General features: G+C 32.9%; 1 protein-coding gene across 1 annotated transcript; it reads left to right on the forward strand.

Annotated features, from left to right (window-relative positions):
* Positions 1-138,593: 138,593 nt before the first annotated feature.
* On the forward strand, positions 138,594-142,127 carry SNAI2 (snail family transcriptional repressor 2). The gene is made up of 3 exons (XM_003759789.4): positions 138,594-138,932; positions 139,711-140,256; positions 141,261-142,127. Exons 1-3 carry the CDS (start codon positions 138,854-138,856, stop codon positions 141,440-141,442), a joined length of 807 nt encoding a protein of 268 aa, XP_003759837.1. The 5' UTR covers positions 138,594-138,853; the 3' UTR covers positions 141,443-142,127.
* The last annotated feature ends 2,052 nt before the right edge of the window (positions 142,128-144,179 follow it).

Below are 144,179 nucleotides of genomic sequence, written 5' to 3' on the forward strand. Positions count from 1 at the left end.
AGAAAATCATACCATTTGGCCACGGAGAGAGAGAGAGAGAGAGAGAGAGAGAGAGAAAGAGAGAAAGAGACAGAGAGAGAGAGACAGAGAGAGAGAGACAGAGAGAGAGACACACACTCCACTGAAGAAAGGAGCTCCTTAAAAATAAAATTAACCAAATTGAAATAAATGTTCAAAAATTCACTGAGGGAAAATAAAATTCAACTTAAAAAAGTAGAATTGGCTAAATGAAAAAAAAAGATACAAAATCCTCATGGAATAAGACAATTAACTAAAATTTTAAATTGGGACTTCCAGCCAAGATGGTGGCAAGGAGGCACACAGCTGTGTAAGCTCTACATTTTCTCTCAGAATCCATCTCATTACAAGCCTCTGGATTAATGCCTGACTGAAAAAAACCCACAACTAGTTACCAAGAGAAGACATCCTTGAGATTCGCCAGGAAAGGTCTACTTTTGCTCAAGGGTGGGACGGTTTTAGATTGGGCACAGGCTGAGGGCAGGCAACGCAGGGAGCTCTGGGCCAGCTAACCAAAGCAGACGGAGGGGTTGGGGTGGATCTCAGCCATTTTGTGGGGAGAGCTTCGCTACAGGATTGGATACTTTGCCCTGGCAGCAAGTCAGTATCCCAGCAGAGAAGCTAAAAACACCGGGGAGGGGGTGTGTGTGTGAAGAATTCAACACCAAACAGCTGGAGTTCCTTAGGACTTAGCCACCCCTCCCCCACAGCATCAAACATGCCTCAAAGTTCAAACGGTTGCCCAGTTGTTAGTGTTCTGCCCCTGCAGTCTATAGAGGAAGCCAGTAACACCCCCAGCCCCTCCCCCAAAAAGCAATTCCATTTGGGGTTTTTTTTTTTTTTTTTTCAGTTTGTCTCTAATTTTCTCTGACAAAATGAGCAAAAATTGAAAAGGACCTTAACTATAGACAGTTTTATACAGACAGAGGAACTTCCCTGGGAGACTAAAAACAGATTATTCCAGGTGAATAAAAGGAGATCATCTGTTCCTCACCACAGATGAATCTTTTTTTTTAATAGCCTTTTATTTACAGGTTATATGTATGAGTAACGTTACAGCATTAACAATTGCCAAACCTCTTGTTCCAATTTTTCACCTCTTCCCCCCCCCCCCCCCAGATTGGGGGATGACCAGTAGATGTTAAATATATTAAAATATAAATTAGATACACAAGAAGCATACATAAAAGGTTTTTGTCAAAAGAATCAGATTGAAATATTGGAAATTACTTTGAAGGAAATCAAAATGCAGGTGGGCCTAAATATGGGATTGGGAATTCAATGTATTGGTTTTGTCATCACCAGAGTTCTTTCTCTGGGATAGCTGGTTCAGTTATTACTGCCCACTGGAAATGATTTGGTTGATCTCCTTGTGAGGATGGCCAGGCCATGAACTGGCATATACGGTAATTGTTGAAGTATATAATGATCTCCTGTCCTGCTATTTCACTCAGCATCAGTTTGTTTAAGTCTCTCCAGGCCTTTCTGAAATCATCCTGTTGGTTATTTCTTAAGAGCAATAATATTCCATAATATTCATACACCACAATTTTTAGCCATTTCCAACTATGGTCATCCACTCAGTTTCCAGTTTCTACCAGACAGAGGGGGTCCACAAACATTCATCAATACAGGTCCCTTTCCTTCTTTAGATCTCTTTGGATATAATCCCAGTAGAAACTTGGATCAAAGGTTATGCAAGTTTGATAACTTTTTGAGCAAGCCCAAACTCTTCCAGAATGGTTGAATTCTTCACAACCCTCCACCAACAATGCATCAATGTCCCAGTTTTCCCATCCCCCCCTCATCATTTTTTTCCCATCTTAGCCAATCTGAAGGTGTGTTAAATTTTAGAGTTGTCTTAATTTATTTCTCTGATTAATAATGACTTGGAGAATCTTTTATATGACTGAAATAGTTTCAATTTTTCATCTGAGAATTGTCTGTTCATACCTTTGACCATTTTTCAATTGAGAATGGCTTTGGTTTTTTTATAAAATTAGGTTAATTTTCATATATTTTGAAATGAGGCCTTTATCAGAACCTTTCTTAAAAAATAGTTTCCCAGTTTATTGCTTCCTTCTAATCTTTTCTGCATTAATTTTTTTGTACAAAAACTTTTCAGTTTGGTTAGTAAATTTTCTTTTTTGTGATCAGTAATGATGTTAGTTCTTTTTTATAAAGACCTTTTCCCCCTTCCACAGGTCTGAGGGAGGTAAAACTATCCTGTGTTCTCTAATTTATTAATAATTTCATTCTTTATGCCTAGGTCAGAACCCATTTTGACCTTATCTTGGGAAAGGGGTTAATGTGGATCAAGGATCAATGCCTAGTTTCCCCAAATATTAGTTTCAATTTTCCCCAAATTTTATCAAAACTGTTCTTATCCCAAAAGTGGGGTCTTTGGGTTTGTCAAAATAGGTTGCATAGTTGTTGACTGTTTTGTCCCCTTGAACCAACCTATTCCATGATCAACTAATCTATTCCTTAGCCAATACCAAATGGTTTTAGTAACTGCTGCTCTATAATATAACTTTAGATCTGGTACAGCTAAGCTACCTTTTTTGATTTTTTTCATTAATTCCTTTGAAATTTTGACCTTTTGTTTTCCATATAATTTTGTTGTTATTTTTTCTAGGTCATTAAAATAGTTTTTGGGAGTCTGATTTATAGACTAAATAAAAGATTAGTTTAGGTAATATTTTCTTTATTATATTTCTAGCCCTATCCAAGAGAAATATTTTTCCAATTGTTGATCAGACTTAATTTGTGTGAAAAGTGGTCTGTAATTTTGCTCATAAAGTTTCTGATTTTCCCTTGGCAGATGTTCTAAATATTTTATATTATCAGTAGTTACTTTAAATGGATTTCTTTTTTAACTCTGACTGTTGGATTTTTGGTTATTAAAATGCTGATGGATTTGTGGGTTTATTTTAAACCAAACTTTGTAAAGTTGGTTTTTTTTATTAACTTTTAGTAGAATCTCTGGGATTCTTAAGTATACCAAAAGATGAATCTTATGAAGAAATTAAAAGGCTCTCCAAAATAAAGAAAAATGGGAAAAGGAGGGGAGGCTTGGCAAGAGAGTCTGAGAATCATCCACCATTTAAAGACAGAGTGGATAAAGAAATAAAACTTGAAAAAAGGTTGGAACTGGAAACAGAAAATATTTCTAAAGAATAAAATTGGCAAAATGAAAAAGCATTCCATAGAACAAATTGGACAATTAGAAAAGGATATAAAAAAAGTAAATGAAAAAAACACCATTGAAAATGAATAGAAAAAATGGGTTGCATGACTGGAGGAGACAAAAGAATCAGTCAAAGCAAAACCAAAAAATCAAACAATTGAGAAAATGGAAATACCTTCTTGGGAAAACAACAGACCTAGAAAATAGATCTAGGAGACAATCTGAAAATTTTGGACCCCAGAAAAAAATAAAAAAAAGAGCCTGGACATATTTTCCAGGAAAAAAAGTCTAAAACAGAGGGTAAAATAGGCATTGAAAGGATACATCGATCACCCCACTGGGGATCCAAAATCCACCAAAAATATAGTGGCCAAATGCCAGAACCTCAAACAAAGGAAAAAACCCAACCGGCTAGAAAAACCCAATTCAAATATAGAGGAGCCCCAAATGGATCACCCAAGATCAACATCCACATTAAAAGATTAACCTGGAATATGATATCGAAAGGTAAGGAACGGTATGAAACCAAAAAATAACCCCACCAGAATGAGCATCTTTTTCCAGGGAAGGAGATGGTCATTCAACGCAAATAATTTCACCATTTTGGGTGAAAACCAGAACTAAAAAGAAGTTTGATCACAAAAATGAACTCAAAAAAAACAAAAAAGGTAAAAGAAATCTTGGGAACATATTTCCAAAAGATATAAAAAAATAATGTATACCTTTGTTCTAGAAATTAGATGGAAAGGACAACCAGAAAAGGGGAAAGGGAAATTATCCACAAAAGCAAAGGGGAAACCTATTTAATCTGAGAGAAAGAATGGAGGGGGATGAAATAGTGGATTTTACTGCCATCAAATTTTAAAAGGAAAAAATTTTGACATTTCAATTTGGGGAAACCCCATCTCAAAAAAAAAGGGAAAAAGGAAAGGGGGAAAAGCCCGGAATGGAGGAAGATAGGGGGAGAAACTCTAAGGTGGGGAGGAAGGCCAAAAAGGAGGGCCTGAGAAGGTGGGGCTCAGGAAACTGGGGGGGTAAGGGGAAAGAAAAGAAAAGCATAAAAAGGGTTAAAAAAGATGGCAAGTAATAAAGTTGGAATTTTAACCATAAATGTGAATGGGTAAACCTCCATAAAGGAAGGATTAGCAGAATGGATTAAAAGCCAGAACCAAATGTTGTTTACAGGAAACAACCTGAAGCAGGGAATATATAGAATAAAGGAAAAGGAGGAACAAAAATCTACTATGTTGGTGAAGCAAAAAAGAGGGGTAGCCACCTGATCTCAGATCAACAAAAACAAAATTGATCTAATTAAAAGATATAAGGAAGGGGATTTATTTTCCAAAAGGGTAGATAGATAAAAAACAAATCAAAAAAATATATACCAATGGTGGCATCTAAATTCTTAAAAAGAGAAATTGAGAGAGCTGCAAGAAAAATAGATAACAAAACTTAATTGGGAGATCCCAACCTGGCACCCACAGAATTCATAAATCAAACCACAAAATAAATAAGAAAAAGTCAAAGAGGTAAATAGAATATAGAAAAGTTGATAAAGATCTCTGGAAAAGAAATGGGGAGCAGGGGGAGTAATTTCTTTTCCAGTTCTGGAACCTATACAAAAATAGATCATAAAGCAAAAAAACCTGAACTCAAATGCAAAAAGGGGAAAAAATGCATCCCTTTTCAACCAAATCAAAAAAAATTCACCAAAAAAAGCCAGAAAAGTAGACCAAAAAAATAATTGAAATTAAATAATCCTTATAAAGAATGATTAAAACAGAAATCAAGAATAATTTAATTTCACCCAAGAAAAGACCATAATGAGACATCATACCAAATGTGTGGATGCAGCCAAAGGGTAATAAGGGGAAATTTTATCTCTAGAGGCCCGTTATAAAAAGAAAAGAAAGGTCAACAAATTGGGCTTTTAACTAAAAACTAGAAAAGGGAACAAATTAAAAAACCCCATCAAAACTAAACTTGAAATTCTAAAAAAAAAAGAGAATAAAAAAATTGAAATAAAATTTAAATTAATTAATAAAACAAGAGTTGGTTTCTATGAAAAAACCAAAATATAGACAAACCCTTAGTAAATGGATTTTAAAAAGGAAAGAGGAAAATCAAATTGTTGTCTTAAAATGAAAAAGGAAACCCACAAAAGGGAAATGGGAGCAATAATTAGGAATTACTTTGGCTAACTTTATAATTTTGACAACTTAAATGAAATGGAAGAATCCTTCAAAAAAATATAACTTCCCAGATTAAAGAGGAAGAAGTAAAATCCTAAAAGTCCCATCTTAGAAAAATAATAGAACAAGCTATTAACAATCCTAAGAAAAAATTGGACCAATGGATTTAATGTGAATTTCAAAAAAAGAACAATTAACTAATCTATATAAACCATTTGAAAAAGGGATTAAGGATCCTACCAACCCTTTTACAACAAGATATGGACTGATACCCCAAACCAGGTGGCTAAAACAGAAAAGAAAATTATAGACCAATCTCCCCTAAGAATATCGATGCTAAAATCTTAAAAAAAATAGTAGCAAAAGATTACAGAAAATCTTCCCAGGATAATACACTTGACCAAGTAGGATTTATACCAGGAATGCGGGGCTGGTTCTATTGGAAAATTGCATTTGACTATACAAAAACAAACCAACAAAACCATATGATCATTTCAATAGATGCAGAAAAAAGCATTTGATAAAATTCCATCCATTCCTAATAAAAACACTTGAAGGATAGGAATAAAGACTTTTTTTTTAAAAATACCAGGGCATATATTTAAAACCATCATAAACATAATATGAATGGGGAAAAAACTGGAACCTTTCCCAGTAAGATCTGATGAACAAGGTTCCACTGTCACCATTATTATTAATATAATTAAAACACTCCCAAAAAAAAGTCGAGAAAGAGATTAAAGGAATGAATAGGCAATGAGGAAACAAACTATCACCTTTGATGATGATATGATGGTATAATTAGAGAACCCCAGAGATTCTCTAAAAAAGCTATTAGAAATAATCCATAAAGGTTGCAGGTTAAAAATAAACCCATAAATCCTCACATTTTATAATGACCAACAAAATCCAAAAACCAAAGGGAGATACAAAGGAAATTCATTCAGAATAACTGCTGAAGAAAAATATTTGGGGAATCTATACCAAAGGAAAGTCAGGACTTACATGAAAAAAAAAAAAAATTTCCAAAATAAACAAAAAAAATTGAAAAATATTAAGTTCTGGATAGGTCCAAAAATATAATAAAGATGACAATCTCCCCTAAACTAATCCATTTATTTAGTGCATACCAATGACTTGAAAAATTTTAATGATTTAGAAAAATAACAACAAAATTATATGGAATAATAAAAGGTCAAAATCTCAAAAGTTTAATGAAAAAAAATCAAAAGGTGGCCTAGCTTATGATCTAAAACTATATTATAAAGCGCAGCACCAAAACCTTTGATATTGGCTAAAAATAGATTAGTTGATCAGTGGAATGGTTGGTTCACACAAGAATGTCAACTATGCAATCTGTGTTTGACAAAACCCAAGATTCAACATTGGGATAAGTTCATTTTTGACAAAAACTTTAACTGGAAATTAGTATGGGCAGTTAGGCATGGACCCAATTTAACACCGTATAAAATAAGATCAAATGGGTCAGTGAATTAGAAAAAGAATGAGATTAAAACAAAATTAGGAACATAGGATATTTATCTCCCAATTTGTGGAGGAGGAAGAAATTTGTGACTAAAGATGAATAGAGACCATTATTGATCACAAAAAAAAATTTTGATTACATCAAATTAAAAGCTCTGTACAAACAAAACTAATCAAACAAGATTAAAGGAGAAGCCAAACTGGGAAAACATCTTCACAGTTAAACGTTCGACAAAGGCCCCCATTTCCAAAATATAAAGAGAAACTCTAATTTATAAGAAAACCAACCATTCTCCAATTGACAAATGGTCAGGATAGAACAGACAATTTTCGATGATGAAATTAAAATTATTAATATATGAGTGTTTCCAAATCATTATTAATCGAAAATGCAAATTAAGACAATTTGAGATACCACTACACACCTGTAGGATTTAAGAAGGAAAAAATAATAATGATTATTGGAGGAATCGGGAAAACTGGGACATGATACATTTGTTTGGAGTTTGGAACAATCCAAACATTCTGAGAGCAACTGGAATTATGCCCCAAAAAGTTATCAAACTGTGCATACCCTTGATCCAGAGCATTTCCTGGGCTTAACCCCAAGGAGATACTAAAGAGGGAAAACCTGTATGGCCAAAATTTTTGTGGCAGCCCTTGTTTGTGTGGCTAGAAACTGAAAATGAATGGATCCCCACAATTGGAGAATGGTTGGGAAACTGTGGTATATGAATGTTATGCAATATTATTGTTCTTAAGAAATGACCACAGGATGAATACAGAGAGGGTTGGAGAGAATTACATGAACTGATGCTATGTGAAATAGAGAACCAAGAATTATATACGCCAACAAACATGAAGATATAATCGATGGAAGTGGATTTCTTTGACAAAGAGACCTAATTAGTTTCAATTGATCAAAGATGACAGAAGCAGCAACCCAAAGAAAAAAAACACTGGGAAATGAAAAACTGTTTCTTTTGTTTTTCTTCCTGGGATTTTACCTTCTAACCAATTCCCTTTGGCAACAAAAAACTGTTTGGTTCTGACAACATTGTATCTAGGATATACTAAAATATTTAACATATATTGGACTGCTTGCCATCTAGGGGGGGGTGGAGGGTGGAGGGAAAAATCGGAACAGAAGGAGTGCAAGGGATAATGTTAAAAAATTACCCTGGGTTTCTTAATAAAAAGTTATATAATAAAAAAAAAAAAAAAAGAAAAAAAAGAAATTTTTAAAACAAATAAAATAAAATAAATAAATAAAAATAAAATTTTAAATTGGGAGAATGGAATGAAATGATTTTGAAATATCAAGAAACTAAAAAAAAAAAAATCAAAAGAATAAAAATATAGAAGAAATACTAGGAAGATAGGGAAGTTTCAGAAAACCCAAATTTCAAAAATTTTAAAAAGAATAAAATTGTGTCTCAACCAAAAAACAAGCAAATTCAAAGACTTGGGCAAAAAGGTATCCTTTGGGAAACCAGAGAAAACCAAAGAAACACAGAGCCAGAGTTTAACTGGTTTAAGTAAAACCTCCAGGAAATTCCAAAGAAAAGCAAACAGGATGCCCTACACCTTTGATTTAAAGGAACCCTCAGTCAAACCACAGGCACTTTCACTTCCTAGACAGACTAGGGAGTAAAGGGTCTTTTTAAAAACTGAGAAATTGCTGATTGGGAATGCGACAGAGCTGTGCGGAGATAAAGCCTGGAGACAAAAAAAAACGCTCATTACGTACAGAAGAAATGGGGGATTTTGGGCTGTGGGTACCTGAAGGGCATATAGCATTTGATTTAGGATTCCTAGTCAGAGGGAAAGTTGAAGTGAAGCCAAAACACCGCCCCACATGCACACACACACAAAGGATTATAGGGCAATGCTAAAGTTCTATTAAAAAAAAAAAAAAAAAAAGGAATAGGCAAAGAAGAAAGAAGCCAAAAATATAGACACTTACTATGGTAATACAAAAGACAGGGCATTTTTTAGAAGAAAATAATGTTAGGGGGGAGCCAAGATGGCGGAGAAGGCACAAGAGACTTTCTAAGTCTTCTTCAACTTTATCAATATTATTAAATCAAAATAGCCTTGCTCAAATTAAAGATAAGAAGTAGAACAACCACCAGCCAAAAAAATTTGGTTCACCAAAAAGGTTGGTTCTGGGGCCAGGGAGGAGATCAGCGCAGACTGGAAGAGAAATTAGGTTCAAGGAGGGCTCAAACCAAAGTGAAAACCGATTCAGCAAAGTCCTAGCCCCAAATATTGGGCTTTTCCTTGGGCAGTTGTGATCCTTCACAGCAGGAACAGCCTGGGTTGCCCTAATCTGCACAGTGGTGGGCCGGCCGGGGCCATGAAACTTCAAAGGGTCGATTTCCAATCAGGGAGACTGGGGCAGAATTCCGGGCAGAGTTCTTAGAATAGGAGGCAGGTCCCGGGCTGCCTACCACAGTCCCACAACAGGCTCTGGCCTGGGGCAGGACACTTTCACCCTTAGTCTCTAGCCTGGCAATTAAACCACACAGCCCTACTGGCACTTCCATACTCGGCCAGTGCTGAATCCCCCTGTTGGTGAAGGAAAACTCTCACTCAGAGCACTCCCCAAACCTCGGGTGGAAATCGGTTTACATCTCTCCCTGCCTGCAGAGAAAACTGGTAACCCCTTCCGGAATAAACCCAAGACTTCAAAATGAATAAAAGATGAAAAGAAAGTCGCAGCTTCTAGCAGAAAAGAAAGATCAAAACCTGAAGACCCCAAACGAAACATGGACCATATTGTCCTCCCTTTTTGATGCTCTCAAGAAGAGACCATTAAAAGTGTCAAAAGAGAGTTAGAAGATAAATGGGGAAAGGAAAGAAAGCCTTACAAGAGGCAAAAACTTCCAAATACGAATTGAAAAAGTAAAAATTCAGGAAAGTAAGTTGTGAATTGGAAAAAATAAATAACATAGAAAGTAGGATTTGTGAATTGAAAGACAAAGACCTCACAAGAAAGTAGGATTGGAATTAGAAAAGAAAATAATTCACTAAAAAAACAATTAGTGAAATGGAAAAAACTTCCACAGACCAAAAAATACATTTAAAAAACTCAATTGGACATATAAGAAAGAAGTAAAAAAGCAAATGAAGAAAATAATTTTTAAAAATTAGAACTGAACAAATAGAAACCAATGATCCATTAGACAAAGAATAGTCAAGCAAAAAAAAAATGACAAACTGAAAACTGAATTATCTACTTGAAAAAATGACAGACTTGGAAAATAGATCTAGGAAGAAATCTGAGGATTATTGACTTCCGAAAACTATGATGAAAAAAAGAGCTTGATAGTACTTACAAGAAATCATCAAAGAGAACTTCCAGATGTAAAGAATCAGAAGGAAAAATAGGATTGAAAGACACAACATCGAAAGAAACCCTAAAACAAAACCCCAAGGAATATTGTGGAAAATTTCAGAACTATCAGATTAAAGGAAAAATTTTACAAGCAGCCAAAAAAAAAACATTTTAAAACAGGTGCCACAATAAGGATTACCCGGTCTGTTCCTTTCCCATTAAAGGACCAAAGGGCCTAGAACCTGATATTCTGAAAGGCAAAAGAACTTGGATCAGAAGAATAAACACCAGATATTTGAGCATTTTCTTCCAGGAAGAAGATGGAATTTAATGAAACAAATGAATTCCATTTATTTCTAAGGAAAAACCAGAACTAAAAAAATTTGATTCCAACATAGAACTAAAAGTGAGAAAAGGTAAAAATAACTCTTGAGAATTGTTTTTGTTGTGGATATACAAAAAGAATACATGTAAATTTGATTTTACTGATAAAATAAAAAGGGGTAGATATGGAAAAGGGATGATGGCAGAATAAATTAAAGGAGGGATAAAAAAGGGGAAACCACATCCCACAAAGAGGCTAAGGAAACTTATCATATCTGAGGGTTTGAGGGGGAGGAAATTTGGTGAATCTTACTCCATCAGAGTTGGCTCAAAGAAAAAAATTGACATTTGTTTTGGAAAAATTCTCTCGCCTTAAAACGGAGGAGAGGAAAAGGGAAAAAAAAAGGAAATAAGGGGAAGGGGAAAAGACTCAAAGGGGGGAGGGAGGGATTAAAGAGGGTAAATCGGGGATAAAGAGGGGTACATAAGTTTAAAAGGGGAAAGAGGTTGGGGAGGAAGAATAAAAAACATAATCTTGTTATTAGGAAGGAAAACAGATTTAGTAATTTAACTGTAAATGTGAATGGGATGAACTCCCCATAAAGAGGAGGCAGATAAAACTGGATCAAAAAGTTGAACCTACAATATGCTGTTTAAAAGAAAAATTTAAAGAGGGGATTATAGGTAAAGGTGGTGGAAAAAATCTTATGCTTCAGGTAGCAAAAAAGAGGGGTAGCCATCCTTATCTCGATCAAGCAAAAACAAAATTGATCTAATTAAAAGACATAAGGAAGGAAACTAATCCTCTAAAGGGTAATAAACAACAAGAATATCAATATTAAAATATATGCACCAAGGGTAGATCTAAATTTTAAAAGGAAATTGGAGAGTGCAAAAGAAATAGATAGAAAACTGTAATAGTGGAAGATCTAACCTTGTATTCAAATTAGACAAATCAAACCACAAAACAAATAAGAAAAAATTAAAAAGTAAATAGAAAGAAAATTTAGGAGTTGACTTGGAGAAAATTGGGGTTTTTTTTTTTTTTTTTTTTTTTAATTTTTATTTAATGCCTTTAATTTACGGATAAAAAGGGAACTTCTAAAAAACCAAAACCCTTTTCCATTTTTCACCTTTCTTTCTAAATTTTCCCTAAATGGAAAGGATTTTAAAAGTGATTAAATATATTAAAAATAAAACTTTTAGATACAAAAAAATACCCAAAATTTTTTCTGTCAAAAAGAATCAGCTCTAATTATTTACAATTGCTTGTGGGAAATAATGGTGTGCAAAATTTAGGGATAAATCAATGTAAGGTTTTTTTAGTCATTCCCAGATTTTTTCCATAGCTGTTCAGGGTTCTTTGGGTTTCCAAGAAAGATTTGGTTGACTGTTGTTGAACCTATCTATCAACTGGTCACAATCTATTTGTAAGTTTAATGTCTCCTGGTTGTTTATTTCATCCACATCAGTTCAAAATTTCCCCTTTTGAAATCTCCTTTTTTTTTCATGAATTTGTTTTATTTTTCTATATAAATTTTTAGCATTTCCAATATGGAATATTAGTTTCCATTTCTATAAAAAAAAGGGCCACAAACATTTAATATTTTTCCTTTTATAACTTTTTGGGAAAATGTGTAAATTTTGTCAAAGGGTTTTTTTTAGTGATAATTTTTTAAACATAGTTCCAAATATTCCAAAATGGTTGGATTTTAAAAAAAAGAATCAACCCTTAGTTTTTTTTCCAACAATCAATTATTTTTCCTTATTTAGCCAATCTCAGGTTAAAGTTATTTCTTAGAGTTTTAATTTGATTCTTTTATTAATAAACACTCTTTTCAATGCTAAAAAGTTCAATTTTTATCGGAATTTTGTTCATATCCTTTGACCATTTTTCAATTGGAAATGGCTTGATTTTTTAAATTAGAGTTTTCATTATTTTGGAAAAGGCCTTTATCCCTTTACTTAAAATTTTTAGTTTTGATTCCTTCAATCTTTCTGCATTAGTTTTTTTTGTAAAAATTTGTTTGATTGAAATTTTATTTTTTCTAATATTATTCTGCTTTTATAAAATCCTTACAGGTCGAGGGGTAAAACCTTTGTTTCTCTTTTTTCTAATTTTTTTTATGCCTATCATGAACCCATTTTTTCTTTTCTTTGATGGGGTTAAGTATGGATTTGGCAAAGTTTTGCCCCTTTAGTTTCATTTTCCCAAATTTTATCAAACCAAGTTCTTTCCCAAAATTGGGTTTTGGGTTTTAAAGACTGGTTGATTTTTTGATTTTTATCCCTTTCCTAATCTATTACTGATAACAATCTATTCCTTACCTACCAAATATTTTTGGTAACCTCCTTAGTATAAATTTTGGATTGGTAAGCAAGCCACCATATTTTTTTTTTTTATTTAATTTCCCTTTAAATTTTGCCTTTTTTTTTCCTTAACTTTTTTAATTTTTTAGGCTTAAATATTTTTTGGGACTTTTATAGCAAATTAGATTATTTGGTTAATTTTTATTTTAATATTTTTTTCCCTATCAAAGATTTATTATTTTTAATTGGTTTTAATTTTTTGTTAAAATTCTTAATTTTCTTTCTAAAGTCGATTTTCCCTTGGCAGTGATCCCAAATTTTTATATTATCAGTTTACTTTAAATAATTTTTTTAATTTGCTTTATTTTTTTTAAATAAGAATGGTTTTATACTTTGGGTTTATTTTTCCCAACTTGTAAAGTTTGGATTATTTCTAAAACTTTTTAAAATTCTGGGGTTTCTCTAAAAAATCTTTCAAAATGATAATTTTTTCCTATTGCCTAATTCTTATTCCCTTTAATTTTTTCAGTTTTACTAATTTTCAATAAATATTAAATTCCTTTATGGGGTTTGTTTATCAATCTTAGGGAAGGTTGAGTTTTCTCCATTACATTGTGCTTATTTTTTTAAAAATTCTTATTTTTTAGGAAAGTCCATTTACCATTTCAATTTTTTAAAGGTGAATTTGGATTTTACAATGTTTTCTCCATTCTTTTAATGATCAATTTTTTTTAATTTGGAAGACAGGCCAATTATTTGAAATAGTTTTCCTAATATTGAACCGCCCTTTTTCTTGATAAACCCACTTGATCATATATTATTCTTTGGGATATTTTCTTAGTTTTTCTAAATCTTTTTTAAGATTTTGCCTTTTTTCTAGGGTTTTTTTTTTTTCCCTTTTTTCCCCCTTTTTGGTTTCCCAGTTTTTTTAATTTTTTATTTTGTTTTTTTGGGGGTTTTTAAAAATTATTAATTTTGGCTTGTTTTAAATGTTTTTAAATTATGTTTCCATTTGGCGGGATTTTTTTTTTTTTTAAATTTTTTTTTTTTTTTTAAATGGGTTTTTAATTTACGGGTTTTTTGTTATTTAAGTTTTGGGGTTTTTTTATTTATTTTTTTGTAAAATTTTTTGGGGGTTTTTTTGGAAAATAAATTTTTGTTTTTTCTTTCTTTTTTTGGGGTGTTTTTTTGGCTTTTTTGTTTTTATTTTTTTTTCTTTTTAAAACAATGGGGCTGGTATTTTTTTTTTTTTTTTTTATTTGAAATTTTAAATTTTTTTTTTTTTTTTTTTGGGTTTTTTTTTGTTTTTTATTTTTTATTAAGTTTTTGGGTTTTTTGGGGTTTTTTATTTGGTTTTTTTTAAGTTTTTTAGGGGTAATTTCCTTTTTTTGTTTTTTTGCAATTTTAAAAAAAATTTTGTTTTTGTTTTTGTATTTTTGTTTTTGTTTTGGTTTAAATGTTTTCTTTTGTTATTTTAAAATTTCAAATTTTTTTATTTTTTATTTTTTTAAAATTTTTTTTTTTTTGTGGTTTTTTTTTTTTTTTTTTTTTTGTTTTTTTTTTTGTTAATTTTTTTTGGGGTTTTTAAAAATATTTTCGGGGTTTTTGTTTTTTGTTTTTTTTTTTTTTTGTTTTTCTAATTCTTTTTGGTTTTTAATAGTTTTTTCTTTTATTTGGCAAAATTTTTGCCAAATTTTTTTTTTTTTGGGAAAATTTTTTTTTTTGTTTTTTTTTTTTTTCAAACCATTTAGGGAGTTTTTGGTGTTTTTTTTTCAAATTTTTTTTTTTTTTAATGTTTTTTTAAAGTTTTTTTAGGGGGTTTTTTTTTTAGGGATCTTTTTTGGCAAGGGGTTTCTTTTTTCTTTTGAATATTTTGGATTTTGGGAAAATTTTTTCCGGTTTTTAAATTTTTTTGTTTTTGGGGGATTTTTTTGTGTTTGATTTTTTCTTTTTAGGGGGGTTTGGTTTTTTTGAAAATTTTTCAAGTATTTTCCAAAAATTTTAGAGGGGGTTTGGTTTTTTTTGGGGAAAAAAAGGGGGTTTTTTTTTGGGGAAACTTTTTTTTTTTTAAGGGGGGAAAAGGTGTTTTGGGTTTTTTTTTGAGGGGCCCGGGGGGGTTTTTTGTTTTTTGGGGGTTTTTTTTCAATTTTTTTTCAATTTTTTTAAAAAAGGGTTTTTTGATTTCGGGCCAAAGTTTACATTTTTTTTTTGTTTTTTTTTTGGGATTTTAAATTTTTTTGGTTTGGGAAAAGGGGAAGTTTAAAAGACTTTTTGAAAAGGGGGGGTTTTTTTCCAAATTTTTTTAAAACTTTTGGCTTTTTTTAAGGATTTTAAATTTTAAATTTTTTTTGGGGGGAAAAAAAGGGGTTTTTTTTGGGGTTTTTTTGGGGGTTTCCCTGGGGTGTTTGAGATTTTTGTTTTTCCTTCAAATTTTCATTGGGCTCCCTTTTTTTTTTTCAGGACCTTTTGGGGTCTAAATTTTGTGATCTCCGGGCCCCCCAGGGGAAAAAGGGTTTTTTTTTGGGGGATTTTGGGGAGATTTGCCCGAAAGGTTGGGTTTATTTTTCTTTCTTTGAAATTTTCTTTTTGTCAACCTTTTTTAATTTCAATTATTTTAAGGCCCAATTTTTTTTTAAAAAGGGAAAAAAAAAATTTTGGGTTTTGTCTTCCTGATTTTCCCCTTTTAAAAATTGAATAAGTGGGTTCTTTCTTTAGGTTTCCTTTTCCATTATTCTAAAACCTCTTTGAAGAAACAAAAATTTTTCTTTTAGACATATGAAAAAACTATTATTTTTAAATTGAGCTTGTCTAAAAAAAAAGCCTTCCCCAATAAAACTTTTAAATTCTTTAAAAAATTTTTATTAAATAAAAAACTTTAATAATTAAAAACAAGGGGTTTTAAAAAGCTTTTCCTTTTCTGAAAAAAGGGGAGGGAGGGAAAAAGAAATTTGCTTAAAATAAAAGGGGAGAATTTCCCCCAAAGAAGAGGAAATTGGGTAATGGGATTTTTCCTTTTGTTTATAACCTAAGTAAATTGTGCTCCCTCCAAAATATGGGTTTAGTAAAGAGGGGAGTTTGGGGATAGTATTTAAGAAAGAAATAGAAATCAATTAAAAATTCCCAGTCGGCCGATGGAAATTTGAAACAAACATTTAAAACTTGGCCCCTGACAAAATTGATAAAATGGGTGGGGTCCCCTTCCTTCGACACAGAAGGGTCTTACCTCCGGTGGTTGGGGAAATTTGCCTCCCCTTGGGTTTTTTAAAACTTCGAATAAAAAATTTTTCTCCAGTTCCCCGATCTGGCCCCGGAACACTTTTATTGAAAACTTTAATTATTTCTGTTTTCAAATTCAAAACTTATATCTTAGAGCAAAAACATTTTAAAACCCTTATTTATTAAAAAGGGAGAGAAGGAAAAAGGATTTCTTTCTTCGCCATTTTTCCCTGCTCTTGAAGGGAAAAGGAAATTAATAAGTTTAGGGAAAAAGGTATATTTCCTTCCTTAAAGTTTTAGAAACCTATTTCAAAATTAAGAAAAATTAAAGGAAAAAAAAAATGAGGAAAAAATTTTTTTCAATCATGATTTATTTAAAAAAACCTACTAAAAAGTTTTGAAATTAAATTTTGTTTGGTTTAAAATAAAAACTAAAAGACCAAATTTAAAAAACCCTAATTAAAAAAATTTAAATTCTAAAATAAAAAGGGAAATTTAAAAAAATTAGAAATTTAAAAAAAAGAACTTTATAAAAATTAAGTTGTCTTAAATTGAAAAATAAAATGTTTTGGAATGAAAAGAAAAAGAGAAAAATTAAATTTATTTAGCTTAAAATGAAAAAAATTTTTCCAAAAAAAAAAAATTGGAAAAAAAAATGTCAAATTTAAGGAATTAATGAAAAAAATAAATTGGGTGCACTTAAATTTAAAAATTAATTATAGAGAGAGTTAAAAAATTTGTTTTGAATAGTTATTTAAAGGAAAGGGGAAAATAAAACATCCCTTAAAAATCTTTGAAAAAAACCCCCAGGCCGGGGGTTTATTTTCCCAAAATTTAAAAGGGAAAAATTGGCCTAATTGTACCCTTTTTTAAAAATAAGGAAAAGGGAGCCTAAAAAAAATTTTTAAAATTGGGAACACGGATTTTTTTCCTAAACCATAGGGTTTTAAAAAGAAAGAGACAACTTCCCAAATAAATTTAATTTCAAACTTTTTGGAAAAAAAATTCAGAAAAAAGGAAAATAAACTGGGAAAAATTTTTACTAAATTTGAAAAGGCCTTTCAAAATATTGGAAAACTTTTTATAAAATGCCATTTAAAAAATTAAAAAAAAGACAATCTCCGAGAAGAAAAAACATTTGATAAAAACCCAATCATTTAATTAAAAAGCTTAAGAAATTAAAAACTCCCCTTAAATTTTAAATGACAAAAAATATAGTTAATCAGGAAAACTGGGACATTTTAAGTTTGGAGGGGAAACAATCCCATTTTAAAAGGATTAATAGTTTCAAAAGAAAACACTACTTTGGTAACCAGGGATTCCCAAAAGATTAAAGGGAAAAGGGATGTATGTTTCAATTTTTTTCTTTTGGTGGCAGAAATGAATAAGGGCCCGGGGAGAACTAATAAAGTTATGAATAATAAATTTTTTTTAAAAATACCCAACAAGATTATTTAAAAAAACCAACAGCAGGAGGTTGGCAAAGGAATTTCTTTAAATAACACATTTTTAAAATTTAGGATCCATCCCTCAAAAAACCAAAATTTTAATGGAGGAAATAAACGAACCTTTACAAAAAGTCTGGGATCTAAAACCCCAATTAAAAATATTTAAATCCTCTTTTTAAAGCAAATGTAAATTTTGATGGTTTTTTACAAAATAACCTTTTTTTATCAATTTTTTTTAGCTTTTTGGATCCCCAAAATATTAAAAGGATGAAAAATTAACAAATTTAGAAAATTGGTAAATTCCCATGAAATCCAAAAAAAATTAAATTAAAAGTTGGTTTTAAAAGCCCTTTCCAAAGATTAAAAATATATTATGAAAAAATTTAAAAAAAATTTTGCTTGAAAATAAATAGGGATTAGGAAAAGTTAAGGGAAACGTCAAAAAACAAAGTTTTGTAAACAACACTTTAAAAAAGTTTTAAAAATTGGGGAAAAATTTTTGAAATAAATTGGCAAAGGGAACAGGAAAGAAATAAAAAACAAAAATAAAGTAAAAAATTCTATGAAAACCTAAAAAAAAAAAATGAGGAAAACAAGAAGGTATTAAAGGGTTGAAAGCTTATGGCAAAGAAAAACCAAACAATTCGAAATAACAAAATGAAATTTCCAATATAAAATGAAAAGTTGAAAAAAAACCATGCAAACCCAAAAGTTTTGGGGAAAACAATAAAAAAAATTTAAAATCCCCAGTTGGAAAAATTTCAAAAAAAAAAAAACTCAAAACTGGGGAAAAAATTTAAAGATTCTTTTAACTTAAAAAAGGCCAGTTAAATTTATAAAGACAATCAAAAGAATTAACCATGCCTTTGAATTTGGGAAGAGCCAAGTATTAAATCAGAAATGCACCTTTAAGAAAACTTGAAACCCCCTGAACAGAGTTGAAAATAAAATTTTAAGAAGCGAAAACTTGGGAATTTATGAGGTGGGGGATTGTGGAAAAACCATGGAAAAGAGAAAGGGACTTATCGAAAAAGTAATAACCCCAAAGAAATGGGAAACTTTAATCCCAGCAGGGTAATCTTTTGAAACCAGGGGTTTTAAAAAAAAGCTATTCCTGAAAAAGGGGTCCCTTTTATGCTAAAGAAACCTGGACTGAAGGTTTGCCCCATCCAGAATGGGGCTAAATAAAAATTGGGGAAATACGAAAAGGGAAAATATTAAGCGAAAAGAATGACCAAAAGATTTGATCAAACCAAAAACTTCAATGAAGGAAATTGGTGAAAGAAACCAAAAAGGAAATAAATTTTCTCAACCAATTTCTTGGAAGTTCATGACTTTAAAAGCAAAAAGAGAAAAAAAAATAAGAAAAGGAAATTAGGGGTATCAAAGAAAAAATCCAGTTTGAAATAAAAAAATTTATTTCTTAATTTTCTTATTTATCCCCCGCATTGAAATTCCTTTAAAATAATTGGAAACAAAATAAAATTTCAAAAAGGTCGAATTCCTGTAAAAAAACAAATTTGAGGGTACTTAGTACTAATTAAAATTTAAGACTTAAAAACCTTTGTTTGCAAAAAATGGGAGGGTTGGGTTAGAATTCCAAATAAAAAGTAAGAATTGTATTTGTAAAACCCCAAACAATTTTTCCTGAATAAAAGGTTTTAAAAATTTTAAAAAAAATAAATAAAACTTTTCAAACCTCTTCCAAAAAATAATAATTTGGAAAAATTAATAACATTAAAGAATTAAAAAAAAAATTTTTTAAATTTGAAAAAAATTGGGAAAATTGGGACTAAAGCATTGTTGGTAGAGTAGTGAAATGATCCAACCATTTTGGAACTATGCCCTAAGCACTACAAAACTGTGCATGTCCTTCGATCCATGAGTGCCACTATTGGGTCTGTATCCCAAGGAAATCACAAAGAAAATGAAGGAAAAAGAACCACATGTGCAAAAATCTTTGTAATAGCTCTTTTTCTTGGTAGCAAAGAATTGGAAAATGAGTAGATGCTCATCAATTGGAGAATCGTTGAATAAATTGTGGTACATGAAAGTAATGGAATATTATTGTTCTATAAAAATGATGAACAAGCTGATTTTACAAAGGTTTGAAAAAACTTACATGAACTGATACTGAGTGAAGCAAGCAGAACCAGGAGTACATTGTATACAATTGCAGCAAGAATGTGTGTTGATCTACTATGAAAAGCTTGGTTCTTCTCAGCGGTTCAGTGACCAAGGCAATCCTAATAGACTGGATGAAAAATGCCATCTGCATTCAGAAAAAAGAGCTATGGATATTAAATGTAAATCAGCACATATTATGTTCACTTATTTTTTCTGTTTTTTTTTCTTCCATATATTTTCCCTTTTTTCTGATTTTTTTATTCCCAGTATGATTCATAAAGGAATGCGTATTAAAATAAATAATTTTTAAAAAGAAAAAAAAAGCTGTGTCCTTTGCAAACTATAAAACATGAACATATAATTTATTTTTGATCTTTTATTTCCACACTTATTTGATGAAAAGTTTGTTCTTTAAATTCTCTTAGCATATAAACTATATAAAGAGAGAGATTAAGGTTTTTCATTTTGTTTGGTTTTTTACTTTATTTTTCTTTGTACTCTAAGTACTCAGCATAATGCCTGATATGATTTACATATCTGATCAACTTTTCTTAATCAATTACTTCATTGAATGATCCTAAGTTATATATTTATGCCTCAGCCTGGATAAAGATGATTCTGTGTTCTTAAAGAATATGATATTTAATCCCAAGCTCTATTATGTCCCTAAAAGTTGCACATTTTTTGAAATATAGACTATGTGTAACATGGTATATCTGTATGTTTTTCAAAGACTAGACTCATTACACTAAGAGAAATTCATCACCATGGTGACCAACAGTGATAGAGGGTGATATGTAGTGCCATAACAAATCACAAAGGCTGCCTATTAATTTGCAGGATGTTTTCTTTCTTCATTAATGGAAGAACTCATACCAATAAAATAATGGAACTTGAATATGTTGAAGTGCTCTTACCTTATGAAGTTTTATAATGATAAAAACACCTTAAAGTGAGAAAAACTCAGACAAAGTAGAATAGAAGATATATGTATGTATATATTATATAAAATTACATGTATATGCATGCAAATAGGCACACACATATAACCTTCCTATCATATATAAATATATATTAATCTATGCTTCAGAAAAGATCCATATTTTTTCTTCTTTTTAGTCTTATATTCTGAAATTCTGAAGTTCCTTTCAATGTAATTTTTTTATGTAAAAACCTCTTCTAAATGAGAGGCATTTATTTGACACAAAAGACAAAAAGCTGCAGAAGTCTTAAATAAAAAGGCTTATTAAAGATTAAAAGATCCCCAGGGGACATCATATATGCTTAAATCATCTAAGAGAGACTTCATATGTGCTTAAATCAGCCAAAAGTTAAACAGTATAATTCCAAATGAGATATGCAATGACATAATTACTTATTTAAGGTGATTTGCAACATCTTATAATGTGTTAGAACTTCTATATGAGCAATTTTAATGCTTTCTGAACACCTGATAAAACATACTCAACTTGTACTTCTGTAACAGGCTGTGGATAAATAAAGCATTTCTGATTAGTGTTTTACATGCCCCATTACTGAGAACTACTGCACATATTTCTCATCTGATTCTGTGTTTCTTCCTCAAATAGCTTGTTTGTTTGGGGGTTTTTACATATACATTTTCCCTCATCACTAACTCACAAAAATTTAACATTAGAAAGATCTGAAAAGGTTACTCAATGTAGCAGTTACATGAAATAACAGTCTCCTGATAATCATCCATACAATCACAGTTGAAAATCCCTTGTAAGCAGTTCAATGGTACAGTGACTAGAGGTCAAAAATTCTGAGTTCAAATCCTCACTGACATATTTACTATCTGTGTTACTCTAAGTCACTTCACCTCTTTGTATTTTTTTTCTCTGAAAAATTCAAATACTGCACAAGTTTACAAAGGAAAAAAAATGGCACAAATAAAATGTTTTGAGAACCTTGAAGGACTATAAAAATGCTAGAAGTAGTAGTAATGATCACTGTTGTCAGCATCATACTCATCATTATCATCATGGCAGTAGTAGCAAAGAGTTCATATGGAAGCTTATTTTCCATCTGGGGACAGTCTAAACATGCAGAAGTTATTATTTTTTTCATTTATTTTTCTTGTAAAACATATCCATTAATCATGGTTAAAACCTCCATACCGTGGGTATCTGATCTAAAACCTTTTTTTATTTTAGTGTTTTTTTTTTTTATGTAATAGCCTTGTATTTACAGGATATATACATGGGTAACTTTACAGCATTAACAATTGCCAAACCTCTTGTTACAATTTTTCACCTCTTACCCTCCACCCCTCCCTAGATGGCAGGATGACCAGTAGATGTTAAAAATATTTAAAATATAAATTAGATACACATAAGGTATACCTGAACCAAAAACGTTATTTTGTGTAGAAAAATCAGACTCTGAAAATATTACAATTAAGCTTGTGAAGAAATCAAAAATGCAGGTGTGCATAAATTAGGGATTGGAATTAATGTAATGGTTTTAGTCATCTCCCAAGTTCTTTCTGGGTAAGGTTCAGTTCATTATGCTCCATTAGAAATGATTTGGTTGATCTCGTTGTGAGGAGGGCAGGTCCATCAGAACTGGTCATATAGTATTGTTGTTAAGTATATAATGATCTCCTTGGTCCTGCTCATTTCCTCAGTCAGTTCGTGTAAATCTCCGGCCTTTTGAAATTATCCTGTGGTATTTCAAAAACAGTAATATTCCATAATTTTTCATATTCACAATTTATTCAACCATTCTCCAACGATGGACATCCATTCAGTTTCGTTTTACCACTACAAAAGGGCTTGCCACAAACATTCTTGCACATACAGGTTCCTTTCCCTTCTTTATAACTCTTGGGATAAATCCAGTAGCACTTGGTTGGGTATGACGTTTGATAACTTTTGAGCATAGTTCCAAACTACTCCAAATGGTTGGTTGTTCACAACTCCACCAACAATGCATCATGTCCCAGTTTCCTCCATCCCCTCAACAATATATTATTTTTCCTGTATTTAGCCAATCAACAGGTGTGTAGTGGATCTTAAAGTTGTTTAATTTGCATTTCTCATTAATAATGACTTGGAGCATCTTTTCTTATAACTAGACTAGTTTCAATTTCTTCATCGAAATTGTCTTTCATATCTGACCATTTTCAATTGGAGAATGCTTGATTTTTAAATTGAGTTAATTCTCTATATATTTGAAATGAGGCCTTTATCAGAACCTTGACTGTAAAAATATTTTCCCGTTTTTTTCTTTAATCTTTGTCTGCATTAGTTTTGTTTGTACAAAACTTTTCAGTTTGGTATAATTGAAATTTTCTATTTTGTGATCAGTAATGATCTCTAGTTCTGTTTGGCATAAGCTTCCCTTCCACAGGTCTGAGAGGAAAACTATCCTATGTTCCTCTAATTTATTAAATTTCATTCTTTATGCTTAGGTCATGAACCCATTTTGGCTTATCTTGGTGTAGGTTAAGTATGGATCAATTTCTAGTTTCTGCCATATTAGTTTCCAATTTTCCAACAATTTTATCAAACAGTAGTTCTTATCCCAAAAGTGGGATCTTTTGGGTTTTCAAAGAACTAGGTTGCTATATTTGTTGACTGTTTTATCCCTTGGAACTAATCTTTCCACTGATCAACTAATCTATTCCTTAATACCAAATAGTTTTGTACTGCTGCTCTATAATATAATTTTAGATCTGGTACAGCTAAGCCCCATCATTTTGATTTTTTTTCATTAATTTTTGAAATTCTTGACCTTTTGTTTTTCCATATGAACTTTGTTGTTATTTTTCTAGGTCATTAAATGTTTTTGGGGAGTCTGATGGTATAGCGCTAATAAAGATTGTTTAGGTAATATTTTTATCTTTATTATATTTGCTCGGCCTATCCAAGAGCATTTAATATTTTCAATTGGTTAGATTAGATTAATTTGTGTGGAAAGTGGTCTGTAATTTTGCTCATAAAGTTTCTGATTTTTCCTTGGCAGATGATTCTAAATATTTTATTTTCGTAGTTACTTTAAATGGAATTTCTTTGTAACTCTGACTGTTGGATTTTGTTAGTGATATATAAGAATGTTGATGACTTATGTGGGTTTATTTTATAACCAGCAACTTGTAAAGTTGTGGGATTATTTCTAATAACTTTAAGAATCTCTGGGGTTCTCTAAGTATACATCATGTCATCGGCAAAGAGTGATATTTGGCTTCCCATTGCCTATTCTTATTCATTTAATCTCTTTCTCAGCTCTTATTGCTATAGCTAGCGTTTCTAATACAAATTAAATAGTAACGGTGATAGTGGGAACTTTGTTTCACTCAGATCTTATTGGGAATGGTTGCAGTTTGTCTCCATTACATATGATGCTTACTGATGGTTTAAAGATGCTGTGATTATTTAGAAAGTCCATTTATTCCTATACCTCAAGTGTTTTTTAATAGGAATGGATGTTGGATTTTATCAAATGCTTTTTCTGCATCTATTGAGATGATCATTGGTTTTTGTTAATTTGGTTTAACATGGCCAATTATATTGATAGTTTTTCTAATATGAACCAGCCTGCATTCTGGTATAAATCCTACTTGATCATAGTGTATTATCTTGGAGATGATTTTTCTGTAGTCTTTTTGCTAATATCTTATTTAAGATTTTAGCATCAATATTCATTAGGGAGATTGGTCTATAATTTTTTTCTCTGTTTTCAGCCTACCTGGTTTAGGTATCAGTACCATGTCTGTTTCATAGAAGAATTTGGTAGGACCTTCATTCCCATTTTATCAATAATTTATATAACATTTGGGAATTGTTCTTAATGTTTGGTAAAATTCAATGTAACCATCTGGTCCTGGGGATTTTTTCTTGGGGAGTTGTTTAATTGCCTGTTCTATTTCTTTTTCGTGGGATTTGCAATTTGCTTCCTCCTCTGTTAGTCTGGGAAGTCTATTTTTTGAGGTAGTCATCCATTTCCTTAGGTTATAAATTTATTGGCATAAAGGAGCAAAATAATCTTATTATTTTTAATTTCCTCTTCATTGGTGGAAAGTTCTCCTTTTATTTTTAAGACTACTAATTTCATTTCCTCCTCCTTTTTCTAATCAGATTTACCAAAGGCTATGTATTTTTTGGCTTTTCATAGAACCAACTCTTGTTTTATTAATTGTTCAATAGATTTTTAATTTCATATTTTTAATTTCTCCTTTTAATTTTAAAATTTCAATTTAGTATTTGATTGGGGTTTTTAATTTGGTCTTTAGTTTTTAGTTGAAATTCATTAATCTTTTCTTTTCTTGTTTTATTTCAAGTAGCCTCTAAGGATATAAAATTCCTCTTATTACGCTTTGGCTGATCCCACAATTTTGGTATGATGTCTCATCATTGTCATTATCTTAGTGAAGGTATAATTGTATCTATAATTTGCTCTTCACCCAATCATTCTTTAAGATGAGATTGTTTAGTTTCCAATTACTTTTGGTCTATTTCCTAACTTTTTGTTGAATGTGGTTTTTATTGCATCATGATCTGAAAAGAAAGCTTCTTATTTTGCTTTCTTGCATTTAATTTTAGGTCTTTATGTCCTAATATATGGTCAATTTTTTGAAATAGGTTCCATGAACTGCTGAGAAAGAAGTATATTCCCTTCTATCTCCATTCAATTTTCTCAAAGATCCAAATTACCTAATTTTTCTAATATTTTTTACCTTTAATTTCTTTCTTATTTGTTTTGTGGTTTGATTTGTAATTCTGAGAGTGCAAGGTTGAGATCTCCTACTATTACAGTTTTGTTGTCTATTCTTCTGCAACTCTCTTAACTTCTCCTTTAGGAAGTTGAGTGCCATACCACTTGGTGCATATATGTTTAATATTGATATTGTTCGTTGTTTATGTTACCCTTTAGCAGGATGAGTTTCCTTCCTTATCTCTTTTAATTAGATCAATTTTACTTTGCTTGATCTGGAGATAAGGATGTTACCCCCTCTTTTTGACTTCACCTGAAGCATAATAGATTTTACTCCAGCCTTTTACTTTTTACTCTATATGCATCCTGCTTTAAATGTGTTTCTTGTAAACAACATATTGTAGGTTCTGACTTTGATCCAGTCTGCTATCTGCCTCCTCTTTATGGGGAGTTCATCCCATTCACATTTACAGTTAAATTACTAAATCTGTATTTCCTGCCATCCTAATAACCCTAGATTGTGCTTTTACTTTTCTTGCCTCCCAACCCTCTTTCCCCTTTTAAACTTATGTACCCTCTTGTATCACGATACTTATCCTCTTTATAATCCTCCTCCCCCTTTGGTCTTTCCTTCCTTCCTTATTACTCTGTTTCTTTTCCCTTTTCCTCTCCCGTTTTAATGAGGGAGGAGAATTTTCTCTAAAACAAATGTCAATTATTTTTTTTTTGAGGAACTCTGATGAGGTAAGGATTACACAATGTTCCTCCCCTCTCTAAATTCCCTCAGATATGATAAGTTTCTTAGCCTCTTTGTGGGATGTGTTCTTTTTATCCTCCTTCCACCTTATTCTGCCATCATCCTTTTCCATATCTACTTCCCTTTTTTATGTTATATCAGTACAAATTAAATTATACATGTATTCTTTTGTATATCCACAACAGAAATACAATTCTGAGTTATTTTTACCTTTTCTGCATCTTGGAGTTTCTATTCTTGGAGATCAAATTTTTTGTTTGGTTCTGCTTTTTTTCCAGAAACAAATGGAATTCATTTGTTTCATTAAATTCCATCTTCTTCCCTGGAAGAAAATGTCACTTAGCTGGGTGTTTATTCTTGGCATCTCAATTTCCTGTGCCTTTCGGAATATCATATTCCAGGCCCTTCTTTCCTTTAATGTAGAGAGCCAGATCTTGGGTATCTTATTGTGGCACCTCGGTATTTAAATGGTTTTTGGTGCTTGTAAAATTTTTTCCTTAATCTGATAGTTCTGAAATTTTGCCACAATATTCTTGGGGTTTTATTTTAGGGTTTTTTTCAGAGGTGTTGGATGAATTCTTTCAATGCCTATTTTACCTTCTGATTCTATTACTCTGGGCAGTTCTCTTTGATGATTTCTTTGTAAAATAGTATCTAGCCTCTTTTTTTTCATCATAGTTTTCAGAAAGTCCTATAATCCTCAGATTATCTCTCCTAGATCTATTTTCCAAGTCTGTCGTTTTTGCAAGTAGATAATTCATGTTTTTTTTCCAGTTTGTCATTTTTTTGTTTTGCTTGACTGATTCTTGCTGTCTCAATGAATCATTAGTTTCAATTTGTTCTGTTCTAATTTTTAAAGAATTATTTTTCTTCATTAGCTTTTTTACTTTTTCTGTATATGTCCAATTGAGTTTTTGAATGTATTGTTTTTGGTCTGTGAATTTTTTCCATTTCACTAATTTTTTTTAGTGAATTATTTTTTTTCCAATTCACAGATCCTACTTTCTTTGGTGTTCTTTGTCTTTCCAATTACGGATCTACTTTCTTGGAGTTCTTTGTCTTTTCCAATTCACAAACCTACTTTTAGTGAATTTTTATTTTTCCAATTCATATTTCAGGAAGTTGTTGCTCTCTTGTAAGGCTTCTCTTTCCTTTCCCCATTTATCTTCTAACTCTCTTTTGAGACTTTTAATGGTCTCTTCTATGAGAGCATTATGTAAAGGAGGACAGTCCGATGCATTTTTGCTGTTTGAAGTCTCTTCAGGTTTGCTGACCTGCTCTTTTTCTGCATAGAAGTTGTCGATCATTCTTTTCATCTTTTTATTCATGTTTTAAAGCCTTTAGGGTAGGTCTCCTAGGCAAGGGGGTTACCAGCTTCCTCTGCAGAGCAGGGAAAGATGTAAACCGATTTCCGGCTCCAAGGTATGGGAGTGCACTGAGTGAGAGTTTTCCCTTCCCCCAACAGGAAGTGGATTCAGCACTGGCCGCGCTATCAAACTGCTTAGTAGGGCTGAGTGGGTTAGCGATTGCCCTCTGCTAGAGACTAAGGGGTGAAAGTGTCACTGCCCCAGGCCGGAGCCTCTTGTGGGACTGTGAGTATTAGCAGGTGACCGCAGACCACAGACCTCAGACTGCAGACAGCAGACCGCAGACCGCCACAAACTCTGCCCAGTGTCTCTGCCTGATGCAAATCGGCCCTGGAAAAGCTCTATGGCCCCAAGCCGAGCTCCCCACTGGGCAGATTGGAGGCTAACCTGGGCTGTGTCCTCCTGCCGTGCAGGATCACAACTGCCCCAAGGAAAAGCCCGTACTGCGGTTTGGGGCTGCGCGCTTTTGCTGAGATCTGTGCCTTCACCCTCGGTTTGAGACTCTCCTCGGAACCTAATTTCTCTCCCAGTCTGCGCCAATCTCCCCCCTGGCCCGGAACCAACCTTTTTTAGCGAGACTGCAGATTTTCTTTGGCCGGTGAGTTGTTCTACTTCTCATCTTTACGAATTGTAGCAGTCAAGACTATTTTTGAGGCTAGATATAATATTGATAAAGAGGGTACGAGAAGAGCTTAGAAAGTCGCGTGTGTCTTCTCCGCCTTTATTTAAAATTTTGTAACAGGTTTTTGTGGTGGCAAATATTGGAAATTAAGACGGTGTTCATCCATCAGGGAATAGCTGAACAAAGTGTATTATATGATTATGATGGAATATTATTGTGCTATAAAAATGACAAGTAGGATGGTTTCAAAAAAACCTTGGAAAACGTATACCAACTAATGCAAAGTGAAATGAACAGAACCAGAAGAAAACTGCACACAGTGAAAGCAATATTGTAATGATCATCTGTGAAATAGTTAGCTGCTCCGATCAAGATAATGATCCACGATAATACCAAAGGATCCACAATGCTATCCACTACCACAAAGAACTTTTGAATTCTGTGCAGAAAAGCATATTTTTTTGCTTTCTTTATTCTTCCTGGTTCATAGGTATGTACTTTCTTTTGTAACATGACTAATATGGAAATTCACATGCAGAGTGATTTATTTATTTAATAAATTTAATAATAAATTTAATTGTTTTCAGTCCATTACTATGTTCAAAAATTCCCAAAGCAGGGAGATTTAAAAAGAGATGTTTAAAACCATTCCATGTTCTCCTAAACAATTACCATTGCAAAACTCCTGAAGAAGAAAGAGTCTCAAACAGATATGAGGTAAATGCAAATGGAAGACTGGAAAATCATCTTTGGTAGTAGCATACCACTACTAAATGTGGATTTGAATTTAGAGGATTGTAGCATCCCATTCCAGTGTTCAGGATTCTTAAGGTCTTAATTGGCTATATGAAATATTCTCCAATTTATAGGTCTTGTAGGGGAAAGGAATAAGTCCTGTCTTTGAGAAGTTTTTGACAATATAGGAACTCACACAAAGATATAAAGAGTAGTGAGTGTCTCCTAATTTATCTGCATAATCTTATTTTGAAGAGAACAGATTATAAAACTAGTTCACAAGGGAAGATAGGGCAACTGGACATGAGATTCTCCAATAATCAAAAAAAAAAACAAAAAAACAATGTATGTCTATTAAAGATAGTACCTCAGCCCCAATTAATAAATGGCCAAAGAATATAAACAGACAATTTTCAAATGAAGAAATTAAAGCCATCTATAGTCATATGAAAAAATGTTCTAAATGACTATTGATTATAGAAGTGTAAATTAAATCAACTTTGAGGTACCATTTTCCACCTCTCATATTGGCTAGGATAAGAGGAAAACATAATGATGAATGTTGCAGGTGATGTGGGAAAACTGCAACACTAATTCCTTGTTGAGAAGAGTGGTAAAAAGATTCAATCATTCTGGGGAGCAATTTGGAATTATACCCAAAGAACTATAAAACTATGCATACCCTTTGAACCAGCAATGCCACTAGTGGTCCTGAAAGCCAAAGAAATCATAAAGGAAGTACATAAAATGTTTGTAGCAGCTCTTTTTATGGTGACAAAAATTAGAAAATGAAGAGATGCCCATCAACGTGGGAATGGTTGAATAAGATAAAGCATATGAAAATAATGGAATATTATGGTTCTATTAAAAATGATGAACAAGTTGATTTTTGAAAGGCCTGGAAAGATTTACATGGACTGATACTGAGTGAAATAAGCAGAACTAGGTATAATACATTGTACATACTAACAGCAAGATTGTGTGATGATCAACTATGAAGGACTTGGTTCTTCTCAGCAATTCAATTATCCAATGCAATTCCAATAGACTTTTGGTGGAAAGTACCATCTTCATCCAGAGAGAATTGTGGAGCTTCAATGTTACATGCTATGTTCACTTCTTTATTCTTTTTCTTTTCTTTTATTTATCTCATGATTTTTCTTTTTTTCTGATTTTTCTCTCCCAATATGATTCATAAGGAAACAAGTAAACAAAAATGAATATATGTATATATTATAATCAAAAATATAAAACCAAAAATGTAACTGAGAAAAATAAAAATAAATTCATAAATAAAGATATTATAGCTCAAGAAATAGTTTGAGGAGGGGAGAAAATTATCTGTATAAAAGTGATGGCTAAAGTTTTTGGAGTAATATTGCTTGGATACCAAGAAAGAAAGTAAGAGAGAATAGTATCGCAATGGAACTTTCTTCTCCAGATTAGCCATACTGTGAAAATTCTGTTGGCAGAGCTAGGCATGACAGTGAACTGGCATTATTTTAGTGTCCTTACTGAGTATCTTGTATTCACTTAAATAATTATTAAATAGCCCTTGATAGCCTTCCCTCAGGGAACACATGAAGCAGGGGATAGAGGAAGCATAATCAGGAGAAGGTCTCATTTTATTTGAATGTGCAAAGAATTATATTTTGAAATAAATAAATAGTATAAATCCAGAAGATGAAGTATCTTGAATGCCAAAGTAAGGGGATTGTAGTTAATTAAAAATAATGGAAAGGAAATGTTTCCCATAGTAACATTAAAGTTCTTAGTTAAGTTGCTCTTTTCAGGAGAGAACAGTAAGAAAAAGGAGAAGAAAGAAAAAGAAAGAGATGGAGGAGAAGCAGAAGAGGAAGAAGAGAACAAAAATCAAAAGTAAAAGAATTAAAAATGAAGAAGGAGGAGGAGAAGGAGGAGGAAGAAGAGGAGGAGGAGGAGGAAGAAAAGGAGAAGGAAGAGGAGGAGGAAAAGGAGGAGGAAGAGGAGGAAGAAGAGGAGGAGGAGGAGGAGGAGGAGGAGGAGAAGAAAAGGAGCAACAGGAATACAGGTAATTTGGGTATAATTCTAAGGCCAAGAGTACCACTAATGCTTGCAATTCTAGCTGAACAGAGCCTCTTTTTGAGTGAATACCAGAGCACAGACCAGGATCATACCACCTTGAATCAGTAACTTGCAGACACCCAAAATTTTCTCTGGACACAGCAGAACAAATACAATTGGGCAATGCCTCTCCATGCCTGTTTAGCAGACACTGCCTTTAAGTTAAAATTCAAGGAATAGACTGAGAAATTGAGCAAACAACAACAAAAAGAAACATAAAAATGCTACAGTCAGGGAAGATGAAGACACTAATTCAGAAGAAGATAAAAATGTAAAAACAATTGCAATCAAAGCAAAAACCTGCTAATTGTACATAAGTTTAACTAGAATTCCTGAAAGAACTTTTGGGAGTTGAGATGATGGACAAAGCAGTGAATTGCTGTGACTTTCCCATGTTCACTTCTGAGTAACTATAAAATAGTGCTCCAAGACAGGTTCTGGAATGGCAGAGCCAGCAAGAAGGCAGTAAAATAATTCTTTAGCATAGGAAACTTGAAGGATTTGCAGGTGTCCCTCTTACTCAGGTAAGGAAAGGGAGTGCAATTCAAGACAGGAAGCTACCCAGTGAGCCAGGAATAAGCCCCATCTCAGCAAATTAGTAGTATATCTTTGGCCGCAGAGTGGTACAGCCGACAAGCACCGTCAGGATCACCAAGGTGCTTTGGCAAAACCAAGGAAGCCTGGAGGTTCCAACTCTAGGGAATCATTGAAATGCTCCAGCATAACTCCAGGCAACTAGGCATTCTCCAGTGGCCAAACATCTATGTGGTTCAGTGTAGCACTGGGGAAATACAGAAACAACTAGCCTGATCTTGCTAAAAAGGGAATATAAATAATAAAGCAATTATCAACATAAACATATTGTTCAAAGTGGTATGATAACCAAATTCTGAAAGAAGTTAAATGAATTACAGCTAAAAGTAGAAGCAAAAGTATACTACTGAGAGACTTCGCCTGCAAGAAACTAAGGAGGTAAATCAAATATTAGAAAATGTAAAAAACATAGAACTTTGGAAATCCAACTGAATGAAAACAGAAAGGAATATTTTTTTTTCTCAACAGCACATGGCACTTACACAAAAATAGACCATGCAATTGGGAACAAAAATATCAAAATCAAACAGAAATATTAAATGTATTCTTTTTGGATCATAATGCAATAAAAATGACATTCAACAAAGAGCAGTGGAAAGATAGATTAAAATTAATCAAAAACTAAATAATCTAATGCTAAAGAATGTTAGAATGAATCACAGAAGCAATCCATAATTTCATTAAAGAGAATGGCAACAATGAGACAACATAAAAATTTATGGAATGAAGCAACATAGTACATAGGAAACAATTTATTTCTCTGAAGTCTTACATCAACAAAAGGTAAAAAGAATTGATTAATGAATTTGGCATGCAACTAAAAAAATTGAATAAAAAAAATCAAAAATCTCCAATTGAATACCACATTGGAAATCCTGAAAACCAAAGGTGAAATTAATTAGATTGACAAGACAATTGAATTAATAAATTAAGATAGGAGGAGGCAGAACAAGGAGATTGAATAAAGTCAGAGACTTTCCTGAGCTGTCCCGAAAGCCTGCAAATGAGTTAGAACAATAACTCTGAACAAATTTCAGAGGAATAAAATCTGTAAACAAATGTGGGGTGAAATAATTTTCCAATTTAGTACAATTTAGAAGGTCAGAGGAAAAGTCTGTTGTATCTGGGTAAGAGTTCAGCACAGACCAAAAAGGCCATTCCAGCATAATACTGGCCTGGGAAAACCAGGACTGGGGCAAGGGAGCCATTGACTCAATCAGGAGAAGCACTGGAAACTTGTGGAGCTCTCAGCACATAGACAATAAGGGAGTTGAAAAGCTAGTCAGAAGAAAATAACACGGGGTCTTTTTGCTAGCACTGAGGAAGGATTCTATTGATTTGTACATAGTCAAATCCAGCTCATAGTCCTGGTTGTCAGTCATTGGGCTAGAAGGAACACTGGCATACCAGAATTTCTGCCCAAAGTAAAGCAGGAGACCTTCCTCACAGTTCCAGGGCAGAAAAGAGTGCTTGTGGTCACTGGGAGATTAGAACATAGGCCAGGGAAACAGTAAACACAACACTCCTTGCAGGGGTCCTCAAACTTTTTAAATAGGGGGCCAATTCATTGTCCCTCAGACTGTTGGAGGGCCGGACTATAGTAAAAACAAAAACTTTGTATTGTGGGCCTTTAAATAAAGAAACTTCATAGCCCTGGGTGAGGGGGATAAGCGTCCTCAGCTGCTGCATCTGGCCCGCGGCCGTAGTTTGAGGACCCCTGCTAGAGTATACTTCCTTAGAAAAATTGAAAACGTACAAGTCTGTTAAAATATCTCTGAAAACAACGTGTAAAACCCCTGATGATTGGAAAAATGCATTTACTACCCTGGAAATAAAGCATTACTGTAACAAATAATTAAAGGACAAGTAATAGATTTAGTAAATGAGCAAACAACAAAAAAATAATCTGACTACAGAAAGTTAGTATGAACACAAAGATGATAAACACACACACACACACACAAACACTGAAAAGATAGCAAAATCAAAGCTCCTACAACCAAAGCCTCCAAGAAAAATATGAATTTATCTCAGGCCATGGAAGAGTTCAAAGAAAATTTTGAAATTCAATAAGAGAAGTAGAGGTAAATTTGGGAAGACAAATTGATGGTGAAAAAAATCATGGGAAAGGAGTCAACAATTTGGTAGAGGAGACACAAAAATACTAAAAAAAAATCTTATAAAACAGACTAAGGCAAATTATAAAGCCAGTAAGAACACCTTAAAAATCACAAATAACTAAGTGAGGGGAGAAGGGAATTCATTAAAGGAAACGACTCCTTTAAAAGTAGAATTAAACAAATGGATAAGGAAGTACAAAAGCTCACAAAAGAAAATAATTCCATAAAAATTAGAAATGAGCAAATAGTATCTAATGACTTTATGAAAAATCAAGAAAAAAGCAAAACCACAGGTACCCAAAAAGGAAAATAATGTGGGATATATCATTGAAAAACAATTCATTTGAAATATAGATTGAGGAGAAAATTTAAAAATTATTGCTATATCTGAAAGCTATGATTTTTTAAAAAAGAGCCTAGATATCATCTTTCAAAAAATTGTCAAGGAAAACTCCTCTGAAATTCTAGAACCAAAGGATAAAATAGAAATTAAAAGAATCTACCAATGACTTTCTTAAAGAAATCCCAAAATGAAAAAGTCCAGAAATATTAGAGCTAAATTCCAGAACTACCAGGTCAAGGAAAAATATTTCAATCACCAGTAAAGAAATAATTCAAGTATGGTAGAGCCACAGTTAGTATGGAATAATATTTAGCAGTTTCTACATTAGAGGATTAATGGTCCTGGAATATAATATTCTGCAAAGCAAATGAGCTATGAAGACAATCAAGAATCAACTAAGTATAATCCTTTCAGAGAAAAATAGACATTCAATGAAATAAGGAAGTTTCAAACATTTTTGATGAAAAGAAAATTTGACTTTCAAACACAGAAATCTAGAGAAACATAAAAAGATAAACTGGAAATGGAAATCACAAAAGACTTTAATAAAGTTAAATTGTTTTCATTTCTACATAGGAAGATGAGACTTGTAATTCATAAGAACTTTTTCATATTAGGACAGTTATAAGAAAGTATAGATAGATAGAAGGCACAAGTGTTAGTTGAATATAAAGAGATGATATCTAAAAAAAAATTAAGGGTGAGATTAATATATTAGGAGAAAGGAAAAAGGGAGGTGGAATCTGGTAAATTATTACACTTAAAAGAGGCAAGAAAAAGCTTCTACACTGGAAGGGAAGAGGTAGGGAGATAAGAAGTGAGCTAATAACTTGTCAGTATTGCCTGGTAGTGATTAAGATACATACCCAATTGAGCATAGAACTCTATCTTACCATAATTGATAGTAGGAGAAAAAGGGATAATAGGGAGAAGTGATAAAAAAAGAGGATAGATTGAGGGAAAGGAAAAGGGCAAGGTGGAAGGAAAGAAAGAATAAAATAAACAAGGGGAAATACAGTTAGCAAAAGAAATTATGGGGAGAAATTTTGAAGCAAGCTTCTCTCATGAAGACCTTAATTCTCAAATAGATAGAGTGAAATTTACATGAATGGAAGTCATTCCCCAATTGATAAATGATCAAAATATAATGAAGAGTTTCCATATGAAGTAATCATAAAACCATATTTTTAAAATGTTCTAGCTCACTACTGATTGGAGAAATGTAAATTGGAATAATTCTGAAATATTACCACATACCTATTAGATTGACTAATAGACAGAAAAGAAAAATAGACAAATGTTGAAGGGAATGAAGAAAAAAATGAGAAATTGTTCATGGAGTTATAAACTGATTCAACTGTTCAGTAGAACAATTTGGAACTATGCTGGAAAGATTATGAAACTATGTAGGTCCTCTGATTAGTAATATGACTATTTGTCTTATATCCCAAAAGTGATAAAATACAAAAATTGAAAAGAACCTATATATACAAAAGATTTATAGCAGCTGTTTCTAGAGTCAAGGAACTGAAAATTTAGAGAATGGCTAAATAGTGTTATGTAATTATGATAGAATGCTATTGTTCTATAAGAAAAAATAAGGAGGATGCTCTCAGAAAAAACATGAAAACACTCCCATGAGTTGATGCAAAGTAAAATATGTGTGTAAAATAACAGCAGGGGCAGCTAGATGGCACAGTGGATAGACCACCAACCCTGAAGTCAGGATGACCTGAGTTCAAATCCAGCCTCAGACATTTAGCACTTTGTAGCTATGTGACCCTGGGTAAGTCATTTATAGCCCCAACTGCCTCAGAAAAAAGTAACAGCAATTTTATGGAATGGTTAGCAGTGAGTGACATAGCTATTCTCAGCAATAGAGTAATGCATGACAACTCGGAAGGACTTCTGATTAAAAATGCTATCCATCCCCAGAGAAAAAGTTGATGGTATCTGAAGCCATATTGAACATGCATTTTTTTACTTTATTTTTCTTCAGGCTATTTTGATCTATGTTTTCTTTCACAAAATGACTATTGCTTGCATTCCCAATGAGTGGCAGTGAGAAGGTAGAAATGGAAAAAAATCTACAATTCAAAACTTTAAAAATATATTAACTTTTAACATGTAACTGGGGAAGAATAAGATAAAATGTCCTGCCTAGGAGAGAAAGGGGAGGAAAGCACATATATAGATCTTGATGAATAGAAAATAAATCTAGGAGCTGGTTTCATGGGGAAAAACAGTAAGATAGATAAGCCATTGTTTAAATTGAATTTTTTAAAAAGAAAGAAGAAAACCAACCATCCAGAATCAAAAATGCAAAGAATGAAATCACCACCAACAAAAAACTAACTAAAGAAATTATTATGAAATATTTTTTCCAACTATATGCCAATAAATATAACAATCTGAGAGAAAACAATGAATATTTGTGAAAATATAAGTTAACTAGTTTAATAAATCAGGAAATAGAAGCTTAATTCCACTTTAGAAAAAGTAATGGAATAAGTCATTAATGAACTTCCTAGGAAGAAATCCTCAGGGCCATATGGGTTCATAAGTGAATTCTACCAAACATTTAAAGAACAATTAGTTCCAATACTATGTAAACTATTTGGGAAAATAGGCAAAGAAGAATTTTTACCAGACTCCTTATAGACCCAAATATAGCACTTATATCTACACCAGGAAGAGCTAAAAGAGAGAAAGGAAATTATAGACTGATTTCTCTAATTAATATTGATGCAATGATTTTAAATAAAATATAGTAAGATGATTAGAGCAATATACACTATGATTGGATTGGATTTTACCAGGAATGCAATATTGGTTCAATATTAGGAAAACCATGGACATAATCGACCATATCAATTAAAAAACAATGGAAATAATATGACTATCTCAATAGATGAAGAAAAATATTTTGAAAAATATAGTACCCATCCCTATTGAAAATACTAGTGATCATAGGAATGTGTTCCTTAAAATGATAAATAATATTTATCTAAAACCACCATATCCATAAAATAAATAAGCTAGAATCTTTCCAGTAAGATCAAGGGTGAAGCAAAGATATCACTACTATTATTTGTGAAGACCATGTATTTTAAAATCAGCCGGAGTCAGGAATTCAGGTTAGGGGAAAATCGTCAATCTTTATTCTCAGTGAAGAAAGATCGGAGGTGGAAGAGAATCGGCGATAGCAATGTGTGTAGCTGAGTCAAGAAGCTAGCTAGACCAGCAGCCACCAGCATAGAACCCAGGCCCAATCTCCCCCAGCCTCTCTTCCTGTCTCTCTGCCTCCACCCACCAAAATCATCATTTCCTATACAACACATCAGGACTTGCACAGAGTGGGTGGAGGCCATTCTTTATCCAAGCATGTATATTAATAGAGTATAGTCCAATTACTATTTAGCCTCACTTGCTTGGGACCTCAGTGCATCAACTCAAGCCTCAGCCCATTACAATTATTTTGTTTAGTACCAGAAATGCTAGCTTTAGCAACAAGAGAAGAAAAACAAAACAAGAGAATTAGAATAAGTCATAAGGAAACAAAACTATCACTATTTGCAGATGATATGGAAAAACCTAGAACATCAACTAAAAATTACTTGAAATAAATAACAACTTTAGCAAAGTTTCAGGATATAAGATAAACACACATAAATTGTCAGCACTTCTTTATATGAATGACAAAGTCCAGAAAAAATTCCATTTAAAATAACTGTAAATATAAATACTTTGGAAACTACCTGCCATGATAAACCCAGGAACTATATGAACACAATTACAAAACACTTCACACAAATAGAATCAATAAAGTTAAACTGTTTTTATTTCTACATGGGAAAATGATATGTGTACCTCCCAAGATATTATCACTATTAGGACAATTAGAAAGACTCTATATAAACAAAGATCATGGATATGAGTCAAATATGTTAGGGTGATCTCAAAAGCCAATGGAGCTATGAGAAATAGGGGTATTCATGGAGAAAAGGAAAGGGAGAGATATAATGGGGAAATTTTTTTCACATAAAAGAAGTATGCAAGGAAAAGCTTCCTACAATAGAAAGGAAAATGAGAATAGCTAAATCAATCATAATTCATCATCATGTAATATTGTAATTCATATATATATATATATATATATATATACACATATATATGTATATATACGTGTATATATATATATATATATATATATATATATATATATATATATTGTTCTGGTTCTGCTCACTTCTTTCATAAAAAAAGACTTTTGAAGAAAGAAAGGATAAGAAGAGAAAAAGATAAACCAAAGAAAATAGCATGAATGGAAATACACAGTAATGATAACTGTGGATGTTAATGGAATGAACTCATCCAAAAAACAAGAACATCTAGAAGAATGGATTAGAACCAGAATCAAACAATATGTTATTTAAAAGGAACATACTTTTTTATTATAGCTTTTTATTGATAAAACATATGCATGGGTAATTTTTCAAGACTGATCCTTGCAAAAACTTCTGTTCCAACTTTTCCCCTCCTTCCCTTCACCCACTCCCCTAGATGGTAGGTAGTCCCATACATGTCAAATATGTTAAAGTATATGTTAAATACTATATATATATATATATATATATATATATATATATATACGTGTGTGTGTGTATATAATATACATATTTATACAGTTATTTTATTGCACAAGAAAAATCAGATTTAGAAAGAAGGTAAAAATAACCTGGCAAGAAAAACAAAAACAAGCAAACAATAACAGAAAGCATGTGATCATTTCCCAGTGTTCTTTTGCTAGAGGTAGCTGGTTCTGTTCATTACTGAACAATTGGAACTGCTTTGAATCCTCTGATTATTGAAGATAGCCACTTCCATCAGAATTGATCCTCATATATTATTGTTGTTGAAATCTATAATAATCTCCTGGTTCTTGCTCATTTCACTTAGCATCAGTCTCTCCAAGTCTCTCTGTATTCATCCTGCTGGTCATTTCTTACAGAAAAATAATATTCTACAACATTCACATACCACAATTTGCTCAGCCATTCTCCAATTGATAGGCATCCATTTAATTTTCAGTTTCTAGCCACTACAAAAAGGACTGCCATAAACATTTTTGCACATACAGGTCCCTTTCTCTTCTTTAAGAACTCTTTGGGATATAAGCCCAGTAGTAACACTACAGGATCAAAGGGTATGTATGATTTGATAACTTTTTGAGGATAGTTCCAAATTGCTCTCCAGAATAGTTAGATCCATTCACAACTCCACCAACAATGTATCAGTGTCCGTTTTCCCACATCCCCTCCAACATTCGTCATTTTCTTTTCCTGTCATCTTAGCTAATGTGACAAGTGTATAGTGGTATATTAGAGTTATCTTAATATACATTTCTCTGATCAATAATAATTTGGAACGCCTTTTCATATGAGTACAAATAGTTTCAATTTCATCATCCAAAAATTGTTTGTTCATATCCTAAAAGGAACATGCTTAAAAGAGAAGGACACATACAGATAGTTTTACTATAAAGAGCTGGAATAGAATCTACTATGCTTTGGGTGAAAATCTGAAAAAAAAAATGCAAGATAGCAATAATGATCTAAGACAAAGGAAATGCAAAAATAGACCCAGGTATAATCAGCAAAAGTATATTTTGCTAAATGATACATAAATAATGAAGAAATACAAATTTTATAGCAAGTTTCTCTGATAAAGACTATCTCTCAAATATCAATGAACTGAGTCAAATTTATAAAAATAGATCCATTCTCCAACTGATAAATGGTCAAGAGATATGAACAGAAAGTTTTCAGAGGAAAAAAATCATATAAAAACTGCTCCAAACCACTAATGATTAGAGAAATGAATATTAAAACAACTTTGAAGTACAACCTCACATCTATCAGAAATGACAAATGCTTGCAGGGATAAGGAAACATAAGAACAATAATGAATTGCTGGTTGAGTTGTGAATTAATCTTAACATTCTGAAAAACTTCTTGGAACTATGCCCAAAAGACTATAAAACTGTGCTGAGCAAATGACTCAGCAATGCTAAATCTGTACCTCAATGAAATCAGATTAAAAGGAAAAGAACTTAAATGTCAAAAAATACATATATCAGCGCTTTTTTTTTGTGGTGGCACGATTAGAAATTGAAGAAATGCTCATCAATTAGGGAATAGGTGAAAAACATGTGGCCTAAGATTGTGATGTTTAACTTGTCCTATAAGAATGTTAGTGGGCAGGTATTTCAGAAAAACATGAAAAGATCTATATAAAGTAATCCAATGTGAAGTGAGCATATTCATGAGTATCATCATACTCATGATGGCATAAGAGCAACATCATAGTGATAATCAATTGTTAAAAATTAACTAATCTGATATATACAATTATCCAAGACAATTCCAAAAGACTCATTATGAAAAAATACTATAAATTCCAGAGAGAGAACTGTTGAACTCTGAGTGCTAATTGAAATATAATTTTTTCATTTTATTTTTCTTGCTTTTTTGTGATCATTTAATAGAGAACTATGTTTTACATGATTTCACATGTACGATTGATATCTGCTAGCTTTCTCAATAGGAAGAAGAGTGGCAGAAAGAAAGATAAAATTTGGAACATGATTTTTTTTATGAATTCACAATAAATACATATTTTTAAAAGGAAGATAACATTGAAGGAGTTTTTTAATGTCAATATGGCATCTAATAACTTAGCTTTTTTAAATCAATTTTGCTAGATATTACTCTAACAAACAAGGCACTAAAAAATGGGGCAAAAAATAAGAACTTTAAAATAGGGAAGAGTCTTTAGGATGGCAGAAGCATACCTGAGAAATATATCAGAGAAATTCCTGCAAACTGTGAAATCCTATATAGACAGGGATAGATTTTTAGCTTAAGGTATTGTGAGAAATGCTGAAAAGATGGGTTTCCACAGTGTTGCAAGCTTTGAGGTAGTGTAGGATAGAGGGTACCACTGAGCAAGAGGTTTTCAGAATATGAGAGGTTAAGGAAGATTAGGATTTACAAAACAATGAAGTGATCAATAGAAGCCTTGAACAAACACGGAATTGGAGGGCTAGGAAGGCACAGGTGGATTCAGTCAATCAGAAAGAGAATTGTGGTTTTGAGAAAACCACAAACTTAAAATAATAGCCTATTTAGCCCAAATTAGTTGGAGTCAGTTACAGAGCTTGACCAAATCACTACTGTGCCTACTTAATAGGCTAATTGAATATTAAACAACACACCCATAGGAGGAGTTTTCTGCCATTTTTGAACATGGGATGTATAAGGAGGAGGAGAATGTGTTTTATACATATTAAGAGGAAACATGTAGTGGGCATATCAGAAAAAAAAAAAATGTAATCCTGATGAAACAGACCAATCCATTTTCTGAATGGAGGAGCTACATCACACTAACAACTATAAAGGTTCTCCCATTTCTGTACTCGGGGCTCCCTCTTCCTGAAGAGGAGTGGGGCCCCGCTTCTGGTTGGTAAGACAATTCCTTAAGACTCTTCTTTAATAAATTTTCCTCAATATCTGATTTTTAGTGTCGAGTGTTATTTCTAACAGTATTCGTAGATGAAAATTTGCCAAAAGACTCATAGGATCACAAAATGTAGAGGCAGGGGACTCTTAGAAATGTAACAACTCATCATTGTTGGTTTGCAGATGAAGAAATTAATGTATCTAAGTCTAAGTGATTTTCTCCAAAACAACACAACTTTTAAGTAGCATTACCTCATATCCAGACTCCTTTTTATTATTCTAGGCTGGGGCTGAAACCAAAGTTTCACTACAAAAAGACCTTAATAAAATTTGAATCAAATGTTTTTGAAAAATAAGATTATAATGAAGAAAAAAAAAAAGAGAGAGAGAGAGAAAGAAAGGAAAGAAAGAAAGAAAGAAAGATTGAAAGAAAGAAAGAAAGAAATTTCAGCATCTTCCCAATAGAGTGTTTGGTTTTTAGAACCTTTAGATTGTTGTTCTCTCAAAGGAAAGTTTCCATTCAGACCAAATTACTTCTTCCAGTAATCATTCTCTGTGCCTTTATTTTTTTCCCTTTTTCCCTGAAGTACCAATCACTCTAATGCAATATTCTGAAGGTGTCGTTCAATATACACCCCATCCAAATGACTTCTCTGCCAATTTGAAGACTATTAATATTGTGCAGTACCTACCCTGAAGTCACCTGGGCAGGTTTCTATGATCTTCCCCATTTCCTTCACTGATCCCATCTCTAGACTGTCACAATCTGGCAGGTAATTAAGGTTATTCTGACTCTTAAATTTTCAAGGTTATCTATCAAATGTCTTCAAATTGCTCAGTATCTATAAGATCATATTACCCTACAATTTTAGAATGTAAACTTGTCTTTTACATTAATTTTATGTTAAATTGCAAATGTAAGTACGAGAGCAATTAAATGTGGCAGAGCAATATAGTTAATCATGAATGTCAGAAGATAGGGCTATACAATATACAACCTTAGAGTTTTAATTAAATTATCATTGAGAAAAACTACATTAGTGTATACAGATTCTCTAACTATTGGATGAAGAGAATTCAAGAATTTCATTGCATCACAGATTTAGAGGGGCCACAAAATACATCTAGATCAAACCTCTCATTTTACAATGTGGAAATTAAGGCACAGGGAATATGTTATGTAAATTGCATTTGAAATTCTTATGGATAATTTTTAGGTCAGGATTTGAATACAAAATGACTTCAATCAGCACTCTTTCCATGGTACTATTTTGTCTGTTTTTCTATGGCAATTAACAATCATTTACTGAATAAGAAAAGCATGATGCTTCCAAAATTCAATGCGTAGGACAGGGTGCAGAGTGTCTGGATCATTATTAATTAGATAGACAAGTAAGATCAAAACACAAACTCAGAAGAAGATAACAAAGTCAAAGCTCCCACATCCAAATCTTCCAAGAAAAATATGAATTAGTCTCAGGCCATGGAAGAGCTCAAAAGGGATTTTAAAAAAAACAAGAGAAATAGAAGAAAAATTGGGAAGAGAAATAAGAATGAAACAAAAGGAAATACAAACGGCTAATAAGAAGAATGCCTTAAAAAGCAAAATTTCCAGATGGAAAAGGAGTTACAAAAGCTCACTGAAGTAAATAATTTCTTAAAAATTAGAATTAAGCAAATGGAAGCTAATGCCTTTATGAGAAATCAAGATATGGTAAAACAAAATCAAAAGGATAAAAAAATAGAAAATAATGTGAAATACGTCATTGTAAAAACAACTGACCTAAAAAATAGAATTGACGATAGATAATTTTTTAAAATATTGGTCTACCTCAAAGCCAAGATCAAAAAAAAAAAAAAGAAAAGAAAAGAAAGAAAAAGAAAAAAAAAGCATACATCATCTTTTAAGAAATTATCAAGGAAAATTAATCAACTCTTTGAGACCGCTTTTGGAACAAATACTGGACTGCTTTGCCATTTTTTTCTCCTGCTCATTTTCCAAATGAGAAAACTGAGGCAAATAGTATTAAGTGACTTGCCCAGCATCCTATAGCTACTGTCTGAGTTTACATTTGAACTCTGGTCTGCCTATGTCCAAGTTCAGATAGCAATATAATCCTGACAATTAGTAAATCATTCAACAAGAATTTTTCAGTTAAAACATTAGGCATCTAGGTAGCTCAATGAATTGAGTTAGGCCTGGAGTCAGGAACATCCTCTTTCTGTGACTCTAGACTAGTCAATTAACCCTGTTTGCCTCTGTTCCTCAGCTATAAAATGAGCTGGAGAAAAAAAAATGACCACTCCAGTACTTTTGCCAAGAAAACCCCAAAATATATCAAGAAAAGTTAATCAAGATTGAAACAACTAAACAACTATTGCAATTATGAGTTAAATGGCACAATAATTAAGTATTTGTTATTGATTCAGAAAAGCCTGAATTTAAAAAAAAATTACCTCAAACACTTACTAGCTATATGGTTCTAGGCAATCTGAACCTCTAAATCTCAGTTTCTTCATGAATAAAATGAAAAAAATAATAGTACCTATATCAAAAGAGGCTGTTGTGAGAATAACATGATATAATATTTATAAAATACTTTATAAACATTAAAGAGTCGCCTATATGCCAGGGGTTTTCCTTTCTCCCCTACTGAACAGATGTTTAGATTACAAGTGACTAATTGTAGACTAATAATTTTTAAAATAACAACTAGAAATAATCTTAACTTAGTACACCCTCCATCTGAGGAGAGTAAAGTGACAAAGTTTCTTTCCTTAGCCTCCTGTTTTCATTTACTGGAAGGAATGAAATAAGTATTCCTTGGCAAGAAAGGAGATTAGATGCCTATTCTGCTCCCTTTGAGTTACATGATAACAAAGACAATACCCTCATATTCTATGTGGGGAATGGTCTTGCTAAATATGATAGGCAGTAGCTCCATTGCTTCATCCCAACATGACAAGACAGCAGGTATAATCTAAAAATATACTGAAATAAATATGCACTTTCCTTTTCTTTCAGTCCTGGAGATTTGGGCCCATATGTAACTCTCAGGATCTCATGATTTGCTTGGGATTTCTAAAAAAAGAAAAAAAGAAAAAAAGGATTTTGCAAGGGTGGATTATAGAAATACACACTGAACAGAGTCTCCCTATGTTTCAGATTTACAGTGGAGACCTCTGCCTGAATTGAGCCAATGGAATTGCCTTATTCATTTTTATGTGTTGTATAAACCCCATGTGCCAAATCAATACTGTCAAACTCAAATAGAAATGAGGCCACTAAAATGTAGAAATGGATCCCTGCAGTAGCATATTGATTTAGAAAAACACATAATAACATTATCTATGTTTCATTGTGATTTTTTTTTATTTTTGTTAAATGTTTCCCAATTACATTTTAATCTGGTTCTGTCTTCAGACTTAGGAGTACCTGACATTTCCACAAACCACTGGATAATACAGCACAGTGCCTACATAGTCAGCTGTTAATAAATGCTTGTTGAATTAATTTGACTCTTTTGTAAGATGCAATTACTAAGCCATTTTGTAAACAAGGAACTCAATTTCAGAGAAAAAGTACACTTCAGGGTTGATTCTATGAGGCCTCTACCCACTTATGATACTAGAAGCTCTCCCAAAGAACCAACTAGTGATATGGTAGCAGAGAGATTTTATCAAGACTTCCCCATTTCAGAGTCATTGATTATTAAAAATTTTTGATTGCATATTAATTTCAGGTACACACATGTGTATATATATATATATATATGTATATACTTGTGCATGCCTGCACATATGTATATATGCAAAAATGTTGATCTTTTTTGTTTTTGTATTTATTTAGGATATCAGCTTTTTATTGATCTCTGCAGTTTGGGATACAGATTTGGGCTAAATTGTTTAATGGAAAATAATAAGAGTTTTTTTTTTTTAAAACTAGACACAATGAAGAAAATTAGGGTTAATTATTCCTCTCTTAAAGTGGTAATCAGGTGACTAGAAATTGATTTACCTCCTTATTTATCAGGGTTTTTGATGTAATTATTCTAAATTTTTTAATTCTAAAAATATTTTTAAATTCTTATGCACTGACAGATACAAAATTGAATTGAGGTATAGGGCATGAACACCTTTAAATTGCAATCATCATTTTTGTGTGTTTAAAACCAAAAAAAAAAAAAAAAACCTCTACATTGATGAATATTAGAGGCTGATTTGCAAAATTAACTATTTTTGTGGGATGGAAGCTAGACATTATTTCATCAGTGTAGAGATTTACCAATGGGAAAATACTTTTATCCATTCAGAATGGCACTTTCTCTGTAATTTATGATGTCAGAGAACTGTCTAGGGCTACTAAGAGGTTAGCATACTTGCCCAGGACCACATAGTCAGTATCTTTATGTCACAATTTGAACCCAGATATTTTCAATTCCAAGGTCAGTTTCCTATACATTAAGCCATACATTCTTCTTACCAAAATTTTAATGTAACTTTTTCCATTGTAAATGTTCCTGTGAATTTTATTACTCAGAATTTAGAATGATCAAGTACTTTTTTGAATGCAATCCTATTATGTTTGATGCATTGTTTTTCAGCTTTGATTTCTGGAACAAAAGCCAATGTCAAGGGGAAAAACAGTTTTTGCCAGTCTCATGATAAATGTCTTTGGGTTTCTGGTAAATAATTTTAGCTCAAATAAAATGACTACTTTAAATATAAAAATAGCTTCTCACTTATACTTTTCTGCTACTTTAGTAAGATTCTTTTTGCTAAGTTATGATGCTGAATTCCTTGGTGTTCCTATTGTCCTAGAATTCTGATTTCCTACAATATCTCTCTCATGGATATGAGTCCCCTTTACTATAGTTTATGTACTAATCTAGTTCCTTGGAAGATAATCAGTCAAAAAAACTATTGTGCCTACTATGTGTCAGGGGATACAAAAAGAGGTAAAAACAATCCCTGAACTTGAAGAACTCAAATTCTAATGGAAGAGAAAACAAGCAATCAAATATGTACAAATAAGTTATAAAGAGGATAAATGGGGGGAAAAATAGAGGGAAAACATTCCAATTAAGAGAGGTTGAGAAAGACTTCCTGTAGAAGATGGAAATTCAGTTGGAACTTACTAAAAAGAGGAAGTAGAAATGAGAAGTAGTATCCAAGGCATTGTGGCCAGTTAGAGCCCAGAACTGAAAAATGAGTATGCCATTCCCATCTCTCCTTCATGGAACAGTAAGGAGGCTCCTATTACTAGATCAAAGACTATTTGGAAGTTATCTGTAAAAAAGCCAGAAAAATAGGAAGAGATCAGGTTATAAAGGGCTTTTAACATCAAAGAATTTTGTATTTGATACTGGAGATAAGTTTATTGAGTGGGATGTGGACTGACATAGTTAGATCTATGCTTTAATAAAATAACTTTGCTATTGGGGAGCCCCAATAGCAAGCTATTGCAATAGTACAAATATAAAATGCTAATGACTTGCACCATGGTTAGCAATGTCAAGAAAGAGAAGAGAATATATTCAAGTGACATTTTTTGTCAGGACTTGACAACATATTAGATATTGGGGATTGGAGATGAAACATAATAAGTTGAGGATGACACTCAGTTTGAAAGCTTAAGGGATTGGGAGGCAGATATTTTCCTTCTAATAGAGAGAAAGAAATGGGAAACACAACAAATCCAGCTGAGACATCCAGTTGAAAATGCAGGATAGGATTACTAATGCGTATGAGTCTCCTTCATCAGAGGCTCCTTGATATCTAAAATACACTATTTTAGCAGCCTACCTATTATCAATTTCCTTGTACAGCAATATATGCTCTCATCCTTACTCTATTCCTCTGGAGTAGGAACACTATCTTAAATTATATCTCAATGAAGACTCTTAAAGAATTCACTGGCTCACAATAGAGCCAAGATGTTGGAAAGGACACAGGCTTCATCCTGAGCTCCCTTCTACTCTCACTACTGATTACCAAATTCAGCCTCTGAAATAGTGCTTGACTGATAGAATCCACGAATATTGGGAGTACAACAAATTACCAGCAGAAGGTAATCTGGAAGATCACCAAAAAAGGTCTATGTTGATCAGGTGGGAGGAGGGCAGCTCAAGCAGGAAGGCAGAACACAGAGGTTAGCACAAGCTGAGAGGACCAGGGGCAGGGTGCCATCTCTGCAGGTGGAGAATTTGCAGGGAGAACTCAACCATAGATTGGCTGCTCTGCTTTGGTTGCAAAGTAGTGGATCAGCAGAGAAGTTACACAAACGTCAAAGGGAATGTCTACCCCAAAAGGCCATAGTTTCATAAAACCTGGACACATGCACCCAGCACCCAGAGTAACTCAGCAAGACAACAGCACAACTGCACAGCTACATTGCCCAGCATGTTGCTCTTCCCAGGGCAGTGGCACTTTGGCAGTGGGGCAGCTCTTTGCAGCCCATTCCCAGGGCAGCTACGTCCATCTGTCCCTGTTTTGTAGAGGAAGCTGGGAATTGCCTTACCCTCAAGGCAAACCCCAAGAGATTTTGAAAAAAAATAATAAAAAATAAAGTAAGCTCTAACTATAGATAGCTTCCATACAAAAAGAGAGCAGATCTCCAAACCTAAGGAGACTAACAGAAACAGTCTCCAGAAAAAACCCCAAAGGGAGATATAACTGATCCCCATTACACAAGGCTCTCCTAGAAGAAATTATAAAGGATCTTAAAAGAGAGCTAGAAGAAAAATCGGAAAAGAGAAGGTCTGCAACAAAGTGTGGAAAACTCAATATGTATATATATATATATATATATATATATATATATATATATATATATATAATATAACTCATTAAAAGAAAGATTTGATAAAGTGGAAAAAGAAAACAACTTCCTGAAATGTGAATCGGGAAAGATAAAGAACTGCCAGGGAAACAGAATAGGTGAATTGGAAAAGATAAAGAACTCCCAGGAAAATAGGATTTGTGAATTGGAAAAAGAAAATAACTCATTAAAAATTTGTGAAATGGATAAAAAAATTCCACAGAGCAAAACCAACTCATTTAAAAAGTCAATTGGATATATACAAAAAGGAATCAAAAAAAGTTAATGAAGAAAATAACTAATTAAAAATCAGAACTGAAGAAATGGAAATGAATGATTCATGGAGACATCAAGAATCAGTCAAGCAAAACAAAAAAAAAATGAAAAATAGAAAAAATGTTAAATATCTACTTGGAAAAACAACAGACTTGGAAAATAGATCTAGGAGAGATAATCCAAGGATTATTGGGCTCCCTGAAAACCATGATGAAATAAGGAGCCTAGACAATATTTTTCAGGAAATCATCAAAGGGAACTGCCTATATGTAATAGAATCAGATGGTAAAATAGGCATTGAAAGAATTCATCAAACATCTTCTGAAAGAGACCCCAAAATAAAAACTCCAAGGAATATTGTAGCTAAATTTCAGAACTATCAGAATAAGGAAAAAATATTGCAAGCAGCCAGAAAAAAACCAAATACCAAGGACCCACAATAAGCATCACTCAGTATCTAGGAGCTACCACATTAAAGGATTGAAGGACTTGGAATCTGATATTCCAAAAGGCAAAAGAACTTAGAATGCAGACAAGAATAAACTAACCAGCTAAGCTGAACATTTTCTTCCAGGGAAGAAGATGGACATTCAATGAAACAGTTGAATTCCATTTATTCCTAATGAAAAAACCACAGCTAAACAAAAAAAAAAATTGATCTCCAAATATAGGACTCAAAAGAAGCATAAAACCATAAAAAGAACTCTTGCGAACTGTATTTCTGTTATGGGCATACATAAAGAGTGCATATATAATTTGATTTTACTGTTATAATAGTAAAAAGAGAGAATTAGCAGTGGAAAGGGGATGGTATCAGAAAAAAAGGGGAAAGTGGAAGTAAAAAGAAGGAAATTACATCTCATGAAGAGGCAAAGGAAACCTATCATATCTGAGGGAATTAAGGGAGGGGGAGAAAATAGTGTGACTCTTACTCTCATCAGATTTGCCTTAAAGAGAAAAAATTAGATATAGTTGGTTTACAGAGAAACTTCGCTCACCTCATTATTAAGTGGGAGACAAAAAAGGAAAAGGAAAAGAGTAGGCTAAATAGAAGGGAATACAGAAAAACTAAGGGAAAGGTATAAGAAAGGAGGAGAGATTCAAAGGGCATGGAGGGATTCTAAAGAGAGAGAGCAGTGTGAGGCAAGTGGTACCCATAAGTTTAATACTGGGGAAGGTGAGAAAGAAAAAGAAAAATATAATCTGGTGATAATAATATGGCAGGAAATACAAAAGTAGTAGTCTTAACTGCAAATGTGAATGGGATGAACTCTCCCATTAAGCGGAGGTGGATAGCAGACTGGATCAAACGCCAGAATCCTACAATATGTTGTTTACGGGAAACACATTTAAAGCACGGTGATGCATACAGTGTAAAGGTACAAGGCCGAAGCAGAATCTATTGTGCTTCATGGGAAGTAAAAAAAGCAAGGGTAGCTATCCTTATCTCAGCTCAAACAAAAGCAAAATTTATCTAATTAAAAGAGATAAGGAAGGAAACTATATCTTGCCAAAGGGTAGCATAGGCAATGAAGCAATATCAATACTAAACATATATGGACCAAGTGGTATATAGCATCTAAATTCCTAAAGGAGAAATTAAGAGAGCTGCAAGAAGAAATACACAGCAAAACTATAATAGTAGGAGATCTCAACCTTGCATTTTTAGAATTAAATAAATCAAACCTCAAAAGAAATAAGAAAGAAGGTAAAGAGATAAATAGACTATTAGAAAAGTTAGGTATGATAGATTTTTGGAGAAAACTGAATGGAGACAGAAATGAGTATACTTTCTTCTCAGCAGTTCATGGAACCTATACAAAATTGACCATATATTAGGACATAAAGGCCTCAAAATTAAATGCAGAAAGGCAGAAATAGTAAATGCATTCCTCTCATATCACGATGCAATAAAAACTACATTCAACAGAAAGCTAGAGGTAAATAGACCAAAAAGTAATTGGAAACTAAATAATCTCCTTCTAAAGAATGAATGGGTGAAACAGCAAATTATAGGCTCAATTAATAATTTCACCCAAGAGAATGAGAACAATGAGACAACATACTAAAATTTGTGGGATGAAGCCAAAGTGGTAATAAGGGGAAATTTTATATCTTCAGAGGCTTACTTGAATAAAATAGAGAAAGAGAAGATCAATGAATTGGGCTTGCAACTTATAAAGCTAGAAAAAGACCAAATTAAAAACCCCCATCAAATACTAAACTTGAAATTCTAAAATTAAAAGGAGAAATTAATAAAAATAATTTTAAAAATTAATAAAAGTTATTGAATTAATAAAAAACTAAGTAGGTTTTATGAAAAAACCAACAAAATAAATAAAAATTTGGTAAATTTGATTAGAAAAAGGGAAAAGCAAAATCAAATTATTAGTCTTAAAAATGAAAAGAGAGAACTTTCTACCAATGAAGATTAGAGTAATAATTAGGAATTATTTTTCTTACTTAATGCCAATAAATTTGATAATCTAAGTGAAATGGATGACTAACTTCAAAAATATAGGCTTGTCAGATTAACAAAGGAGAAAGTAAATTACTTACATAGTCCCATTCTAGAAAAAGAAATAGAAAATATATTAATCAACTCCCTAAGAAAAAATCCCCAGGACCAGATGGATTTACATGTCAATTCTACCAAATATTTAAAGAACAATTAACTCCAATGTTATATAAACTATTTGAAAAAATAGAGAATGAAGGACTCCTACCAAATTTCTTTTATGACACAGACATGGTACTGATACCTAAACAAGGTAGGTTGAAAACAGAGAAAGAAAATTATAAACCAATCTCCCTAATGAATATTAATGCAAAAATTTTAAATAAAATATTAGCAAAAAGATTACAGAAAATCATCCCCAGGATAATACACTATGATTAAATAGGATTTATACCAGGAATGCAGGGCTGGTTCAATATTAGGAAAACTATTAGCATAATTGACTATATCAATAACCAAATTAACAAAATCCATATGATCATCTCAATAGATGTAGAAAAAGCATTTGATAAAATGCTAAATCCATTCCTATTAAAAATATTGAGAGTATAGAAATAAATGGACTTTTCCTTAAAATCATCAGTAGCATATGTTTAAAACTGTCAGTAAGCATCATAAGTAATGGGGATAAACTGGGACTATTCCCAATAAGATCAGGAGTAAAACAAGGTTGCCCATTACCACCATTACTATTCAATATTGTATTAGCAATGCTATCTTTGGCAATAAGAGTTGAAAAAGAGATTAAATGAATTAGAGTAGGTAATGAGGAAACCAAATTATCACTGTTCGCAGATGTATATGAACCCCAGAGATTCTACTAAAAAGCTATTAGAAATAATCCACAACTTTAGCGAAGTTGCAGGATACAAAATAAATCCACATAAATCCTCAGCATTCTTATTTATCATTAACAAAATCCAACAGCTAAAGATACAAAGAACAATTCCATTTAAAGTAACTGCTAATAGTACAAAATATTTGGGAATCTATCTGCTAAGGGAAAGCCAAGAAATATATGAACAAAACTATAAAATACTTTCCACACAAATAAAGTCAAATCTAAACAATTGGAAAAATATTAAGTGCTCTTTGATAGGTCGAGCAACTATAATAAAGATGACAATACTACCTAAACTAATCTATTTATTTAATGCTATACCAATCAGACTCTCAAAAAACTATTTTAATGACCTAGGAAAATAACAACAAAATTCATCTGGAAGAACAAAAGGACAAGACTTTCAAGGGAACTAATGAAAAAAATCAAATAAAGACTATATAAAAGCAAATTAAAACTATATTGTAAAGGAGTAATCACCAAAACCTTTTGATGTTGATTAAGAAATAAACTAGTTGATCAGTTGAACAGGTTAGGTTCACAGAACAAAATAGTCAATAATTATAATAATCTAGTGTTTGACAAACCTAAAGATCCCAGCTTATGAGATAAGAATTCACTGCTTGACAAAAAGTGCTGGGAAAATTTGAAATTAGTATGGCAGAAACTAGGCATTGGCCCACACTTAACACCATATATCAAGATAAGGTCAAAATGAGATTATAAATAAATCAGAAGAATATACCTCTCAGACTTGTGGAGGCAGAGGAATTTGTGACCAAAGAAGAACTAGATATTGTTATTGATCACAGAGTAGAAAATTTTGATTATTTCAAATTAAAAAATTTTTGTTCAAACAAAACTAATGCAGACAAGATTAGAAGGGAAGCAATAAATTTGGAAAACATTTTTAATAGTTAAAGGTTCTGATAAAGGTCTCATTTCCAAAATATATAGAGAATTGACTCAAATTTATAAGAAATCAAGCCATTCTTCAATTGATAAATAGTCAAAGGATATGAACAGACAAATTTCAGGTGAATAAATGGAAACTATTACTAGCCATATAAAAAGATGCTCCAAATCATTATTAATCAGAGAATTCCAAATTAAGATAACTCTGAGGTACAACTACACACCTCTCAGATTGGCTAGGATGACAGGAAAAGATAATGCTGAATGTTGGAGGGGATGTGGGAAAACTGGGACACTGATACATTGTTGGTGGAATTGTGAATGCATCCAACCATTTTGGAGAGCAATTTGGAACTATGCTCAAAAAGTTCTCAAATTGTGCATACCCTTTGATCCAGCAGTGTTACTACTGGGCTTATATACCAAAGAGATCTTAAAGAAGGGAAAGGGACCTGTATGTGCAAAAATGTTTGTGGCATCCCTTTTTGTAGTGTCTAGAAACTGGAAATTGAATGGATTCCCATCAATTGGAGAATGGCTGAATAAGTTATGGTATATGAATGTTATGGAATATTATTATTTTGTCCTGTAAGAAATGACCAGCAGGATGCTTTCAGAAAGGCCTGGAGCGACTTACATGAACTAATGCTGAGTGAAATGAACAGAACCAGGAGATCATTATACACTTGAACAACACTATATGATGATCAAATCTGATGGACATGGCTCTCAAATAATGAGATCAACCAAATCAGTTCCATCTGTTCAATAATGAAGAGAACCAGCTACACTTGGGGAAAGAACTATGGGAAATGAATGTGAACTACACCATAGTATTTCTATTCCTTCTGTTTTTGTCCGCTTGCATTTTTTATTTCCTTCTCAGATTATTTTCACCTTATTTCTGAGTCTGATTTTTCTCGTACAGCAAAATACCTTAGTGGATATGTATTCATATATTGTGTTTAACATAAACTTTAACATATTTAATATGTATTGGTCTACCTTCCATTTGGGGGGGGGAGGGTAGGGGAAAGGAGGGGAAACATTGGAACAAAAGATTTTGCAAGGGCCAGTGCTGAAAAATAACCCATGCATATATCTTGTAAATAAAAAGCTATAATAAAAATTGTTTTTAAAAAGAGTTCACTGTCTCAGTGGACCAAGTACTCAGCCTATTACTGTCATTTCCTGATTAGCTAAGTAGAAAAGTAGATATGAAGAATAGATGGGAGTGGTGGGGAGATGGAAATTCCCAAAATAGTTGACTGGTGAATCAAAATTGGAAATAAAAAGGAAGGTTGATTACATCCAAACTTAAAATACTGAAGAAATTACCTGTCAGGCCCAGTTCTGAACAACTCACATATAGTCTTAGAAAATTATAACCTTAATTGTTGAAAGTGGGGATGAGCAATACATTGCAATATGAATATAAATTGCCCTTCATGCTTTTGACAATGGTGGTTGCTTACTGAGGGGTACTTCCCCTTCTTGGGAGATGAGAGACTATACTGCTTATGACCAGTCAGCAAGAAGATAAACTGAGTATGTATGTTATGTGTCCCCAAGAATTGTATTTCAAAAATAAATGATGACAACTGGTTTTAAGCACAATGTATTTTTAATTATTTATTTAAAACAAATAGAAAATTTAAAAACACCATCTTATGAGAAGTTGAGTATAATGTTGGAAACACAACTGATATTAAATAAGGGCCACTGTGGTTCAACTTTCTTCTCACTTTGGAACATCTTTCTTAATATCTTGTCCTTTCTCATATTACTGAGGTCTCATAATAAGAGACTAAATACTTAAAAGTGGTGAAGTTTCTCTAGAACCTACCACCAAGGCATAGAATGTGATAAAAATAATATTTTAACTTCTCCTCCCTCCTCCATGCATGTTCATCTAGTTTTTCTTTAAAAGTTATTGAGACATTTCTTAGACTTGTTTGGCTCAGGGACTAAAGGGATCGATGCTCTTGATGTCATTTCCTTATCACTTTAATACACAGGCAGCCAAAAGAATCTGAGGGATTGGGAAAGTGAATGATTCAGCTAATAAATGGCAATGGGTAACAGAGGCAAGAGAGATTCTATGATAAATCTACTGAAAATGTCTATCTTTGACATTCTTCTGTTAGGGCTAAGTAAATTACCCTTTATAAATTACTGAATGACACTTTGTCCTAATATTGAAAGTAAACTACTGGAGGACTGACTCTTTGGGTCCAACCTAGAATACCCTCCTTATAATACTTTATTTACCTTGCAAATTTTATTCTAAGAAAACTAATTTCAATTCAACAAATATTAAGTACCCATAATAAGAAAGACACTATATAGTTCAACCTGCAAATCTGATAATAGATATACAGTATAATCCAGATAAGTCAACAAGCATTCATCAGGGTCTTATTCTAGGTACTTTTCGATGCACAATAAGTAATTTATATATTATAAACTCAGATAAACTGGATGCCTGATATACTAATTTTTACTAAACTGAAAATATTTCTTCCAAGTAATATAGCTAATCCCAAGGGATAGAGTCTACTAAAGAAATAATGGATTAATTAGATCTTTTGGCAGTCTTTAAACAGCATAACAAAGAAGGCAACACAATTTGCTGATAATAAATTAAAAGATAATAAATTTTCTCTAATTAAATTTTGTCTGATTATCTTATTATTCTGTCCAGTAAGATTAACTATTATATTTAAGTAACAGAAGCATCAGATATTTCCATGCTGCCATCTTCAATAACTCTTGTTTTGTTGTTGTTTCTATCAAATGATTTATTTCATTGGTTTAGGAAACTTCCTGTGTCAATTCTCTCTGTCAGGGCAAATCAACAATTTACTTTTAATAGACGGCTATATTCATTACAATATGTAATAGAGAGTTGTAGAATATTTGCAGGGCACTGAAATGCTGTCCAGGTTCACAAGTTAATATATAAACCCAGGTCTGTCTAATTCTAAGGTCAGTTTTCATCTACCAGGCAAATTGTAACAATCCTTTATATCTACTATGAACCTATTTGTTTGTAATTTGACCATTATTGATAACAAAAACTTTGTTTACTATAAAAAATAAGCTAGTTATTATGTTGTTAAATTAAAATTGAATGACACCCAGACAATTTGGAGTGTCTCAAGTCACAGCTGATTGATATCAATGACTATGCTCTAAAAACAATTACTGGTGATGAATTATGATTTGACAACTGTTCTGTGGATGAGGCTGAGTGCAAATCCCATCAAGTCAAAAAAATTGAACTAATTTTCAAAATAGCAGAGGTTAAATATGGAGTCAAATAACAAACACAAATTGGAAAGTTATTTCCTATTATTCAGAGCATGTTTAAGGTCATGCAATTGCATAATAGCTAAATGGCTCAACTAAGAAATAAAATTAAAAAATGACCATATTTCTATCTGCAGAGAAAATTGAAATCAAACCAAAATTCATATGTTTCCAGTTCTTGTTTATTCAATGATATCTACCTTTTTTCTTTTTAACAATTTATAACTTTAATGGTAAACATCAAGACATAAAAATAAACTTACTACTTAATTATTTACATTAAACAACATAACTTAAATTCATAAAATAAAAGTGTTCAGTCTCCTGACTCTTCATCAGGATCTTTTGTTGATTTATTTATATTTAATTTTCCTCTTATAGAAATATGAGGACACGATTCTCTCTATCTATCTGTCTCTCTCTGTCTCTGGGCCCTTTGTTGTATATAGTTCTCATATTTCTTTATAATATTCACACTAATGGAATCCATTACTATAAAGTAATTATTTTTATAATTGTATTACAATAATTTTATAATGAAATTACATTGTATAATGTAATATAATATAATTACAATGTATATTCGATAAGTATAAAGAATATAAAGATATAGAATTATACCATATATATACATAGAGCCTATATTATATACAAATGTGTTTAAATGTATATGTATATTATTCAAATTCATTTATCTTAATTATAGATTAGCATTATATAGTATTAATTATGTGATTCTACCTCTTATTCTGTCCCTTCCCTGTAATTGGAATCAAAAAGGCCTGAGTTCAAGTCTTTCCTTGAACTCATTTTGGCTGAATGATCCTGAACAAGTCTCCTAAACTCTCACTGCATTAGACAACTCTTAGACAACAGATTAAAGAGGAATTTCCCACCTGCAAAGGCATGATCCATACTAGAAGTTCCCCACACCAATCCAATATCTAATTAGTTCCATGGTTGTATATCTTATATCTGTGAAATAAATTCTCTTCTTTTTATTGGTGTAATTGCATATGGTGATTACAATGTGTAGTATATATGAAGTTTCATATTTGTGTTATCAACAACTTAACAAACTTTTAATAAGCACCTACTATGTACCAGACATGGTGGTGTTCTTAGATAAATATTGTGTGTGTGTGTGTATGTGTGTATATCGTTGCTATTATTAAAGACTAATAATGACATAGGCAGAGGGATAGCACCCTGGATGTAGTAACAGGTCTAGAGTCAGGAAGATTAATTTAAATCTAACCTCAGACACAATGGCTATGTGACTTTGGGAACATAACTTAATGCTTTTGGTATCAATTTCTTTACCTATAAAATAGAGAAAGAAATGTCAAACCAGTAAGGCATCTTTTCCAATAAAACCCCAAAGAAGAGTGCATGTAACTGAAATGACTGCATAACAAATAATGTCATCTGAAAATGGTTTCTTTAGAAGGTATTTCTGTTACCTTAAAAAAGAACTTGTAATTAATTGAGAAAATGTAGAAAGAGGTCTGGATATCCTTTTGATAAACTATGTTGAAGTATATTGTATTGTGCTATTACCAATGAGTTTTTGTGATAGCTTAGCATAAAATGAACCATTCTACCCACTAGTTCATTCATTGTTTGGCTTTCAAGAATCTAATTTTCATGCTATACTACTAAAAGTTGCATTGCTACCTGTGCTCAATTAATTTCAGTGTGGTATATCCAGCCAGATATGCATACATATATAAGCATACACATAAACAACTATACAACTAAAGTAGAAATTTATTTCAATGTGGAATATCAAAGTGTTACACACAGAATCTCAATATACTATAATTAATTATTTGTTCACACATAGCAACACAATATATCAAACAATATGCATATACATATAGACCCACTTATCTCATTGTAACATGTCTAAGTGTACACACTTATTTATATACAAATGTCCATGTACCATATCTAACATTGCACAAATTATATTTAAGTGGTCATCACCAATGTTTTATATCAGGAAAGTGTCACTGATATTTTTCAGTCTATTACTTACTGAATTTATATAAAGGTAATCTTAATGTTATATAGAACACATTTCTATAGCTCCAATATTATTTTCAGTTTATGATATATGTGAATTATTAGCAATTTCATCTAAAACTTTGATAATGGTATATATAGATATTATTTGAATATCTGTGGAAAAAGAGGTATGCTTTCTCACTTTACCACCAGGAGTACATCTGTGGTAATTTAAATTTGGCTTATTCCCAAATCAAAATTTTAGCTTGTCAGTGTTTTCAATTGATTTACTTTTTGGCTTTAATCCTGATTTTAAGATGCAAAAAAAAAAAAAAAATTAAAGACACTTTTAAGATTTTATATATATATATATATATATATATATATATATATATATATATATATATATAAAATAAAGCATAATAGGGGTGGCTAGGTGGCTTAGTAGATAGAGCACCAGCCCTGAAGCCAGAAAGACCTGAGTTCAAATCTGGTCTCAAGTCTCAGACACTTAACATTTACTAGCTGTGTGACCCTAGGCAAGTCACTTAACCCCGATTGCTTCTGCAAAAACAAACAAACAAAAAAGAATAATAGCAAAGGATGGGTCTTCCAGTAAGTACAATAAAAGAAAATTTCAAAGTAGGCTCCTAATATAAACAAAAACCAATTGCCATACTTTACCTATTGATTAGTGGCAAAATAGTTTAAGAGAAAGCAATTAATTAGACTTCAAGAAATTGATCTTAACAGGAGTTCTGCCATCATCTTATTTTGTGATCTTGGCTAAGTCATTTAGCTTTTCTATTCTTTGCCTTTGGCATTTATTGGCTCAAAAGACTGCCAAGTAAATTTTCCTGCTTCTCAGGGAAATTTCCATCCCAGCATGTCAGAATATAGCATCCATTAGCAAGCAATATCAACAGAGCTTCACATATTAATATTTTTCTCTATGGATACTAAGCTTCACTTTCACTCCCCTACCCCACAGCCAGTCTGCAAAGGGCATAATGTAAGAGAACAGTCTCATGCATTCTCTTCTTATCACATCATAATGCTCAAAAGTCACAATTACATGGAGTCAGGAACTCAAATATTCCCATTAAGTATGCTTTTGTGAATACTTGCCTCAGCTCCACAATACTAACAAAAGTATTTTTTAAAGCAAAACAATATCTCTTAATGGCATAAGTGGCATATTATATTTCAAGTATGTCTTTTCCCTGGATTAAGGAGCCTAGGAAAACACTTTGGGATTTATTAAGTTTTTACTATATCAGGGATTATAATAGATTTAGGGAATAAAAATGAAGAGAAAAAATTATTAATTATTGCATTCTGAGATTAATAATTCTATTTAGCTAGCCATTCACTGGTTCCATTCTGGAAAAAAAAAAGCTAGACATAATAAATTTGTCACACTTTTCAGCAAGTTTCATTTCTAATCAAGCAAATAATCTAAGCTTGGTATCTAAATATATAGAATGATAGATTCAAATCTTGCTTTATACACTTATTAGGTGTATGGCCCAAGACAAATAACTTGACCTCTCTGAAACCAGAGGCTTCCTCCTGTATAACATAGAAATAATAACAGCTTCTATTTCCCAGGATTATTTAGAGGATCAAATGAGATAGCATATGTAAAATGATTCACAAACCTCATAGTACTATTATATTTCAAATTTAGTATTATATTAGTATTATTATTATTATACCTCAAATTTAGTAAACCCTATTTACTTTCCCCCCTTAATTTCAAAGCATTCTTGGTCAGTCTGCCTTCTAAATTGTAAAGTCATTTAATTCTGCCTATAATATATGAATAATATCTGTCTTACCTACCTCTAAGCAGCTTTGTAAAAGCACATTTTAAAAGTCTGAAAAAAATTATAGTGTTATAAAAATGCAAAGCATTATATGTAGCATTTACAGGGACCATCTAAGTTTAATAATAGCCTCTCAAATAGGGTCAACATTCTCATTGAGTCTAAAATGAGAACCATATCAATTCCAGGCCCTCCAGCAATATCTCAAGCTAAAATCAACTTCCCAGGAATGGAGCCTGACAGTCTAGAAGTGAGAAAGAGACAGTTTATGTACAGTCAGAAACAAACATGTGATAATCCCTAACTCTCCTCAGTATGACAGATAAGATCCTCCAGCTGACACCCTGGCTCATATCATACTACTCCCCTCCACATACTGTCAATCAACACTATCCCCTTTCTGGAGCTGAAGTTAATGGTCAACAAGGGAGAAAAAAAAAAAAACGGGTTCAAGGGAAAGAATTCTTCTGAGGAAATAGGATATGATTCTACTTGTGATCCAAAAGAGCAAATGGGATGCCATACCAAGTCAGGCCACAGTTGACCAGACAACCCAATACACAGGGCCAGAAAGAGGGCAGGAAGGGAGTTCATAGAAATAACTGCAAAGCCAACAAAGGCAGCTGCAAATGCCAAGCTGTGCAGACCTAAATCAGTGGATATTGGTGAGATGACCATTTGACTCAAGAAACTTTTCAGCCTATGACAGTATCTAATTATGGTAATATGTTGCTAGCCATGACCCTTCTTTGTTCTATCATATCATAGTCATGGTAACATGGACTAATACAGCCAAGTAGTCTCTATGCCATTGCTTAAACATATAAAACACTTTTTCTACCACTGTTCTTTTGCTCATACTATTCCCTATGGCTAGTATGCCTTATCCCTATCTTTTGAAAATCCTTTCAACTCCAGTTTAAATGTGAATTCCTCAATAAAGCCTCCATTGATGTTCCAATGGAAAAGTATTTTTCTTCCTCAGTCTTTACAAAATACTTCATCCTTCTCATTTTTCTAATATTGCACATATACATATTTTAATTAATCAATAATTTATCAATAAATATTTATTAAATACTTATTATGTCCCAGGTACTGTCCTAAGCACCCAACTTACAAAAACAAGATAAAAGATAGTCCCAATCTTCTGATCAAATGGGAAAGAAAATAAGCAAATAAAAATATGCAATGTGAGCTGTATTTTAGATAAACAGGAATTAATTAGCAAAAAGAAAGTCCTGGAAAAAATAGGGATTAGGAAAAATAGGTATTTCTATAGAAGGTGGGTTTTAGTTGGGACCTAAAGAAAGCCAGGGAGGTCTATAGTCAGAGCAGAGGAGGGAAAGTGTCTTAGGCAGTGAGAGACAGCCAGAGAAAATGTCCAGAGCCAAGAAAATGAGTGTCTTATTCACAGAACAGCTAGAATACCAATGTCATATAAAAGAGTTCATGCTAAGGAGTAAGGTCTAAGAAGTTTGTAAAGGTAGAGAGGACAAAATTATAAAAGATTTTGAATATCAAATATAGCATTTTATATGTTTTATTAAAAGTAATAGGAAGCTGCTAGAGTTTATTGAGTGAGGATGGAGAATGGCATGATCATACTTGCACTTTTGGACAATTATGTTAATGACTGAAATGAGAAATGATTAGAGTGGGAAGAACCTTGAGCAGACACACAAGCAGGCTATTGTGGTGATCAAGATATAAGGTAATAAAACTGCACTAGAGTGGGAGAATTGCCATAGGATGGAAGGGGACATATTAGAGAAATTCTGCAAAGATGAAATCAATAGGCCTTAGCAATAGCTTGGATGGGAGTGAGGGAATCTGAGGAACCTAGGATGATTCCTGGGTAGTGAAACTTGGAGGATAGTATTGCCCTATATAGTAATAGAAAAAAATAGGAGAGTGGAGAAGTTAGGAAATAACCTGTTTTAGACAAGTTGCATGGAAGATATCTATTGCACATCCAGTTCAAGATTGAAATGCAGTTGGAAATACAAGATTGGAGATTAGTAAAGAGACTGGGGAAAGAAAAGTAGATTTGAATATTATCAGCATAGAGCTGATACTTAAATCTATGGTAGCTAATGGGATCACCAAGTGAAGTAGTATTGAGGCAGAAAAGAAGACCATCACAGAACCCTAACGGTTAGAATTCGAATCAGGAAGATGATCCTGCAAAGCAGAGAAAGACGGAAGAGTTAGATTTTTCCTCCACAAATTAAGTTTCGGATTAATTATCCTTGTGTTTCTCCCTACAGAGGCATGTGTGTGAACTCACACTCTTCAGCAAAACGTTTCCCACTTAGTTGTTCAGAATCATAGGATTTCAGAGATGGAAGCATACTCAATGGCCATTTAATTTACTCCTATATCTGAACAAGAATACTCTACATGTGAATCCATTCCTTCGCATCCCAGAAAATACCATCACATAAACAGTTCATTCCATTCTTAGATAGCTATGTTTCTGAAAAATTTCCTCTGTATGAAGCCTAAATCTAACTCTTTGAATTGTCTACCATTAGTCTGTTTGCCATTTCCTTCTGGGTCAGTGAGTCTCACTAATGAGTAAAGCAGCAGAGTGTTACTTGATCAATCATGGCTCAATGTTCAATAAAATTGGATTTGAAAAATACTCTGTAGTTGAATGCCAATTATTATTCCTATGGATCTGCCAGGTATAAGTTATTTAAAAGCTTTTGAAAAAATGTAGGAATTAGAGTATGACATATGAGATGGAGATAGCTAATGAGATAGTTACTTTGATCCACTTGCTTCTTGAGGCTCAGAGAAATTTAGTATTCTTTTAACCTTAAATTTTTTTGTAGAGGGGACTATGCATCGAGGGGAAGGGGGTTGGACTAGATAACTTAAAGCAATGTTTCCAAGTTCCAAGATATGTAATTGTGCTGAACATGCTACTATTCAAAAGAGGAATGATCCATTTCCTCAAAGAGTGGTTTTGTTGTCAAATTAGTGTAAGCTAGTACATTCATTATTATTATTAATCAGTTCAAATGCAGTTGAAATATGATGAAATCCTCTCAAAAAAGCTCAGATGGAAAAGGAGAAAACTAAGAGGAGGCACTAAGTTCTGGCTAGGGAAATTGAGTTAGAATTGAACATTCCCAAAACAAAGGAAAGGTTATGCTCTTACCCATAGGGAAAATACACATAATTTATTTTTGGTGGGTGAATGAATGCTGTAAAATGTAAGGTCCTTGAGGGCAAGTATTATTATTATTGTCTATTTTTGCATCTCCAGACCTTAGCACAGCTGCCTAACACATAGTCTGTTTAATCATTGCTTAATGAATTAAACAAAACTGAATTTTTTGCTAAGAATTAATTTATTCAGTCTTTTCTTACTACTTTCCAAAACTGGTATAAAATAACTATCTCACAGAAAGAGGCAAAGTGGTAAAGTTGAAAGAATATCGACTTTATTTGAATCTTGTTTTGCCAAGTTATTTAACTTCTCAGGGTCTGTTTCCTCACCTATAAAATTAATGGGTTGCAGTAGATAGGTCATTGTTATGTCTAAATATAATCAGTATAGGAATTTAAAAGTTATAAGGAACTTCAAATGCTTTTAGTCCCACCTGTGTCTATATAGGAATCTTCTCTATATATCACATTGAAGACAAGTGGACATCCTGTTGCCATTCCTTTCTGGTAGTCCCCTTCAGGTCAGTTTTCTAATACTGCAGGACTCTGCTGAGATGTTACTAATCCCTTAGTTGAAAGATTTATTAATTTCTTTGTATGGTATAGCATATAGAGCACTGAAAGGGGATCGTGAAGATCCAAATCCTAATTATGTAACCCTGATCTCCAGAAGAGATGGTAAGGAAAACAGTCACCTTGGACAAAGATTAACATGCCAGAAAGAAGACAAGGGGTAAAATAGCACTAAAAAGAACCTTGAAATTCATACCTGCTAAGTAATTTCTCTGTGAATAATGGCAAAGTTTGCAAAAAGTAAAAGTGCAGCTACCAGAGAGCAGAATTCTTGCAACTACCAAGTAGGGAACTCACGTCCTCAGTTACTGTGTTTTTTGGTATGTGTCTAGGATCCAAGCAGGATGCTATTTCATCATAACAGCAATGAGCAAATCAGGAACATTTTTGTTGGAGTAGGTAATATTCTCCCAGCTTATTTCAAACCCAAACCAAATAAGAATAAACTAAGGATTCATTTTCCTATTGAAACAACTCTCTTGTCTCTTGTATAAAGAGAATTATTAAGCCTCAAATGTGTTTCTTCTATTAATTACCTATAGGGCATAAATAAAGTATCTGTTTTCCTGGTTATTTCTATCTTTGTAACATGAAATGAAATAGCTAGTATCATTTCCTAAAAGAACCTCCACTTATTTCATATCATAGTAGAGATTTTAGGGGAGAATGGATGGGTAGGATATTTGTCATCAGCTAGTGATCAGGGGAGTTTTTGCATTCAGCCTATGAGGAAGGATTCATTTAGTCTTGATTTGGTGCTATGCACAAATAGAAAAACAAGAAATGTTACAGAAACTATCATCTTCATCTTTTTAATGCGATAATGGTTTCATTTATCCATGGAGGAATGTATTTTTATATAAATATGACCTGCAGTTGTATATCACAAGTCATTCAGATCATCTTATTCAGTGGAATTTTGTCAATGACATTCTTTAAATGTCCCATAGAAAATTTACCTTATATTCTGGAGACATATCTTGGTTTTTGTATTTGTTTGTTTATGTTTGGTAAAAGTATTTCATGGATACCAGAGCAGCATTCTGGCAATTATTTGCCAAGTCCTATTGGGTTTTTTTCCCCCTTAGCATCTCTAATAATTGTCCTTTTTCTCACAGGACAATTGTCCTGTGTTCACAACACAACTACCCTAGAATAGGCCCTTATCAACTCTTTCCTTACTACAGTATTGCACTAGCTTTCTAATTCTTCTCCCTGTTTTAATTCCATCCCCTCTGCAAACCATTTTCCACACAGTTGCCAGATTTATATGCCTAAAGTTTAGATCTGTCCATGACATTTCTCTGCTCAATGAAATTTTATCTTTTAGGAGAAAATAAAATATCTAGTCCTTAAAGCCCTTTAACATTTGTCTCCATTCTGTCCTTTCACATTGACTGAACATTTCCTTTATTCACACATAATTCTCTAGCAAAAAATATCTAATTGCTGCTCCCCATAAATGAGATTCTATCTCTTTCTTGTCTTTATGCCCTTATGAAGGTATCACCCTGGAATATGTTCCCTCATTTCTGCCTTTTGGAACCATTCCTCACTTTCAAGCCTTGACTTAAAAACTTTGTTTTTCAAGGGGTCTTATATGGTTTTACAATATCTATCAGCATATTCAAATTGTACCTCATATACTTAGTAGTTATGTGATCCTAGGAAAGTCAATTACCTTTCTTTACCTCAGTTAATCATTTGCAAAATGACTTGTAGAAGAAAATGGCAAATGACTCCAGTATCTTTGCAAAGAAAAACCCAAATGGATCAAAAAAGTCAGACACAATTGAAGTAACAACAACAACAAAGAACATTTTATCCACCCTCTCCAGTTGAATACCAGCTCCATGATTTTATGGAGTATCTTAATTTAGACCCACCATGGATTTTCCTTGCCCTTTGCATTACCAGTCATTTTGTTTTTTCTAAGAGGGAAATAATCTATGATTTGGGATTATATTGCATCACATAGTGAATATCATTATTAAACAGATGGGTCTGATGGCAGTGGACATATCAGCTTCATCAAAACTTTTGAACAGTTTCCTAAATGAGATCCTGTTTGATGTTTCCTTGATCAATTGTAGTTTCAGATTTATAATTTTCTGGGTTTCTCCTTTCAGGATGAAAAAATGTTTTTTCCAGAAGTTATGCTTTCCTTAATTGTTGTGGCATAACAAATAAAGGGATAATTTTGGAATCAAGAAGATGAAATGACAGGATTTCATTTTTGGAAGGGTCCTCAGTGACTATCTTAGCCATACCATATAAGTGGTCATCTATGTTTCAAAAGAAGACCTCCAAGGAGGAGAATCCTACTACCTGTCATGATTTCATTTCTAGACAATTCAAATTGTCAATTTCTTCCTTTGATATCAAACCTGCCTAATTTTTACCCATTGCTACCTGTTGTACTAACTAGAACCAATAGAGAAAAAAAAAATCTTCATTTTTTTTTATCTGCTGATCTGCTCTGCATAATCTGGGTGCCATGAATATCACACTTCCCCCAAAATAAATTCATTACCTGAAATTTCATTCTCATGATGATTGACACAGCTCTGGCACTCAACACATTTCCAGTACTCTTAGTTGTCTCTCCTTTTTGATTGTAAAAAATGAGCAATAAGCTTTTCTAAACCCCCTTTTTTTATAGAGGATTCAGAACTTTCCAGATAACACTTGACTTTCCATTAGAGACTATTTGCTTTTTTACTTCATGCAATATCATGTCTTTGTACTGGAATACCTCCTGGTACCTCTTTTTCCTTTTTTTCAGATTTATTTTACATATTGTCTTCTCCTATTAGATTAAAGAAATGGGTTTAGTTGGCAGTGGACATTTTAGAATCATCAAAACTACTGAACATGTTTCTAAATTCTATTTGATGTCTCTCTAATCAATTCTAGTTTCATCTTTGTTAGAAAGAGTAACAGGGTGATAGAGCTATTTTTCTATTTTATTTTTATATCACCAGAGTACATGGCACATAGTAGGTGCTTAATAAATCTTTATTGACTAAATATGTCTTTTTCCACATCCCATCAATACAAATAATTGAAGCCAACATCAAGAGAAGGTCTTCAAGAGAAGATGTTAACCTTCTCGTGTTTAGAATTCCCAAGACCCATCAGCATCTTATTTGCCTTTTAATGGATACATTTTAAAGTATTAAAGTCCTTTTTAAATCATGGTGCCCAGAAATTAACAAAATACTACAGCTGAAGGCAGGGTTTAGTGAAACTATTACTTCTCTATTTCATTAAACAATAGACCTGGATTTAAATCTTGATTTGAACATATACTAGTTGTTTTGTTTTGTTTAATAGGAAAGTTATTTAACCTCTCAGGATCCTAGACAACTAGAGATAATCTGTTGATCTGCATTAATGGAGTTAAATTTCGTCCTAAGAATTCTCTACACTAATAAAAACAGATCAGGGGAAAAAACCCACAGTATCAGAATTTGTATGTCTATCTATCTATCTTTCTATCTTGTCTTCAGGGAAACATAATTTCTTCCATACAGAGTGATAAGTGGGATAAAAAAACTAACAACACAACACAAGACCAGATTAAAGTAAATATATTGACTATATAGATCAAAGTGAATGTTTGCCTCATGCTCTCCCTGATTACTAAACTCTTCCTTAATCACAGAACACAGATCATTAACGTTTGCAACAAATATGAATCTTTCATGTACCTGTCACAAAACTTAAATAATGTGATATTATATATTCCTTAAAAATAAAGCAACAATTCTTTTTTTTTAAAGTTTTAATCTGTTACAGCATGGATTATTAGATTGTTAGAAACCAATTCACAAGAGATGAAGCTTCTCTTATGTTAAGACTGTACTGCCCTCTGGTGGTAAATTTTTCCTGCCATGTTCTCTATAGCAGTATCAGGAGCCTTTTCATTAATTTTGGCCAGTTTCGTCATCTTTCAACATTTTTTGCAGAAAATGAATCATTTGAAATATATTCTTTACTGAGGGATATATTTTTGTCTTTCCTACTTAAACAGTGTTTCTTTTTTCATTTTTTATTAAGTTCCTCTATTTTGTTTCTAGATCAATATGGATACAAAAAAAAGAAAAAAGAAAAAGATACGGAATCTTGCCAAAGAATAAAGCACTATTCAGCCTTCCTTCTTGATGGAAGGCTGTTTTATGGAAATAATTTTGGATATCATCCATAGGGAAAACTGCTAGATATATGAATATATGGGGAGCTCTCAAGTAAGAAAACTCCTTCTGTCAATGAGATTTAGACCCTTTCTCTACTATTTCTAGTCTTAAAGAATTTCCTGAAACATTGAGAAGTTAAATATTTTGGCTACTTGAATCCATGTTTATGACCAGATCTCTAGCCTTTACACCATACTCTGAGGTAAATTATAGGGATGAGCAAACTTCTGAATGACTGAAGATGTAGGAAATGGAAATCTCCCAAAGCAGATTGAACTATTTAAGGTAAAGTGTGAACAAAGTGCAAAGAGGACTGGATTTCATATCTTATTACTACCACACCATGCATGGTACTATCAGAACACTCCTGGGAGAGTCATGCAGGCATGAATATTACATCTTCAGAAGAACATTGACAAGCTATAGAACATCCAGAAGAGGAAAAACAAAAAAGATGATGAAAATTCTCAAGCTTATGGCACACGAGAATCAGGCATTACTTAAAGGAACTAAAGATGCTTAGTTTGGAATTGTAACTATAAGGGAGGGATGAGATGCATAATAGCTATCTTTGGATGTGTGATAAGTGATCACAAGAAGATGACCCATTTAATTCTGTTTAATCCCACGGAGTAAAGCTATAGCAATATGTTCCAAAGAGGAAAACTAACATGCAACCACAAATCATGGAACACTATAGTATCTGAAGAATTAAGAAAAACATCATTAGGAAGCACATGAATGTAAGAAAGCTACATTAAATATACAATTAACTAGGAAGAGCATAAGTAAGGATTTCAACAAAAAATATGATTGAGAAAGGAGATTGGCTAGTTGAGGACATTGCCTGTGAACAGCCTGTGAGCCCAAATGGCAACCTCATGCTATTAGGAAAGAACAAGGAACACGTTCAGTTTATTGAGCAGGGCCTTTGTTGTGAACTTAAAGGAAGGCACAGCAAAATTTAAACAACACAAACAGCTTTAGAGGGTTCATATCTGCATCACTGGTGAGGACTTCCATATTGAAAAGATTACAGATTCTGTTTGAGGTTTTTACTAAAGAAAATCTAACAGCTACTACAAAAGGAAACTCGCTGCCTTCAAGATAGTTGATGTACTTTCAGTGGAACTAGTCTAACAATTGCTGGAAGAGCAGTTAAGTATGCTGCCTGAGTAACTCTTATTCAGTTATAAGTTGGGCAGCTTCTATAATCCCTGTAAACATAGAATGTGATGTTTCTGGGACCTCGGTTTGAAACTCATTTCACCTAATTGGGTTTGTTTAGTTGCTGCTTTCTTTTTCATTTCATTTTTTTTGTTACAATGAAAGGTTCTACTACACTCCTACTGAGTGGGTAGAGAAAATATCTGGTAAATCCTAAAAATAAAACTTGCTAAATTTCTAAAAGGTCATGTTAATTCAAAATGAGGGTATTAGAACTAAAATAATTTAAGAGGATACTCCTCCTTCAGGTCAATAACCTTTTGGAAAATAGTGAAAAAAAATTCACTGCTTTTGGATAAAGTACAACTAATTCCTCCAGGAGAAAAGGTAAAACTTTTATTTTAATTAGACTTGAATATACCTTTACATTTACATATGTGCATATATATACATATATATGTATGTATTCATGTTTATTGATACCATTAATCCATTTTTCCTTTATTTTTAAACTTTTAAACATTTTGTTAAAAGAAATGGCTTAAGTCTAAGAAAAGAGGTTGGGGAAGGTCTAAAAAAAAGACTTTATGACATAGATAAAGAAAGAGATAGCTGAATGTTTGTGGCAGCCCTTTTTGTAGTGGCTAGAAACTGGAAACTGAATGGATGTCCATCAGTTGGAGAATGGCTGAATAAATTGTGGTATATGAAAATTATGGAATATTACTGTTCTGTAAGAAATGACCAACAGGATGATTTCAGAAAGGCCTGGAGAGACTTACACGAACTGATGCTGAGTGAAATGAGCAGGACCAGGAGATCATTATATACTTCAACAACAATACTAGATGATGACCAGTTCTGATGGATCAGGCCATCCTCAGCAACGAGATCAACCAAATCATTTCTAATGGAGCAGTAATGAACTGAACTAGCTATACCCAGAAAAAGAACTCTGGGAGATGACTAAAAACCATTACATTGAATTCCCAATCCCTATATTTATGCACACCTGCATTTTTGATTTCCTTCACAAGCTAATTGTACAATAATTCAGAGTCTGATTCTTTTTGTACAGCAAAATAATGTTTTGGTCATGTATACTTATTATGTATCTAAGTTATATTTTAATATATTTAACATCTACTGGTCATCCTGCCATTTAGGGGAGGGGGTGGGGGGGTAAGAAGTGAAAAATTGGAACAAGAGGTTTGGCAATTGTTAATGCTGTAAAGTTACCCATGTATATATCCTGTAAATAAAAGGCTATTAAATTTAAAAAAAAAAAAAAAGAGATAGCTATCTTAATATGTTCAATTGAAATAAAAGGTCTTTAAAATGCTTCCAATATCATATAACCTACAAATCTTATTCTGTCCACATTTGTAATAATGGGGCACCAAGGGGATGGAATAAATAGAGCATTGGGCCCAAAATCAGGAAGACCTGAGTTCAAATCCAGCCTCTATCACTTAAAGCTATATGATCTTTCACTTAATTTGTTTGTCTCAATTTCCTCTTCTGTAAAAGGAGAATAATATTACCCATCTTTCTGTGTTGTTGTGAAGAACAAATGTGAGATAATATCTGTAAAACAATTACCAAAGTGCCTGGCACATAATAGGTGTTTTATGAATCCTAGTTATTACTATAAAGTACAAAATTCTGGCATGACTTTCTTGAAGAAAGGGTACATCGCTCTCCAGACTACATTCTTGGCTTATTCCCAAAGGACTTTCACAATCTTGCCATAGAAACCTCTTCCCTCTGGGAGTTCAATCCTTTCCTCAACTACTTTTCCCAACAGATATATCGCTACACGTGTGCACCTTCTCCATCTGATTGCCTGGTTCCTCTCAGAATCTTAGGGTCCTTCAGGGGCTTGATAGATTGTTGCTGTTGTTGTTGTTATTGTTGTTGTTGTTGTTGTTGTTGTTGTTTTAGCAAAGAAACACATTTATTCAAGTTTGTCACCAAACAGAAACAGGAAAAATTTATACATAGAGAAATATATACCAAATAATACAGAGTAAAGGAGCTCTCCCATTAGGAAGGAACAAGCTAACTCCACCAAAAGAAAGTTCAGCCAAGAGGAAGTTTCTTGAACTGTCTAATGTAGCAAGTTGAGAATTGGAACATAATGGAAATTGCCTCTCCTTTCCTATTAGGTTCTTGCCATAGTCTTTTACTTTTGCAACTTTGAAGAGATAAAATCTCTCTCTGCTGCTATTGTCAACTCCACAGGGCACTGATCTTTACCAATGGGAACAAAATCATGTATCAATTGGCTTTGATACTGAATTTACATTCTTCAATTTAAGAATGAAGCTAGGCCAACTACCTTATCTGTCTTCTTTAGGCAAAATGTTTAATTCATTTCCACCACACTTTCTTTACCATGTGTTCCTATCAAATACATACACACACACACACACACACGCGCACACACACACACACACACACACACACATACACACACACCTTTACATCTTTAGATCCCTCTTATGAGGTGTCTTTCCCTAATAAAAATAATATAATATGATTAACATCATAAAGTAACATAACATACAATAATATAACAATGTTCAAGGATTATCATTTGTTTTGCTTATATTTGCATTCTCAGTGATCAGCATAGTGCCTGGTTTATAGTAAGCATTTAATAAATATTTTTTGGCTTTAGAAAATGAAAGGGAGGAAGTTTTTCTGCTAAGATCTATATTTCCATAAATCTTTAGGTAAATAAATGTAACTCTGAACTACTATGTAAATGTAAATTATCAATAATAATCATATTTAATATACTGCATATTATTATTCATATTATATAAAGGTACAAAAAATTAAGTTTCTGCCAATAGAGAAGTCCATGATTATCAAAATGAAACTGACTCACAAAGAAATCAAGAACCATTTTTTCCCAGAACTCTTAGTACTTATCACAATCAATAGACAACTTATTTCATCTTATGGGTATCATAAAGGACATATTGAAAATATTAGGTACCAGACAGCTAATGATACAATTAAGCCTACAAAAATCATCACAGGTCTTGTGGTTATTCTTTTATTTTCTTAGAGATTTTCCCCTTCTGTTTAATGCAACATTATTGAAGTTAAAAAGAAAGAAATAAAATCAGTTAAAGAAAAGCCAGCTAATCCTGGATCTTTCAAAACTGATCTTTGTTTTCAGGTAGGATGTTTCAAATACAATAAATATACCAGCTTTTCTTTAAGGAAATGTGGTAAGTTAATATAAGGTCTCATTCATCCAAAGAATGTGATATTACTGTGCATATTTTTTGCGGATCTCAGAATCATAGATATAGAGCTGCAAGGAAAATTGCAAACAATCTAGTCCCATCACACATTTTACAACTAAGGAAACTAGAACACCAATAATTTAAATGACTCATCCAGAGTCAAAATTATATGATAATGATTTATTTATTTATTTAATATTACTTACACACATACACACACACACACACACACACACACACTTAATGCTCACAATAACCCAGTGAAATAGCTATCACTATTATTCCCATTTTAGAGATGAGGAAACTGACATTAAATGATTTGTTTAGGGTTACATAGCTAATAAACATCTGAGGCAGGATATGACCAGAATAGTCCCTGACTATAAACCCAGTTGCTGTCTACTTACTGACACCAAGTTCAGTGCTCCATCCACAGTAGCACAAATCCTCTAAATTTAGGAATTGTCTTGAAATTCAGAATAAGATTTTGAAATCAATAAATTAAATGAATTAAGAAGAAACCCCAATTGCTCTTTTGGGAGAAGCAAATTCTCAGAAGTAGGTTGCTATGGTATTTAGTCCATAGTGAATGGAAGTCTGGCCAGAACTGTACTGGGTAATTTACTTGTCTTTTTTATTGTAGCTTATTTTATTTACAAAACATGGGTAATGCATGGGTAATTTTTTCAACACTGACCCTTGCAAAACCTTCTGTTCCAAAATTTCCCCTGCTTTTACCCCATCCTCTTCCTTAAATGGCAGGTAGGCAAATACATATTAAATATATTAAATTTTTGTTAAATCCAATATATATATTATATATACATATTTATACAGTTATCTTGCTCCGCAAGAAAAATCAGATCTAGAAAAAGAAAAAAAAAACCTGAGTAGGAAAACAAAAGTGCAAACAAACAATAATAGAAAGAGTGAAAAATGCTATTTTGTAGTCCACACTCAGTTCCCATAGTCCTCTCTCTACATATAGATAGCTCTCTTCATTATTGACTAATTGGAACTGGTTTGAATTATCTCATTGTTGAAGAGAGCCATGTCTATCAGAACTGATCATCATATAACCTTGTTGCCATGTATAATCATCCCCAGGTTCTGCTCATTTGACTTAGCATCAGTTCATGTAAGTCTCACCAGGCTTCTCAGAAATCATCCTGTTGGTCATTTCTTACAGAACAATCACATTCCATAATATTCATATACCATAATTTATTAAACCATTCTCCACTGGATGGGCATCCATTCAGTTTCCAATTTCTACTCACTATGAAAAGGGCTGCTACAAATATTTTTTCACATATGAGTCCCTTTCCCTTCTTTAAAATCTCTTTGGGATATAAGCCCAATAGTAACACTGCTGGGTCAAAGGGTATGCACAGTTTGATAACTTTTTGAACATAGTTCCAAATTGCTCTCCAGAATGCCTGGATGTATTCACAATTCCACTAACATTATATCAGTGTCCCAATTTTCCCACATACCCTTCAACATTCCACATTATCTTTCCTTGTCATTCTAGCCAATCTGACAGGTGTAGTGGTATCTCAGAGTTGTCTTAATTTGCATTTCTCTGATTAATAATTACTTGGCACATCTTTTCATATGTCTAGAAATAGTTTCAGTTTCTTCATTTGAGAATTGTCTGCTCATATCCTTTGACCATTTATCAACTGGACAATGGCTTGACTTCTTATAAATTAGAATCAATTCTCTATGGGAATCTAGTCTGCATTAGTTTTGTTTGTACAAAAACTTTTCAATTTGACATAATCAAAATTTTCTATCTTATGATTAATAATCATCTCTAGTTCTTCTTTGATCATAAATTCCTTCCTCTTCCACAGGTCTGAGAAGTAAACTACCCTATGTTCTAATTTATTTATAATCTCATTCTTTATGCCTAGGTCATAAACCCATTTTGATCTTATTTTCATGTATGATGTTAAATGTGGGTCAATGCCTAGTATCTGCCATACTGATTTCCAATTTACCCAGCAATTTTTTGTCAAACGGTGAGTTCTTATCCCAAAAGCTGGGGTCTTTGTGTTTGTCAAACACTAGATTATAAAAGTTATTGACTGTTTTGTCCTTTGAACCTAATTTATTCCACTGATCAACTAGTTTATTTCTTAGCTAATACCAAATGGTTTTGGAAGCCACTGCTTTATAATATAATTTTAGATCTGGTACAGCTAGGCCACCTTCATTTGATTTTTTTCATTAATTCCCTTGAAATTCTTGACTTTTTGTTTTTCCATATGAACTTTGTTGTTATTTTATCTAGTTCCTTAAAATACTTTTTTTGGGAGTCTGATTGGTATAGCGCTAAATAAATAGATTAATTTAGGTAGTATTGTCATATTTATGATATTTTCTCACCCTATCCAAGAGCATTTAATATTTTTTCAATTGGTTAGATCTGACTTTATTTGTATGGAAAGTGTTTTGTAGTTTTGCTCATAAAGTTTCTGATTTTCCCTTGCAGAATAGATTGCTAAATATTTTATACTATTGGTAGTTACTTTAATTGGAATTTCTCTTTGTAACTCTACTATTTGATTTTGTTAGTGATATATAAGAATGCTGATGACTTATGTGGATTTATTTTGTATCCTGCAACTTTGTGAAAGGTACAGATTATTTCTAATAGCTTTTTAGTAGAATCTCAGGGGTTTTCTAAGTATACAAATGCATCATCAGCAAAGAGTGATAATTTGGTTTCCTTGTTACCTACTCTAATTCCTTTAATCTCTTTTTCATCTCTTATTGCCAAAGCTAGCATTTCTAATATAATATTGAATAGTAATGGTGATAGTGGAAAACCTTGTTTTACTCCTGATTTTATTGGGAATGGTTCTGGTTTATCCCCATTACATATGATGTTTACTGATGGTTTTAAATACATGCTACAGACTATTTTAAGGAAAAGTCCATTTATTCCTATACTCTCAAGTGTTTTTAAGAGGAATGGATGTTGGATTTTATCAAATGCTTTTTCTACATCTATTGAGAAGATCATATGGTTTTTGTTAATTTGATTATTAATATGATCAATTATACTAATACTTTTCCTAATATTGAACCAGCCCTTCTTTCCTGGTCCAAATCCTACTTAGTCATGGTGTATATAATCTGGGGAATGATTTTCAGTAATCTCTGCTAATATTTTATTTAAGATCTTTGGATCAATATTCATTAGGGAAATTGGTCTATAATTTTCTTTCTCTGTTTTTGTCCTACCTGGTTTAGGTATCAGTACCATGTCTGTGTCATAAAAGGAATTTGATAGGACTCCTCATTCCTTATTTTTTCAAATAGTTTATATAGTACTGAAGTTAACTCTTCTTTAAACGTTTGGTAGAATTCACATGTAAATCCATCTGGTCCTGGGGATTTTTTCTTAGGGAGTTGATTAATAACTTGTTTTATGTAATTTTCTAAAATGGGACTATTTAAGCAATTTACTTCCTCCTCTGCTACTCTGGGAAGCCTATATTTTTAAGTTAGTCATCCATTTCATTTAGGTTATCATATTTATTGGCATAAAGTTGGGCAAAGTAACTCCTAATTATTGCTCTAATTTCCTAATTGCACCAATTTTTATTGGTGAAAAGTTCTCCCTTTTCATTTTTAAGACTAACAGTTTGACTTTCCTCTTTCCTTTTACTAATCAATGGTTTATCTATTTTGTTGGTTTTTTCATAGAGCCAACTCTTAGTTTTATTTGTTAATTGAATAGAATGTTTTTACTTTCAATTTTATTAATCTCTCATTTTAATTGTAAATTCATTGATAGCATGCATTGCTGTTTACCTCTTTGTATATCTTAGGCACTTAAAATGTTATCTGGTTCAAAGAAAGTACTTTAAAATGACAAATAATTGATTGACTAGAAAAATACAAATTAACATTATCCATGTTGAACTGAACATTTATTTATTAATTAAATGTTTTTTTTTCAAATACATTATAATCTGTTTCAGACCTCATTGGAGGATTCTGTAGACAGCAAGTGTGACACTTCCATTCTAGGGAACTTTCTAAGTGTAAGTGAAAAGGAAAGCATTGACCCACTTTGATAGAAGGAAATTTTTCTACTAGAAAGGTCTGTATACCAATGAACTGAGAAGTTCAGTCATTACCCTTTGTTTAATCTCAAGGCATTATTTAGGTGCTGGGGCACCTGAATAGTAATAAATTAGATTCAAATGTAATTTTTCAGTCAATAATAACATAGTTGCATATAATTTGAAATAGCTCTATGGCAAGTTGGGAGGATAACAATTCTCATCATGAGTCCATTATCCATTTGGATTATTGTATTAATCAGAGTAGCTAAATTTTTCTCCATTGATCATACTTGCTGTTACATTGTACAATGTTCTTTTAATTCTTTTTACTTCATTTTATATAAATTCATATACATCTTTCCAGGTTTGTTTCTTTTGTAAAACCATCCCATTCTTCATTTCCTGTTGAGCTTATTGTATTCCATTACTATTATATACCCTATCTTTTTTCAGCCATTCCCCAATTAATAAGCATAATGGACAATTCTTTACCATAACAAAAAGAACTGCTATATTTTTGTACAAATAGGTCCCTTTACCTTTCTTTGATCTCTGTGAAAAAGACTCCTTACCAATACTACAGGGTCAAAAACTATGTGGTTGTATAGCCCTTTGGACAAAATTCCAAAATGTTCTGCAGAATGTATGAACCGAGTATACCTATTCTGAGTATAAATAAATATACCTATTTTCCCACAATTTCTCCAGCATTCATCATTTCCTTCAGAATTGTTTTAATTTATATTTCTCTAATCAATAGAGATTTAGAGCATGTTTTTCATTTTTTTTTTTATTTAATAGCCTTTTATTTACAGGATATATGCATGGGTAACTTTACAGCATTAACAATTGCCAAACCTCTTGTTCCAATTTTTCACCTCTTACCCCCCGACCCCTCCCCTAGATGGCAGGATGACCAGTAGATGTTAAATACATTAAAATATAAATTAGATACACAATAAGTATACATGACCAAAACGTTATTTTGCTGTACAAAAAGAATCAGACTCTGAAATATTGTACAATTAGCTTGTGAAGGAAATAAAAAATGCATGTGTGCATAAATATAGGGATTGGGAATTCAATGTAATGGTTTTTAGTCATCTCCCAGAGTTCTTTTTCTGGGCATAGCTGGTTCAGTTCATTACTGCTCCATTGGAAATGATTTGGGTGATCTCGTTGCTGAGGATGGCCTGGTCCATCAGAACTGGTCATCATATAGTATTGTTGTTGAAGTATATAATGATCTCCTGGTCCTAGAGCATGTTTTTCAAATGTTTATTGAAAGTTTTGATTTGTTCTAAAAATTGTCTAGCTATATACTTTGATGACTATTAACTGAGGAATGAATGGCTCCTCTTTTTATAGATTTAGCTTAGTATTTATTATATTTCAGAAAAGAGAACTTTATTAGAAACAATATAATTTTCCTCCAGTATTTTCCTCTTCTTAAAATTTTGATTGCATTATTTCTGTTAGTCAAAAAATATTTCACATAATAAGAATTATATATTATGCTTTCTGTAATCCTTTTTATTTTGTTCATAATTTTTTTCCTTATCCATAGATCTGACTGGCAAATTTCCCTGTGTTCTATTCATTTGCTTATTCTATCATAGTTTATGTCTAAGACCATACAAAAATTTGGATCACTGGATTTATCAAATACCAAATTACTATCATCATTTACTACTGTGACATACATAACTAATTTATTCCATTAGTCCACCAATTTATTTTTAAGGCAGTGCAACATTGTTTTGATGATTACTGTTTTGTAAAATATTTTGACATATACTAGTACTAGGCTATATTCCCTTAAAGATTTTTTTTCCACAAATTTTTACATTCTTGACCTTTTGTTCTTCCAGAAAAATGTTGTTACTTTTTTCATAGTTCTAATAATTTTTGGTAGTTTGATTGATACAAAACTGAATAAGGAAACTAATTTAGGTACAATTGTTTTCTGTATTACTTTGATTTAACCTACTCATGAGAATTAATATTTCTCCAATTGATTGGATCTATTATTATTTGTATGAAAAGTATTTAACAGCTATATTCATAGTCCCTTCTTTGATCTTGGCAAGAAGACTCTGAAATGTTTTATATTATCTGAAATTATTTTAAATGAAAATTCTATCTCTTCTAATATATTTTGTTTTTAATGCATAGAAATAATGATAAATTTTGTGGTTTTATTTTATACAGCACAATTTTGTGAAGTTGTCAATTGTTTCAACTACTTGTTACTTTTTAAAACTTTATTCACTAGTCTTGATTCAGTATCCTACCAAATAGTCTTCAAAGAATGATAGTTTGTTTTCACACTGTCTGTTGTTATTCCTTCAACTTCTTTTTCTGTCTAGCTGATATAAAATATCATGTCTAGTGCAACACTGAATCACAGTGGTGTTAATGGACATTCTTGCTTCAGTTCTAACCTTATTGGGAAAGTTTGTACTTTATCCTAGATTATAGACAATGCTTTTTCTTGGTTTTAAAAGAGATACTAGTTATCATTTTAAGAAAGGCTTCATTTATTCTTGTGTATTTTAATATCTTTAATATGAATGCACGTCACATTGTCAAAGGTTTTCGTCATTTATCATATGGTCTTTATTGCTTTTGTTATTGATGTGGTCAATTATGTTTATACTTTTTCTTATTATTGAAACAGCCCTGCATGCCTGTCATAAATCACACCAAGTAATAGGATATGATATTTATGATATATTGCTGTAATCTCCTTGCTAGCATTCAATTCATATTTTAAATTGATACTCATAAAGCATATTGGTCTATAGTTTTATTTCTTTGTTTTTACTCTTGAGACTTATAGATCAAAATAACATTTATTTCATAAAAGGAATTTGGTAGAACTGTTTCTTTACCTATTTTTTCAAATAATTTATATAGTATAGTATTTAAGGAGTAATTACTCCTTAAATAGTAAATTCAATTCAGTGCTGGATATTTTTTTCTTGGGTAAGCTCATTTGTGATTTTTTTTCTACAACAGTTATTTTAGAATTCTACTTACTCCTCTTTTAATCTGGGCAATTTATATATTTTTTGTAAATATTCATCCATTTTCATTTATATTGTTCATTTTATTGACATAATTAAGCAAAATAGTTTCTAATAATTGTTTTAGTTTCACCATTATTGTTGATGCATTCACCATTTTCATTTTTGATATTGGTAATTTTGTTTGCCTCCTTTTTTATGTAAAAATTTAAAAATTATTTCTCTATTTTATTACATATAATTTACAAAATCATCTAGTGTTATTTTTCAGATTAATGTTTTGTTCTTTTTTACTTTAATTTTTTTCTCTTTTTTTTTTGAATTTCATAATGCATATTTTGGTTTTAATGAGAGACTTTTAGTTTGTCCTTCTAGTTCTTTTTTCTAATTGCATACTCAATTTATTAATATCCTCTTTCTCTTTTATATAGATGAGTTTAAATTTTTACCTACGTACTGCTTTCGCCATATCTCACAAATACTGATACATCACTTCATTATTGCCATTGTATTTAATGGAATTATTGCTTCTTTGAGTCTTTGACCTACTCATTTTTAGTATTATATTATTTGGTTTCCAATTAATTTTTAATGTATGCTTACATGGCTCTTCATGGAATACAAATTTTTGTTGCATTGTGGTCTGAAAGGGGTTTATTTAATGTTTTTGCTTTTTCATATTTGTTTGTAAGATTTTTATGTCTAATATATGATCAATTTTTGTGAAGATGCTTATATATCTGAGAAAAAATATATTCCTTTTTAATGACTTTCACTTTTTCCTAGAGGTCTATCATATCAAAATTTTCTAAACTCTATTCATCTCCTAAACTTTGTTTTCTTATTTATTTTTATTAGATTTATATCATTCTGATAGAGGAAAGTTGAAGTCTAGTGTAAATAGTGCCTATTTCCTCCTGTAATCCATTTAACTTTTTCTTTAAGAATTTGAATGCTATGACATATGATATGATACAGACACAAACACACACACACACACACACACACATACACAAATGTGTATATGTATGTTTAGCATTTCATTGTCTGTGGTACCTTTTAGCAAGTTGTAATTTCTCTAATTATCTCTTCTAATTTGGGTCTATTCTTGTTTTTGATTTGTCTGCCTGTTTTACTTTAGCTGAGGTTCAAAACATTCTGATTCAGAACTTTATTTTAATTCTGTGTATTTTTCTATTTAAAGCAAATTTTTTACTTTTTTTGTAAATTTTGTAAAAAAAAATATTATTTTTTGTAAACAACATATTGTTGGATTCTGATTTCTAATCCATTTTGTATCCTTTTTATGGTGAGTTCATCACCTTTAAAATCAATCATAATTTGTATTTTTCTCTATCCTAATATCTACTATTTATCCTTCTCTCTCAAATTTTTTTAAACTCTGTAAAACAGATATTTGGCTTTTACACTACCCTTAATATTTGTTCTCTTATTAGCTCCTCCTTTTCTATTAACTCTTTCTCCTTACTTCTCTGTTGAATAAGAAAGATTTATCTGCCTGAGTGTGGATACACTCTTCTCGTTTTGAACCAATTCAGATGACTGCAAGCTTCAAGAAATTCTGCTTTGCCCCCCCCCAAAAAAAAGGTTCTCCAATATAAAGCTCTCTTTTTCATCAGGAATGGTTAACTATCGTTTTTTTTTTCATTAAAAACCAATTTACCCCCTGAAGAATTATCTTCAGTGTAGCTGGTTCTCTTCATTATTGAACAAATGGAACTGATTTGGTTCATCTCATTGTTGAAGAGAGTCATGTCCATCTGAATTGATCATCATATAGTATTGTTGTTGAAGTATATAATGATTTTCTGGTCCTGCTCATTTCACTCAGCATCAGTTCATATAAGTCTCTCCAGGCCTTTCTGAAATCCTCATTCATTTCTGGCCATTTCTTACAGAACAATAATATTCCATAACATTCATATAACACAATTTATTCAGCCATTCTCCAATTGATGGGCATCCTTTCAATTTCCAGTTTCTAGGCACTATAAACAGGGCTGCCACAAACATTTTGGCATGTATATGTCCCTTTCCCTTCTTTAAGATCTCTTTGGGATATAAACCCACACTGCTGGATCAAAGGGTATGCACAGTTTGATAACTTTTTGAGCATAGTTCCAAATTGCTCTCCAGAATAGCTCACCAACAATGTATCAGTGTCCCAGTTTTCTCACATCCCCTCCAACATACAGCATTATCTTGTCCTGTCATCCTAGTCAATCTGACAGGTGTGTGTGTAGTGATATCTCAGAGTTGTCTTAATTTGCTTTCTCTGATTAATAATGACTTGGAGCATCTTTTCATATGGCTAGAAATAGTTTCAATTTCTTCATCAGAAAATTGTCTTTTCATATCCTTTGACCATTTATCAATTGTAGAATGGCTTGATTTCTTATAAATTGGAATCAATTCTCTATATATTTTGGAAATAAGACCTTTATCAGAACCTTTGACTGTAAAAATGTTTTCCCAGTTTATTGTTTCCCTTCTAAACTTGTCTGGATTAGTTTTGTTTGTACAAAAGCTTTTCAATTTGATATAATAAAAAATTTCTATTTTGTGATCAGTAATGATCTCCAGTTCTTAAGACCCTTATTTTTAAGTGGATTTAGCATTGTGTTTTGTACTATTTATATATTTAAAATTATCAAATATTAGAGCTGGAAGGAATCTTTAAGGTAATCTAGTCCAATCAACTATACAGTAGATCAATTTCTATGTAGCATCCCAAATAATTTTCTGGCTTCTGATTGAACTTTCAGAGAAAAATTAATATTGTATAACTTAATACTATATAACATTATGAATAATTAAGTGGAATAGCCAGTGTTTGAAACAAGGTTGAGGTTGTACGAAGAGACAGTTGAAGAATTTGAAGTAAGAAAAAAATTATTCAAATCCCAACCATCTTAAATATTACTTCTGTGACCATGGATTAAACATCTAACTTCTCTGACCTGTGTTTTTTCATATGTTAAGAAAAAATATACCAAATAACTTTCATTTTCAGTGCATAGAGGATTAACATGAAATTCTCCAACTACCTGGATTTTTCTTGGTCTGAGACCCTATGATTTCTCTTCATTTGATACAATAGCACTAGATCTGGCACTAGATCTAATAATTTCAAATAGAAGTTTGGGCTATAATCACTACACTATTCAAATATTAGTCTCATCTTTCACTTGTTTTCACAACTGATATGGGTGGATGGATGGATAATGGTACTAGATGGTGGCAATAGAGGCAGTAACAGAAGTAAAAGACCTAGCAGTGTCACTACTGGGTTTGTATCTCAAGGAAATCATAAAAGGAATAAAAGGACCCACATATGCAAAAATGTTTATTGTAGCTCTCTTTTTGTGGTAGCAAAGAATTGGAAAAGGAGTAGGTGCCTATCAAATGGGGAATGGCTCAATATGAAGTTAATGGAATATCATTATCCTATAAAAAATGATGAACAAGCTGATTTTAGAAAGGCCTGGGAAGATTTACATGAAGAGATGCTAAACAAAGCAAGCAGAACCAGGAATACATTATACACAATAACAGCAAGACTATGCAATGATCATCTATGAAAGAATTGGTTCTTCTCAATGATTCAGTAATCCAAGGCAATCCTAATAGTCTTTGGATAGAAAATGCCATTGGCATCCAAAAAAAAAAAAAAAAAAAAAAAAAAAAACTATGGAAATTGAATGTAAATCAATACATATGTTCACTTTTTTTCCTGTTTTGTTTCCTCTCTCATAGTTTTTCCCTTTTCTGATTTTTCTCTCCCAACATGATTCATAAAGCAATGTGTGTTAAAAATAAATACATAGAAAACACTTATTTTGTTACTTTTATATTTTCTTGATATCTCATGGAGTCATTAGTTTCTACTTACCTCATTCTGATTTCTTCAGACAGCATTTTGTAATATCTGGGCTAGCTTTCTGGAGGATCTCTGGACAAGCCTTGGTATTTAGGTGGAGAAGTGATGAAGGCAGGACAGCCACCATGAGTCCAGTCAAAGATGGTGTCTGGAGTCTGGAATCTGGAGTCTCGAGTCTTCTCTGTGTATGTGACTAAGAGCCTCCTCTATGTCTGTGGCTGAGAGACTCTTCTGTATCTGAGATTCCCTTAAATACCTCAGTATGATTATATCACTATAGCACACTGAGCATGTGCAACCATTACATTAATGTGATATGGTAATGTAATATCACATTAAGTATATGGTTAGAGAACTATTATCTCACACTGAGTAAGTGCTTAACTATAAGCACCCTGCTGTGCTTGATTCAAGTACACCTTTTCAGAGTTCAGGCCCTTTACAGCATTTCTAACCTTTTTTTTTATATTTAGCCAATTCTGCTCTGAAAGGAGTCCCTTCCTTCAATGAATTTTAAACCTTTTCTCCATTTATTCAGTTCTGGGCTTTTTTCAAAGTATAATTTTCAGGCTATAAAATAAATCTGCACAAATAAATCATCACCATTCCTATTTATTACTGACAAAGCCAAGCAGCAAGACATACAAATAGAAATTTCATTTAAAATAACTGTCAACAGAACAAAATATATCCAAATGGTCAAGAATATCAGGGGAATTAATGAAAAAAATATATACAAAGGATGAGATTTAGCAGTACCAGATGTAAAACTATATTATAAAGTAGCAGTCATCAAAACCATTTGATAATATAGTGGTGGATCAGGTGAAGAGGTTAAATACATACAACACAATACTCAATGACAATAGTAATGCAGTATTTGGTAAAATTGAAAACTCCAGCTTTTAGGATAAGAACTCAATATTTCACAAAATTTGCTGGGAAAACTGGAAAGTAATATGTCAGAAACTCTACATAGACCTACATTTCACACCCCATACCAAAATAAGGTCAAAATGCATACATGATCTGGGCATAAAAATAATATCATAAGCAAATTAGGAGAGCAAGGAATAATTTATAATTGGAGAAAGGAAGACTGTATGACCCCAAACGAACAGAAGAACATTATGATATGCAAAATGGATAATTTTTATTACATTAAATTAAAATGTTTTTTTGCATAAAAAAACCCTAGCAATAAGATTAAAAGGGAAGTACAAAGTTGGATTAATTTTTTAATATAGTACTTCTAATAAAGGTCTCATTTCTAAAATATATAAAGAACTATGTCAAATTTATAAAAATAAGAAATTATAAGAAAACAAGTCATTCCCCAATTGACAAATGGTCAAAGGATATGTACACAAAAATTTTAGAAGACAAAATTAAAGCCATCTATCTTCATATGAAAAAATGCGCTAAATCACTACTTATTAGAAAAATGCAAATTAAAACAATTGTGAGGTACCACTTCTCACCTCTCAAATTAGCTAAGATGACAGGAAAAAGTAATGACAAATGCTGATGGGAATGCATTGTTTGTGGAATTGTTAAGTAATGCAACCATTCCTTAGAGCAATTTGGAACTATACCCAAAGGGCTATAAAACTATTCATACCCTGTGTCCAGGCAGTGCTATTACTGAGTCTGTATCCCAAGGAAATTATAAAAGAGAATAAAAGGACCCACATGTGTAAAAATGTTTATAGCAGTTTCTTTTGTGTTAGCAAAGAATTCGAAAAGAAGTAGATGCCCATCAATTGGGGAATGACTGAATAAGTTTTGGTATATGAAGGTAATGAAATATTATTGTTCTATAACAAAAGATGAACAAGCTGATTTTAGAAAGACCTGGAAAAATTTACATGAACCAATACTAAGGAAAACAAGCAGAATCAGGAATATATTGTACACTGTGATGACAATAATGTGCAGTAATCAACTATGAAAGACTTGGTTTTCAGTGATTCAGTGATCAAAAGTAATCCCAATAAACTGCATAAAAATACTCTCTGTATCCAAAAAAAGAACTATGGAGATTGAAGGTAAATCAACACATGCTATGTTCAAATCTTTTTTCTGTTTTTTTCCTCTTCCCTGTTTTTTTTTATTTTTGTTCTGATTTCTTTCCCAATATAATTCACAAAGAAATACATATTAAAAATAAATACTTAAATGTAAAATTTTAAGTGGAAAAAAGAAATTAAGCCTAAAAGCTATTAAATTGTGTATAGTCTGACCCAGTTAGTCCCTTTTGCAAAGGGCACATTATATAGAATAAAGAAAGCAGTAGAGAAGCAGTGTGAAGATGGTTCAAATTTCATCCACATGAAACACATAGATCTAATCCTCAAAATCTGCCATTGTTCACATTTCTAGAGGTTAGGGAATGCATTTCCCCTTTTAGCAATTCTCTGGCCCCTGAAATTTCAATGATTCATAGGAAGGCAAATATCAAAGGCAAATAAAGAAAAAAGGAAATTTTAAAATTCTTTGTATAGGTCAGACCATTTCCAGATGCCTTACTAAACATCCTCCCCTTCAAACTATTCTAAGGTCTTTTTATATTCCAACAGAAATAAAACAGTGTTGCAAAAGCACTCACACCTTTTAGATTAGAAAAACATCAACTCATCAGGAATCTCAATCTTTTCAATCCTTCATTTCCAATCCGTCTTCTACATTCCAGAAAATAAGAACCCCACCACCACTTCCTTTTCCCATTCAAGACTATCTCAAAAATGAAAAGGGCAAAGGGCACGAAGCCAATTTCAACTAAATACAGAACTCATTTATCATGTTTACTACATTTCTTCTTTCTGTAAATTGTTGTTCAGGTAGATTTGCCAAGGGATTAAGCATAATATTTTTAGTTCGGGGATTTTTTTTTTTTAAGGCTTGAGGATGAATTAGTATGTAATTATTTTTGCAAGTAAAAGTCTCTTTGCTTCTAAAAATAATCACCCAGTTTAGAAACATAAGCTTATACCACTGAAACCATATTCAGTAAATGGATTGTAGATCTCAACAAACTACCTGCATAAGCACAAGCTAATTGTATACATAGATTTTTTAAAAAACTGCCATTTTCTCCTGAGGCTTTTCTTAAGACAGTCACACCAGAAAGTGGACTTGTATTGAATAAATGTAATATAACAGTGATTCTTTTTCTTATATTAGTTGCGTCAAATGTTGTATTATTTGTTTAGCTATTTTTGCAAAAAAGAAAATTAGAATAAGACTCTTAGAATAACACACTATGTACATAGAAACATTATTTCTAAAGGGAAAAATTTAGAGTCTCAAGTTCCTGTTTGAGATATGCCATAGATTTCCTATGCATTCTTGGATGTTATTTAATTTCTCTATACCTTTTTTCTATGCCTTTTCTTCCTCATTTACAATGTAAACAACAATATTTGTACTATCTATATGCCTAGCTTTTGATATCGAAAAATGTCACCTCTGCAATGTATAAAATGCAAAGAACTATTTAAATATAAGTTATGATCACATTTTTTTCATCTTGTTCAGCAGAGATCAAATAAAAATGTTCCTTTAATAAGTCATTATCTTGTTATCCTTTTATACTGAATATTTTGAGAATTACAGTACTAATAGATAAAATTACTGAATAAAGGCAGTACTATATAAAGTCAGCTTCTGTAGTCTCATTGATATGTTTGAGACAATAGCAGGTAAGAATATATATAACTCATATATATATATATATATATACGCACATACATATATATGGGGTGTTTTATATACATGAGGCATTAGTAGGGTGTTCAGATTTTTATATGTGTATAAGTACATATATATGTGTGTATATGTGCATAAACACGTATGCAAATACACATACTGTTATTGTTATTATTTATTCTTCAACAAAGAAAGGGACCAAAGTTATCACAAGGTAATGCCTTGACTCCTTCCTGAATTGGATTTAAGTGAGTCATAGTTGCATTATCAACATCATTTTCTCTTCTAGAGTCATCCAATGGCCAGGCAAAAATCAGGATGACTAGTAATAGCCTGAAATCCAATGGATCATCTTGCTGTTTTTAATGTCTGATTGTAATGGGCTGAAGCTCAAGTTGATGCACTGAGGTCCCAAGCACATGAGTCTAAATAGTAATTGGACCATACTCTATTAATATATATGCTTGGAGAAAGAATGACCCCTGCCCACTCTTTGTACAACTCCTGATGTGTTGTATAGGAAATGACGATTTTGGTGCGTGGAGGCAGAGGGGTGGAGAGAGGAGCAGAAAGAGAAGGCTGGCTGGCTTCTGGTCTGGCTGGTTTCTTGACTCAGCTGCACACATTGCTATCATGATCCCCACTTCACCTCCGATCCCCCTTCACCTCCCATCCTTCTTCACCTGATCCCCCTTCACCTCCCATCCTTCTTCACCTCTACTGAGAATAAAGATTGAAGATTTTCCCTTAACCTGAATTCCTGACTCTGAGAACAAATTGTTCTCATCTGCCTTTTCCACTGGGGATAGACTTCACATGCTTGGGGTAGAGATACCTCTAAATCACCAACAGATTTGAAGCCTGTTGGTTCTCATCAACCTATTTGCTCCATCTGCTGAGACAGTTTGCCAAAGTATGATATGGGATATACAAGGAGGACTGTTATGTATGGCATAAGGGCTTGTTGAGCTTTTTTCAGGGCTATTCATTTACCTGTAATGTTCACATATCACCCAACTCTCATCTGTGGCTTGAAGGAGATATAGCATACATACACACACACACAAAAAAAAAAAAAAAAAAAAAAAAAAAAACGCAGCATTCTGTTTTTTTTTCTTCTCTTTTTTTATTTCTTCTCTTAGATCTCTTTATTTTGATTTTCATTGTATTCAGCATAGATATGAATATTTTGCATAGTGACATATTTAAAAGTATGGTTAAAGTTTTATGCATAACTGTTCACCAATATTATTTTGCAGATACTCCACGGTCTAATGACACTAATTTCCTTTCTGGTCCTCAGAAATAACCCTTCATCTCCTGACTTTAGGCATTTTCCCTGACTGTCCCAAATGCTTGGAATTCTCTCCCCCTTCATCTTTTCCTCCTGGTTTCTCTGGCTTCCTTCAAGTCCCAATTAATTTTCTTTTTCCCCAACTAAGTGGTACAAAGAATTGGACATGAAGTCAGAAACACTTGAGTTCAAATCTAGTTTCAGACACTTACAAGTCATGTGACATTGGCAAGTCACCTCTTTTCACTTCAATTTTCCCAACTATAAAATGAAAATAATATCAACAACAACAATACAAGATTGTTGTAAAGATAGGGTAAAGATAAATAGATAATATTTGTAAAGTACTTTGCAAAGTGCCTGATACATAATAGGTGCTATATAAATGCTTATTCACCTTCCCCAAACTTCTGTAAGATTTATTTTGATCCCCCTGCATGAAGTGAACTGTGAAAGCTATTTAACAAGATGGAGACAGTGTTCTAAGAACTGAGTGAAGATCAAATGTCAACTGTGCCCCAAGCCCAAGTGTGTGTTTTTCCCATGTTTTATAACGAATAGGATCATATAGCCCTTTTCTTTGTGAGGCTAAATTAAGGCCACCTTGGCATTAAAACTCCCATATAAGGCAATTTAGTAGTCCTAAAGATATGGTGGAGATAGAAGATTTTCCTCATTTATGACTTATAATGTGAGGTTATTTGTCCTGATTAATCAGGGTAAAGGTCCAACCTAGGGAGTGTTACCCCTATATCTATATCTATATAGTTTTTATGTAGGTGTTTGTATGTCATCTCCCCCATTGGAATGTTATCTCCTTGAGAGGAGGGACTGCTTTGTTTTACTTTTTTTGTGCTTTTATTTTTTGCTTTTCTTTGTATATCTGTATGTTTGAGGTTCTGTATTTGTAGCATAAGAATTTGATGCCTATTAGTTTATTAAGGATAGCAAAGTTCTTTTGTCAAATTTTGCCCACCTAATTGTACCTTTCTAAGTTTTTGATAGGTGTTAAGTGCTCGCCACCTAAAGTGATATGTTCAATAAACTTCATCCCTAAGTGAATGAATAAATAACCAAAATTATTTTGTACTTTTTATTGAATAAAATGCAATAGGCATTTTTTTTTACTTTTTATTTATTTATTTATTTATTTTTATTTTAATAACTTTTTATTGACAGAACCCATGCCAGGGTAGTTTTTTACAACATTATCCCTTGCACTCACTTCTGTCCCGATTTTTCCCCTCTCTCCCTCCACCTCCTCCCCTAGATGACAAGCAGTCCTATATATGTTGAATATGTCCCAGATACAATATATGTATGCAGAACCAAACAGTTCTCTTGTTGCACAGAGAGAATTGGATTCAGAAGGTAAAAATAACCTGGGAAGAAAAACAAAAATGCAAACAGTTTACATTCATTTCCCCATGTTCTTTCTTTGGGTGTAGCTGCTTCTGTCCATCCTTGATCAATTGAAACTGAATTAGGTCTCTTTGTCAAAGAAATCCACTTCCATCAGAATACATCTTCATACAGTATCGTTGCTAAAGTATATAATGATCTCCTGGTTCTGCTCATTTCACTTAGCATCAGTTCATGTAAGTCTCTCCAAGCCTCTCTGTATTCATCCACCTGGTCATTTCTTACAGAACAATAATATTCCATAACATTCATATACCACAATTTATACAACCATTCTCCAACTGATGGACATCCATTCATTTTCCAGTTTCTAGCCACTACAAACAGGGCTGCCACAAACATTTTGGCACATACAGGTCCCTTTCCCTTCTTTAGTATCTCCTTGGGGTATAAGCCCAGTAATAGCACGGCTGGGTCAACGTGTATGCACAGTTTGATAACTTTTGGGGCATAATTCCAGATTGCTCTCCAGAATGGTTGGATTTATTCACAACTCCACCAACAATGCATCAGTTTCCCAGTTTTCCCGCATCACCTCCAACATTCATCATTATTTTTTCCTGTCATCTTAGCCAGTCTGACAGGTGTGTAGTGGTATCTCAGAGTTGTCTTAATTTGCATTTCTCTGATCAATAATTATTTGGAACACTCTTTCATATGAGTGGTAATAGTTTCAATTTCATCATCTGAAAATTGTCTGTTCATATCCTTTGACCATTTATCAATTGGAGAATGGCTTGATTTCTCATAAATTAGAGTCAGTTCTCTATATATTTTGGAAATGAGGTCTTTATCAGAACCTTTAACTGTGAAGATGTTTTCCCCGTTTGTTGCTTCCCTTCTAATTTTGTTTGTATTAGTTTTGTTTGTACAAAAGCTTTTTAATTTGATGTAATCAAAATTTTCTATTTTGTGATCAATAATCGTCTCTAGTTCATCTCTGGTCACAAATTTCTTCCTCCTCCACAGGTCTGAGAGATAAACTATCCTATGTTCCTCTAATTTATTTATAATCTCATTCTTTATGCCTAAATCATGGGCCCATTTTGATCTTATCTTGGTATACAGTGTTAAGTGTGGGTCCATGACTAATTTCTCCCATACTAATTTCCAGTTATCCCAGCAGTTTTTGTCAAATAATGAATTCTTATCCCAAAAGTTAGGATCTTTGGGTTTGTCAAACATTAGATTCCTATAGTTGACTATTCTGTCTTGTGAACCTAACCTATTCCACTGATCAACTAATCTATTTCTTAGTCAATACCAAATGGTTTTGGTGACTGCTGCTTCATAATATAGTTTTAGATCAGGTACAGCTAGGCCACCTTCATGCAATAGGCATTTTAAAAATAACCATTTTCTAATTTCTTATCGGAAACGGCTATCATCAATTCTGTTTCTATAAACAAATATTAATGACATTTTATCATTTTATGAGTTTATTACTTTCCAAGTAAGATAGAAGTCATGTGACATGATCTCTTAAACTTGTCATATTAACATTCATCTATATCTGTAACTATCCTTATCTTTAGAAGGAGTGTACCGCTTCCCTTCTTTAAGATGAGCAGTCTATCTTTATTCTCAGTTTTCTCATTTACCAGTTTCTGACTGATTTTATTATAAACTGAGCCCTACTTTCTACACTTTTAATTCTCTTCTAACCCCTGGAGCCTTCCACATTGCCTTCACTCAAACCCCTGCTTTTGAGTTGGACCAATTGAGGAATGCTCAGCTGTACATAAATGTATATGGAAGTGAAGGTGGGAAAAGAATTGATTGGGAATCATTAGCAATTTCATCGAAAGAAAAATAGAATCTATATCAAAGTTGAGTGAGGTAGGTAAGTGGAGGGACACATGAAATGTCATGGGTAATAAGGCAGAAATAAAATAAATGAAGAACTAAAGCAAGAGATTAAAAGGCAAAAGAGGTTGTCAGGATAGAGAGGTTGAAGAAGTAAGCCAAATACCAGGCTCCTGAGTCAGCAGAACAATGAACAGCACTAGATGCCAGAGTTTAAATTGCTTAAGCTTTTTTATGCAGCTGTTGCTGAGGCCTCCAGGGAGGCCTTTAGAGAACCAGTATGCCCTCTAAACTCATTCAGTGTTCTTTTTAGAGAATGACTCAAAATTACTTCTCCGTGTGAAGCTGAAAAAAAAAATACCTAAACCTGAAGTGCAGACAATTTAGAAGTTCTTCTAAGATATAAATGAGCCTCAGTAAACCCTCAATGCAAGTCAAAATTATCTACTCACTATCACAACTTTGATTTGTCTTTGTCCTTCCCCAATAAGATCTAAAATTGGGAAGAAGGAAGAGGATAGATACCTATGGTAAATGCAAGGACACCAATCTCAGGAATGAAAACAGAAAATTATAATGGTCACACTTGGCTTCAAAGACAAGAAGTTTCCATTATGTGTTGTCTTCTCATTTCTGGTAGAAAAAATATTTAGAAAATCTCAAAAAAAAAAAGTATACATGCCTGCTCATGATAATAGCATGCATTTACATGTCACTTAAAGATTTACAATGTGAAAAAAAAGATTTACAATGTGTCTTACATTCATTATCTCATTTAATCATCACAACATCACAATAGCTGGGTAAAGTACTATTAAAATTATCCTTGTAATAGAACTTAGGTAAAATAAAAAAGGTCAAAACAAGATTCTAAGAAAATATTTGATACCCTTTGATTCAGAATTATCATTAATAGGTCTATATTCCAAAGACATCCAGAAAAATGGGGAAAAGGACCTGTTTGTACAAAATTATTCAAAGTAGTTCTCTTTGTGATGGCTAAGAACTGAACATTGAAAGCATGCTCATCAATTGGCAAATGGCTAATTAGTTGTGGTATGTGATTGTAATTTAATATTATTATACAATAAGAAATAAGCAGGATAATTTCAGAAAACCTGGAAACACATAGATGAATTGATGGATAGTCGTGAACAAATTCAGGAGAACACTGTATAAAGTAACAGCAATATTATTTAGTGAAGAACTATGAATAACTTGGCTATTCTCAGCAAAACAATAATCCAAGAAAATCGAAAAACACCAATGATGAAGCATTTATTCACCTCCAGAAAAAAAAATTGTTGCTTGAATACAAGCTAAGCATGCTATTTTTTTAAACCTGCTTTCTTTTATTTTTTTTTCTTTTATTGGATTCTTCTAATACAAAATGACTAATATCGAAATGTTTTGGACAATTACACAATATGTCTGATTGCTTATGGTCTCAGAGTAGCGGGGTGGTAAAGGTGAGAAGGATAAAATTTAAAATTCAAAATTTTAAATAAAAATATTGGGGGCAGAGTCAAGATGTGTGAAGAGAACACACACTTCACTCTGTGCTCCCCTTCTATCCTCACTACTGATTACAAAATTCAGCCTCTGAAATAGTGCTTGACTGGTAGAATCCATGAATAAAGGGAGTCCAACAAATTACCAGTAGAAAATAATCTGGAAGATCGCCAGAAAAGGCCTGTCTTGATGGGGTGGGATGAGGCCAGCACAAGCAGAGAGGCAGAATATAGAGTCTAGTGCACTCTGAGCAGACCAGGAGTGGAGTTTAGTTTCTGTGGGTGGAGAATTTGCAGGGAGGACTCTACCACAGGTTGGCTGCTCTGCTTTGGTTGCAAAGCAGTAGATCAGCAGAGAAGTTACACAAATGTAAAAGGTAGAGTGTACCCCAAAATGCCAGAGTTTCACATGACCTGGCCACACCCACCTAGCACCAGGAGTGACTCAGCACGACCACTGCTCAGTCACATTCCGCAGCCCAGCCACTCTTCCCAGGGCAGTGGTACTTCTGCAGCCTTCACAGCCTGTTCACAGGATAGCCACTGTCTGTCTGTCCTTTTTCTGTAGAGGAAGCTACGAACATCCTTGCCCTAAAGGCAGACCCATAGAATTTTTTTTAAATGAGTAAAAAAGCAAAGCAAGCTCTAACTATATACAGAAAGAGAGCAGATTTCCAACCTAGAGGAAACTAATAGCAGTCTCCAAATCCCAAAGGGGGGATATAATTTGGTCCTCACCACACAAGGCTCTCCTAGAAGAAATTGTAAAAGATCTTAAAAGAGAGCTAAAAGAAAAATAGGGAAAGGAAAAAAAAAAAAAAAAAAAGCTCTGCAAGAGAGTATGGGAAAAGCATATTACTCATTAAAAGAAAGATTTGATAAAGTGGAAAATGAAAACAACTTCTTGAAATGTGAAATGGAAAAGGTAAAGAACTCCCGGGGAAACAGAATTTGTGAATTGGAAAAGACAAAGAACTTCCAGAAAAGTAGGATTTGTGAATTGGGGGAAAAAATGTCATTTAAAATTTGTGAAATGCAAAAAAAAATTCCATAGAGCAAAACAAATCACTTAAAAACTCAATTGGCAGTATACAAAAAGAAATAAAAAATTAATGAAGAAAATAACTCGTTAAAAATCAGAACTGAACAAATGAAAATGAATGATTTGTTGAGACATCAAGAATCAGTCAAGCAAAATCAAAAGAAAAAATGAAAAAAGAGAAAAAATGTTAAATTTCTACTTGGAAAAACAACACACCTAGAAAATAGATCTAGGAGAGATAATATAAATATTATTGGGCTCCCTGAAAACCATGAAAAAAAGAGCCTAGAGACTATTTTTCATTAAATCATCAAAGAGAACTGCCCAGATGTAATAGAATCGGAAGGTAAAAATAGTCATTGAAAGAGTTCATTAAACACTTTCTGAAAGAGACAACAAAAGTAAAGCTCCTAGGAATATTGTGGCTAAATTTCAGAACTATCAGACTAAGGAAAAAGTATTACAAGCAACCAGAAAAAAAAAAAACAAAGTACCAAGAGCCACAATAAGGATCACCCAGGATCTAGCAGCTTCCATATTAAAGGAATGAAGGGCCAGGAATCTCATATTCCAAAAGGCAAAAGAATTTGGAATGCAGCCAAGAATTAACTACTCAGCTAAGCTGAGCATTTTCTTCCCAAGAAGAAGAACATTCAATAAAAAAGGTGAATTCCATTTATTTTTGATGAAAAGACCAAAGCTAAATAAAATATTTGATCTCCAAATATAGAATTCAAGAGATGCATAAAAAAATAAAAATAACTTGAAAACTGCATTTCTGTTATGGGTATAAATAAAGAGCACATGTATAATTTGATTTTACTGTTATAATATTAAAAAAGGGAATTAGAAGTGGAAAGGGAATTGTATCAGAAAAAAAGGGAAAACTGGAGCTAAAAAGAGGGAAATTATATCTCGTGAAGAGGCAAAGGAAACCTATCATATCTGAGGGAATTAAGGAAGGGGGAGAAACATCGTGTGAATCTTACTCTCATCAGATTTGGCTCAAAAAGAAATATTAGACATATTTGGTTTACAGAGTAACTTCTCTTACCTTATTGAAAATTGGGAGGAGAAAGGCAAAAAAAGGGAAGGGGTAGGCTAAATAGAAGGGAAAACAGAAATAGTAGGGGAAAGGTATAACAAAGAGGGAGGGACTCTAAAGGGGGTGGAATTCTAAAAGGAAAGGGCTGCTTGAGCCAAGATATGTTCATTAACTAAATATTTGGAAGGAGGGAAAGAGGAAAATGAAAGAGAAAAGTATAATCTTGGGGTAATAAGATTGCAGGAAATATAAGATTAGTAATTTTAACTGTAAGTGTGAATAGAGTGAAATCTCCCATAAAAAGAAGCAGATAGCATACTGGATTAAAATCCAGAATCCTATAATATGTTGTTTACCAGAAGCACATTTAAAGCAGAGTGATACATACAGAGTAAAGGTGAAAGACTGCAGCAGAATTTATTATGCTTGAGGTAAAGTTAAAAAAAAAAAAAAAAAAAAAAAGCAGAGGTAGCCATCCTTGGATGAAGCAAAAGCAAAAATTGATCTAATTAAAAGAGATAAGGAAGGGAACTATATCTTGCTAAAGTGTAGCATAAAGAATGAAGCAATATCAATACTAAACATATATGCACCAAATGGTATATAGCACCTAAATTCCTAAAGGAGAAGTTAAGACAGCTGTAAGAAGAAATAAACAGCAAAACTATAATAGTGGGAGATCTCAACCTTGCTCTCTCAGAATTAGATGAATCAAACCACAAGACAAATAAGAAAGAAGTTAAAGAGGTAAGTAGAATATTAGGAAAATTAGGTATGATAGCTCTTTGGAGAAAACTCAATGGAGACAGAGAGGAGTATACTTTCTTTTCAGGAGGTCATGGAACCTATATAAAAATTGACCATATATTATGGCAAAAGACCTCAAAATTAAATGCAGAAAGGCAGAAATAGTAAATGCATTTTTTCCAGAACACAATACAATAAAAACTACATTCAACAAAAAGCTAGGGGTAAATGGACCAAAAAGTAATTGGAAACTAAATAATCTCATCCTAAAGAATTATTGGGCAAAACAGAAAAGCATAGACATAATTAATAATTCACCCAAGAGAATGACAATAATGTTAACATCTTACCAAAATATGTGGGATGCAATCAAAGTGGTAATAAGGGAAAATTATATATCTCTAGAGGCCTACTTGCCTAAAATAGAGAAAGAAAAAAAATCAATGAATTACCCTTGTAACTAAAAAAGCTAGAAAAAGACCAAATTAAACCTCCCCAGTCAAACACTAAACTTGAAATTTTAAAAATAAAACAAGTGATTAATAAAACTAAAAGTAAAAAGGCTGTTGAATTAATGAATCAAACTAAGAGTTGACTCTATGAAAAAACAACAAAATAGATAAACCTTTGGTAAATTTGATTAGAAAAAGGAAAGAGGAAAATCAAATTGTTAGTCTTAAAAATTAAAAGGGAGAACTTTTTACCAATGAAGAAGAAATTAGAGCAATAATTAGGAGTTACTTTGTCCAACTTTATGCCAGTAAATTTGATTCCCTAAGTGAAATGAAGGAATACCTACAAAAATATTTATCCCCCAGATTAAGAGAGGAAGAAGTAAATTGCTGAAATAGTCCCATTTTAGAAAAAGAAATACAACAAGCTATTAATCAACTCCCTAAGAAAAAATCCCCAGGACCAGATGGATTTACATGTGAATTCTACCAAACATTTAAAGAACAATTAACTCTAATGTAATATAAACTACTTGAAAAAAAAGGGAATGAAGGACTCATAACAATTCATTTTATGACACAGACATGGTACCGATATCTAAACCAGGTTGGAAGACAAAGAAAATTATAGACTAATCTCCCTAATTAATATTAATGCAAAGATCTTAAATAAAATATTAGCAAAATTACCGAAAATATCGCCAAGATAATACATCATGACCAGGTAGGATTTATACCAGGAATGTAGGACTGGTTCAATATTAGAAAAACTATTAGCATAATTGACTATATCAATAACCAAATTAACAAAAATCATATGATCATCTCAATAGATGCAGAAAAAGCATTTGATAAAATCCAACATCCATTCCTATTAAAAACATTTGAGAATATAGGAATAAATGGACTTTTCCTTAAAATAGTCTGTAGTATGTATTCAAAACCATCAATAAACATCATATATAATGGGGATAAACCAGAACCATTCACAATAAGACCAGGAGTAAAACAAGGTTGTCCACTATCATCATTTCAATATCACCATTCAATATTATATTAGAAATATTAGCAAAAAGAATTGAGAAAGAGATTAAAGGAATTACACTAGGTAATGAGAAAACCAAATTAACGCTCTTTGCAGATGTTATGATGGTATACTACTAAAAAGTTATTAGAAATAATACACAACTTGGGGGGCGGAGCCAAGATGACGGAGAAGACACACGCGACTTTCTAAGCTCTTCTCTTACCCTCTTTATCAATATTATATCGAGCCTCAAAAATAGTCTTGACTGCTACAATTCGTAAAGATAAGAAGTAGAACAACTCACCGGCTGAAGAAAATCTGCAGTCCGCCAAAAGGTTGGTTCGGGGCCAGGGGAGATCGGCAGACAGGGAGAAATTAGGTTTCGAGGAGAGTCTCAAACCGAGGGTGAAAGCACAGATCTCAGCCATGGCCGCAGCCCAACCCGCAGTAAGGGGCTTTCCTTGGGACAGTTGTGATCCTGCACGGCAGGAGGAGCGCCAGCCGGTTAGCCTCCAATCTGCACAGTGGGGAGCTCGGCTTGGGGCCATAGAGCTTTTCCAGGGCCGATTTGCATTGGGCAGAGACACTGGGGCAGAGTTCCAGGCATTCTGGGCTCAGCTGCTAATACTCACAGTCCCACAAGAGGCTCCGGCCTGGGGCAGTGACACTTTCACCACTTAGTCTCTAGCCTAGGGCAATTGATAATCCACTCAGCCCTACTAAGCCATTTGATAGCTCGGCCAGTGCTGAATCCACTTCCTGTTGGGGGAAGGGAAAACTCTCACTCGGAGCACTCCCATACCTCAGAGCCTGAAATCGGTTTACATCTCTCCCTGCTCTGCAGAGGAAGCTGGTAACCTTGCCTAGAGACCACCCTAAAGGCTTTAAAACATGAATAAAAGATGAAAAGAACGATCGACAGCTTCTATGCAGAAAAAGAGCAGGTCAGCAAACCTGAAGAGACCTCAAACAGCAAAATGCATCAGACTGTCCTCCTTTACATAATGCTCTCATAGAAGAGACCATTAAAAGTCTCAAAAGAAGTTAGAAGATAAATGGGGAAAGGAAAGAAAGCCTTACTAGAGAGCAACAACTTCCTGAAATACGAATTGGAAAAGTTAAAAAATTCCCAGGAAGTGCAAATTGGTGAATTGGAAAAATAAAAATCACAGGAAAGTAAGAATAGAATTGGAAAAATAAAGAATTCACTAGAAAGTAGGATCTGTGAATTGGAAAAGAAAATAATTCACTAAAAAAAAAATTAGTGAAATGGAAAAAATTCCACAGACCAAAACAATACATTCAAAAACTCAATTGGACATATACAGAAAAGAAGTAAAAAAGCTAATGAAGAAAATAATTCTTTAAAATTAGAACTGAACAAATTGAAACTAATGATGCATTGAGACAGCAAGAATCAGTCAACAAAACCAAAAAATGACAAACTGGAAAAACCATGAATTATCTACTTGCTAAAATGACAGACTTGGAAAATAGATCTAGGAGAGATAATCTGAGGATTATTGGACTTTCGAAAACTATGATGAAAAAAAAGAACCTAGATACTATTTTACAAGAAATCATCAAAGAGAACTGCCCAGATGTAATAGAATCAGAAGGTAAAATAGGCATTGAAAGAATTCATCGAACACCTTCTAAAAGAAACCCTAAAATAAAAACCCCAAGGAATATTGTGGCAAAATTTCAGAACTATCAGATTAAGGAAAAAATTTTACAAGCAGCCAAAAAAACCATTTAAATACCGGAGGTGCCACAATAAGGATCACCCAAGATCTGGCTGCCTCTACATTAAAGGAAAGAAGGGCCTGGAATATGATATCGAAGGCACAAGAACTTGGGATGCAGCCAAGAATAAACTACCCAGCTAAGCTGAGCATTTTCTTCCAGGGAAGAAGATGGACATTTAATGAAACAAATGAATTCCATTTGTTTCTGAAGAAAAAACCAGAACTAAACAAAAAATTTGATCTCCAAGAACAGAACTCAAGAGATGCAGAAAAAGGTAAAAATAACTCTTGAGAATTGTATTTCTGTTGTGGATATACAAAAAAAATACATGTAAAATTTGATATACTGATATAACATAAAAAGGGAAGTAGATATGGAAAAGGATGATGGCAGAATAAGGTGGGAAGGAGGGATAAAAGGGAAACCACATCCCACAAAAGGCTAAGAAACTTATCATATCTGAGGGAATTTAGAGAGGGAGGAACATTGTGTGAATCTTACCTCATCAGAGTTGGCTCAAAGGAAAAATAATTGACATTTGTTTTAGAGAAAATTCTCTCGCCTCATTAAAAACGGGGAGGAAAAGGAAAGAAAGAGTAATAAGGAAGGAAGGGGAAAAACTCAAAGGGGGGAGGAGGGATTATAAAGAGGATAAGATCGTGAACAAGAGGGTACATAAGTTTAAAAGGGGAAGAGGGTTGGGGAGGCAGAATAAGTAAAGCACAATCTGGGGTTATTAGGATGGCAGGAAATACAGATTTAGTAATTCCAACGCAAATGTGAATGGGATGAACCCCCCATAAAGAGGAGGCAGATAGCAGACTGGATCAAAAGTCAGAACCCTACAATATGTTGTTTACAAGAAACACATTTAAAGCAGGGGGATACATATAGAGTAAAGGTAAAGGCTGGAGCAAAATCTATTATGCTTCAGGTGAAGTCAAAAGCAGGGTAGCCATCCTTATCTCAGATCAAGCAAAAGTAAAATTGATCTAATTAAAAGAGATAAGGAAGAACTACATCCTGCTAAAGGGTAGCATAAACAGCGAAGCAATATCAATATTAACATATATGCACCAAGTGGTATGGCACTCAGCTTCCCTAAAGGAAAGTTAAGAGAGTTGCGAAGAAATAGACAACAAAACTGTAATAGTAGGAGATCCTCAACCTTGCACTCTCAGAATTAGACAAATCAAACCACAAAACAAATAAGAAAGAAATTAAAGAAGTAAACAGAATATTAGAAAAATTAGGTATGTTGGATCTTTGAGAAAAATTGAATGGAGATAGAAGGAATATACTTTCTTCTCAGCAGTTCATGGAACCTATTCAAAATTGACCATATATTAGGACATAAAGACCTCAAAATTAAATGCAAGAAAGCAGAAATAGTAAATGCTTTCTTTTCAGATCATGATGCAATAAAACTACATTCAACAAAAATTAGGGAAATAGACCAAAAGTAATTGGAAACTAAATCTCATCTTAAAGAATGATTGGGTGAAGCAGCAAATTATAGATACAATTAATAATTTCACTCAAGATAATGACAATGATGAGACATCATACCAAAATTTGTGGGATGCAGCCAAAGCGTAATAAGAGGGAATTTTATATCTAGAGGCTTACTTGAATAAAACAGAAAAAAAGATTAATGAATTGGGCTTGCAACTAAAAAACTAAAAAGACCAAATTAAAAACCCCAATCAAATACTAAATTGGAAATTCTAAAATTAAAAGGAGAAATTAAAATATTGAAAGTAAAAATCTATTGAACTAATTAATAAAACTAAGAGTTGGTTCTATGAAAAGCCAATAAAATAGATAAGCCTTTGTAAATCTGATTAGAAAAAGGAGGAGGAAAATGAAATTAGTAGTCTTAAAAATGAAAGGAGAACTTTCCACCAAGGAAGAGGAAATTAGAGAAATAATAAGGAGTATTTTGCTCAACTTTATGCCAATAAATTTGATAACCAAGTGAAATGGATGACCACTCCAAAATATAGACTTCCAGATTAACAGAGGAGGAAGTAATTGTTGAATAAGTCCCATTTCAGAAAAGAAATAGAACAGGCAGTTAAACAACTCCCTAAGAAAACCCAGGACCAGATGGATTTACATGTGAATTTTACAAACATTTAAAGAACAATTGGCCCTAATGCTATATAAATTATTTGATAAAATAGGGAATGAAGGAGTCCTGCCAAATTCCTTCTATGACACAGACATGGTACTGATACCTAAAACAGCTAGGCTGAAAACAGAGAAAGAAAATTATACACCAATCTCCCTAATGAATATTGATGCTAAAATCTTAAATAAGATATTAGCAAAAAGACTACGAAAATCATCTCCAAGATAATACACTATGATCAAGTAGGATTTATACCAGGAATGCAGGGCTGGTTCAATATTAGGAAAACTATCAATACAATTGGCCATGTTAATAACCAAATTAATAAAAACCATATGATCATCTCAATAGATGCAGAAAAAGCATTTGATAAAATCCAACATCCATTCCTATAAAAACACTTGAGAGTATAGGAATAAATGGACTTTTCCTTAAAATAATCAGCAGCATCTATTTAAAACCATCAGTAAGCATCATATGTAATGGAGACAAACTGCAACCATTCCCAATAAGATCTGGAGTGAAACAAGGTTGCCCACTATCACGCTTACTATTAATATTGTATTAGAAAACGCTAGCTATAGCAATAAGAGCTGAGAAAGAGATTAAAGGAATAAGAATAAGCAATGAGGAAGCCAAATTATCACTCTTTGCCGATGACATGATGGTATACTAGAGAACCCAGAGATTCTGCTAAAAGTTATTAGAAATAATCCACAACTTTAGCAAAGTTGCTGGTTATAAAATAAACCACATAAGTCATCAGCATTCTTATATATCACTAACAAAATCAACAGTCAGAGTTACAAAGAGAAATTCCATTTAAAGTAACTACTGATAATATAAAATATTTAGGAATCTATCTGCCAAGGAAATTCAGAAACTTTATGAGCAAAATTACAGACCACTTTCACACAAATTAAGTCTGATCTAACCAATTGGAAAAATATTAAATGCTCTTGGATAGGGCGAGCAAATATAATAAAGATGACAATATTACCTAAACTAATCTATTTATTTAGCGCTATACCAATCAGACTCAAAAACTATTTTAATGACCTAGAAAAAATAACAACAAAGTTCATATGGAAAAACAAAGGTCAAGAATTTCAAGGGAATTAATGAAAAAAAATCAAATGATGGTGGCTTACTGTACCAGATCTAAAATTATATTATAGAGCAGCAGTTACCAAAACTATTTGGTATTGGCTAAGGAATAGATTAGTTGATCAGTGGAATAGAGTAGGTTCAAGGATAAAACAGTCAACAAATATAGCAACCTAGTCTTTGACAACCAAAGATCCCAGCTTTTGGGATAAGAACTACTGTTTGATAAAAATTGCTGGGAAAATGGAAACTAATATGGCAGAAACTAGGCATTGATCCATACTTAGCAGTACACCAAGATAAGGTCAAAATGGGTTCATGACCTAGGCATAAAGAATGAAATCATTAATAAATTAGAGAACATAGGATAGTTTACATCTCAGACCTGTGGAAGGGAAGGTCTTTATGACCAAAGCAGAACTAGAGATCATTACTGATCACAAAATAGAAAATTTTGATTATACCAAACTGAAAAGTTTTTGTACAAACAAAACTAATGCAGACAAGATTAGAAGGAAGCAATAAACTGGGAAAATATTTTTACAGTCAAGGTTCTGATAAAGGCCTCATTTCCAAAATATATAGAGAATTAACTCTAATTTATAAAAAATCAAGCCATTCTCCAATTGAAAAATGGTCAAAGGATATGAACAGACAATTCTCAGATGAAGAAATTGAAACTATTTCTAGTCATATGAAAAGATGCTCCAAGTCATTATTAATCAGAGAAATGCAAATTAAGACAACTCTAAGATACCACTACACACCTGTCAGATTGGCTAGATGACAGGAAAAATAATGATGATTGTTGGAGGGATGTGGGAAAACTGGGACATTGATTCATTGTTGGTGGAGTTGTGAAAGAATCCAACCATTTTGAGAGTAGTTTGGAACTATGCTCAAAAGTTATCAAACTGTGCATACCCTTTGATCCAGAGTGTTACTACTGGGATTATATCCAAAGAGATTATAAAGAAGGAAAGGGACCTGTATGTGCACGAATGTTTGTGGCAGCCCTTTTGTAGTGGCTAGAAACTGGAAACTGAATGGATGTCCATCAGTTGGAGAATGGCTGAATAAATTGTGGTATATGAAAATTATGGAATATTACTGTTCTGAGAAATGACCAACAGGATGATTTCAGAAAGGCCTGGAGAGACTTACACGAACTGATGCTGAGTGAAATGGAGCAGGACCAGGAGATCATTATATACTTCAACAACAATACTAGATGATGACCAGTTCTGATGGATCATCCTCCAACAAGATCAACCAAATCATTTCTAATGGAGCAGTAATGAACTGAACAGCTATACCAGAAAAGAACTCTGGGAGATGACTAAAACCATACATTAATTCCAATCCCTATATTTATGCAACACTGCATTTTTGATTTCCTTCACTAAGCTTAATTGTACAATAATTCAGAGTCTGATTCTTTTGTACAGCAAAATAATGTTTTGGTCATGTATACTTATTATGTATCTAAGTTATATTTTAATATATTTAACATCTACTGGTCATCTGCCATTTAGGGAGGGTGGGGTAAAGAGGTGAAAAATTGGAACAAGAGGTTTGGCAATTGTTAATGCTGTAAAGTTACCCATGTATATATCCTGTAAATAAAAGGCTATTAAATTTAAAAAAAAAAATAAAGAAATAATACATAACTCTAGCAAAGTTGCAGGATACAAAATAAATCCACATAAATCATCAGCATTCTTATATATCACTAACAAAATACCACACCTAGAGGTACAAAAAGAAATTCCATTGAAAATAACTGCTGATAGTATAAAATATTTGATAATCTATCTGCCAAGGGAAAGTCAGGAAACATATGAACAAAATTATAAAACTAAATCAAATCTAACCAATTGGAAAAATATTAAGTGCTCCTAGATAGGTCAAGCAAATATAATAAAAGATGAGAATACTACCTAAACTAATCTATTCATTTAGTACTATACCAATCAGACTCTCAAAAAACTATTTTAATGACCTAGAAAAAATTGCCACAAAATTCATCTGAAAGAACAAAAGGTCAAGACTTTCAAGGGAACTAATGAAAAAAAAAAAAAAATCAAATGAAGGTGGCCTAGCTGTACCAGATTTAAAACTATATTATAAAGCAGCGGTCACCAAAACCATTTGATACTGACTAAGAAATAGATTAGTTAATCACTGGAATATGTTAGATTCACAGGACAAAATAATCAATAACTATAGTAGTCTAGTGTTTGCCAAACCCAAAGACCCTAGCTTTTGGGATAAACATTCACTATTTGACAAAAACTGCTGGGGAAATTGGAAATTACTATGGCAGAAACTAGGCATTGACTCATCCTTAATACCATACACCAAGATAAAGTCAAAATGGGTTCATGATCTAAGCATAAAGAATGAGATTATAAATAAATTAGAAGAACATTGGATAGTTTACCTCTGAGACCTATGGAGGGGGAAGAAATTTGTGAACAAAGAAGAACAAGAGATCATTATTGATCACAAAATAGAAAATTTTGATTATATCAAGTTAAAAAGTTTTTGTACAAACAAAACTATTGCAGACAAGATTAGAAGGGAAACAATAAAGAGGGAAAACATTTATACAGTCAAAGGTTCTGATAAAGGCCTCATTTCCAAAATATATAGAGAATTGACTAATTTATAAGAAATCAAGACATTTATTCTCCAATTGATAAATGGCCAATGGATATGAACAGACGATTTTGTGTGAAAAAGTGTAAACTATTTCTAGTTATATGAAAAGATGATCCAAATCATTATTGATCAGAGAAATGCAAATTAAGACAACTCTGAGATACCACTTCTAAAATAAGATCAAATTTATTTTATCTATACCTTGATGGTGCATAGTTATATGTCCCTTCCCCCCTCATTAGGCTAAGCTCTTTGAAATAATCAGGGAGTGTTTGTTTCTTTTTTTTCCCCTTATTTGTATCCCCAGTGCTCAACACATAGTAGATATATACTAAACCATGATTGACTACTTGGTTTGATTTGAAAAAAAAAATCATTACTACTTTAAAAGGACAATTAGAATATGGATAATTCAGCTCTGATGGAATTGGCTCTTTTCAGCATTGAGGTAATTCAGGCCAGTTCCAATAGACTTGTGATGGAAAGAGTCATCTGCATCCAGGAAGAGATCTGTGGGGATTGAATATGGCATGTAACATAGTATTTTCACCTTTTGTTGTTGTTATTTGCTTGCTTTTTTTTCTTTCTCATTTTTTCTTTATTGATCTGATTTTTCTTATATAGCATGCTAAATATGGAAATATGTATAGAAGAATTGCACATGTTTATTTTATATTGGATTACTTGCTGTCTAGTGGAGGGAATGGGAGGAAGGAGGAAGAAAAATTTGGAACACAAGGTTTCACATGGGTGAATGTTAAAAAGCATTTTTGCATATATTTTGAAAATCAAAATCTATTCTAAAATATGAATAATTATCCATTTATTCTTATCATCTTCATAAGATTTTATTATTCATAAAAATAATAACAATAACAATGGTGTCAATAACTTTGCATTATTGATTTTCCTTAGGTGAGTTAGAACTTCAACTTTTACCTTATGAAATAACCTTTTTGCCTGAGAAAGCTAAAATGACTCGTATAAAACTTTACTCACTTTTTTCTCTCCAAAGGGAATTGTTCTCAACCTATAAAATCTTATTATGACTGAATAGAGATTTCTTTGTGTTAGAATGTATTAGTTATACTAGGCCAGAATGATCATGTGATAATTTTACACTTGAGTCAAATACTCACTGAGTACCAAATTATACATATAAAAGTAATTGGAATTATGGTCAACCATAGGTAGCCTTGAATACTGGTCTCTGGAGGACAGGATCTGGGAATTCCAGATCCTTTCAAATTTTACTGATTCTTGAGAAAATAGTGTTTGCACACATAGTATATAAACTATCCATTTTTTACTAGACATTGAAATAACTTGAACAATTATGTTCTCAAATCCAAACAAGATATTAATTTTATATTTTTTCATGTGATAGGCCTAAAGATCCATGATCCCATTTCTATATTTCTTTATCAAATGTAGAGACAGAAAATGAATGAAGAAAAAATTATGTAGGGGGAGGACATGTAATCCACATTAAGAAGGATTAAAAGTAAGGAAAAGTCAAAGTTATAACAACTACTATGGAAATTTTCAAGTATTACATAGAAATCTCTATCTTGCAACTTTCTCTAAATTTTCCACTTTTTTCCAACAAAAAAGGTATTTAGGATATCCTTTAAATTGTGAATCGTGCTCATTATTATATGAATTTTAACTAATTCCATTTCAATTTTTCACTTTCACTGTCATGCTTTACTCCCTTGTTACATTGAAAAAAATTTTGTTGTCTCTATATTAATATTACTTAATTCACTTTATTCCCATTAACTCTTTCTGATTGTTTCCTAGATGTTTATCCAATTTAGATTACTATCAATATTTCCACCATTTAATTTTCATTCTCATGAACACTTGTTTTACCTTTTAATTGTTCTCTTTTATTTTATTCTTATTGTTACCCTACACTTTCAATGGTTAAAATAGCAAGGCGATTTTAACCTAATATGAAGGGAAGCACCATTTTTCCTGGTTATCTTACTATCTTATTGTAAAAAAAAAATTTAAAAAAAACCTTTGTTTTTTTTTTTTAATAATAAACGTTTAATTTTCAAAGTCCCTGAGATTTCTATTAAGAATGCATTTGGAATTAGGAATCCTGATATCCTGTTCTATCTAAAGCAATAGAAAACTAGTAAGTTTAGGATCATGACTCTAATTAGAAATCAATGTTTACAAACCATGTGCATAGGTAAAAAAGTAAATAATAAAACCAACACCCCTAAGTCTCATATCCCCAGTCAATCTAATATACTTTTGCTAAATTATAGAAAACAGAGGGAAGCAATTATTAGTTTTCTGCTGCTCCCACAGGGCCAAATATAATGTGTGATATACAGCTCTCTTTTTTTTTTAATTAATGAAGCACCCATTTAAAAAAAAAACATAAAAAGAACAACAACTGCAGTAATAACAATTCAAACAAAACCAGCAAGGACTATAAATCAAAACTGCTAAGATATTTGTTTATTGGTATAATATAATTCCACAAACAATTTTTATAGCATACCAAATCTACAAAACTGACAGATGATTTAGGTTGAGTTGACTGAAAATATATTTCTAACTGAAATGCTACTTATAGTACTATCACATGCTTATCTCCAAGTAAGTATAAACAGAACATGCATATACATCTATGTGATCTCAGGGGAAACTGGAAAGAATTTTCTCTAACCCTTTTGCCCCTCCCCCACTGAAACACATCCCCAAACAAATCACAAACTTTTCTGAAATCTTCAAATTCCATTATTCTGGAATGTCCAGCTTCCTATCCATTGCTACTGCTGCTATTCTGTAGTTTCAGCGATAAAATTACATTTGTCACTGAATTTGGGGTTTTCTGGGAAAGATACTTAAGTAGTTTACCATTTCTTTCTCAAGCCCATTTTAAAGATGAGGAAACTGAGACAAGCAGGGTTAAGTAATTTACCCTGGGATAGACTAAAACTGGAGATATCTTCCATATTCCAAGCCCAATGCTATATCCAATGCAACAGTTAGCTGTCCCCAAATCCTATTTAGGTTTCCAATGCCAAACAAATCACTTCTCCTTGCAAGACATCCTAATTACTCTGGGCTTTATTACTCTTACAAAATCATAGAACAAAGCTAATCCAATTCCCTCATTTTACAGATTAATAATGGATGCCAGAGAGGTTGTTGTGATTTATTTAAAGTCTCACATATAATTAGAAGGAGAGAGTATAAGTCACCTAAATTCAAGTCTATTATTATTTGGGGATTCAGATTCTGATTCTATTATTGTGTGACCACGGACAATTCAGTTGGCCTTGTTTCCTTCATATGAAAGGGCTCTTTGAGTCATAATTCCGTTATATAAAAACAAGGAGGCTGAACAAGATGATCTCTTAAGTTTCTTAATTTATTTAGTTCCAGAACTTGTGATAATATGATCATTTCAAATACTTGGTGGCCTTAACACTTAAAAACTTCCTTTTATGGACATTAGTTATTTAATACCTACATATTACTTCCCTAACTATATTATACACTCATGAAGGCAAGTGTGGTATAATTTTCATATTTCATATATTTTATAGTGTTGAAGACAGGGTAGAATGTGTGGTATATACTCAATTAATACTTTTTTTCATTCATTGAATTCATTGACATTCTTAACCTAAAAGGGTACCTCAATTTAACAGGAAGTTGAACTGGAAGTAAGTTCTGATAATGAAGACACTATAGCTTGTCTGACCTACCACCTAGTCCCAGATCCCAACAGCAAATGTGGCCAATTCATCACTTCATCCCACAAGTAGATAAATCAAAATTTTCAAGCCCTTAGGAATTGGTATATGATGAGAATCTAGGTAGAAGGGCAAAGGCAGATTAATCAACTGAAGCTGTTCTAAGTGGAGTGGGCAATCTATGACTGATGGAAGGACCTAAGCAAGTATACCTTAACTAGAGGCTAGTAAAGTACTGTGTAATTATATGCTACAAAGAGTCCTCCTTTGGGGAAAACTTCTAATAGCTTTGTTGCCATGGTATCTTGAAAATTGAGAAGTTACTCCTTAATATTCCAAGCAAGAAAGATATGAGACAATATAAAAAGCAAAAATGTAGTTGAAAAGGAATTGTTTGAAGGAAGGGTGTAATGTTGAATATTACAGTGAGGCACTTCACAACAGCTGCAAGGCTGACTCACCAGAAAAGATACAAAGGTAAATATGTTGCAGCTGACTCAGGAAATCTGCCAAGAAGTAACTATCAGAAATGTTCTTCTATTCTCTTTGAAATACAAGGTGAATTTTAACAAGAGCAAAAATAGTAAGAAAAGCCATCTAACTTTATACTTTATAATGCTTTATACTTTATTGTAACAACTATAATGTGATTTTTTTTTAATGAAGAGGAAAAGTTTGGCCAAAACAGTAGAGGAAATGAGAATTGCATTTTCCAAAAGAGATGACACCATTTCCTGTGAAAGAGGGAGCAAATAATGTGAGGAAATATCAATAAGGCAATAAAATGTGGTATTTAAGAGAAGAAAAAGCACTTGGCAACAGTACAAAATAAAAAATTCTAAAGAAGATTTTCAATAAAGTAATCCTTTATTATTATGAATGTATGCTTTCCTTTAAATTAGAGGCATCTAGATGGTGCAATGTATAGAGTGCTGGAACTCCATTTAGAAAGATTTGGGTTCATGTTTAGTACAATATCCCCTAAGTATATGACTGCTATCTGCTTCAGTTTCTTCACCCATGAAATGGGAATAATACTTACCTACTGAGTGTTCATGAAGATAAAGTGAGTTAATACTAGTAAAGCTCTTTGAAAAACCTATAAAAAGATTAGCTGTTACTATTATTAAATTGTTTCAAGGTACAAATTGTGGAATTTCCTTTTTATTCTTAAAAAATTAAATTGACTCACATTACCCCCAGTCATCCCATAACACCCATCACCTTAGCTAACATAGGGGTTTATCTAAAGATAAGGGAATAATAAGTAAAAGTAAAGAAAGATGCTTTCACTTCAGCAATTGTGGTAGTCAGAAGTGAACCATTTTTTTCCTTTGTTTTACAGTTCTGGAGAATTTTCCAGAAGCAAAGCCAAGAAGTTAATGCTATATATCGCTGAAAGAAAATGCAAAATGTTATATTTTTGTCAAGTCATCCTGAAAGGAACACCTTTGCAGTTGATCAATGTGGTGATAACATATACCTAATTGCATTGTTGATGTTGTAAAACATAAGCCATATGACTAGTTTTTATTAATATAACTCTATCTCATTGTAGGTCTCTCAAAAAGGCTAACTTTTGTTATTAAAAATAAATGAAGACTCAATTGAAGAAAACAGAAGAGCCAATTCAATGTTCATGTTTGTGTTGGAAGTTCTCATCAAGTCTGGATAGATATGGTTGAGTCGAATCTTAAATTTTTAAATTTCTCTGCTTGAATCATTCAAAAGGATTTACTCATATTGCTGAAGCAACAGATTTTAAAGGAAGAGGCAATTTTGAAGTAGCCCAGGGTCCAGGAGATTGGGGAGCTTATTTGTTTACATCTACTATACCACCCCACCCCATAGTTAAATGGTTGTTGTCTATAGAAAAGCAACTGGAATGCTTTGGGCATATTTGTTCATGTAACCATTTCTAGAAAATTCTGTGATGGATCTGGCTGAAACTTTATCTTAAAATAGCTTCTTTAGCCTTACACTAATGAATCTTTGAAAACAGAGGTAAATCAGACTCTTAATGACTTCTTAAATGTCATATGAAGAGCCCTAAACAGACCAGTAAACAAAATTCTTATATGGTTCTAAATTGAAATTGTATTTTGTAACTTAAAAGGCTTACAATGTTTGTGGGTCTGAAAATTGCAATCATCCCTAAACTCAGTTTTTCAAATATAAAAAAAGGAAAATTTCATTAACATAAGTGTTAAGTAACCCACACTTAACACAGTACACCAAGATAAGATCAAAATGAGTCCATGATTTAGGCATAAAGAAAGAGATTATAAATAAATTAGAGGAACATGGGATAGTTTACCTCTCAGACTTGTGAAGGAGGAAGTAATGTGTGATCAAAGAAGAACTACAGATCATTATTGATCACAAAATAGAAAATTTTGATTATATCAAATTAAAAAGCCTTTGTATAAACAAAACTAACGCAAACAAGATTACAAGGGAAGCAACAACCTGGGAAAACTTTTACAGTTAAAGGTTCTGATAAAGGCCTCATTTCCAAAATATATAGAGAATTCACTCCAATTTATAAGAAATCAAACCATTCTCCAATTGATAAATGGTCAAAAGATATGAACAATTTTCAGATGATGAAATTGAAATTATTTCTACCCATATGAAAGGGTGTTACAGATCACTATTGATCAGAGAAATGCAAATTAAGATAACTCTGAGATAGCACTACACACTTGTCAGATTGGCTAAGATGACAGGAAAAAATAATGATGAATGTTGGAGGGATGCGGGAAAACTGGGGCACTGATGCATTGTTGGTGGAGTTGTGAACAAATCCAACCATTCTGGAGAGCAATCTGGAATTATGTCCCCACAGTTATCAAACTGTCCATACCCCTTGATCCAGCAGTGTTACTACTGGGCTTATATCCCAAAGAGATACTAAAGAAGGGAAAGGGACCTGTATGTGCCAAGATGTTTGTGGCAGTCCTTTTTGTTGTGGCTAGAAGCTGGAAAATGAAGGCATGCCCATCAGTTGGAGAATGGGTTGCGTAAATTGTAGTTACATGAATGTCATGAATATTATTGTTCTATAAGAAATGACTAGCAGGATGAATACAGAGAGGCTTGGAAAGACTTACATGAACTGATGCTGAGTGAAATGAGCAGAACCAGGAGATCATTATATACTTCAATAACAATACTGTATGAGGATATTTTCTGATGGACGTGGACATCTTCAACAAACAGAAGATCTAATTCAGTTCCAATTGATCAATGATGGACAGAATCAGCTACACCCAGAGAAGGAACACTGGGAAATGAGTGTGAACTGTTTGCATTTTTTGTTTTTCTTCCCAGGTTATTTTTAATTTCTGAATCCAATTTTTCTTGTGCAACAAGAGAACTGTACAGTTCTGCACACATATATTATATCTAGGATATATTATAGCATATTTAACACGTATAAGACTGCCTGCCATGTAGGGGAGGGGGGGAAAGGGAGGAAAGGAAAAAATCAGAACAGAAGTGAGTGCAAGGGATAATGTTGTAAAAAAATTACTCATGCATATGTTCTGTCAACAAAAAGTTATAATAATAAAAATTTTCATTTTTTAATTTAAAAAAATTAAAAAAGGAAATTTTACAAAATCTTCAGGTTCCATTTCCTTTAATCCTTAGAATGGTTTATCTCAAAGCAACTAGGGAAAAATAAATATTAAACTTAAAAAAAATAACAAAATATGAAACAAAGCATAGAAGAAAAGAAAATTAAAACTTTTCTCAGAAAGAAATTCTGGTCTCAAATGATGTCTCTGAGAACATAGGATTCACTCAAAAGATACCAAATGGTCTTCGACAAAAACTCTTCTAAGAGTCACATATATTCCACATATGCAAGTCCACAAATTTCGTAGTGGCTTCCTAACAATTCAGCAATCAATTCACATGGAAATCCAGTCCAACAGTGGTCTTTGCATACATAGAATACCCTGATTTGTTCCAAAGCATTCCTGCCAATGCATAAGACAATCAAGATAGAGGAATGAAGTCACCAATATTAGAAAAAGCAGGCTCACTTCAAAGATGAAGCAAAGAAAATCAATAGTTAACATCTGAAGTTGATTGTACTCAAACTCTCACTTCCCTGGGAAATCCAAATGTAAAAATAAATCACACTAGGACCAGGAGAGCTAGAGACATCATCCTAGTCCTTGGGGTGGGACTCTGTGCATAAACCCAGGTTTAATCCTATTTGAAACAAGTTTTCTAAAAATTGGGATAAAGCCCATTCTGATATTTTCTGTCTTGGAGCCCCAAGAAAAATCATTAAAAGTTCAGATTCAACTCATATTTAAGATCTCTCCAAAAGCGTTGGGAAGTACTCAATATGGAATATAGAACAGGTATAAAGCAGCTATTTATTTCTTCCATACAAAAGAAATGTTTGAAACATGAAAATTCATAGCACATATTAACAAAAACTTAAAGATATAATGACCATAACTTTTTATATGTTCCCCTAAGAAGTAAATCTGTGAAATAATAAGACAAAATTATTTGGTGATTTTATTATACAGGCATTTCATTTGTTTGGCTCTGCACTATCCAAACAAATGATTAATTCCTTCAATGTCTATTCCTTCTGATCAGTTAGATCAGAAATGTTGCTCACTTCCCTTCAGAGCTATCTTCTGATAATGGTAAAATTGCAGAAATCTCTTTCTGCTGCCATTCAGTTACAGCTAAAAGAGAGTAGCTTTTTATCTCTTCAATTCATGAAGTTACCCCCAAAAGCTAAATAGTCATCTCAGGATGATTGTTAAATAACCTGTGCTTAAGGAAAACCAGATATTCAAACTGTCAGGCTTTCCAAAAAAGCACTCATGTATACTATCATGCCTGAGCAGATGGTAGGACTAGTGGTGTTGGATGAAGAGTTAGATGAAGAGTGACCTCCGTCTATGGAGAGAATGGAGGAAAATTCCATAGACCCCAAAGAGAGGATGGAGGAAGGAGAATGACTGCAGAAGTTGTCTTCACTTAAAAACCACCAAGTGGGCAGTGTTTCTTAGCTCAGTGGTCATTTTTTTCTCAGTGTTGAATCATCACAAAGTGCCAAATCCTTCAGCATTTATTCAGAGCTCATAATTTTACTGAAGTGGTCCAGCATGGGGGACTAACAATTTAATCCATCTTGTTAATATATAATAATAAAATTATGTATTGTAAATTATGGGATGAGTATATCACACAATCATTCAGTATTCAGAATTCATATTCATATTCATATTACATTATCTAAGAAAAGAGTACAGAACACTGAAAAATAGCCATGTTCAATTTCATTCATCTTGATATCCCACAATACAAGATTGAGGAAAAGAAGAAAAACTTGTGTTCTGGGATGACAGATACCTGAAAGCCTTCTGCCAGGATCATCTGGACAAGATTCAGAATTGTCTTATTCAGGAGGGAAAAAAATCTCCATCTATTATAATCTGAAAGTAATCTGGGCCACAGGTTCCTCATAATGAAAAATTGTGGAGCAAAGTCTTGGAAAATACCCTCAGAAGCTAACAACATTTTTTTTTACCATTCCAGAATATGTCTAAATACTTTCTTATGGTACTTTATAAATTTATGAATGATGTTTCTAACTAATCATCTTGAAAGTGTCTACCTTTTGTGGAAGAAATATGTGTGAAAATGAAGGAAAAGAGGAAATAGAAGAAGGAACAGGAGGAAAAGAAAGAAGTATCACTAATGACATTTGGAAGTTTCACTTTTATACATCTCTTTGATTTCTCCTGATACTGATAAATAAAAATAGTGTAAGATTTCTGGAAATGGTCTCTAAATTTATCCTTGGAGGATAACCAGATAACCTTTGAAATATGGTATCACACATACAATTTCATATAGAAGAATTTCAATAAAGCACTAGATATTTTAGAACAATGGAAGTTCTGATTTGAAAACATATAATTCAGATTATTCCTCTGTTTGTTGTTTAGGAATCTATCGTAACATAAACCATAGATTCAGAAGTAAAGTGTAAGATTATCAAGTACAACTTTCTGGTTTTTTAAAAGAGAAAACAAGAGTGCACAGAGTTTAACATTATATAGCTAGTAAGTGGCACATCTAGGAATTGAAGCTATGCATTCTGACTGAAACCAGAGTTCTTTCCACCAAATCATATTGCCTAAGTCTTCTGTGAGTCTGACAAAGATCACACTTTATAAACATCTCCACCCTAGTAAAAACAGAAAAGAGACTGTTAATACCAATATATTTGGATGTTGGCTAGTGGTGTTCTGGTAAATGTTTAGTAACCTCTCCAAAAACAACAAAGTGTACACATGACACACTCAAATTTAATCTGCATAATTGCCATTTGTTAATAACTTTCTTAGGTCTAAACAATCAAAAGAACAAATAATCAAGCTTTGATTTTTAGTGTCCCTGATTTTCAAGATGTAAATCCCCACAATTAAGGTTTAAAAATTGATTCTTGAGAGCCATGAGAGCTTGTCCAGTGTAGACCTAGATGTCACTTGGGCACTATTATTTCAATTACTTGGTTAGAGTGCCTTCAGGCTCCATGAATTAGTATCTTACCATTACTTGGACTGAGCACTTAAACAACTTCTATTGTATTTTAAGTATATTCAGATGATTTGTTGATACTGATTGGAGGTCTCTGAGGTCAAGAATTTCAAGGGAATTTATGAAATAACCGCAAATGAAAGTGGCCGGACTATGCCAGACCTAAAACTATATTACAAAGCAGCAGTCAGCAAAACCATTTGGTACTGGCTAAGAAATAAAGAAGTCAATAAGTGAAATATGTTATATTCACAGGACAAAATAGTCTAGGACTCTAGTAATCTATTCTTTAACAAACACAAAGACACTAGCTTTTGGGATAAAAACTCACTATTTGACAAAAACTGCTGAGAAAATTAGAAATTAGGCAGAAACTAGGCATTGACCCACACTTAACACTGTATAATAAGATAAGGTTGAAATGGGGTTCATGAGTTAGACATAAGAGTGATATCATAAGCAAATTAGAAGAACATAAGATAGTTTCCCTTTCAGAACTGTGGAAAAGGAAGGAATTTGTGGCCAAAGAAGAACTGGAGTTCATTATTCAATGCAAAATAGATAATTTTGATTATATTAAGTTTGAAAAAAATTGTACAAACAAAACTAACGCAGACAAGATTAGAAGGGAAGCAATGAACTGGGAAAACATTTTTATATTCAAAGGTTCTGATAAAGGCCTCATTTCCAAAATATAAAGAGAATAGACTCAAATTTAAAAGAATTCAAGCCATTCTCCAACTGAAAAATGGTCAAATGTTATAAACATACAATTTTCAGATGAAGAAATTAAAACTATTTCTAGTCTTATGAAAAGGTGATGCTAAGTGAAATGAGCATAATCAGGAGATCATTGTACATGGCAACAACAAAATTATATGATTATCAATTCTGATGGATGTGGCTCTTTTCAACAATGAGATGATTCAGGTCAGTTCCAATGATGAAGAGAGCCATCTACACCCAGAGAGAGGACTGTGGGAACTGAGTGCGGATCACAACATAACATTTTCACTCTTTTTGTTGTTGTTTGCTAGTATTTTATTTTCTTTCTCATTTTTTCTTTTTAATTTGATTTTTCATATGCAGCAAGACAGTTGTATAAATATGTATGCATATATTGGTTTTAACATATATTTTTATCATATTTAACATATTGAATTACTTGCCATCTAGAAGAGGGGATGGGGGAAGGAAGGGAAATTGGAACACAAGGTCTCGCAAGGGTTAATGCATATGTTTTGAAAATAAGAAACTTTAATAAAAAAAAGAAAGAAAGGTTGTTCTAAATCACTATTGTCAGAGGAATGTAAATTAAGACAACTCTGAGGTATACTACATACCTCTCAGATTGGATAAGACAACAGGAAAAGATAATGACAAATGTTGGAGAGGATATGGGAGAACTGGGACACTAATACATTGTTGGTGGAGTTGCAAACTGATTCAACCATTCTGGAGAGCAATTTGGAACTATATTTAAAGGGCTATCAAAATGTGCATGCCCTTTGATCCAGAAATATTTCTACTGGACTTATATTCCAAAGAGATTTTAAAGGAGGGAAAATGTGCAAAAATGTTCTGGCAGTCCTTTTTATAGTGTCAAGAAATTGGAAACTAAGTGGATGCCCATCAGTTAGAGAATGGCAGAATAAGTTATGGTATATAAATGTTATGGAATATTATTGTTCTATAAGAAATGATCAACAAGATGATTTCAGAGAGGCCTGGAGAAACTTAAATGAACTGGTGCTAAGTGAAATGAGCAGAACCAGAAGATCATTGTACACAGCAACAAGATTATACTATGATCAATTGTGATGGACGTGGCTCTTTTCAACAATTAAATGATTCAAGTCAGTTCCAATGATCTTATAATGAAGAGAGCCATCTACACCCAGAGAGAGGACTATAGGAACTGAGTGTGATCACAACATAGCAAGATTTTGTTGTTGTTGTTGTTGTTTGATTGCATTTTATTTTCTTTCTCATTTTTTCCTTTTTTATTTCATTTTTCTTGTGCAGAAAGATAATTGCATAACTATATATGCATATATTGGATTTCACACACACACACATATATTACCATGTTTAACATATGTTGAATTACTTGCCATTTAGGAGAGAGGTTGGAGGAGAAGAGAGGGAAAAATTGGAACACAAAGTTTTACAAGAGTTAATGTTGAAAATTTACCCATGAATATGTTTTGAAAATAAAAAAGCTTTAACAAAAAAAATAAAAAAAACTTATATTCCCTCTGAAAAAAAATATTTGAAATGCAAACGAGATCAGAAGGGAAGACCAGAAGCAATCACAGTCAAAAAGGGCAAAGCTGAAAATAATATTGAATTTTGATATACTTTAAAAGAAAAGTGACAGTAGCACAATAAAGATTCACAATAATCCAATCTTTCTGTTCTACTATACATTTAGAAATGCCTATTTTACTTGATTATTTTTTAAAATTCAGAGTTCTTTAAACGGAGGAATTTGAAAAAAAAACAGGGAAAAATATCAGATTCAGGGGTCAGCCAGTTTATTCTGAGTGGTGAAGAAATCGAGAAATTACATTTCTGTCCAAGTGGCATAGAAGATCTAGGAAAATTTCATAATTGGAAGGCAGTCTAAACAGATAATCAAAGCAGTCTATCAGGAAGCAGAGCACCATGACCTCTGAACATGTGCTGTTAGCAGAAGAAAATGCAATGATTGAGGGGGAAAGTGAATATTACTGCAGACAAGTAGATCTCCTGTTTTCATTTAATCAGACTTAGGATCAATGTATTTAGTTAGCATAACAACAGAATAGTCACAAAGCATGCTAACACTGCTTTGGAATTTTTTTAGATCATTATAAATGTCAAATTTGTTTCAAGCTACATATATTATTACAGAGTTTCAACAAAAGAAAAAAATCAACATATAACATGAAAAATCCCCTCTAATATGAAAAATCTCCTCTTTCCTGTTGCTGTCATCTTTGCTGAAGTGATCAAGATAAGAGCTCTTAGGACAATCCAGAAAATGAACATATACTTTGTACCAGGACATTTGTTGTCAGCTTATACCAATGTAACTAGTTAAGTTGCAACACTGGAATTTAATTTCTTTCTGTCTAGTTCCCTACCCCACCCCACTTTTGCTTGTAAGGACAGTTATGCCCTCTAAAAATCATTCAGTTACATAAAATTCAGTGTGTGAAATATCATTGCCCCATTTATAATTCTTGTCTTGTTAGGGTTCTTTCAGTGAACTTTCAGGGCTTTTGTTTTTGAAAAACAGAAGGGTCTCAATTTTGGATATTATCATGTTTTCACCATTTTAAATTATTTTGTTTTTTGTCTTTCTTTTTTTCTTTTTAAAATAAAGATGTATAAAGCTTGTGGATTAAACACAATAAATTTATAATTTTAAAAACTGTATTGATAAGGCAAATGATATAGCTCTGTAATTTAAGTAGCCAGGCCCATATATGAAATTTAAATTCTAGAATAATAATTGATGATGTTTTTCATTTTTCATTTCTCCTGCTGTCCTTCATTTCAAAGAAGATCAGTCATATCATGGGGCAATATCTTGACTCGTATGTGAATTGGATTTAAGTGAGCCAAAGTTGCACTAGGTCTTTAACCTCATTCTCTCTTCCAGAATCATAGAAGTCTTTTGGTGAGACAAAAATTAAATCAGTGGGATGACCCAGAATGCAGAGAATGAATTTGTCATTAATATCTGACCAAACTCTAAGCACTCTACAATGCTTGCTTCAGCTATCTTCATGACCTTTGCAACAAATTGTTCTCATATTCCCATTCTGCCTGGGGAAGTCTGTACATGCTTGAGGTAGATGTCTCCCTAACTTAGCAACTGTTTTGAGGCTTGTGACTTACCCTTAGCCTGGTTTAGTCTATCTACTAACATGGTCTTATTAAGGTATGGTCACAACATATCTACAGCTTCTTGGAGTCATAGGAGAGAACTGGGTACCAGATGGACAACAAAGGTAGATAAGCAGCCCTGGAAAGGATTTGGCAAATTTTGAAACTATAGGTACTAGTTCTCTTTGAAAGGACTCCATACATGGAATAGTCAAATGTCTTTGCCTGAGGAGTTAGCTCACTATGGAAAACACCGTGTCTAATGGGTTAATACTACAAGACATTTCTATTCAGACTTCTTTATTCTGTTAGCTTCAAAATAACATACAAGAATAATAGTTCATATCTGCAAAGTGCTTTAAGATTTAGAAATCCTTTTCTCCCAACAGCCATAGGAAGTACATAGTATAAGTGTCATTAAACTCTAAGGGAGAAAAATTAGGGCTCCAAGAAGTGAGACTGTCACTACAGTCACACTGTAACTCCTAATATAGAATCTCAAATTAAGTCTTCCAATTCCATGGATAATGTTTGTTTTGTTTCTCCCCACAGCACCTTTATACTTCCCACACCTCTCACCATATGTGTCTCAAGAGGAAAGTTAACTTGAATTAAATTCCTCAATATACCCTAGCTATTTTAAGCAAAGACTCTAGTCATATTAAAGAGCAGAGGATATTTCCAAACATTTACCAGTTCTCAGTTTGCTATCCAATCTAACCCATACACAAGTCCAGATCTAGAGTTGGACAGAAAGCTGAATTGCCTTTAGGAAATTCACATCTTTTAAAAATCAACATTCTATAAGTGTTACTTTACAGCAATAACATATAAATTTAATGACCCATGGATAATTAAAAATTAATATTACCCAGAGATCAGCAAAAGATACCTGGTAGATGTGAACAGGCTATATTATATATGAATGAAGAAGAAAAAGAAAGAGATCAAGATAGAAAGAAAAGACATTCTGGCCACAATTTAGGGCAAGGGTTTCTGGGAGTATAACTAAAATTTTCACCCTCATTATTTCAAGAGAAAGAAAAGAAAGCTTCTAGCATGCTGTTTGAACTCTCAGCGGCCAAATTGTAGAAGGATATGGATGAGAGTCATCAGGTTCAAGCAGGCATGGAAAAGTTGTCTGCATCATTGAAGGGAAACTTCCACAGATATAGCTGAGTCTGAATAAGTCCTATACAGGAGGGCAAAAAAGGTACTTTAAGAAGATAAAGAATTTAATTGTAGTAATTTCTTTATCTTGTATACCAATTAGTTCAAGCCATTCCTAGTGTAGATTATCATCTACTTAATTAATAGATAATAGGCTTACAGATCTACATTGTAATGGATCCCAGAAACTATTTTACATATTCTCTCTTTTATCACCTTCTCTTGGCTTCCTTTAAAATACTGATGAAGTCCTATTTTCTATAAGAAACTTTTGTCAATGTCTCATATAGAAATCTGTTGATTTCTTATTTATCCTGTGTTTATATTGTTTCTTCATTTTATTTGTATTTTGGCTTCCCCATTGAATTATGAGGTCCTTGAGAGTATGATCTATATTTTAGCTCTCTTTGTATGTAGTTCCAGTACCTAGCACAGTACCTGACAAATAGTGGAGCTTAATAAATACTCCTTGATTGATTGACTAACTCCTACTCTTACAAATGAGCAGCTCTTCTATAACTTACATTCTTGGAGAACTGCCTGAGAAACTGAGATATTAAACAACTCACTCAGTCATGTCTCTGATATATATATAAGGGTGGAACTTTAACCCAGGTCTTTTTTTATTCCAAGGCCAGCAGCCCTATAGCCATTATATCATTCAACTTATACTTTACCCTTTTCCAGATCAATCTGCACAAGTATAGATACATTCTGTTCACAGCAAAGAGATATTCAAAAATATTCAAAAAAATTAGAAAGGAATAATTATTTTACACACCAATTTTCCTTGTGTGTGTGTGTGTGTGTGTGTGTGTGTATGTTTGTTTGTTTTTAAGGAAATAAGCCATGTGCAGAAGACCTTATTGCCAAGTCAATAAGCTTTATCAATCATCTCTTGTTTAGGCAGCTATCAAATGCTTTCTTCAAGTATCACTTCTTTTCTTTTTCCATTTCCCTTTGGAGTCAGTTCAGTTCAATTCAAAAAATACATAAATTTACAATACATATGCATATATATGCATATATGTATGTATATATGTATACATATGTACATGTAAACACACATGTTTTTATTATGCACAACTGTTCTAGGCAAATGAAGTACAAAGAAGACAAATGTCATAATTTATCCTCTCAAGGAACTCACAGTCTAGTGGGTGGTAAAACATCTTATGTCCAGATAATTATCACACTACAAAATAATGATCTGCTTAATACTTAATCATTATCTTTGGCCATATAGTTTAGATGCTTTTTCAAATAATCATGTCACCTCCAAATGGAAAAACAGACAAACATCAGTTTGTCTGATATTTGAAAATAATAGAAGAAAGAATAATTTTCCTTTTTTCCCTTTTTTAGCAAAATGAAATAATGAATTTCCCAATCAGGAAATTTCTTTTAATCCCTTTTAGTGCAACAAACTTGGATCAAACAATAGGTTGACAGCTATTGCATCTTAATAGAGTAGAAATATCTTCTATCTGCCAGAAAATTAGATTATCACTTGCATTATGGACTAAGCATATTATATTCCTCATTTGTAATTATTATTTTTGGAGGGGCATAGTTTGGCATGCAGTTTATGTTGGAGACAGCTTCAAATAACTACACAGGCCCAACAGTTAACTTTTTAGTGTTTTAGTGTGAGAATTTAACCTCAGAAACTTCCAAATACTATAAATAATACTTTGATTTATTGTTGTTGTTTTTTTTTTTGACTGGGAAAATATCATTGACGCAGGTTAAACTTAAAAATATATCATGCATAATTTTTTTTAAATTTCTTTTTCCAGATGGCAGTTGTTAAGCATTTACCAGCACACCTATATTTATATCTAGATAATGATATAGCAAAGTTCTACAATGCCAGTGACTTTTGGCCCAAGCATCTTATACCTCATTATAGACTAGGGAAATATATTGGTACAAAGATCCCAGGCTACAACAACAGAATGATCTTCATCTAAAAAAGCTCTTAGCAATGTTACAGCTTCCTGGATTGAATTGCTTAGAAAACAACACTTTTATTTCAATTCTTCCATTAAACTATAGCCCTTACAGGTCAATTCGCATGTTTCCAAAACAAGACTGTAGGTGTTGGGTTCTCACTATCCCATTTGTTCATGTTTTAAAAGTGTTCCCTTGCAATAATCTACACCACTTAAGAGAGTCACTTAAGAACCAAAGTTGTCTATTATATGAGATGTATCCTTAATCAGAAATAAATATTCAGAGTATTTCATGGTATCCACTGATAATTGTGTTACCCAAATCCCAGATCAATACACAAAATAATCTCCATATCTGCTCATAAGAAGGAATTGTAATCTGGGGAGGAATTTGTCCCATCTGAAAATGAATGGAGAAATCTCATTAGAGCCTCGGGGCAAGCCTAAGTGGTCAGGGGTCACTAGCTTTTCTCACATGATAATAAATGACCACAAAATAGCTTTACTTTTAGCAGAAACTTTGAACATTTTCCTTGCCTGATATTTCTGATTTTATACCTAGTTATGTTGTTCCCTTTCTAGATTTCCAAATCTTTAACAATAAAATCAAGTAGTCTTCTAGCTCTGTAGATCAGCTACAGAGTAAAAAAATGTCAGAATATAGTCATAATTACTAGAATAATCTGATCAACATTTTTTTTCTGTAGCATTTTGAATAGTCAATGGAAAATGTCAGGTGGGTCTGTTGAAGGCCAATTTTTTTCACTAACCAATTATACAATGCTGGATTATTCATTTAAACTTCCTGATTCTCAGTTCTGCTGTGTAAGGTGAGGATGTTTATCTATTCAATCTCTAAATTAAGTACTCTGAAGTTCTATGTTCCTCTTGCCCAAGTCAAAGTGAACCAAAGAACTGAGGCAATTATATATATATATATATATATATATATATATATATATATGTCATCATCAAGTCTTTTTGAACTGAATGAATTTGTCATGCAATTAATTCATTTTAATAAGGGCTATAAGAAACTTGGGAAATGTTCATAAGGCTGATGAATACACTGAGGCTCAAAATCATAAAGTAACAAAGTGATGGATCCCAGATTTGAAGCAAAGTTTATTGTCCTTTTAAATATCTTTTAAATACATACAGAAAGCTGTAGCCTAAATACATCAAAAATGTCAAATTCCTTTACTCAAACAATAGTGTTTCTGGAAGTCAAGAAGGAGAAGCAGAAAATACAACTGAGATACAAGTAAGATGAAGTATGAGTATGAAAAGAGAATGACAATGAATTGTAACAGAATTCATTGGAGGAATAAAGTCACTATCTAATGCCAACCTACTTTCCTAGTCTTATTATACATTCCTCATTTTCAAGCATGTAGCAACAACTTCAAGTGGCCTCTTAACTATTTCTCATACGTAGAACTCCACCATTCATCTCTGTGCCATGTCTTGATTGTAGTTTCTCTTCATTTATCTCTTAGAACCCCTTGATATTATTGTTCAGTCATTCAGTAAAACCCATTTTTCCTGACCCCATGGTCCAAAATCATGCTAAAACTGTCCATTAAATTTTCTTGTCAAAGATACTGAAATGCTTTGCCACTTCCTTCCCCTGTGGATTAAGGCTTAAGTGATTTGACCGATATTACATAGTTTATAAGCCTATGAGTCCAGATTTGAACTCAGGTTGTCCTGACTCCAGGTCCAATATTCTATCCACTGAAACATCTAACTGTCTCAAAATCCTTACATTTATATGAAGCTGTTCCCTATCCCTCCAACTGCTATTGCCTCCCCAAAAACTTTTTTATGTACATATTATGTATGTCTACTATATACATATAAATATTATCTATATATACATATATACATTATATATGCATATATATATATATATATATATACATGTGTATGTGTGTATAAAACATATACCCATGTTATCTCCTCCAGATAGATTATATCTATTTGGTACCTCAGATACCCTCAAGGGTATCTTACTACAGTATAGTATAGTGTAATAAGCATGTAAATAGTTGTTTATTGATTGATATATAAAAGATGAAAAAATAAAAGGATTGATAAATAATAAAAATATCAATATTCCTAACTTTAATTTTCAGGTAAAGTATGCTCTAAAGCAATTTAAGAATACTTCACTAAATGTTTCTGAAAATAACCAACATAACTGCTGAAAACATCAAAAATATTTTAAATTTTTTAATTTATTTTTGCTCAATCACATTCTCAAACAGAACTGCATATTAATCTTTTTTCATGATACTACCTAGGACTCACTCCCAAATTGATTCTTTACGGCTGAATGACTTATAAATTTAATTTACCCACAGCATTCTGTAGCTGTGGGTAAATTTCCATTTAGTCTGAAAGCAAATTTAATCTCTACCTGTTCTAGTTTTGGTTATATTGTCAGCATGTCTCAACAGAACAGTTAATAACCCAGAGAGATTGTGACTACATACTCACTTCCTCATAACTCAATTACAATTCATCAGAGATTCACTTTTTCATTTTCATGACTAATCCTACTCCCTTTTACACTGCACTTAATACTGAATAATCTTGACTTTAAGACCACTCTGTCATCAGTGGTTGAACTTGGTTAAAGGAAATGTGTAACTCACAAAAAAAGGATATGGTTCTTACTCTCAAAGGCAATACACATAAGGCATTTTATCAATACTTGCTCAATTGAACTGAATTTAAGGGTATTTGAGCCACTATCTTCTTAGACATTTGTAATTCAGTCATTTCTGTTCTATTTGACTCTTCATCACCCTATTGAAGATACTGGAGTGGTTTGCCGTTTCATTCTCCCATTCATTTTACAGATGAAGAACTGAGGCAAACGGTCACACAGCTAGTAAGTGGCTGAGGTCAGATTTGAATTTAGGAAGGTGAGTTTTCCTGAAACTATCCCTAGCATTCTATTTATCATGTTATCTATATCAAAGATATTAGATTTATTTTGTTTAGCATCAAATAAATTTATGGGTACAAGTTAGCATAACACGGATTAGCTCCATATAAGGAAAGACTTCCTATTTAGTAGAGACATGATTCAATCATCCCTAGAGGTTGTGAACTGGAAGGGATGAAAGATGCCATGTACTCTGAACTTCTCATTTTAAATGTGAGGAAACTGAGTCAGAAAGATCAAAGTATTTGCTCAAGGATGTGAGTAGTAAATGTCAGAGATAGAATATGAAGCCAGATCTTCTGAATTAAGAGCTACTACTCAGCTAGCAAATGATACTGGCACAATTTGAACTGAGCATTCTATTCACTATCCCAGACTGCCTCTCACATGAATTATTTTTTTTCCCTCACTAAAATGATCTATTTAAAGAGTTCTTCTGGATAATCAGCAGTGGTAAATAGCATCGATTCCACTCTGTTTGCTCATTCATTGTAGAGGACCATATAGTCATAAATCTAGAACTATAAGGGATCCAGAAGGCCATCTGATAAAATTTCTTCATTGGGTGTGGAAATCGAAGCTCTAGACTCTCCTCCATGTCATTCTGACAAAGGGTCATTCAGCGGCTACTTCAACACAACTGTCCTGAGCACACAGAAGTCATTTAGCATCTTTGAAGTTTAGTATCATTTTTGAAATGCAGCCAATTATATCTGAAGCACTTAGCTCAGAGTTGTAGGGATGAAAAGAGACAATGTATAGGAAACATTTTCACAAATCTAAAGTTCTTTCTCTGTCTTGAATTTTCATTCTCTTGTTCTCTCACTCTCTGATGTTCTCTTTGCCTGTCTCTCTGAGTCTCATTCTGTCTCTATCTCTTCTTATCTCTAATTCTCTCTTGTTCTCTTCATCTGTCAGTCTGTCCCTGTCTTTTTTCTCTTTTTTCTCTCACAATATTGATATTATCTCCAATACTCTTTTTTAAAAAAGGAAGGAGCAAGTGCAAAGAGGCAAAACACTTAGGTATTATATTTGTGTAGCACATGGGGGAGCTGAGGCTTCAATCTCCATACAAAGACTTATAGTATATGCTCTTCAGATGATAGGCCAGGTAAGAATATCAAGTTGACCACCCAAGAATCTTCTGAATAAATGTTGATATTGGGTTCAGTCATCAATTAAAAATGCCTTTTCTTCACCACATGGCACGTAGAGGGAAAAAGATCATAAGATTCCTATGTATGCTCCACAGTCTGTGTTCAGGACAGCAGGACAAACTCAAGTGCATGTTTATGTTTTCCAGGCCTGTTGCATTTGTCAGAATATTGCCTACAGTAATATTCAGAGAAAATTAGAGAAACACCTGCTACCTTGAGTGGCAGGAGTGATAGCAACCCTATAAAAACAGCGCTGAAAATGGCTATGGTCTGAATGGTGACTACAAGCAGGTGTATAAGACAGAATAGTGTGGCATGCCATCTGCTGGTAAGTATCACATTTTTTTTTAATCTTATTGAGGATGTATCACTACATCGGTCAAATAAACATTTAGAGTTTGGAGGTTAAAGATCTTAGAAATCATCTGATCCAAATTCCTTTTCAATATAAGAAATTCTTCTGTAGCAACCTAAAATCTAGCCATGAAATCATTGTTTGAGTAATTTCTTATGTTTACATCTGTAAGGTTAAAGCAAAATATTTATATCTTACACTAACCAATAATGGAAAAATCCCTCCCTCATACATAATTAAAGAGAAAATATTTCATAACACCATAAGTTTTCATTATATAAGTATGTATTGGGAGATAAAGACTGGATTGATGATTTTAATAGAAGAAAGAACTCCCAGATAAACAAACTCCTTCTATCAGAAAGATTAGCACTTTCTCTGCAACTTATTATCTTAGAGGCCACGCCTAACAATGAGAGACTAAATAATTTGTCCTGGATCACATAGCTAATATTATGAAAGGCAGGATTTGAAATTGTATTTTCCTGGCCTCAAGGCTAGAACTCTATCCATTAAAGCATGATGCTTCTCTATGGTTATAAAATATCCTTATATAGGAATGTAGAGAATACTGATATGTCTGGTATATACATATGTAACATGTGTGTATATATGTGCATGTAAATACTGCTATATCTTTATATGCTATCCCCAGACCTCTCTAATCTTACCTTTTTATATAAAAACTCTATTCTCAATTAATTCCATTACCTTTTATCCTTATACTACCTCATAGTAATAATAACTGACATCTATATATTGCTTTTTTTTTTAAAAAAAAAAAAGGGGGGGGGAGCTTTAAATACATTAGATTGTTTGATTCTAATAAGAACACTTTAAAAGAGTTGGAATAATTATAAAAAAATTTGCAGATTAGAAAACTGATTTTCAGAGACCTTAAATGATTTCTACATTTTCAAATAGCTAGTAGGTATCCAAAAGGGAATTTGAACCTAGGTATTCCCAACCCTATTGCTTCTCCAAATGTCATTGCCAGTTACCTAATGTAACTTTTACAGGAGGACTCTGATGACTCAGGAGGAAAAAGTGAGGCTGACGACTTTGCACACCTTTGCTTCACTTGAGTCCACTTCATTTGCAAGGTAAGCCATCAGCTTCCTGGTATCATTGGTCCTGTTCAAAAACAAAGAACAAACAACAACTGCTTCTCCATCTAGTTTGATGATGTTTAGAGGATTATTTTATAAAGTATTAAAGATAATAGAGTTCAAAGTAACATCAATAATTTAAGGGTTATTATCTATTTTCTCCTTTTCTATATAATAAAATATTTGATCTTCCATTCTCTTTCCATGTAAAGTTCTTCAAATATAATTATTCTTAAAATTATATCTATGTTCACTGCACTAATTTCAATACTGTTAATACTACCAATAATAATAATGATAGTAGTAATAATACAGCTCACATTTATATAGCATTTACTATATGCCAGGAATTTTCCTGCATTTATCTTATTTGATTCTCACAACTCTGGAAAGTAGGTGCTATTATTATTCCCATTTTACAAATGAAGAAATTGAGGCAAATAGAAATTAAGTGACTTATCCAAGACTACACAGCTAGTAAATATCTGAGGCTATATTTGAAATTAAGTCTTTCTGACTTTAGAGCCAGCTCTTTATAAATTATTTATGTTCAGTTTCTAATCCAACTTCCTAATTTAAAACAATCAGCAAAATTATTTCCAATACAATTAGTGAGATTTCTGGCAGACACGATTAGTGAAATATAGATAGTGGCCTATGGAAAATCAGGGACTACATACGATAGATTGTAAGATTATTTAAGGGCAAAATAGTATTTTTGTTTTAATAGAGGGACAATAATTAGAGAAAATGCAGTATTCAAGCTATATGTCAGTGATCTTGAATTTGATTCCATAAAATTATAGAGTTAAAGGTCATTCAATCAATAAATATCTATTAAATGTCAAATATGCCAGATACTGTGCTAAGTACTTATAAAAGAAAGGCAAAAGTTAGTCTCTGCTCTCAAGGAGCTCATAGTCTAATGAAGAAGAACACCATGAAAACTACTATATGCAAAGAAGCTATATGGGATAAATTAGAGATATATACAGATATATATATATAGATATATGTCTATTTGTATTTAATTGTAGTCATTTCTAGGGCAGGACATGGGGAAGGAAGAAAAAATAAATTTTTACATTGTAACTTTATTATAGATTTAAAAGAAATAGCAAGTTGTACATAATAGATTTATAATTTCATATCCAATAATCTTTTTTGTTATACTATTATGAGAATGTTGTTTATTCCACAAACTGAAAAGTAAATACTTTTTTAAATAATGGTATGGCATTCTCAAGAAATTCAGGAAATCAGGTATGGTGAATGAAAAGCTGGAAAAGGTAGCAGTGATTACAAAAAGAAATCATGTCTACAAGAACAGATCTTTCATCATTAATATTTTCTTTAAAAGTTATGAGATAAATGTGTAAAAGAAATATAGTTAGATATATTTTCACAAAATTATAGTAGGGGTATACAGGATATTCAGGGAAGACTAGCACCTCTAGTGTGAGCCTTTTCAGAGCTGCTCATTTGGTTCATCCTCTCACTTACCAACTCTCATTTGTAGCTCCAAAAAGCTATAGCATGTAGAGCAGCCATGCCCTGGTAAACCATCTCAGCAGATGAACTAAACCAGAATGAGGGTAAGCAACAGGTCTCAAATCCATTATCAAGTTCGAAGAATGTCTATCTCAAGCATGTGAAGACTTCCAGCAGAATAAGCAGATAAGAACAATTTCTACCAACAGCCATGAAGGCAACTGAAACAAGTACTATGGGCTAAAGTTTGGTCAGACATCAAAGATGCCAAGAACATAAACAGAATCATAAGCCATCACTTGTCCTCTTTTTATGATCTCATTGTAGTTCTTACCTTCAGAAGAAGATCCAATGACTTGGAAGTAAATGGGGTGGAGTTTCACGATGTCAACAGTCTCACACTCTCTTCAAGAATCATTGAAGTGTCCAGCCACAAGTCAGGATGACTGGATGTGGCCTGGGATGCAAGGAATAACCTGGGCAACTTTAATGCCTGCCTGGCCAAGCTCTAAGCACTCCATAGATGTTAAAGACATATTTGAAGGACTATTGAGGGGAGGATAGAATTACATTTGCTCTCTTTGAGTCCAGAGAGCAGAACCAGGGGTAACAAGTAGAAGCTACAAATGAAAATTACTTAAAAATTAAATATGTCCAAAAATAGAATAAGTAACCAAGAGAAGTCATAGATTCCCATTCCTAGAAGAATATGAGCAGAAACTGGACTACTATTTTACAAATATGTTACAATGTCAATGATTTTTTTGTGTAAGGATCAGCTTAGCTTGCTGCTGATGTCTCTTTCAACTCTGAAATTATGAGTTTCTGTGATTCTTTGTTTTGTGCTTGGCTCTGAACTGTTTAATCATTTTACTAATGATTCAAACAAAGACACAGGTGCATTTATCAAATTTGTAGATAAAGAAAGTTAGAAAGGATAACTTAACCAATAAATAGTAGGAATGTTAGCCAAAAAGGTCTGCTTAGATTATGATGTGAGGCTAAATCTAACAAGAGCAATATAAATTTTATCAATACAGGAGAGAAAGGATGAATTAAAAAAAAAAAACTTTTCTTCTTTGCCCTTCATAAAACATTTATACTTTTTTTCTTCTATGTCTGGAATGTTCTCTATCCTCCCTTTGCCTTATAACTTCTCTGGCTTCATTCAAATCTTAGGTAAAGTTCTACATTATGCAAGAAGTTTTTCCCATTCTTCCTTATACTTTTATATTGTAGTTAAGATTATTTATTTTTAATACGCATTGCTTTATGTATTATCTTGGGAGAGAAAAATCAGAGCAAAAGGGAAAAAATGGGAGAGATAAAAAATGAAAAAAAGAAGTGAACATAGAATGTGTTGATTTATATTCAGTGTCCTTAGATCTTATTTCTGGATGCAGACGGCATTTTCTGTCCAAAATCTATTGTGATTGCTTCAAATTACTGAACAACCAAAAAGAACCAAGCTTTTCGTCATATATTCTTGCTGTTGTTGTGTACAATGTATTCCTGATTCTGCTTCATTCAGCATCAGTTCATGTAAATCTTTCAGGCCTTTCTATAATCACATTGTTCATCATTGTTTATAGAACAATATTATTCTATTACCTTCATGTACCACAGCTAGTTCAGTCATTCCCCAAGTAATGGGCATTCACTCCTTTTCAAATTCTTCGCTACAACAAAAAGAACTGCTACACACATTTTTGCACATGTGGGTCCTTTTTCAGTTTTTATGATCTCTTTAGGATACAAATCCAGGAGAGATACTGCTAGATCAAAGGATAAACACAGTTTTATAGCCCTCTGGGCATAGTTCCTGATTGTTCTCCAGAATGGTTGGATCATTTCACAACTCCACCAACAATTCATAAGTGTCCCAGTTTTCCCACATCCCCTGCAACATTTATCATTATCTTTTCCTTTCATATTAGCCAATCTGTGAAATGTAAGGTGGCACCTCAGAGATGTTTGAATTTGTATTTCTCTAATCAATAGTAATTTAGAGCATTTTTTTTCTTATACGTATAAATGGCTTCAATTTCATCATCTGAAAATTGTGTTCATATCCTTTGACCATTTATCAATTAGGGAATGGTTTATATTCTTATAAATTTGACATAGTTCTTTATATATTTTATAAAGAAGACGTTTATCAGATATACTTTCTGTAAAGATTTTTCCTAGCTTTGTAATTCCCTTTTTTATATTATTGCTGTTGGTTTTGTTTGTGCAAAAACTTTTTAATTTAATGTAATCAAAGTTGTCCATTTTGCCTTTCATAATGTTCTCTAATTCTTCTTTGGTCATGAATTCCTCCTTTCCATTCCTCCTTATTCTTAATGCTTTCTCTCTGAGACAATCTGCAATTTATTCTGTGTACATCTTATTTGTACATAGATGTTTTTATGCTATTTGCAATTAGACTGTGAAGTCCCTGAGAACAGACACTTTCTTTTTTATCTTTCTTTGTATCTCTAGTACTTAATAGAGTATTTAGCATATAGTTGGGGTTTAATAAATGCTAGTTGATTGATTATTATAAAAGATCATAACGATTATTATGATCACTCACAAAACCCAATGCAAACTCAAACTGGATGAAAAGAGGCATATTGTCTAGGATTAAGGGAGTTAATCATGCTTCTATATTTTTTCTTATTCAAACTAGTACTGTACTTAGAATACTGTGTTCATTTATGTATCCCACATTTCAGAGAGGACAAAAATAAATAGGAGATTCAGAGAAGAGTAGCCAGAATGATCAAGGCTGTTTTAATCATTCTGTATGAGGATTATTTGACAGGCCTGGGGATATTTTAAAAGATTAAAAATTATCTCAGAATCTTCTGGAGCAAAAACATTTTTTAAATTATTCATAATCTTTATTCACTTTCATAGTGGTAGTAGTTGGAGTTCTACCATTTCCTACAAACTATGCAAATGACTCATCATTATATATCTCTTATTTATTCAACAACATAATTGTCACTATTGTTTTGATTTTTAAAAGTGATTTCTTTGGGACCAAATGTGAAAAAGGAGGCAAGATTGTTTATGTCATTTTTTTTAATCTGGTGTTCAGAACCTTTGTAAAGATAGATAAGTAGATATATAGACAGACGGACAAATAGATAGTGACTTAGATACTAGAGACTTGCATAACGTTTCCATATATTTTGTTTCTTTTGGAATTATGTGCATTTTATTTTATGAATTTAAAAACATTATTCTAAGAAAGGATTCAGAAATTTCAGCAGCCTATTAAAGGAGGCATGTGACACACACACTAAATTTATAAAACTCTTTTGGGTCAATGAAGAATGAGGTTATCATTATCTTGGAAGCCGGCTTTTTGGACTAACCATTCATTCGCCACCAGGTGGCAGACTTGATCCAGTAGATCTAAGAAAGCAAGTATGAAATGGTGCTCTTTTTAAAATGTCCAGCAGATGTCCCTTGATTACCACATATTCCTTAGCTGTGTTCTATGTAAAACTAATTCAAAATTTTCTAGTCTTTATTGTTCCATCATACCACAGATGAGATGCTCAAGAAAATCCCCAACGGCACATAAAGATCACAGTAGATAGTCACATAGCTTCACTGTGATGAGCTGAATAACTTTGTCATATGCTTAGGATATACTTATATTGTATCCATTCAAATAGAAATACCTCTAGAGAAACACAAGAATATACATATATATATATATATATATATATATATATATATATATAATTTTACTAATGATTTTATACATACACGCAAAAATATTTGCATATATATACATATATGTGTGTGTGTGTGTGTGTGTGTGTGTGTCATTTGGAACAATAACTGCCAAAAAAATCCCATAGGCAAACTGTTAAGTGTTAAATAAAATCTTTCTTTTTGAAATAATCTTCAAGTGCTTACTGATCATAAGCTCAGAGGCCATTTAGTGAATAATGTTCTTACTCACATCAGACTGATCCTAAGTTAATATCAGTAAAGCCAGAGGTAAATTTGATACCTTTGAGGTTAATAGCATTTTAATTGGGGCCAAAGAGTTAAATCGGTACTTATCAAGTGGTTGCCTATTGCCAGGAGATATATAAGAAATCAATGGGGAATTCTGAGTGGAAACCCCGTGATGATTTCTTTAAATCCCATCCTTTTTTCTTCACTTGGTCCAACTTTGAGTATAGGCTAGTACAGATAATACTGGGGTCTCTGAAGACATTATAGAAACCCATGATAGTTATTGTTGTAGATTATTATAGTTATTGTTTACAAAAATACTGGTTTCAGGGATATTATAGAAGGGATTTATTCAATGGGTCAAAGACGAAGAGTGAATTAAATATGCTCCAAAGTCTCTTCCAGCTCTATCTATGATTCTATAACTCTGTTTTTGAGACAGTAATCCCTATCTTACAGACATCATTTAGCCTATCTACTTTCCTATACCATTGTCAGGCTTCATTTTAGTTTGTATATATACTCAGGAGACAATTTATCAAGCTTATCCTGGGATCAATATATTCAGGGTCATGGACTTCAGCCTCTGCTGCTAGCTTCAAAACTCTTCAGCACAACTGATTCTTCAGAATTATCAGTAGAAATACCAGGATAATAGGAAATTCTTCCATGAACACAAGTGGCAAGGGCCTCTGATTTAATGGATAAGTCCTTTATAGATTCCTGAGACATATAGGTTAAGTGATATCCCCAAGATCACAGAGCTGTGTCAGACACAGAATTTGAATCCAAGGCCTACTGATTCCAACCCTATGATTCTATCTGTTATACCTTACTGATTCTGAAGCACTACTTAGAATTTACCAGTACTTTCTTTCAAGTAGTTGAAAATCATTAGTTAAAACTACTACTATAAACTCCCAAGGTTGTGAGCAGAGAGAATACTTGAAAAGAGCTTAGCATAGTGCTTAGAATTTAATAGGCACTTAAAATGGTTATTCCCTTTGCTTCCCCTTTCCCTTGTGTTAAAAAATTTATGCTTTCCAGACATTAGAAATTAATTTATAAAAACTGTATTTGTAAACAATATCATAATTATATGGATCAGTATTAGAGAAAGGCATTTCTGTATGGAATAACTATTAAATTGGAAAGTAATCTAGATTATAAAAGTCAAATTTGTAGTCTATTATTAAGGTGCCATTTCAGGCAGCTAAATCTCATTTTCCAGTGTTTGGATTTGGAAATGTTTAACACATAAGTGAGAGAGAAATAGTCTCTTTTAGAAGGCCCTAGTGTGGAAGGCATGATGAAGGTTTCTCACTTCCCTGATTTTTTTTATTATTATTCTTTATGAGGGAGATTGGAGTAGTTTGATTTTAATTTCAGTCAAGATTGCAGAATTTTTCATTCATTTCAATGTGTGTTTTTTTTCCTTTAATAGTTCACAGCAATGCTTTCAAATCACATAATGAAATAAACTAAGCCAATTGCGCATTTCATGTTTCCTGCAGCGCTACTCAATTCACCTATATGGTAAAATGGTGATTTTTTTTAAATCATACAATCTGTAGACTTTCAGGTTTGGAGATCACCTGAGTACAAAGTTTTTCTGAATATGTTGTCTTAGGAGTAAATAGCAGAAGAGAACATTCTTGTCAGTTACTTAGCTAGTAGCAGTATGTGTATGTTTGTGTTTATATGTTCAGTGAAGAAAACAAGTATATTTTATTTACCCAGATTTTATTTTTATAGATGGATAAATCAAGGCAAAACACCTGATCACATCATTTCCTTGATCAGAAACTACCAATACTTTTCCCTATCTAAAGAAATCCAGACTTCCTACCTGATGGCTTATGACCCTCTGTGCTTTGCTTCTACTCCACTGCTCCAGCCCCATCTCTCATTACTCCTCCTCATATTACATACAGTATGATAGGTAGTTTACTTAATATGCCTTAAAAAGATTCCACACTTTCCTATGATCATCGTCTTCCCCCTGCTTTGAATGCCTGCACTCTCACTTCCACTTTCAGAAACTATATATCCTCAAAGTTCTAACCTGAAATAGAAGTTTTTCCAAATCCCCTTTTGCCACCAGATTTGAGCTCTCTCTCATCTGAACACCCGTGCACTTGGTTGACACATCACATCCAGTTTCACATTAAAGTTCTTGGTATGCATATTTTATTTCTACTACTTGAGTGTAAGCTTAAGAGCAGAGGCATTTCCTATCTTTTTTTTTTTTTTTTTTGTCTTTTCCAGGATATCTAAAGTTACATAAACTAGTGTGAACTAGTGTGTGTGTGTGTGTGTGTGTGTGTATGTAGTACAAAGTACCATTTATATATTAAGTGCAAAAGCTAGAATACACTTCCCATCATTTTTCATAACCCATGGAACATTATTCCAACAGATCCTCCTAAGCACCCCAGGGTCCTCCAAGTTCCCTGTAGTAGCGAAAAGGTTACCCGCTTTACAAACTCATATATTTTGTAGCTGATGATTATCTTTTCTGCCCTTTTGAAATGAAGGCTTTTCAAGTTGTTACAGTTGTACCAGACATGAGTTCTCTTCTCTTGCAGGAAAAATATTTCAGTTCCTCAGCTGAGTCAGTGACCACAGCAAACATTACCTAACTGAGATCTCTGGCATCCAGAAGGAAAGGAAATCTGTCTTAGCCCTGGTTTGCAGCTGACTCCAGTGCATTTCCCTTTGTATCCTTCTTCCTTTCCCGCACATTTTGTTAGATTTCAAAGCCCCTCTCTACCACATTAGCAGAGAACAAGCAGAGCACCTGTTGAGACTGACTCACCCTGTCTGCCTGCAGACTCTCCCACTTTTGACAGCAAACCTCACTCAGGTAGTTTGTGTGACTAGTAACCCTTCAGATCTGTGTAATAACATGCCTCATATGCTGTTCCCAACATCATTCACTCTTTCCAGTAAGTGTGGTAATATGTCACGGCAGTGTGATTTGTGTGATGTACCCTATGTACATACACTGTGTATAACTAGGCTCCCTTATATGAATATAAATAAGTCAATTTCTATGATTTTACAATTTGAGTCAACTAATGTTGCAAAGATTCACATACACAGAAAATAAATGCAAGTATCTATCTTCTCCAGTTATCTGAATATAGAACCCTCGAGAAAAATCTATCAACATTATTAGAAAGCAAATACTATAAACATATTTTAGCTGCAACACTGCTCTTATATTTCTTTGCCGTTATGAATAGGTTCTGAAGTTATGAGAAAAAAAAATTCATATCTTCCAGGGAGTCAAAGGAGGAAATGGAAGCTCATGACAATTTGTGTTTACTCAACTGTATATTATATCTCTCTCTAACAAATTGTGCCTTTTTCAGGAAATGGGGTGAAAAGGGCAAGGAGGACTATTGCTTCAATAAACTAGACTCCTAAATCTCTACCTCTTCTCATAGAAAGCAGCAAATTCAGAAAACATGAACTAGATTATACTGAGATTTATAGTTTGTTAGGGGAAACTTAAGTCCCATAAGGCTCTGGTGTTGCCATTTACCTTTCAGTGTTTCCCCTAGTTGCATTTCCTTTAATACAGAGATTGATCCAAATCTCCTTTACTATGCATCACTATAGAGGCCATAGGTATGTATGCATGTTATGTGTTATATACATATAAATATCTAGATAGATAAATAGACAGAGAGATGGACTAGAAATTAGCTCAAGAAACAAGGGTACTTCTCTTTTTGCACTTGTTTTGGTATCTTAAGATTAAGAAGTTATGCGGCTTGACAATGTACTTTATTCTTACAAGTCTTAACACAACCACTGCTATTTGCTTCTTCACATTTCTCTTCCAGCACCTGTTAGAAACAAAGCTGGGGTGGTCTTTATGCGTGTTCCCTATTTACCAGTTCTTAGAGCAAGCTACAGATGGGAGAAAAAAAAAACCTTTTTTGACATGTGCTGAAGCATTTGAAAAGTCACTTGTCATGCTTCAGAATTAAATTATCTGCACTGGAAGATTTTTTCCCCCTTTTAAATCCACAATTAAAAAATTTAGGCGTTTTTATATTTGCATTTTCAATTTTCCATTCAATCTCCATAGCTGTATCCTTTTTCTATTGCAGTCCAGGAAATCAATTGATCCTAAAATGGATTAAAATTATTTTATTCTTAAGGAAAAACACCTAATATAAGAGATCAATCTTCGAGATGTCTCTAAAGAAATCTTCCCAACTTTTCCAGAACATCACATTAAGATACCTAATGGACTAAAATTTATGGCTATTTGGATATGTAAGAGGATTGCTGTTCCTGACACAGCTTATCTAACTGCTGTATGGACTAGCTCGGCATCTTTCCTTATTAAGTATGCAGATTTCCATTTCCTCAGATAATCATATCTCTCATAGCAAGCCACAGCAACTAATTTGGTGAAATGAATACTCAATTGTCACCAGGAAATGTGATCTTCTTGCTTTACTGAAGCTATTAGGATATAAAATGTATTCAGTCGCAATCAGAATGTGAATGGCATGCTGCTTCCAACAAGTTTTACAGACCAAAAGAACCTCCCCACTGTGAAGGAGCTTCCCTCCTCACTCACAGAAGCTTTTGTCTCCCCTCTCCTACCTTTCCTTTTCAAAAGCCAAGAGTTAATGATTTGGTTAATCTACAAGTAAAAACCATTCAAGATGTCACTTCAAAATAGAGATTCTCATTAACATTGCAAGCTGACCGATCGAACTCCCCCTTTCCTTTCCTTAATGAACATTTTGTTCCATTGTATTTGTTTTATCAAACATCTGGAAGCCAGATCTGTTTCATAAAGAAATTGCAGTGTCTATGACTTATCTACTTTTGTGTGAGAAAGAATAATAAAGACTGAAGTTAAATAAGTAAAATTACCTCTATTGAAAATACTTAAACTTAAAAAAAATACTCAACTGAAATTCCGAGGAACAACATACAGCCACTTTGAACCCGAATAATTTAGTCTGACAACAGACTCTGTTCACAGCTGTCCCTAGGGGAGGAGTTGAAACCTGAACCAAACCCTTACCTCGAAGCAGTGATTGGATCCCTTCTCCCCAAAAGGGAGGAGAACCCGCCCAGCCAAAGAGGCTCTGTGTGTAAAAAAGGCTGAGCAGCTTCAGAAGTGATTGGACAGACAGAAACCGTGGCCCTACCCTCCTGCACCTGATAGTGGGTATTTACAGCACTTTGCAAGGAGCCTCTGCCTGCTGTAGCTTCCTTCACTGCATGGATTCAGCGGAGTAGACAATGCTGGAGGGACCAATGTGTGAGCAGTGATTTGGAATCCCGCACGGAACCTGGGGACCGTTATTCCAAAGCAAAAGACATTTTGGGAAAACTCCAAAGTCCTGACTTCAAAATGCCACGATCCTTCCTGGTCAAGAAACATTTCAATTCATCGAAGAAGCCAAATTATAGTGAACTGGACACACATACAGGTAAAAAAAAAAAATGAGAAAGAGAAAGAAAAAGAAGTCTACCTCTCCCTTACTAAAATAGCTTTTGATAGATTTCAGTAATTCTGTTGTTTACTTCATTTGCCTTATTAATTGCTATGCTGGTGTAATTTCCATTTTTCAGTATTTATAGAAAACCTTATTTCAGGAATTTGTACCACTTTTTGCTGTAAAAGGTTTTTTGGTTTTTGGTTTTGGGGTTTTTTTGGTTTTCTTTTTTGTTGTTGTTTATTTCTTCTGAGTTTATTTTTTCTAAGGCTTAGGTTTTCCGAAACCTTGATGTGCAACTTCTTAAAAACAGATTTCATGAAAGGAGGTTGTTTTCCTTTCATAACGTTGCATAAGTAAGAGTTTTATAGAAATGTAGACTACACATGTTTGAAAGAAAACATTATGTCATAAAGAATAGCAATGGAAAACTCTCCCTAGATACAAGTGCAGGCAGTTTTAGGCATTTCGATGTCAGCTTAAGAGGTGAAAGCAATGGTAAGGCTTTTAGAACTCAAGTCTGTGTATTGCACCGATTGCTAATCTTCCAGGTGCTGTCATGGGTATTTCCAGGGAATGTACATATACACAAATACAATATGCATGTGAATGTCATATTTTTAAACTGAATTGACTTTACAAATGCCTCTGTTGTCTCCTCTGGGCATCTGTCTTGTACACTGCGAAATCCTATAAGCATTATTTCATAGCTTGTTAGGATTTTCCAGTTACTTTACCTTAATCCTTTTTTCTTTTTCTTTTTTTTTTCCAGTGATTATTTCCCCATATCTCTATGAAAGCTACCCAGTACCTGTCATACCACAACCAGAGATCCTCAGCTCAGTAGCCTACAATCCCATTACTGTGTGGACTACAAATGCTCCATTCCATTCACCATTGCCCAATGACCTCTCTCCTCTTTCTGGATATCCTTCCTCCTTGGGGCGTGTGAGCCCCCCTCCTGCTTCAGACACCTCATCCAAAGACCACAGTGGCTCAGAAAGTCCCATCAGTGATGAAGAGGAAAGAATCCAGTCCAAGCTCTCAGATCCCCATGCCATCGAAGCAGAAAAATTTCAGTGTAGTTTATGCAACAAAACCTATTCCACTTTCTCTGGGCTGGCCAAGCATAAGCAGCTGCATTGCGATGCCCAGTCTAGGAAATCTTTCAGCTGTAAGTACTGTGACAAGGAATATGTGAGCCTGGGTGCCCTGAAGATGCACATCAGGACCCACACTTTACCTTGTGTCTGTAAGATCTGTGGCAAAGCATTCTCAAGACCCTGGTTGCTTCAAGGACACATTAGAACTCACACTGGTAAGTAAAAGAAAAATTAAAAATTAAAAAAGGCATAAATACTACTATATAATAGAATGAAGCTTTATGTTAGCTTTAGGTTTTGCATTAGTAAATGACATCAGTGCTCTTAAATGTGACTGACGTTAATTTATAGCTGCTTCCTGGCTGCCCTCAAAGAGTCATTACAGCACAAAATGCTCGGGTTCTCGTTAACAACCTCTGCACTGATGATTGCAAACATGCGTTTAGACTTTGGAAAGGACTCTCGATGTGCAGGGGGTTTGGTCTCAAAGATCAGTTAGAAAAAGCAGGAAAGGTTGTCCCAGAATGTGTGTTCTGTGTATCTGCCTCTGACCCCCACCCCCACTAGTATTCAGTGAGTACAAATGTTGCTATCTTAATCAATTGATTTAGTAAATAGATGAAAAAGGTTACCTATAGGTTGAAGTTTTTTTTTGGTGTTTTTTGGTCGGCTTTAGTTAAACATGCTCTTGCTGTGATAGCTAGTTTACTCTTAGAGGCCAGCTCCCACCCCTCATCCCCTTCACTCCTGCCCTTACCCCACTGCATTGCTTTCTTATTCCTGGCACAATATATTGTGAAGGGGAGGAAGAGGAAAGGCTTGTAATGTAGTTGTAAATGTAAGATAGGATCAATTATAGAAAAAGAGCAAAAAGGGGAAATGTTCTGAAGAATATGACCAAAACCATTAGCTGCACCTGTTGTTTGTTCCCTGATACAACAGAATATTTCCTCAAGTCCAGGAGCTACAAGCAGTATTTCAATTTATCTAGAAATACCCACTCTTATCTTAAAGAGGCAGACATTAATTTAGTATAGAGCAGGTGTCTAATAAATGCCATTTTATGAACTTGAATCAGGGTTGGCAATACTAAAATTTATTATTTCTGGTTCTTGGAGATCAGGGTATCTGCCAGTCTTTCAGTGTTTCCTAGCTATTCGTTTTCCTTATGGAAATCACTAATGTGTTTCTTCCTTATTGTCTGTTTCATCTTTTCCAGGGGAGAAGCCTTTTTCATGCCCTCATTGCAACAGAGCATTTGCAGACAGGTCAAATCTGAGGGCTCACCTCCAGACCCATTCTGATGTAAAGAAATACCAATGCAAAAACTGCTCCAAAACTTTCTCCAGAATGTCTCTCCTGCACAAACATGAGGAATCAGGCTGCTGTGTAGCACACTGAGTGATGCAATCATTGTTTACTCGAACTGAAATGCATTTCTTCACTCCTATTCCAAATGATAAATACAAGTCCAAAGGCATTTTCTCTCCTGCTTTCCAACCAAATTAGAGATGTATATTTTTTTAAGGTTGAAGACCATAGAATCCATGAGGGTTTCAGGTTACTCACTTCCATGGGAAGTTCAAAATTGCCATATACCTACTAACATTTCAACTAGAACTTAAGGAAGAAGCAAAATGAGCTTTCTTCAGACACGAAGCCCAAAGCACATGATCTCTTTTCTTGCTAGGAAAAGAGTGCAAAGATTTACATTCCTGCCAAATCATTTCAATAGAGAACAAACAAACAGTATTATTTGTAATAAAGAGTTTCTTTGAGCAAGAGAATCTGCCCGACACCATCTATCTCAGGTGCCTTACAAAGTATTCCAAGTTTACTTTTTTGAAATTCCCAATATTATTTGTTGCTGTTGTTGAAATAAGGCCTTTGTTGATTATCTGCAATGCTTTACACTCAAAGAAGCAAAAATACAAAAGAATGTATTAATGTATTTCATGTTTTATCATAACAGTATGTGCCTTAGGGGAAAGAAAAACTAGTGTTGAACATTCCTGGTGCATGCTTGACCACCCATGTTTTAGTACAAAATAGGTTTTCATTTTTTTCTAAAATTAAAAAAAAAAAACTAAAAACAAAACGGGAATAAGTGCAAGAGAGGGGATTTTTGGAAGTTCAACTATGTACTTTTTTTTTTCCTTTTAAAAATGCACAAAGAAAATGCAATATCTACAGCATTAGCCCCCTCCAAGTGCCTTTTTTTGTTAATTGTTGGTGAACATAATGTAAATTTTGTTTTTATTTTTATATGACTGAATGGGATATGTATGAAAGTGAGCTGTTGCCTATGGTCACATCTATATGCGACTTGAAGACTGTGTGAAGTAAAATGTTTCTACAATTTTTTTAGTCACTTTTTTACAATAAACATTTTTTGAGAAAAAAATTCAATTGTTATTATTACTTACAGAGATTTTATTTGCTTTGTCATCAGAGGAAATACCCAAAACAAAGTATGGTTTAGTTTATTTAGTAAAGGTAACCACTTAAAAGTACCAGTGGGAAGGATACATTAGCTTATAGATGATAAGTGAACAATAAAACTTTCACATATGTAAAAATATTTATATTTAATATACAGATAACACTTTCAAACTTAGAAAAGAATAATCAATCTAGTGCTGTCATCTACCTGTGGGAAATAATTAATATTAGGTGATTTTCTTCTGCTTAGTGTCAAAACTCATCAAATTATAAAATATAAGAATTAATGACCACTAATTTCATTATATCTTTTAAAAAAATCAAACTACAATCAATTCATATTATGGAGACCATAGTTAGTCCATAGTCTTTTTTTTAAAGATTATACATAATACAAGATGGATTTAATCTGAGAAATGGGAAATTTAAATTGAGAAAATATGAAAATGGGAGAATATGAGAGAAGCACAGTCAAAATACAAAAAAAATCAGACACAAGCTTGGTTTTCATGACGGAGCAATTTAGATGCAGTAATTCAGAGAAAGTGAGTAGAACAACTTGAAATGAGTATGTTTGTTAAAGTTAGGCTAATTAAGGAAAGGTTAAAGGCTCTTTTATGGCAGTCCTTCACATGTATATCTATGAATATATTATACATACATCGTTTATATTTTGTGAACTTTATAGAAGGGTTTAAAATAAAAGTGATGTAACAGATACATACCAATATAGAAATATATAATAGATAAGATATGTTGGGACCATCATATGTTTTCAGTAAAGCTGCATTCATTAACTAAGAACAATAATTCTAATCATCTATATATAATATTGAAAATATGGAAATTAGTCATTCCTAAATGACCATTGGTATAATTATTTTGGCAAATTCAGCAAAAAAGAAGTGCAAAGTTATCAATTCAAGTGATTATTACATCCACACTAAAATTTTGCTAAACCAGGATGGCTTTTGAATAGTAAATTGTAAGAGAAATAAAATTCTAAAAGTATTTCATTGATTTTAATCTAATCTCCAGAAATACAATAATTATCATTTTAGATATGTAGCTATCACTTTTTTTCCTTTCAGTATAGTTTTCTAAGAGATTTTATTTTTTACACTAGACCTGTAATGTAGCTATAAGACAGCAACAAGTATTCCTAAATCATAATTTAGACACAAGACATTTTGTGTGGCCAAAGAAAAGGGACATGATTAATCAGAAGTAGAACCATCAGCATTCGAGTGCCTTAATACCTGCCATTTGTTCCACTGAACTAGCTCAATAAATTTAGCCAAGGTAACATGGGCCTGTAATCTGATTGAAATAACTCACAACTAGAATACTGGTTTTTAGTTTCACTTGGTCTTACCCCCACCCCTCCACCCCCCACACAAAACATTTCAGAAAGGTAAAATTAATTCCAACTAGACTTTCTGGATACAAGACCACAGCTGGTTGAACTGAAATGGTCTGTCTCTACTTTCAGAAATCTACACTGCCTTCATTTAGAAGGCTCTGATATAGCAAAGATAGGTAGTATCGTCTCCAGACAATTTCCAGGACAATGAAGAGTGAAAAGTATTTTGTAAGTGCTCCTATGAAGGCATCAAACATCTTTGAAACGTGTCTTGTGGTCATTCTATTGACCTATACATACCTGTTAACTCCCTTTGAAGTTTGTGGATCTCCA

Source organism: Sarcophilus harrisii, chromosome 1 (assembly GCF_902635505.1).
Source record: "Sarcophilus harrisii chromosome 1, mSarHar1.11, whole genome shotgun sequence".
Lineage (NCBI taxonomy): Eukaryota > Metazoa > Chordata > Mammalia > Dasyuromorphia > Dasyuridae > Sarcophilus > Sarcophilus harrisii.

Excerpts from the sequence above, each read along its gene's own strand:
- SNAI2 (XM_003759789.4), top strand. The coding sequence starts at position 138,854 with ATGCCACGATCCTTCCTGGTCAAGAAACATTTCAATTCATCGAAGAAG. Across the intron at positions 138,933-139,710 it reads TGAACTGGACACACATACAG|TGATTATTTCCCCATATCTC; the intron begins GTAAAAAAAAAA and ends TTTTTTTTCCAG. Across the intron at positions 140,257-141,260 it reads ACACATTAGAACTCACACTG|GGGAGAAGCCTTTTTCATGC; the intron begins GTAAGTAAAAGA and ends CATCTTTTCCAG.